This window comes from Chlamydotis macqueenii, chromosome 8, assembly GCF_036417535.1.
Source record: "Chlamydotis macqueenii isolate bChlMac1 chromosome 8, bChlMac1.mat, whole genome shotgun sequence".
NCBI classification, from domain to species: domain Eukaryota; kingdom Metazoa; phylum Chordata; class Aves; order Otidiformes; family Otididae; genus Chlamydotis; species Chlamydotis macqueenii.
Window position 1 is genome coordinate 35,637,717 of NC_141563.1, and position 121,896 is coordinate 35,759,612.

General features: G+C 42.5%; 5 protein-coding genes across 9 annotated transcripts; 4 read left to right on the forward strand and 1 right to left on the reverse strand.

Annotated features, from left to right (window-relative positions):
- Window positions 1-2,397: 2,397 nt before the first annotated feature.
- Window positions 2,398-4,778, forward strand: FOXD3 (forkhead box D3). The gene has a single exon (XM_086753380.1). The coding sequence runs from the start codon at window positions 2,975-2,977 to the stop codon at window positions 4,148-4,150; it is 1,176 nt and encodes a 391-aa protein (XP_086609506.1). The 5' UTR covers window positions 2,398-2,974; the 3' UTR covers window positions 4,151-4,778.
- Window positions 4,779-11,428: 6,650 nt separating this feature from the next.
- On the forward strand, window positions 11,429-33,935 carry ALG6 (ALG6 alpha-1,3-glucosyltransferase). Its single transcript, XM_086753107.1, has 15 exons — window positions 11,429-11,518; window positions 14,643-14,754; window positions 18,439-18,523; window positions 21,790-21,879; window positions 22,479-22,567; window positions 24,731-24,813; window positions 25,503-25,567; window positions 27,229-27,414; window positions 27,900-28,035; window positions 29,991-30,076; window positions 30,648-30,732; window positions 31,839-31,909; window positions 32,265-32,333; window positions 32,481-32,679; window positions 32,950-33,935. The coding sequence occupies exons 2-15, from the start codon at window positions 14,673-14,675 to the stop codon at window positions 33,145-33,147; spliced, it is 1,524 nt and encodes a 507-aa protein (XP_086609233.1). The 5' UTR covers window positions 11,429-11,518; window positions 14,643-14,672; the 3' UTR covers window positions 33,148-33,935.
- ITGB3BP (integrin subunit beta 3 binding protein) lies at window positions 33,785-63,766 on the reverse strand. Of its 2 annotated transcripts, none has more exons than XM_086753106.1 (9): window positions 63,680-63,766; window positions 59,680-59,722; window positions 56,206-56,344; window positions 51,171-51,243; window positions 48,828-48,906; window positions 47,586-47,691; window positions 45,509-45,568; window positions 37,987-38,040; window positions 33,785-33,915 (listed from the first exon to the last, which is right to left on the reverse strand). In XM_086753106.1, exons 1-8 carry the CDS (start codon window positions 63,682-63,684, stop codon window positions 37,988-37,990), a joined length of 558 nt encoding a protein of 185 aa, XP_086609232.1. In that variant the 5' UTR covers window positions 63,685-63,766; the 3' UTR covers window positions 33,785-33,915; window position 37,987. The 2 variants fall into 2 exon arrangements, with proteins under 2 accessions (XP_086609232.1, XP_086609231.1); XM_086753105.1 differs by lacking the exon at window positions 33,785-33,915 and adding an exon at window positions 36,391-36,706.
- Window positions 63,755-93,377, forward strand: EFCAB7 (EF-hand calcium binding domain 7). Of its 3 annotated transcripts, XM_086753103.1 has the most exons (15): window positions 63,778-63,883; window positions 64,086-64,198; window positions 66,232-66,419; window positions 69,950-70,161; window positions 72,598-72,684; window positions 73,529-73,724; window positions 74,857-74,981; window positions 80,379-80,520; window positions 82,520-82,629; window positions 83,606-83,763; window positions 83,947-84,080; window positions 86,191-86,339; window positions 88,197-88,406; window positions 91,650-91,757; window positions 92,718-93,377. In XM_086753103.1, exons 3-15 carry the CDS (start codon window positions 66,233-66,235, stop codon window positions 92,790-92,792), a joined length of 1,893 nt encoding a protein of 630 aa, XP_086609229.1. In that variant the 5' UTR covers window positions 63,778-63,883; window positions 64,086-64,198; window position 66,232; the 3' UTR covers window positions 92,793-93,377. The 3 variants fall into 3 exon arrangements, with proteins under 3 accessions (XP_086609230.1, XP_086609229.1, XP_086609227.1); XM_086753104.1 differs by lacking the exon at window positions 64,086-64,198 and having other exon boundaries at window positions 63,755-63,883; XM_086753101.1 differs by lacking the exons at window positions 63,778-63,883; window positions 64,086-64,198 and adding an exon at window positions 63,928-64,045.
- Window positions 93,378-95,284: 1,907 nt separating this feature from the next.
- Window positions 95,285-121,098, forward strand: PGM1 (phosphoglucomutase 1). Of its 2 annotated transcripts, none has more exons than XM_086753277.1 (11): window positions 95,285-95,576; window positions 109,671-109,833; window positions 110,110-110,256; window positions 111,350-111,475; window positions 112,095-112,285; window positions 112,719-112,873; window positions 113,455-113,570; window positions 116,706-116,841; window positions 118,072-118,255; window positions 119,330-119,464; window positions 120,406-121,098. In XM_086753277.1, the coding sequence occupies exons 1-11, from the start codon at window positions 95,331-95,333 to the stop codon at window positions 120,493-120,495; spliced, it is 1,689 nt and encodes a 562-aa protein (XP_086609403.1). In that variant the 5' UTR covers window positions 95,285-95,330; the 3' UTR covers window positions 120,496-121,098. The 2 variants fall into 2 exon arrangements, with proteins under 2 accessions (XP_086609403.1, XP_010117720.1); XM_010119418.2 differs by lacking the exon at window positions 95,285-95,576 and adding an exon at window positions 105,912-106,394.
- Window positions 121,099-121,896: the final 798 nt, after the last annotated feature.

The window sequence follows — 121,896 nt, forward strand, 5'->3', positions numbered from 1 at the left end:
AAAGAAAGAAAAAAAAAGAAATAACCCAGAGATGTGCAAACAGAGGCCTTAGGGAAAAAAAAAAAAAAAACAAGAAGAAGGAAAAAAAAAAAAAGATATATTTGAGAAACTCCGGTTTTAGCGAAAAGCCTGGCCCGGGAGGGGGGTCCAGGTCCCGAGGCCGGCGGTGTCCCCACGGCCGGGGGGCCTTGTGTCCTTCGAAACGATTACAGAAGCCGAAATTGCCCCGGCCCGGCGTTTACCCCCAACCCCCCCCCACCCCCGAGCCTCCGGATTTATTTTTAACTCGCTTCGCAGCCAGGATCTTCCTTTGCCTTATTAGAATCCAATTCAGCCGTAATTAATTTCTCCCCCTCTATCATAACTGATCCCATCCTCCCTTTCCCCGGTGCTTGCCGTATCTCTATTTGACTCCGTATCGATCCGCCCGATCCGGTTTGGTTTTCGGTTTTTGTTTTTTTTTTTATATCTATATTTTTACTCCTCCTGTTGCTAAATCAATCTGTCTATATGGGCGCCCACTTTCTATTTCTGGAGGTGTCATCATTGTGGGTTTCCACCTCCGCATAGGCCGCTTTAATTATTTTATTTTATTTTATTTTTAATCGCTTTGCTCCTGCTCGCCTTCAGCCCTTGAACTTCGCTGGGTCCGGGAAGGGGCGGGGGGGGGGGGTATATTTTGGGGAAAGTTTTCTGATCTTTAGAAAAGCTTTTCTCCCTTCCCACCCTGCCCAGACGCGCTCCGAAATACTTTCCAGCCACTTTTCCTCAACTTTGCCACTTTTCCTAAACTTTGCCCCGAGAGGCGCGGAGAGGTGCGGAGGGGCGCGGAGCGGGGCCGCTCAGTCGGCAGCCGTGATTGAGCAGGGGATTAACGCAGGAGAAGCCCTAATCGAGGGGAAACGTTTCTTTTCACGCTAAGCACCGTAATTAATGGTATGAATCAATTAATTTGACTTTTATTGTGTCGAAGAAAAGCGCAACAAATGAAGCAGGGGGCTGCGGAGTTGGTCTTTCCCCCCCCCCCCCTTTTTCCCTGGGAGAGCTTTTGCGATGCGACGGGGGGGGGGGGGGGGGGGCACAGCGTGGGTGTGCGTGTCCGCGTATGGGAGTGGGAGTGGATGTGCGGGCGGTGCGCGGATGCGGAAGGCAGGGTCACGGTCCGCGGGGATCGCCCGGGAAATGCGGAAAAAAAAAACGGAAAAGAGGAGGGGAGGGAAAAACCCCGTGGGGTGCCGGATCCGCGGCCCCACGCGGGACGATCCCCTCCAGCCTCCCCGGAAGTTTGTTTGTTTTTTTTTATTATTATTTTTTTCCTTCCCCCCTCCATTTCCAGGGGCTCTCGAGGAGGCTGGGGCACCCACATTTCCGAGATGGACTTGGGTGGGGGGGAGGATCCCTTTCCTAAACCAGAACCGCTCGTGGGAAAATTGTTCCCTCCCGGGGCATTTTCCTCATTTCACCTTATTTACCAAAATCCGACGACACGTGCGAGAACTACAGCAGCGACGGTGATGGGCGGAAGGAATTAAGGAAGCAAAGCCCTCCCCAGCCACCCGTGGCCGAGGTCCCGAGTAGGGGGGGAGGTTCACCTCCTGGGCTCACCGAGACAGGGGTTCATGGGTGGGTGGGTGGGTGGGCAGCCGCCCTCCCCCCCGCCCTCCCCGGGCCGGGGCTTACCTGGGGCCGCGTCAATACGGTGCTCACATTCACACACACTCCCTCATTTCCTACTTTTTCATATGCTAACGCCCGCAATGATTAAGTCGTTAACACCTCTGGACACAAAAAAAAAAAAAAAAAAAAGAAGAAGAAGAAGAAGAGGGGAGGAAAAAGAAGAGGAATCGGCTAAAAGCTTATTTATTTATAGTTTCTCTTTGTTATTTTACGTCTTTTTTATTTCTCCATGCAACTAACCTAACAGACTAATCGATAGCCATTCTCTCATCTTCCGTTCCCAGCTAGTGCTGCTGTTAGAAAAAAAAATAAGTTGAAAATTAAAAAAAAAAAAAAAAGAAACAAAAACGGCGGAAAAGTGATTTCAGAGCCCAAACTTGGTGGGTTTAAGCGCTGTTTACGGCCAGGCATCCGCTGAGCCTGCGCTGGGCCGGGGCGGCCTCTGGGCCCGGTGGCACCGAGAGCGGCAGCGGGAAGCCCCGGTTACCGGTGCGCGTGGGTCTCGGTGACCGGTACCTGCGGGTCCCGGCGGGCGGCCCGACGGGGCGGGCGGGAGGAAGGAAGGGAGCGGCCGGTTCTCTTTGTCGACGGTGCATGAAACAAGTCGAGTTTTGGATGACTTCACAGCGGGGGCGCCTGACGTCACGCGGTCACGTGGCGCCGCCTCCGAGTATATCTTTAACGGGAAAGTAATCTATCAGGCAGTCCGGATCGCCGAGCTCTTCCAAAGTGGCCGGCGAGGCCCCGCGACGCCCCGGCCTCCTGCCCCCGCCCCGCCCGGAGCTCCGTCCCCTCCCTCTGCCAAGGGAGGGGGGAGAAAAAAAAAAAAGCAACCAAAAAAACCCGAGCAAAAAACCAGCAGAGCAGGAAAGAGGAGGACCGGGGGAAAAAAAAAAAAAAAAAAAAAGGAAAGAAAAAAAAAGGAAAAAACAAAAGCGGCGGAGCGGTGCGCGGCGGGGCCGCGGCCGCGGAGCGGTGGAGCGGCGGCGGCCCCAGCCCCACGCCCGGTGGCCGCGGCGGCGAGGGGGGATCCAGCGTCGCCGCCTGATTCCCCGATGCCCGGCAGCGGGGAGCGGAGCCGGAGGTGACCGGGCGGCCGGGTCGACCCCGCTCCGCGGGACGTCGCGGACGGGAGAAGAGCGGGAGCGGCCGCCCCATGCCCCGCGGGGACGGCGCCGGCGGGGGCAGCCGGGTGTAGCCCCGGGGACCGGTCGGAGCAGCGGCGGGGGGAGCCCGCCGTGCCCCCGGCTGCGGGCGGGAGGCCCCGGCGCCGCTCCCCGTCCGCCGAGCGGAGGGGATGACACTGTCGGGCGGCGACAGCGGCAGCGACATGTCCGGTCCCACCGTCCCGGCGACCGAGGATGTGGATATCGACGTGGTGGGCGAGGGAGACGACGGCTTGGGCAAGGAGAGCGACGGCGAGGCCGGTAGCCCGGCGGCCCTGCCCCGCTTGCCTTTGGACGAAGCGGCGGAACCGGCGCTGCCCGCGGAGGCGGGCGCGGAGAGCGGCGGAGGCGGCAGCCCGGGCCCCGGCGGGGCGGGCGAGGGCGGCAAGGGGAGCGGCGAGGAGGGGGCGAGCGGCGGAGCCGTGGCGGGGGCCGGCGGGCAGAGCAAGCCCAAGAGCAGCCTGGTGAAGCCGCCCTACTCCTACATCGCCCTGATCACCATGGCCATCCTGCAGAGCCCGCAGAAGAAGCTGACGCTCAGCGGCATCTGCGAGTTCATCAGCAACCGGTTCCCCTACTACCGGGAGAAGTTCCCCGCCTGGCAGAACAGCATCCGCCACAACCTCTCCCTCAACGACTGCTTCGTTAAAATCCCCCGGGAGCCCGGTAACCCCGGCAAGGGCAACTACTGGACGCTGGACCCGCAGTCCGAGGACATGTTCGACAACGGCAGCTTCCTCCGCCGCAGGAAGCGTTTCAAGCGGCACCAGCAAGAGCACCTGCGGGACCAGACGGCTCTGATGATGCAGGGTTTCGGCGCCTACGGCCTGGCCGGGCCCTACGGCCGGCCCTACGGGCTGCACCCCGGCGCCTACCCCCACCCCGCCGCCCTGCAGTACCCCTACATCCCCCCCGTCGGGCCGGTGCTGCCGCCGGCCGTGCCGCTGCTGCCGTCGGGCGAGCTGAGCCGCAAAGCCTTCAACTCCCAGCTCAGCCCCGGCCTCCAGCTGCAGCTCAACAGCCTGGGCGCCGCCGGCTCCGTCGTCAAATCGGAGCCCAGCGCCCGCCCTTCCTTCAGCATCGAGAACATCATCGGCGTCCCGGCCGCCAGCTCGGCGGCCGGCGCTCAGACTTTCCTCCGCCCGCCCGTCACGGTCCAGTCGGCCCTGATGGCCCACCAGCCGCTGGCGCTGGCCAGGACCACCGCCGCCATCGCCCCCATCCTCAGCGTGCCTACCAACATCATCGCCGGGCAGTTCCTGCAGCCCGCCGCCCCCGCCGTGCAGGCCAAATGGCCGGCGCAGTAGCCCCGGGGGCGGTAGCCGCTAGCCCGGGGATGGTAGCCGCTAGCCCCGAGGCGGTAGCCCCCCGGGATGGTAGCCCTCCGGGGTGGTAGCCCCCGGGGAGTTCCTGCAAGCCCCGCCGCCGCCGGCCGCCCCCTCGGGGATGCGAAGAGCGGGCATCGACTTCCCGCCGCCCCGCCGCTGCTTGTACATATTTGTATCAAAAAAAAAAAAAAAAAAAAAGAAAGGGGAAAAAAACAATGAAAAAAAAAAAAGACTGACTGTTGCTTTCGGGGTTTTTATTTTTCTAAAGAGGCGAAATGACGGTCGCGGTTAGGAGCTGCGGACTTTCACTTTTTTTGAAGGTTCCGGCGCTCCGAGCGGTTTTATCCGAAATAAACGAACAAACGAGGAAAACAAAACAAAACAAAACAAAAATTGTATTAAAAAAGGAAAAAAAAATAAGCGGGGGAAATTTTAAATATTAAACGAAGGAACAAAAAAGAAAAATGAATTTTGGAGAGAAAAAAGGAGGAAAACGCTGTCATTCTATTATAGAAGTCTGTTTATATATGAATGAATATATGTATTCTAAATGTTATCCCTTCGTGTTGTACACAACTTTGTAAATAAATTTTTAAAATGCTCTGCCCGTGTCTGTGTGACAGGCGCATCTTTGAGCACCCACCCGAGGACGGGCCGCGGAGGGAGGGCGGAAAAAACTCGCGCGGGATCCCTCGCACCGATTCCTCCAAAATGAAACCTTCCCCGGCGTCTCCGAGCCTCCCCCAACCGCGCCGTAATTTTTTCTTAAATCTATCAATTTTTTTTTTTTCCCCAGCCTGACTTCGCTCCGCATCCCGGCGCTGCGGGATCCTGCCCGGACTAGGTACGCTTCGGGGTGGCCTTCCTGGCGAATTTTAAGGGAAATTATTTAATATAAAAGACGTTGGGGTGATCTAAGCAACGTTTACTATTTATTTTTTGGGGGTGGGGGAAATTTCCAGCCGTGCCCGTGCGGTGTGAGAGCGCGGATTTTTCGTTCGGATCAGGAAAATATTTGGTGTTAAAGAAGCAGCTCTGCCTTCCCACGGAAAGGGAACGGCTTTTCCCGGCTCATTCCTAAAAATTGAATTTTAAGGGCAGTGAGGGGGAAAAAAAAAGTCTACATTTGTGTACGTTTTCGTGGCTAAAATAAAGAGATTGCCAGGACGAAAAAAAAAATATCTGCAGCGCGTTACGGTATTTAAAACCGCGCTTTGCGGGGTTTACTCCGCCGAGCAGCCGGTCGCTCCGCGTTTGGTGCTTTATTCTCTCGCGGAATTTTCGTGGCTTTCGGAAACCTGCGTAGATTTTGCTCTTCCGCCCAAATAACGCCTTGATCTTTGTTAGGAAAACAAAACAAAACAAAACAAAACCGGCGGCGGGCGGGATGCAGGGGGCAGCGGGTTCGGTTGGACCGGTCACTTCTTTCCCCGCTAACACCGGCTGCGAAACGCGGATTTAAAAAAAAAAAAAATTATAAATAAAAGTGTCCTTGCTTTCCTGGCAAGAGGTAAATATTATTTCTTCTTGAGTAAATATTTATACCTCCGCACGCATAGACGAAAATAAACCGAGCGGCTCGGCGATGAGATAGTTTGAACTTTTAAAATCAGGACTCGCAAACCGTCCGGGCACCTGAAGGGTGCGGGGATCCGGTGTCCGGTGGGGCCCGCCACGGGCTCCTCGCCCCGCCGAGACCCCACGGGTGTCGATTTGAGGGGTGGCGGCTTCTCAAAGTGCGTTTTGGCCGGTTGGGGTTGGTTTCGTGGGTGTTGCGGCCGGCGGGGCGATGCGGGCCATGCGGGCCGGGGGTGAGGGGCGGTTTTCCGAGAAAGGAGAGAAGGAGCCCCCTCCTTAAATTCGCTTTTAGGCTCCAGAAGCTGCTGATCCAGGGGCTTCCCAGGGACACCGATGTCCATTCCCCGGCCCCTTTGTGGCTGGGAAAATCGCTCGCTCGTGTTTCCCCGTAACACCGCGGAGCTCGGCGTCTGCGCGCCGGAGGAACCGGCGACTTTCCGCGTTTCTCCTTCCGTTACTCCCGTCCTGTCTCGCTTCCACACACCCCCCCACCCCGCTCATTGCTGAGGAGAGCGGCCGGCCGGCCCCGGCGCCGTCGGTACAGCCCTTCCAGGGGAACGCACCGGCTCCTGGGACCGGGCACCAACCAGGAGGGCGGCGGCGGCGGCCAGGGTCCCCCCGGTCCGGTAGCGGGAGCCGGGTCGGTGCGGGGCGGGGGGGGCTTTGAGGGCAGGTGAGGGGCTCCCGGTGGCGGGGCTGAAGTGGCGCACCGGGGCCGACAGGGGGCGCCCCTCCCGGTGGGGGGGGGGAGACACCGGGGACCCCCCTCCGCCTCCGCAGCCCCGGGGACCGGGCGCATCCCCCCGGTGGGGGTTTGGGTGAGGGAGGTCGGAGCATGCTCGGAGCCGCCCGGAACGGTACCAGTCTGGAAGCGTTTTGGCAGAACGGGGTGTCCCGGTGGGTCACGTAAAGCTCCCCGTGGGACTCGGAGGTCCCGGGGAAACCCTGGGGGGAGAAGTTGGTCCCCAAACAAGGGGAGGGTGTGCAGCCGGGATCACGGTGCCGCCCAACGGAGAGGGGACAGACGGGACAGCATCTCCCGGCGAAGTTTCCCCAGCCACCCGCTTCAACCAGACAACAGAAAGCCCGTTTTTTTTTTCCTTTTTTTTCCTTTTTTTTTTTTTTTTTTTTTTCCACAAACTTGTCGCACGCATCTGGCAAAACCCGACGCGGCCGGTGACAGACGCCTTTTAGCATCCACCGGTCCCTGGGGTGCACTGAGGACCCCAAGCACCGGGAAAATTAATCCTGGCAGCCCCGGAGAGTTTACCCAGCGCTCCCCTTCCAAAAAAAAAAAAAAAAAAAAAAAAAATTCTTACAATCGCGAACCCGCCCGGGGAAAGGAAACACAATAGGTTGGGGGCAGGATCGGGCCCTAATCCTCTAAACCGTCATTTTGCCTAAAAAAAAGGACCGAGATGGGCTCAATCCAGGGCTATTTCCCCACCGGTCTCTCGCTTTCGCAGCCGGAGGGGACGGGCGCTGCGCGGCCGCGGAAGTTGCACTCCCCCCCACTCGCCCCCTCCGCGCTAATTGCTCTGAACGCCGCCTATTTATAGCTTAATTAATCTTTCCACGGGCACGGAGTGGGGCTGAAAGTTACAGGCGGGTGTTGAAAGACTGCGGCGAGCAGGAAAAAAAAAAAAAAAGTATACTTGTCGCGCGTGGATATTGTTTTTCGGAAAGGAGCACCAGCGTTCGGGCTGTGCCCCCCGCGGCTGGCATCAGTGGGGCCGGTGTCCGTGTCCCCGCGGGGTGAGGAGGCGTGGGGGGGGAGATTCCCCCCCCACCCCACGGTGCTCCCACCCGGACTGTCCCGCGGCCGGGTGAAAGCGCCCACTCGTGACAGCAGAAACCCTGGGAACACGGGCAGCCTTTGAGGACGGCTCTTGCCCTGGGGATAGCTGGGGCTCACGCTGCCGGTGCCGGGTAGGGGGGTGGGTTTTGCCCGGGGGACCACCCCGAAAATCCCCGCCGCTACCCGCATCGGGCTTTTGGGCCAGCAACAAAGGAAAGAGGGCGAGCGTTTCGTTTTGGGAAGAGCCGTCCTTCGTGGGGCCCTCGGGGATCTCCCACGCGGGGAAAAAAATGCCGCAGAGACTTGCTTTAAGGGAGGTTGGGGGTTTCCTTCCCTCCGCTGCCCGTTCGGGGCGAGAGGGGGGCAATTCCCGAGGGATTCAGTGGGATTTTGCCTCCCGGGGCTCCTCGGGCACTTTGGGAAGATGCGCCGAGGCTCGGCGGGGCTCGATACGCGCCCGCTTAAACCTCCGTTTAAAACCTGCGGGAATTCGTGCGATCGCCCAAACGCTCGCCATCCAGTTTTCTTGGGAACCAACACTTCTATTCCAGGGATTTTTATCGAAATTCCGTTTTACCGGTCCTAAAACATTAAGCGTTATGTACTTAAAAGATACAGAGCATAGGTATTACATCCGCAGAAAGTATTTTAGTCAGTGAATGTTCAATGTAGCAGGTAGAGATGAACTTAGCACGTCTCCCAGACTGAACTGGGAACAGACTCTTCAGCCATAAAATGCACTTAACAGTCTATTTAATGGTGGCGAGGTCCTTGAAAATGCAATATCCATGCTAATCTCGCCTTTTTCTAAATCAGAAATGAAAAATAGGTCAGTAAGGTAGAACCTTCCCCTGCCGTTTAAAATGTGACATTTAATCTATTTAAATAACTAAGTAAACTTTATTAATTCCGGATTTGGTAAGCAAGCTGAGAAAGTGGGCACTTGGCAACTTTATTAAGAGAGCGATATGTGAGAGAGGGTGCGGGTTCCATGAAATTCCCTATTTTCTTGAGCTTCAGCAAAACGGGAATGGGGCAGGGTGGGCGAAAACCTCTCAGCCTCTCCGTGAAGGGATGAAGCATCGCCCCCCGGCACTGCCTGCTCCGGGAATGGCAGGAATTGAGGAAACCCACCCCAAAACCTCAAGCCTTTCTAATCATTAAGTGCTAGTATTTCGAGAAAGGGGGAAGGAAAAAAAAAAATCTGACTCCCTGCAGGTTATGCTTGTGGTTTACGGCTCTTGGTAGGGAAACGAAGATGCGAAGGACCGGTGGCCACAGCGATCTGTCAGGGAGGGTTTTCCCAGCCCGGTTGTCCGTCCCCGCTCCACCGCCGGCGATTTTACAGCGCCGGGAACCCGGGGCAAGGTCAGGTTGTGAAACCACAACGGAAAACGTCTCCAGAGTTCCCCCCCATCCCCCGGCTCCTGCGTCGCTCAGCTCAGAAACGAAACCCTAGCTGAGTTGGGAAGCAACTTTTTATAGCCGCAGCCTCTTCCAGGGCTCCCTCCCTCCCTCCCGCATTTCATTCCAGATTTATGGAATACCCGGGAGATATCTGCATCGACCCCGAGTGCCGGGGTGGAGGAGAGGAGCCCGCAGCCCTGCCGAAGCCTCCCCAGAACGCCAAGGTTTAAGAAAATTCTGCTCATTACCGGTTTCCCTTCACTCCCCAGCACCAAACCCAAGCCCCGCGGTATCCATATGTCCCGAACGCCTTTTCCAGTCATCGATCCGGTCAAAGTCACCGCAGAAATACTCGTGACAGAGACTCAATTCCAAGCGACGTGACCAATGCAAGTATTTAGAAAGCATTCAATAAAAAAGCATTCAATAAAAAAGCTTTCCCGGGGAGTGAATGATTTCACCTTGCAACAAAGAGCGCTCAGTTAATTGAAATAATGCACTTGAATGTGCAGCCTGTAACGGCTCCCGGACCAAATTATCAATAACTCGCAAGGTAAAACCTAAAAACTCCTGATTTTTTTTTTTTTTTTTCAGTAGGAGCCCATAGACAACACTCACGGCCTTGGAGGTGGCTTAGTACTGCTGTGCTCCCTAGCCTCGTGGTTGGGGAGCGGGCTTTAGGGAATTCCAAGCATGGAAAATCCTGGAGGGAAGGGCAGAAGGAAAGGAGAGAGGGGCTGAGAGAGGAGAAATTGAAGTAGGGACCTGCCCTGGGGATTCTCCTCCAGGCTTGGGCTGGGAATTCACTTTGCGCTGCGTGTTTTCAGTGTCATACACCACACCAAAGCGGCGGTGGGGCTCAGGAAGTGTAGCCCCTCCTATTGTCTGATTTACTTAACAGCTGACAGATTTTTAGGACTATGCTTATTTTACAGATTTGGCATCTCCAGACATCCCTTATTAATATCCTAAAATGTAAGCAGCAATAGGAGTATAACAGATTTAGATAAAACAGGCAAAATTTGACAGTCATAATCCGCCATTTTCAACTGGCTCATGGCTCCAAATGCCTTGACAGGCCAGTGGACTAGTGCGATTTTTACATTTACCTACCTAAGACCACAAACTTCCAGTCTCTTCACACCGTCCTGCCTGAGGCAAGACTCACAAGTGGCTGTTGCTGAGAATGCTGAAATCACGGCAGGAGTAAGAGGGACTGGGATGTCCAAGTCCAAGTAACTGGCACTCAACTGGCAAGTGTCTGGGATAGTGGAAATTAGTATTCGATCTGATATTGCACTGGAAGAACTTGAAGGAAGAAAAGCCATCTATGGTGGAATGCAATACTGTGTATTTCTCAATGTTTATATATTTTTTAAAAAATCCTGTACATCTATAACAAAAAATCGATGAAGAAATTTGTTTTCCTGTCATCTCTGGTTACTTTAACGTTTCTATTAGAAGCAATCACATACTTTTTGACTATGCTTCCATTTTGTAGCAGTTGCGTTTTAATCCTTTACAACATTCCGTCCTGCGATTCCAGTCCAAGGAGAGCACCACCGGCAGTTCATCTGGAAGGTCTGGCCATGAAAACCTCAGTTTGTGGTGCTAGTTTTAAAAATAATCACGCTTTCTACTAAATTTCATATCCCAACCTCAGCTGGACACACAACCAGATGAAAAACATGGCAACCTAGACTGCACTTTTAAATACTGGTGAGGGTCGTACAAAGTTCATCTAGGATCATGGATGTTACGCTACATGCTTTGTCAAAACCTTAAAGGCAATCACAGAGGGTAAAAGGGAAAGGTTGGCCTATGGCGCCCAAGATCTTTCTCCTCCAAGTTGGTTCCCAGACGTCATCTCTCAGATATACATGTTGAGGAGCTGCTTTCCAGCTCTCTGGTGTGGTTGAAGAACACGTCCTCCAGCTGCTCCCTTCCTTCTGCAAAAACAAAGAAAGACTTAAATTTATTGCTTGTTCAAGAAGCCAGTCTCCCCACATGTCAATACTACGCTTTTCACCAATAATACCCACCAGCGCATTTTCCCACTTCCTTTAACCGCCGCCACAGAGAGGCAAGTGCTACCAGTGCCGTGAGGGGATGCATGTGAGCAGGCTAAAACCGAACCGGCACCCACTTCTGATGGCGGAACGGAGCCCGGGGCAGGCTCCCAGGCCGGGCCAGGCCCGTGCGCTGGGCTCCCACCATTCCCACAGCGGCTGAACACCAAGCAGCGCCTCCGCGCCCTCCTGAGGTAACGCTGCTACTCGTTCCTAAATTCCCCGACACCTCGGAGGCGGCCCAGGGGCCGGTAGCCCGCTGCTACCCGCCCGTTGCCCGTTCCCGCTCCTCTCGAGACCGCTTCCCGCCGCCCCGCCGCAGGCCGAGCTGCGCAGGCGCAGGCACGCTTTCTCCTCCCGCCCTCTCTCTCGCTCGCCCTCCCTCCGCGCATGCGCGCTGCGCCGTTTTACCGGGCGCCCGCGCCAACCGGCGCAGGCCGGAAGCCGTTTGGAGGGGTGGTGGTGGCGGCGGCGCGTGCGCGGCGGTTGTGTCCAGTAAGGAGCGGCGGGTTCACGGCGGGAAGGGCCGAGCCGGGGCGGGAGGGAGGGGCGGCGGAGGCTCTGCCCGCTCCCGCAGGGCTCGGCGGGCTGCCGGCCTCCCGCTGCCGTGCCCCGGGGTGGGGGCCGGGGAGTATCGCCGGTGTTAGCGGGCGGGTATACGGCGTCTACACCCCCCCCCCCCGGCTCTTCCCCGAGGTGCGGGAGGAGGTCGGTGGGAGCCAGCCGAGGGTTGGTGGCGGGTGAGGGCGGCTCGGCCGGGCGAGCGGGGAGGGCCGGGGGCGAGTCCCTCTGCGACCGCTCAGCCTCTCGCCCCTGCGGCGGCTGGGGACTGAGGGCGGGCGAGTGAGGAAACGGGAGAAATAAACACATCTGCCGAGGGGCGAGGGGAACGGGAGGCTTATAGAGCCGGTGTTGCTGCAACACATGACACTTCTAATTTAGCGTTTGCCTTTTGGAGGGAGGAAAGGGTGCCGCTGAGCTGCGTGCTGACATCTCTTTCAGGCTGCAGGTTGTATCCGGGGTTGTGCGTCTGTCACTGAGCTCCATACGTTTCCCTCTGGCAAGGAGTGGGTGGTTTGGATCGGTGCTATTTATCTGCATCTCCCTAGCAGGCAGCGTGGAAGGACAGTGGTTTTCTGGAGCTGTGATTTTCAACTTACAGTGGCATCTCGCTCCAGAGACTCTAGCGTAGCCCACCTAGAAGCAGAAGGTAAAAAGTTTAAGTTGAGAACGACCAAATCAGCTTTATAATCTCCTGAAAAGTCTTACTGGTTTAACATTGTTACCTGTGGGATAGCAAAAATTAAGAGAGCCATGCTTTAGAATCTAATGAAAGCATGGCTTTTGTTTCAGGTGGTATGGAATAATTATTAAAGATGGAAAAAAAAGTGGGAAAGAATATTTTTTTAAGGACCGCTTTTGAGAGGAGAGAAAGGAGAAACTCAGTACCCCAGAAAATGACAGTTACTCCAAGTGTAGGGAATGGCAGATGGAAATGAGAGGAACAGAGATGAGGGCATCTGTCTGCAGGTGAGACTGGCTTACATAGGAATTAAGAAGGTATCAGTAATTAATACTTGTTCTGACTGGAGATAGAACGGAAGGGCAGATGTGAGTATTTTATAGAAGGGAAAGGCCGGGCTCGTGACACTTGATTTTGGAAGTCATATAGGACTCTGATCTTATTTGGCCCAAGTTTAGGAAGCACCAAGAGTTCACTTGGGATGGAATGGTCTGCAGAGTCGACCTCAGAATCTTTTATTTAGATAAATCTGCCTAGGCTGTGGTTTACGCACAGGTGTAGCATCAAAAGCATGCAAATATCAGCGTTCACGTTTCTACCTATAGATGGTGATCTGCTGCTGTGATAGATTATATTGTTAAAGTAACTTTTTTTTTTTTTCCCTTCCCCCCCACCCCTCCGGTGGTTTCCATTGACCCTTGTTGGGTCATACCTTGCTGTGAATAGTACATATGGAGTTAGTTTGAGCAGAATAACCTAAACATGTCTAAGATGTTGCTTGTCTGTTACTAAACCAGCAGTTCAGAACTGCTGCTGTGTGGGATTATTTCTGTTGCTTTTTTTTTGGCAGTGGCAAGTATATTAAACTCACTTGAATTGGATGATGCCTTTTCTGCGAAGAAAGTGTTTGGCAGTTGTACCCAGGCTCATCCACTCTTCTGTAATGTATCTGTTGCTGACGGTGGAGGGAATGGTGCTACTGCTGCTGATTTGGCAGAACAGTCTTTGGATTTACTGCTGTCTCTCACTGTCAAGACTGGAACAGTTTCTTCTTCAATTTTTTTTCTAACTCAGACTGAAATATTTTTGATCCTCTGGGTCGAAGTTTGCATATTCTGTAGTTGGTGGCTTTTGCATAGGACAATGTCATTACTTTCCTGTTTCCTGATTTCTGAGTTTGATGCATGTGGCCTTTAATTTGACGGATCTAGCAATGTTGCGTATCGTTACTGGATCCTTAGTATGGTCAAGCAAGCTTGGTGGGAGATCAGTCCTGCCTCTTTGGGTAGAAGGACGGAGATCTGTTGAGCCTGGTAGGTTTAGTCGGGTGTATCCTCTAGGGAGGTTGCTGACAGACACGGAGAGGTAGGATTTCAAGCTCCTTTTTGAATATTGGGGAGACTGAAGTAAGATTCAGATCAGGGATTTTTAATCATTGGTGTTTGCATTCCTAGATCGGTGGTATGTGTTACATTTTTTGATCAGGTACTGACTCAGGACTGTATTCCTGTGGAATTAGAACACATGATACAGAGTTTATGATGGGCTTTGTGCTTTATGATAGGCTGCAGGAGAACAGACAATACCTGGTCCAGCATAAAATCTACCGGTACATAGTTAACTTTAAAATCATTTTTTGATATGTTTAAACCAACAGAGAAGCCTGTACCAGATCTGTACTTTGCATAATTTGGCCATGATGTCTTTAATTGAGAAAATATGTGGCATTAACTTAATACTGAGATATTTACTCACTTTTAAAAACTGTGTGCTTGTTAACAATTTTTTTTTTTTCCTAGTGAGTTATTAATGTAGGAATTCTTATGGTCTCCTTTAAAGAGGTTTTTCTTGTTCAGTAGCAAATATTAGTTGGTGAGCTGCTTAACATACATGGCTGGCATAAGTATTTTGACTACCATGACAATCTTCTCTACTGGTCTCTTGTAGAATCTTCTCTCCTCGCTTACAGGTAAAACACATGACCTGTTTGCATAACAAATTGTATGCAGCTTAAGGTGATGCTGAACTGTGTATGTATATGCCCAGCATAGTGCTCATCTGGTATCTGAATACCCTTCAGTGGGTCGAAATCTTTTGCCCTTCTTCTTGCTGTTGTTTTTATGCATTTTGTCAGGCACCTTTTCAGCTTCTAGCTCAGAAGTGGGAGAAAATGCTTCTGGGCAGCATTTGGCTTCATGGTTAGAGGTTGTCTGGTACTGAAAACCCCTCCTGACTGCAGTGTGCTTCCAGACGCAAGACAGTAACAGAACGCTTCTGAGGGGAGGAGAAAACCGGGACTATCAATCGTGCCGTTAAGTGCCTAAGGAACAAAAACATGAACAGTATTGCAGCAATGTTTGTGGTGTTTTTTTCCAGGTACTTTTTGGCTTGTTGCAAAGACCAGCAATGGAGAAGTGGAGCTTAATGACAATTACGGTTTTACTAGCACTTACTGTACGCTGGACTGTATCGCTTGGTTCTTATTCAGGTAATACACGTTCACTGTCTGTAAAACAACCACGTGAAGGTGAATTATGGAGCTTGTGCTAAATTAAAATAAACTCGCATGTAAAATCATGAATAGGGAGCAATGTGTTATTTCAAGTATTGTCGTATTTTAGGGACTTTCTATTTCCCTAAGGTTCGTAGAATACCTTGTTCTTATTTTTCCTGAAGTGTGCGATGATTAACACCACAGTTGCTTGGAACAAAATGCTGGAAAAAAAAAACCCTACAACTTTATTTTTTTCATGGGGGACAGTTTGAGGAGGAGCCAAAGAACAGCTGGCTGTTCACCTCTGTGCCTTTGTTGTTTCAGTAGCTGCAGAATATTATTGAAGTCTAAATGCATGTTTGTTTAATCTTGTCCTTTCAGTTCTGTAACAGGTATAGCCTTAATTTATATTTAGCTAAAACTGTACTGGTGGCAATGGAGACAGTGTAAAGGTGACGTGGAGTGAGCGATTACACTCTGCCTTTTAGCTGTGCTTCCTTAAGATTGTGTACAGCATGAACTACAGCTATATTTTTTTAATAGATGAGTTTTTCTCCTCCCCATCTCAGAATGCTTGCAAAGAACTAGCAAATTTTTTTCCAAACCTCTCAATATTGTCCCTACACTTGGCATAAGCTTACACAAAGCTTGCTCTCTGCAAATTTTTTTTTTTTTTTAATGAATCATTACTTATAGTCCTCATCAGCTGAAAGAATCACAATCTCAGTCAAATTCAGCTCTTCCATTAAGGCAATTGGGAGCCTCATCCCCTGAGTAGTTGGAGCTATTCAGTAGTATTCTAGTGATTTTTAAACTGGTAACTCCTGAGTTCCATTTGCTCGAGGGAATTTGCTTGAAGATAAGTTGCATGCATACCTTCTTGCACAGTTGTTTTATTTTGAGTACTTTCTGAAAATGCCGTTATGAAAGATCTGTTCTGTAGGTACCTGAGGCTCTCTTCTACCCGTCTATGTGCAGAAGAACAAACACTCTGTCTTTTCCCACACAACACTAAATTTCTGTTGCACTGCTGATATTTACAATTACATTGCTATCTAGATTTTAAGTTGATTTAATTTCAAACCAATCAAGATTCTGAAAGAGAGTCTTAAAATAATGCCTGGACTGAAATAACAATTAAAAAAATCTTGTTTTATACAGAACGATCACGTAACTTCTTTTGGAACAGGAAAAGCTCAGTCTGATCCAGTCTAGCAAATTATTAAAGCCTGTGCATAACTTTGAGGCTGCCTGAAAAAAAAAAAAAAGACAAACCTGAATGTTAGAAAGGGCTCTTAAATGCATAAGTACACCAGAATTCTTTTTTTTCTTTCGACTTCCTTCAGATGTAATAAACCTATTAATGACAGGAACAAGAAATAAACCAATTGGGCAGGGTAATGTTTGAGCTGGCGTGGTCCTGTTGTTTTGCTTTCACTGCCGCTCAATGCAATAAAACTGAGAGAAGGATTAGAAGTAGTCATCGTTCTCTGAAGCAGGCCCTGGTAGAATTGCTGGTTCGGCATTTTCCAATACCACGCGTGGCGTGGATGGCCAGGAGAATTCTGCCCTCGTTTACTGGATAGTGTTGATTTGCTGTATCATTTCCATTCTGTTGCTTGCCATCTAGCACGCTTTGGGATCTGCCTCTGGAATTAGGGTCATGATGATGAGAAAGCAGGTAACTAATACCAAGTTTGAAAGGTTACCATTTACGATGACCTTAGATTAGTTGGTCTTGGAGAATTACTGAGGAAAAATTTGGCTTCATTGCCAATGCTTTAAAAAAAAATATGCATTAATCTAATTGCTGCTAAATGAATGTGTTGTAAGGCAGCTTCAGACCCTTAAACGTGTCTAATTCCAGGTAACAATAAAATTGAGTAAGACCACTCTAAATTTAAAGTATTTGTGACCCTTTTAAAATAAAATACTCCATTTTTATTGATTCTGAATTCCGTTTGGCTGTATACTTGATGTTTGCTGTAGACAGAAGCTAAATAAGCGTTCTCACACTGACTGATGTGTGATCAATCTCTGTATTTAGTTTTTGGTAATCCAACCTTTGGATTAAGGTCTCTTTTGATCATTGTTAAGCCAATTCATTTATTTTCCTTTTTTTTTTTTTTTTTTTTTTTTTTTTGAGGAGGAGAAGCTGAAATAAAATGTGTATTTATATATGTACATATGTATGTATGTACACACAAATACACATCAAAAACACATATACGCGCTCTAAAATTTGGATAACACCTATTTTTTCTATTTCAGTAATCCTGTGACAGGTTCTTTGTTCCATTAGATTTATATCTGCAGACTGGACACTGATAAAACTCCTCTTCTCCAGTGACCTCACTTATTTGGGAAACTTTTAGTTGAATGTGTCATATAGTGGAGATAATCTGCTCTGTTTAAACAGGAATAAATTAGCAGAGATAACCTGTTCTCCCCACTACCCAGGAATAAATAGTACGTATCTGAGCTTGTGCGATTCCCACAAACATAGATCATGTGAAAAAAAAATATAGATGGCTTTCCTATATTTTAAAGAAACTCTTAAATCTCTGTCTGGCTAGTGTCAATATTTTACTGGAAGTGCTATCAGTCCAGTTTCTGTTCTCAATAAGCACAGGTTAGTAGAAGTAAATAAACTCTGTGATAGAGATGCTTAACGTACTGCCATTATCGGAGTTAGGCTTACGTCGAGGGAATTGTTTATGAGTAGGCATCTGAAGTATCTACATTGATAAAGCTTTTTTTTCTGTGGGGAGGTGGGGAAAAAAAAAATCTTGGTTTCCCGAAAGACTTATGTATGCATGTGTGAAAAGTGTCCTTTAACGTAATTCACTTTGCAGAACAGCTACGTAACAATCACTCAGTCGAAAAATGTGGGAGAGAGAATTCTGTAAACCAAAATGGAGCTGTTATTATTTAGAAAGGTTATTATTTAGAAAGCTTTGTAGATTATAAGAAAAAATTATTCTTTACCTTTATTCAAGAAATTGTTATCAAAAAGTATTCTTATTTTGTGTACTGAATGGCCTGATTTAGTAAATGGCTCATCTTAACTCTGTCGGGAATCACGGGGACAGGGACAGATGCAGTATTCTTGCTAGTGGTGCAAGGCAGGCAGCAGGGGAAAGGGAGAGGAACTGAGGGGCTTGCAGCAGGCCCTACTTCTAAGTAAATTTAAAAATAAGACTGGGTGTTGCTTTTAATAGCAAGGTACCGCAACACAGCTGAAACACAAGTGAGGACATTGTCAATTATTATATACTAAGAAAACTAAGTAGTTCACACAAAATCAGTATGAGGTGTCCATTATGTACATTTTCTTATTTCAGAGAAAGTGGCACATTTTTCATCTACGCTTGGAAATGATTTTTTTTTTTTTTTTGTCAGATCAGGAAGCAATTCTTCACAGTGGAATATCTTGATAAATGCTTGTCGCAGAAATATCCAGAAAGCCAAAAGAACATGTAACTTTTTTTTTTTCTTTCTTTCTCCTCCCTGTTAGACTTAGACTGCATAGCAGATGAGATATCTATTTTGGTCTCAAATATCAGAGAGGAGCAGAGAATAAATTTAGTATTATATTGATATGCAAGTACATATCTGGAGGAACAGCAACCTGCATAAAGAGAATAAATTCATAAATACTCTGTCATCTCTTTTAAGGTGCTGGAAAACCACCTCTGTATGGAGACTATGAAGCTCAGCGGCACTGGCAAGAAGTTACTTACAATTTACCCATCAGGCAGTGGTACGTAGTGCTGCCGTATTTCAAATTGCAAAGGGGTAAATGTCATGGAACTGGTTTGTATCTTGCTTTAATATACCTTTAAGATCTCTGCAATATCTTCTACCATTCTCTGAACTATTCTAAAAGTACTTTTGTAGTAATATAACATCACCCTGTTCTTAGACTTCACAAAAAAAAGAAAAAAAACCTAAAATTTGGAGCTTTAACCTACTAGCTGTGAGCTTGTATAACAAAATATTCTGACTGGTAGGTGTCTCTGCTGTGAAGCTCCGGCTTTGTTTCGAATTGACTGGAAAGGTCAAGAAACAATTTCTTAGTAGGCTTACATGAGAGATCATAGAGAAGCTTGTTCACCTGGTTTAGAAAAAAAAAAATCGGTTCGCCTTCCTGAGCAGCAGTTCTCTAACACACTTTACCTCTCATGATTATCACACTGGCAAAACCAATACCAGCTCTGCTCGTCAACCCTGAGCTAAGAGGGAGGGGCATGCCAGAAAATGCAGAGACTTGAATTCTTGTGCTGTGGGCTGTTTGTTCCATCTGCAAGTTCATTTTGCACACCAGTGTTCTTAATATAGATTTTAAAATATGGGTATCTGGACTCTATATATAAGGATAGTGAACTTAATTTGTAGAGAACACTTAAAACTGTAGGAAAACTATTCCAGATATTTTATGTAGTTTTACATTATTTCTAATATTCCTTAGAGCTTGCATGGAGCGATAAAAAACATTTAGTCCATATATACGCTGTAACACAAATTGGAATAAACTGAAAATCCAGGTCATCCTCCAACAGGGATAAGTTACATTCTGTTTTTCTAGAGTAATTTTTTCCTCAGCTATCTGTTGGGGAACAGAGTAATACCAGAGAATAGAATATTAATTCAGTTGTATTTCTAGAAATATATGTGGGGCCCGTCCTGAAAGTATGGCACTCTGGAACTCTGCAGGTGACTCTGTATTGTGATTTCAGATCATCCCATTGTACCTATATTATAATTTCTCTTTTACAGTTTTCTGGAATATCCAAACCCCTCATTATGCCAGAGTTGGGATAATGGAGAGCTGACATGATAATAAGAGTTGGCAGCTTTGATCCACTCTGCTACACAGAACTATATGTACTTAAAATTAAGAGTTATAGCTGTCATTATTTCGAGGCATTCCCGAGGGCTAGATGAAACCATATTGCAGGCTGGGTTTAGCCTGCAGGCTGCCAGCTGGGCATCTCAGCCTTGTTGTATTTGCTTTTTGTTTTATTTATAACAGAAGTTTTTTGGACTGGGTCTGCTTTGAGAAGTGAATCTCTAGTACAGCAAAGTCATTTTTGGTCTTGGGTGTTTGGAAAAGAACATCTCGGCTGACGTGCAAGGGATTACGTTCTGGAATACGAAGCTGGCTTTCCCCTCCTGTATGATAGAAATAAGCAGTGTGAAAAGATGTTTTACTCACTTCTAGTGCTGTAATTTGTTTAGTATTTAGAAAAGCTGTCTATGCAGCAAGGACGTGTTCTTCTGTCAGTTTGTCTAGGTAAATGCAGAGAGCAGCCTTCTCATGAGGACAATGTCCTGTAAGATCTCTTGATTTTCTTCAGCCTTAATTGTCACTTTTAGTGTTAAACAGGCACGTATAGGTCATGCAGCTGCGTGTTCCATGCTTATTTTCTTTGATCCAAAATGAAGATTTAATTTAAAAAATGGCTGCAGTAAACCACAATGTCGTTTGTACTTAGTTTCCTTGTGTGAGATTTCTCTCAGCCAGAGGCCAGAATTTATGTTTTTTTTGTTTGTTTGTTTGTTTTTATATTACTCGTTAGAGCCTTAACGTTATTTATTAGAGGCTACTTTGAGAACATCCTTTCTTATTATACTGCTGATTAACACTGTGAAAGCTTTTTTGCTAAATATTACTGGGCATAGGGATTGGAAGTTAATGGAAGGTAAAATATAAAAAAAAAAAACAAAACAAAAAAAACCAAACAAACCAACCCCCCAAAAACCCCCAAACAACCTGGAAAGTTTACCCCTAAGTTGCAGACTATTACAGTCTGCGTGAAGAATCTGAACTGCCTTGAACATGAGCGATCTTGAATCATAGGATAAGAAGCAGAGATGTGACTCAAAGAAATATGATTTATCATCAGTTCATAAGATACTTCAGGCAGCTCATAAGGAATTCAAGAAATATCATTTAGTATAATAAATGTCAAAAATTGGCTGCATTTGAAGAGAGAAACCGGAAAAGCCAAGAGCTTGCCCCTTGGCAGTCAGACTAGTCGATCTGTTTCACTGTGAGATAGAAAGGGTCTGATGCCTTATTTTTGTAACTTCTGTTTTCCTTGGCTATAAACCTTCTGTTTCTCATTTGGAAGAGCTGACTTAATTTTAACTGCTGCCAGCCGTCCGTAGAAATACTGGCACAACGTAATTCCAAATGGGAAAATCCTTTTCCTGTCTCTCACGTGGCCTGCCCGCGTTTTGAGGTAGAACTGGGTAAAGTGGTTGTGGCTGGCGTACCTGCTTGTGGCTCATGGCCATGTGTTGGTTATTCAGGAGGGGTTACTCTGATAACTTGGCGTTGCCTTCTGAGGAACTTTTTAGCTCCCCAACAGTTGAGCAGAAGCAGTTCACAACTTTGCTACGTTACATCCTAAGAGAGTAGGAGATAAAGTTTAACTGTTCAGAAGTCATTGTCACATATTAAATGTGCTGTTCCAAGTCCAGAAAAAAGGAATATAGGGTCAATATAAAGGTAAATAATGTATTTTGAAATTTCCTTTTAGCTTCATTATTTTTATTTCCTCTTTGGCAAATTGAGCGCAGTCCTCTGGAATAATTGACATGCCTGAAAAACGTAGGTTGGTTTCATAGATGAAGGGGAGGACCTGCAAAGCCTGTCACATAAACCACTCTAGAGCTACAGTGGTTGTGTACAACTGGTTTTTGTCCAGGCTTTGTCTTAGCTTCTGTATTTTTGTCAAACTCTGACGCTAAGGGTTTTCCCTCTCAAGGTAAGTAAGCTCTAGCAATTCTTTTTTTTATATCTTCTGTTTCGCAAACACAAGTGAGTGTACTCTGAATTGCTTTTGCTTTTGTTTTGGTGCTTTTTTTTGTGTAAAGTAAAATAAAGCAGATATAGAAGTTGTGAATTTCCTTTTGGGTTTTGAATACATTGATAAAAATATTTGGTTTAATATTCAGCTTTTTCCTTGGACTGAAACAAAGCTGGAAATGTAGGTCTTTTTTTTTTTTTTTTTTTTTTAGGTACTTCAATACAAGTGATAACAACCTACTGTACTGGGGCCTTGATTATCCGCCTCTTACTGCCTATCACAGTTTTCTGTGTGCTTACATGTAAGTTAATTCTTTTAAATACTTCTCTGGAGAAGTGCTGTAGGAATTGGGTGCATCGCATGGGAAACCTCCCTTGTGTTGAGAGCCCAAGTGACATTTGATGACTGGATATCATGTAAATAGAATTCTGTTATTGGAATACTTTTTCCACAAGGGCTTTACTGCTGTTGGAATGAGACTTATGGAATAAGAATGTAGGTTAAAGTGCACGGGCACAGTTATGTGGGGCATCTATGTGAACTGTAAATGGTTTATATTTAATACGTAAGTATGAAAGGTATTTACAATTGTTTTTTTAAAAGTCAGTGGAACTAGACTGAAGGTGGTTATCTTGTCCTAATAAATATTGTATTCCACTTTTACTTTTTTCAAAGATTAAAAAAAAAAAAAAGGTGAAATAGCAACTAAAGTCTGTAGTGTAAACTGATCTAGTGGTGAGGAAAATCTTTCATTGATCACTATTGCTCTTTGAAATATTTCTTCTCATTCATCTTAATTCTTGGAATATGCTCCTGTGCATGTCATCTTTATTGCTGAAAGGAGTGTAAAGGGAAATGAGAACTGTCTACATTTTGATGTGTCTGTACTTTGTTTTACAGTGCAAAGTTAATAAATCCCGATTGGATCGCTCTGCACACATCGCGGGGGTATGAGAGCCAGCCACATAAGTTATTTATGCGTACAACAGGTAGGAAAGTTATTTCCTTATGATGATAGTACAGACTTGTCTCACTAATTTAGCATATTTAATATCATGCAGCTTCTTTATCTGTTTATTCTCAGTTCCTTGACTTGGGTGGCTTTGCAGGTCCATTTGTGAACAAAACTCCTCTGTTCTTTTCTACCATCATTTGTGAAGCGGATAAATATAAAATATACAAACAACTTTTCAACCCACTTGATTCAGTAAAAACTCGAAAACAAAGCTACTTTCTTTTGGTAGCATACACCCATTTTTAAAATTTTGAAAACGGTATTGTTTTTCCTTCCATGCTGACAAATAGGCTTTTCATTTTCAGCTTAGCTTGGTTTTTATTGTAAAATTCTTTTGCATGTAGACTGGCATATGCTGACTTAACAGCCTCTTGAGGTCTCAGAGAGCCGTATACTTTTATCTGAAAGGGAGAGAGAGATTGGATATTTTTAAAGATGTCACTTTTCTTTCAAGTGGTCACCGCTTTCTAGAGATAAAGGTCTGTTAACAAAAAAGTAAAAATGTATTTTACATCCTAAATTTTCTTTTCCTGCAGTCACTCTTCTGACCATTTGACTATTTTGAACTGCCAGTGAGCTCTTGTTCTCTAAGCAATGGCAGATGCCGTATTATCCTGTTACTATTTTCTTTCATTTTAAATCTGTCTTTTGCTTTGCGTAACAGCAGAGTTCCAGAAAATGCTTTCTGATTGCAACGGCAGATTTAGTTGTTCATCAATAGCTTTTCTGTACTTCACAAACCTCTCAGTCTGGTCTCCAGTAATAGATTGAATTGAAAAAAAAAAAAAAATCACTAGAACTTAATTACCCTTGAAATGGTCTTTATTAATTTTGAAATTAACTCACTTGACAAACCACTGATGGATCTAGGAGAGCTGATAAACACTTTTTAACAATAGCCATTAGAAGAATGCATTAAAACAATTCAGATTGGTCAATGCCAGCTGTTGGTATTACACCTTTGTTTTAAGTGTCAGCATATTTGTTTTGCTAATACCTTGAGTATATTTGTTTAATTGTGACTTAAGAATGCAAAACAATTAATCACTGAATAGCCGATACCTTTAAACATTTTCTTCCAAAACCTGTGACTAAAAAGAGGCAAAGTGTACTTTCCCTTTTGGAATAATTGCACATTTTCTGAAAGTGATTGATAGAAATAATCTGAGGTTTTTCTCAGGCTCTTAGGACAAGAAGGGTTTACCTGGTGGTTTAAGCCTGAGTTTAACTGACATAATTTTAGGCAGGTGAACCTACTGCTTTTCTGTTTTCTTGTTGACCCTCTTAGGTGTGTTTGCTGTAGGCAAATGATCGAAGCCAGGTAACTAGTTTTAGTCTATTTATCCACGTTACTGGTAATTCACACAGATTCACTGGAGATTGTTATAGTCTAGAGCTTCTTAATTATTTGTGTCTTCAGACTATCTGTTCCATCAAACCACTTGACTGCATCTAGCCATAGTTGATTTCTTTTGAGAATTAAGAATGCCTTCTCTCGTTTCGGCATGTGAGGAACTAGAGTGTGCTCCCTTATTGACTGAGGCTGTGCCAGAAGCCAAAACAGCTGAACGCATGGAAGCAGCAGCTTTTGGACATCAGAAATGATAGCGTTAGAAACATTAACAAGATCAAATTCTGTAGACCTGTTTCTTTTTGTCCTTTGAAGTGGGACTACACAGTTTATTCTAGTGAAGAACTTTCTGATATTTCAATGTTTATTTGCCCATATTTTTTCCTTGTCTTTCCCAAAACAATTGAAAAAAATCAGCTTTGGTGTAACTGCCAAACCTGAGCTATCTTTAAAATAATGAAACATACTGTAACGCAATGTAAGAATAGAAAAGCTGAGACTAAAGTCGCATAACTTCTGAACTTCAGTTAATTCAATGACTAAAGTAGTTTTCAGTGAGGGTACAGATGCAGATCCCACATTCAAAAGGCAGGCAACTAGTCTCACTCCATCACTGTGTAGTTCTTACATCTGAGTTTTTTTACGGCAAATACAACCAGGATCTGGAGCACTAAGAAGTTAAAACTGTAAGCAGAGTCGCAATCCAGATAAAAATACACAACTTAATGCTATTCAAGATGAGGTACGCGGGAGGATTCTAACATAAAGTTAATCTTTATTTTTCAGTGTTTGTTGCCGATTTGCTGATTTATGTTCCTGCAGTTATTTTATATTGTTTTTCCTTGAAAGAAACATCTACGAAAAAGAAGGCAAGTATCTGGTGTGCGTGTAAATTAAAACCCAAAGAAAACATACTGTTAAAACAGGGTAGAAATGTAACAGTGTGTGAGTTAATTAACGTATAGAACACCGTGATGGCTTCAGTTGACGTAAAACTGATGACAGTCAGTGTATATTGTATTAAAGCTTTTCAGTTAAAAAAGAGCCATTAACTTCTCTTACAATTACAATTATTGTAATGCTTTCAATAACAGTAACAAGATGCTCTGAACTTTAGTAGCCATGAACTCCTGAATTACATTTCTTTCTGAATTTATTACTTGGGTAGTAAAACAAAAATTTGTGCTGGGACATGGAAGAATCTAGGAACTCATTTGTCTTGCACACTCCTTATGGTAGAACTAACACATTTTGGAAGAATAAATCTTCCGCTCTTTGGTGTGGTTCCAGGATGTGTGTGGTGATCTTTGAGCTGATTGGCAAAGGGCAGACTGCTCTCCATTCAGTATTTCCTTATTTATGGGAAGTCTTCATCCTTTTTTTGTTCCTTAAAATATCACTGACAGCAGATTACTTGTAAAGAAATAAGATTCTTACATATAGGATGCACAACGGAGGGGCAAATTTTTGTACTGGCTAAGTAGTAGAAGTTCCTCTGGCTAATGTCTTAGCTTAGAAATAATGATTTTTCCTCTCTTTTTTTGATTCTCCTTTCCAGGTTTCCAGTGCTCTCTGCATACTGCTTTACCCAGGCCTCATTCTTATTGACCATGGACATTTCCAGTATCCTTGTTCTGCAGGGAAATGAATTTCCATTTATGAAACAATGCCATTCTTTAGTGCTTGTCTTTGCCTGGGTAGAAGGTTACTTTTGTGCATAAAGTCATCTGAGGGGCTTCCACCTACCCCAAAGCAGAAGTGTAAAGAAAACTGCAAATCTGAAATATATTGGAGATAAATAGTTGATACTGGGACAAATTAATCCAAAGATGACTAGCATGCTTTCTGTGCCTTAAGCTCGTATTTCTGTCAGTCACTTTATTGCAGAAAATTTCAGTGATACTATGGCAGCAAAAAGAATGAGAGAAGCTGGTGGTCAGAAGGCAGCGCAGGGTTAGTTTCCTAATATGTAGAAGATTTACAAAGAGGAAGGCAATAATCTGTTCCGTGTGTCTTGTGTTAGATAGGGCAAGAAGTAATGGCCCTAAGTTACAACGGGGAATATTTGTGTTTTAAAAGACATGGAAATATCTTTTGAACCTTAATTACAGTGAAATGCTGGAATAGATTGTCTGTGGGTGTTGCGCAATCTGCAACGTCAGGATCTTTAGGAGAAGGTTCATCCAACCTCATGCCAGGAGTGACGCAGGCGCAGCAGGCGCTGTGCTGAAGCAGACGGATGGACTGCGTAGTCTCCTGTGGTCTCTTCCAGCGCTGTGACTCTTTAGTGAATAACTTAACTATCTGTGCCTGGCTCCCGAGAAGTCAATAGATTTACTTAACCTTAACTGCTGCTGCGTCTCCGCGAGCTCACAGCCGTTTGCTATAACAATTTGTTGATGTGAAATTGATGAGACCTCAAATATCCAGGGTGATTTTGAGTGGGAAGTTTGAGTGGGCTGATAACAATGTGGACAATATGAATGTGTTGTCACAGCTGTTTATATTGACAGGGAGAAAACAAAATATTGTGAAGTTTCTGACAGCACAAGTATCTCTTACTTGGTTTCTCTCATTGTGTAAAAATAATAGTAAAAGACAAAGCTAGTATTTTGTTGCAATGTAATAGTAAGTGTAGCTTTGTCTCTTCAAACTCTGCTGAGCTTGGGAGCCTGTTCTCAAAGTCATAAGGAAGGAACATTGCTTTCGGTAACGATTATTCATTGTTTATACAGTTTTAGCAGCTGAGGGAACTGGTCATGGATGAGGACGCATTGCGAGTATAATATAATCACAAAAACCTCAAGAGTCCTTGAAATAAATAATATATAATATAAATACTGACATATTTGAATATTCTACACATATCTTTTGGGAGCTGGGAGGGGAGACTCTTGAAAGCTTTATCCTTAATTATGTAAATAACAAGAAAAAAATATTTACTATATTTACTGTGATCAGTCTTACCAAGTATTGGCACTGTCACCAAAATCTTGGTTGGCTGAGTATATATTACGTGTATAATTAACATGGACACACACACAATTTGTCCTCATTTTTGCCTGTGCAAGCTTTGAATCAAGCCTTGGAAATAGAAAAGTGAAACTTTAAATAGAAGTAAAATTATTTCTCTCTGTGAGCAACACAGTCACAACTGGCAGTGTGTTTTTAAAGCTAACTTGGGAAAACTTAGTTTGCATGCTGTTTTATGCTTGTCCATCGAGGCGTTCATGACTGACTTCCAGTGCTAAGATGTGTATCTTGTCCTTGACGTGAAAAACCATATACAACTCAGTGAGCCTTGGCTTTGCCTTGTGGGGTGTACTTTATTTGTCTTACGACTGGGACCTTTTGGGGTCAGTGGCATTTTGCTTGGCCTTAAATTACAAGCAAATGGAACTCTACCATTCTCTGCCCTTTTTTTGCTATTTACTTGGAAAGTGCTTCAAGAAGGGACTGAAAGGAAAGGGGTAAGTCACTTTTAAGTCATTTTATGTTTCTCAAGAATACACCCAGGCAGCCTGGCATTGAGAATGTGATTCTCCTTTTTTGCAAATGGGCATTTCAGAATTAATTTCTAGTGGAAGATACTTACCTTGTAATGTATTCCTCTCCTGCAAAAGAAGTATTTCTTGTTGAGATCTATATTAAGTATTTCCACTCATAGCAAAATCTGGTAAGGTTTCGTTTCTTGGCACTCTTCATTCTGTAAGTTAAATGAAATATGGGCTGTGGTGGGCAACCAGATTACGTTGGCAGCAGCAGCTCTGCGGTTCCCGTGGAGCTGTTCTCACTGATCTGGGGGTGATGAGCTTTTCCTGTGGTACTGGCAGCTGGTTTTGGTCCGATGGGTTACCTTCCCTTCTGTATCTCTTTTAAGACAAGATGTATGCTATAAACTATTACCAGTAGCTGGATTTATCTTTTCTGATGTCAGCTTTTCTCTTGATTGCAGATTAGTATTGTTAACTAAAATAGCAGGGACAGTGGTGGTTTCCTTTGCTGTCTGCTGGCTCCCGTTCTGTACCGACATGGAACAAATCATGCAAGTACTCAGAAGACTCTTTCCCATTGACCGAGGCTTGTTTGAGGCATGCATGTTTTCTTCTCCCCCACCCCGCTGTAAATGTTCTGTATTCTTAGATCCCTTGAGAAACCTTCATCGTGACCTTTAGGGATTTCATGTGGGAGACACGCCACAGAACTAGTAATTTGAGCTGCCTTCTTCAGCAGTCATTTCTTGCCAGTTATTTAATCCAGTATTTAACCCCAGCTCAGCTGGCATCTTCCAGGATATTATATGAGTAGACAACACTTATCCCATCATCAAACCCATACTTCAATCCATACATTTTTCCATTGAAATAGATTCCATAGTAATTGACAGTGTCAGAAGATGTAACCTTAAAAGTTAACAGCTTCAGTCTCTGTCTTTGGTTCTGCTCGGCTTTTTTCAACAGGATTCATTAAAAAAAAAAAATAAAAAAAATAAAGTGGTTTGGGTGTAGCCTCGAACTTCTTTTTTGACCCACCTTGTATTTTCAGTGCAAGTTTCCACAATATTTTCCAGAAGTTCTAGGCCAGTCCTGCTTTTACTTTTCCTCAGGCTCTCGATGTCTGTGTGCTGCAAGCTGTTGAGCACTGCAGCCTTGATCCAGAGTCTTGCTGCTACAAGAGAGAATGCTCATTTCCCAAGGAACAGTGAGCTGTTGGTGTTTTGCTTAATTAGGGCAGGAGTCTTAATATTACACTTTTAACAGCAGATCCTCAACTTCAGGTTTAATCAATAAAATGAAGCTTTGGATTTTCAGATTTGGATGTCACAGGGATTTACGCAGTTGCTTACATACTCCGATTCATCTTAAGTTTTCTTTTAATCTTGTTCAGATATAAATAATATCACGACTGGCACTTTTCTCCAAAAGTTAATGCTGATGTACCAAAGGCGGGATTTTATTTAGGCAGCGGAAGTGAAATTCCCAACAAACAAAGACCCTATTCCTTGCAATTTATAAAGAAATAGTTTTGGTCACCACACTTTTTTATTCAGTACCAAGTTTAAAAGTAAAATCTGTAAAGGATAATAGTCAATGAGTCCAAAAGAGCATAAGGATTTTAGTCTAATATTAGCCCAAATATTTTCTGAGTTGATCAGAGGAGTGACTTGCTGGATGCTAATCTAGATAAAATGAGAAATTGTCCACGTAAGCAGCGCGCAGTAAATTTATACTGGGGTGCGTGTAACAGGTTCTTTGACTTGGTTCCCATTTACAGCAGCAGCAACAAATGCTGATGGTTGTAAAACCGTATTGGCTATTAAGCAGGCGTCGTGTGTGTTTGCTGGTGCTGCCAAGCCCTCTGTTCACTTGTAATCCTCGGCAGATTTGAAGCGCATATTCTGTGTTGCTGGTGAGCACATGAGGAAGGTGGCTCAGTTGGTGCTGGTAGCTTTCCTGCCGTTATGTCTACACAGCTGTGACTCAAGCAGCTGTTTAGGGATGAGTTTCAGGAGCATGATAGCTGTAGTTACAAATTTAATTTTGAAAGTGATCCTAGCACAACTGCTAATGTCTTTAGACTTCTTGATTTATTAGAGGTTAACTCTGTCAGTGCTAGCAGGCAGTAAGCACAGCTAACTACACTCAGGTACGCAATGAAATGTGACGGTGTACAGAACAGCTTCACGTTTGAAAAAAGATTCATAGGTGCCACTGCTTAATCAGGGACAGATCCTTTCAGAGCCTTATTTTCACAAAATGCATGTTCTCATGACTTAACCCGTAGTCTCTTGTGCTGAAGAACTATTTCTCAGTTATTGTAGAACATGTTTTAATTGAGTCTCCTGAAACTTTCCGTTTTTGAAGATCAGAATAATTTAAAGTACATCTAAGAATATGCTGTATATCTGCCTTTGTCTTTTTGCAGTATCATGGTAAAACCCCAACAATCCCCCACTTCCCAAGCCCCACTGTTGTTACAAACATAAGTTTTAATGAATGCAATTATCACTAATCACCTTTATTTATTTATTTTTTTTTTAATCCAGGATAAAGTAGCCAATATGTGGTGCAGTCTAAGTGTCCTTATAAAGATAAAGAATATGGTATCACCTCAAACTCAGCTAAAACTCAGGTAAGACAAGTGTTTTAGGTAGTTTTTTATTTGCATTATTTTTTGCAATACGAGTAGTTTTTGCCAAAGAATTACGAGCAGTGCTGTTCAAAATCTTGAAAAAATGTTTTCTTTCCTGTACTGTACTTTTCTCCCAAGTGATAAGGGTTTCCCCACGTCCTGTTGGGAATATTTGATTGAAAATTTTCCTGCTTGTTTATGTAGTGATTTAAGCTACTGGGTTGCTTAAAAGTGAGTTAGAATTTGCATAATTGTCCTTTCGAGTAATTACCTCTTAGTGCTCTTAGAAGTCAGAGTTCACAGTTCTGTTTTTTGAATAAGTGAACAATTCCAGTCTAGGTCTGCGGGGTCCGGAACAGTAATGGGAATGCTTTATTCCTTTTTCAAAAGCGCTTCTGTCACTGAAGACCGTTCACTGCTCTGCTCTTGTGACTGAGTCTCCTGGAGTGATTTTACACTTCTGAATATTGCCACTGAATTCCGAACTTACATAGTTTTCAAAAGTGATTATATGATATCGTGGATGTAGTTACTTGTGCATTAAAACTGTTTTTCGTACAAAATTCTTTAGTTTTGCTGTAACGTTCCTGAGCGTGCTACCGACGTGTATAAAACTAACCGTCCAGCCTTCTCTCCGAGGATTTAAATTTGCTTTGGTAAGTGTGTGCTTTTAATTGCTCCTTGGTTTACATCCAGCACCGGTGTGTGGCCAACAGTTCTGCTTACAGTTGCTGCAACAGGCCGAAGCGCGTGTACCGTTAAATGCCGTTCCTTTTCTGCCGAAGAGATCGGTTCAAAAGTGCGCTGCTGTCACGTGTCCAGGGGGGTCTGACTGGTCTTTCAAATCCAGAGTTTTTCCTTAGGTTCCATTTTCTTTATTTAATGTTGTATTTTTATTTTCTTCCCCTGAAGAGTCTTTAGAAGATTCCATACAAATTAAAGCCTCATATAGAGTTGAAATTTCTCCTCTTCTTGTTCAGCTTTCAAAGTGCTAGTTTTTCTTACTGCATTGGCTGCAGAATTCAATAAAAAGTCCCGAGATGCATCCTGTAAGCTCATTAGCTGTTTGAAAAGAAAATTATACTATTTTCCCAAATGTTTGCCTTTTCTTGGTCATATTATATCATTTAATTTAAGCACATTAACATGACTTACGTGCAAAAATCTGTTTTCCTGAAATCAAAATTACATGGAGCTGGTCCTAAGGTTTCAAGAGCTATAAGATAATTTCTGTTTTTAATTTTATGTGAGTACTGTTTGGCAGTTTACTGCAACGTTGCCTAAAACTGACATTTATCCCCTCTTAAGAATTGGTTTATGTTTTACAGTGTGGTTTTATTTGGTGAGGGAAAAACGGACAGCTTATTTACTTTGGTGTATTGATGATAAGCAAAGTTTTCTGTCAAAAAGATGGGTGGTTGTCACCATGACTGAACTTTGGCTGAGCTTACGTACGTGCGAATATTGTGTTTACTCTTGGCAGTAAAGCTGAGCAAGAGCGAGGGCTCTTCACATGAAGTGGTTTCTGAATAATTCTGGGTAAACTTTCAAACAATGTATTTTTTTTTTTTTTTTTTTTGTATGTGTAGGTGGTTACAGAAGCAGCTCTGTGTACTGCACTGGAGTAAATGTAGCAGTTAATTAGAAAAATCAGATCATTTAGCTCATACATTCATGGAAAGTCTTTGCCAGCAGAGAAACTAAACCAGTGCTTTGCATTGCTCTCACATATCCTAATACAGCTCTGATTTCCTTTCCTCAGGTTAGCTGTGCGTTGTCATTTTTCCTCTTCTCCTTTCAAGTACATGAAAAATCTATTCTTCTTGTGTCACTGTAAGTAAATTATTTTTCTGTGGCTGTATTTTGATCTTCCTTTCCTCATCTTGTTATTGCGTGCTGCTTTCTCACTTACAAGTATATCTGATTTTTAAAACACTGTACACTTGCGTTTCTGAATAACTTGTAAATGAAAGCACACAGATGCAGCCACGCTGGTCTCTGCTCACTCCTCTCTCCAGGCCAGTGTTCGAGTGCGTTCACTGGAGTATGAGGTGACGCAGAGCGTCGCTGTTCGTCCAGCTTGGTTAAGGCTCTGCCCTGCCTCCGAGGCGTGGCACTGAAATGCTGAGGGGATGAAGCGCTGTCACTGCAGTGTTTGCTTATCTGCTTTTCCTCTTTTTCGTTCCAGACCAGTCTGCTTAATCATAAACGAAATCCCTTTCATGGCTACGTGGTTTTTACTTGTATCAACTTTCAGGTGAGCTGGACACTATTAACATTACTTTAAAACCACGTTCTTCCCCAATTCTAGTAAATAAATGTATTCTTTTTCCTCTTCTCGTTAAGTTTTTTGAAATATAACTCGGAAGGTGCACTCACTTCTGCGGGTAATTCTGTTTAACAGCATGTTGCCACTTCTGCTGAAGGACGGCCTGCTGCTGGCCTACGCTGTGACAACGCTGGCATTCCTGTCGGTCTGCGTGGCTTCCTTCTCCATATTTGAGAAGACTTCAGCAGAGGACCTGCAGCTGAAACCGTTCTCCCTGTCCCTGAAGGGCTATGTTTCTGGGTTTAAGTCATTTCCCAAGATTGTCAGGAGCCTGGTAAGCAATTTTAATTCCTATAACTCTTACTTGTGGCTCTTCACGGTGCTGAAGTACTTGCATAAAGCAGTTTTATGTCCGTAACTGTGTATAAAGCCCAGACGGGGAAAGCCACGCTATCTCGGTGTAGAGATGCGCTATAATTTTTTTTCTGCCATGTCATCTATGTATAGATTGAAGAATACAGAGCACCCAAGCAATTAAAATAACAGCTTATGCGTCTGAGGCATTAAATCACCCTGAGCTAATCTATCATTTCTTATCTTACAGTTTCTTCTTTCCGTAACCCTGATGGGCGTCCTGTCCCTAATGAGCGCTGCAGTGCATCCTCCACAGAGGTTACCGGATTTATTCCCTGTATCCGTGTCTCTTATTTCCTGCTTACACTTTTTATTATTTTTGGTGTATTTTAATGTTGTTGTACTCTGGGACTCAAAGAATAGTAGAAGTCAGAAGAAAATCAGTTAATCGAGGACTAAAGTGTGAAAGGACGGAGTATCTTCAGGGAATGGTGTCTGGCATTGCAGGTAAACCTGTTTGTGACGTAATACAATTCCTGTAACCTCATGAACATCGGGAAAGACGTTATGCTTATTTAAACACAAAATATTCAAAGACTGTTTTAAAGGAGAAGTATTTCGAAGAGCACTTGGAAGTGTGACTTGGTGTGTTTTCTTCAGAAGTGTAATACTTTTGTTACCATTTGTAAACTTAAAACACCGAATAAAGGACCAAATTTTGAATTAATGCCCGGAAGTATCCCGGTTGTATTAGCAAAACAGCAAACTGTTTTGTTAGCATCCAGCTGACGCATTTCCCAGCACAAAAAGCATGAGGGAGTGAAGTGCGGGTTAAGTACAAACTCTTAACTGGTAGCTCTTGAGTTGTCTTGCTGAATTGTTTTAGGACATAAACTGTCTCGTGTAGTCGGTCCCTGTCCTCCATCGTTGTTTCGTATCACGCGCTGCAGTTCATGCAGGCTGCGTGTTGGTGCGAGGCACGGCGTGAGCCACGGAAACGCACAGAGTTACTGCCGGGCGCGGAAGCAGAGGCTCTGACAGTTGGGAAGGGGAAGGTTCTTGTGTGTGCGGCAGGTTGAAGCACATTTCTTCGCTGTGGATCAGCAGCTCTGAGCTGGGTTTAATACTAGTGGAGTCTTAGGGCTCACAACTGTTTTGAACAGGACTGAAAAATCTTGGTTCTACTGCAGTGGAGATTGAAAGCAGGTGCTAGGCTCTCAGAAAAACAAACAAAACAGGAGGAAAAAAACCCCCAGTGAAACCCACCCCTTATCTAGGTAATTTGCAGATGTAGCTGAGCTAAACTCTGCACTTCTTCCCTCTGCACCGTACAGCCTCCAGTGCCAGTAGCTTGGAGAACACAAATTATGGAATAATTATACATGTAACAAAGCAGCTCGTCAGAAAATAAATCATACAGCAATTTGTGGGAGTCTGGTTTAACTGGGAGTCAGTCTATCCTTTTTCCTTCTTTCTGTGCTGACACTGTATATATATAAAAAAGCAAAGCCCTCCTTGTTGAAAGGCTGCTCCCCTGACCTCACGGCGCTCTGTCACATACCAGGCCCTCACTGACACGAGCACATTCTGGGGCTGTCTCCGCAGCGCGGGCTGTGAGTGTGTGAATCAGCTGTTCTGGGAACTTCCAACTGTGTGAGTTATGAATGCTGCAAATGAAGGGGCTACAGCCTGAGTGTATTTATTCAGTTTTTCCAGCTTTATTTGTTGTGGAAAAAGTAACCGCAGCCAACACCATACCCGTGGCAGCTGAGACAAAATAAAAAAGGTGCTCCTGAGGAGTCAGTGTAACGTTACTGGGCGCCAGTACAGTTCAGCAGTTCACCTACACTGTACCAGTTCACTATAAAGCAACAAAACTTAAATATTTTTGCAAGTATTTAGAATTTTTCTGAGGGTGTGACTCCAATCGTGGCATGCAAGAGCTCTGCCCACAGCATGGCCTCTGTTTTCAGAAGCGTGGGCCGAGTGGCAGTGATGCGTATCACGATGCATACATAGGAATCTTTGTCTCCAGAAGCTGCAAAAGCTGAAAACTGCGGCATTCCCTCCAAGCACGGCTGGCTGAAAGACTGCCAGACGTTCAGGGAGCTTGGAGAACGTCTGCTTCCAACGCAGTAACATGTGAAACAGGAAACGCAGAGGGAAGGAAGCAGAATGAGTTGGGTTTCTAATCAGCCTCGTTCTTTCGCATTCATCACGAGATGTTGGTGCAAGCCTCCCCCCGTACAAAAACATTAGTTTTGAGTGTATCTCTTTTCTTCGTCCTTGAGGTGGCCTCCAGGGGTGATAAAGTGAGAGTCATACGATCCACCTTGTGTGGAACTGGAAATGGTTCTTAACAGACCCAGCTGTTCCTGAAAGGCAAAAGCCTGGTACGCCAGGAGGTCAAAGAAACAGGAACGGCTTAAATAGCCAAGGCATGCCTGAGGAGGATCTGCAGCCCCATCTCAGTATGTAACTTTCTATTTCCCTCAGAAATGATTAAATACCAAATTTCATGGTATTTCATAGTGCTGTAACTCACTATTGTCCATCAGTACCTTTACTGTTCTTTTCATCACAAGTTTTATTTTGTTCTTTGAAGAGTACGTGGAACAGCTTGATTTAGCCTGGCACACCGTTCGTGTACAGACTCTTTTCAAATCAATAATTATTTAATTTCCAGCTACAGAAGTTACAAGCAGGTTATATAAACTAGTGCTGGGTCAGGCTAGCCTTCCCTGCTCATACAAAGCGATGAGCTGGTCGAGCTCTTACATACAACAACAACAACCACCACCCACAACAGCACCGAAAGCTTCAGTGAGATGGTGTAGAAGGTAACCGGAGTAACTGACACAATCTATTTTTATTCCAATCAAATTGCACAGGTATTAAAGTGTAAAAAACTTTTTTTTTTTTAAATTTTTATTAGTTAAAAACTCCCAAAGCTTGAGTGCATACATGTTTAACCACAATCTAGAATACATTTCTGATTCCAGTCTCAGAATTAGAGTTGTGTAGGAAAAACAAACAAAAAAAAAAGAGTTAATCGGTTTGACTAACAGCGCTCTGCAGTGGTGGAAAGGCCGTTCAGTTCTGTGCATTTATGTTGCACATTCTCTCTCTGGGGGGGAAAAAAAAAAACCAAAAACCCACAACAAATCATCTTTCTGCTGCACTCTTTCAACATGAGAGAGGCTGCACCTCACTGCTTTGCAATGTGGGGTATTCACTAGGCTGGCGAGGTGCTTTTGAGGATAATGAAAAAAAAAACCAAAACACTGGTTTATAACACTTCTCCTTATATATCATTAAATACCAAAACAAAACTAAAATGTTGACCTAAAAAAAGCAAATGTTAGTAGAGCCAGGTGTTTTAACACTGTGGGCTTGAATCCGACACCTTTAGATAGTGTGTGTGACACAGTGTGTGTTTGAGCCCCATCCTAATGAGAAAAAAATCACAAATTTTGAGGCAGGCTGTCACAAAAAGGAGATGCAGTCATTTAAATCCTGTTTTGCTCACTTTCTGGGGGTGATGAATTGATTAAATGACCGGCAGGAAGCAACCGTTTCCCACTGGAGGGCTGCCACCCAAAGTTCATTTTTTAATATCGCTTCTTCTCACCCAGTTCTTGGAGGGAGCGTTATAAAAAAAAAAGAAAACCAGCCAAACAAGGCAGCATAATTCTCCATACAAAGCTACAGCAGCCTGTAGTTTATTTTCCATGCAGCAGCCAGCCTAAATCAGCATTTTGTACACGTGCTTGCATAAACCAACCATGATGTATTATTTACATTGAGATTATCTGGTTGTGCGCATTGTTGAGTTTAAATAGATGCCAGAAATTTTATCTAGATGTGCACCTGCCTAGCGCAACGAGCAATCCCAAACTGGTATTTGCTGGGGAGATAGGTTTACAGCCATTTCTTCTCTCCTTTTAAGTACAGTCAAGCAGATGTAGAACTTTGGGTTGATGCGGAATGCATTTTTCACATAATGCCTGTGTGGAGATAAGGAATGACTAAAATAAATAGCAATTAGAGAACAGCATCATCATTCATGTGATCTGCCCAGAATTACACGTCTGTCCTACGGCCAGGACCAGCCTCACTGCGAAAAAAAATACAGCCAGACGCATCCTAAGGCAGTACAGAGCAAGGCGGTCTCACTTGAACCGCAGTAACATTTTAAGATGGTTTAAGGAAATGCTGTAGTTTTTCTATGTAGAAAAAGTTGAGAAATACTGGCTAAAAGATCATTTAGCTATCACAACTGTATTTTTTAAACAATAAGAAAAGCAAAAAGGGCTTTACAGCGTTGGTCACACTTGGGAAGGGACAGAGAGAACCAGACAAAGTAAATGTCTCTTTTCTTGGCCATGAGGCGCAAACACGATATTCCGTGAGCAGACCACACAGCCTGCTCTCTGAGCTGGCTTCGAAGTGAAGCCCTGCAGTTGTGGTCAGTGCGAGTTAGCTGGTTGTTTATGCACAGCCCTTGATTATTGAGAACTGCAATGCTTTCACTTTCCGAAGGAGAGATTTTTCTCCCGCTACACAGGGAACTGATAGAGCCTGCAGACGTTCTCATCTTTGCAGGCTGCTTTGTCCCACTAGACGCTATGAGAGATACGAGCACCCCCTTTTCTCATGCACTCGCAATACACGATGAGGGGCAAGGTCAGTTGCTAACGGGGCTTTTGCTTACAGCACTGAAAGAAAGACGAGTAGCCAAAGGAGGAGGAAGTTACAAACCCATAAAACATGTCCTGAGGTGCCTGTTAGGACAGTGCTTTCTGCTTTCTGCTCTGGGAATGCTAAGCTGATGCAGTGGATGGATCAGCAGCAAGCCCAGCCTGTCCGAGGTGCACGCGCAGAGATGGAACAGGACAGCAAGATGCTCCTGGGGAAGGGGGTGGCTGGAACTGGGCTGCTGCTGCCATTTCGACCGGACCGCCCGCCCTGCAGCCCGCTGTCCTCTCTTGGAAAAGAGCACCGCGCAAGGGCCCTTGGCTGAGCGTGCTGAGGAGTCCATGTGCGCACGAGTACCACAGTGAAGGGCGCACACCCATCAGCAGCACGGCAGGGCGGCAGCGGGCAGCCTCCCTGGCGAACTGCGTGGCAGCAGCCGTGGCGTTTAAGGAGGGATAATCTGAAGTACACAACTTTTCTTGCTTTTGTTACATGTATTTCAGATGAACTGCCATTCTTGAAAAAAAATCCAGTTAGAAACTCCCGTGGCAGTACGAGAAGCCACACAGCAGAGCGAGGGGCTACTCACCTCAGTCGAGGAGCGACTTCAGGAAGGCAGAGCTACTGGCAGTCTGAACGAACTCTGCGGAGGAGGAAAAGCAGTTTCGATAAACAGCGCAACGGTGCTGTTACAGGGATTACGAAAATCCTCACACAAACACGAGTTCAATAAGTTACGGCGGTGGGTAACAGAACTCCTTCTACTTCATACAGTTACTGTGTCTCAACAGTAATTTAGGAGATTGTCTTAATTACTTGTGAGCGTATGCACATATGCTGCATCGTTACCAGTGACGACAAAGCAGAACAGAATGTGTCAGGAGTATTAGAAGCTGGTCCTTTTTGCTATTCATAATAAAAGAATAAATAAAAATCCATGAGGACCATACCAGAAGATTCAGCAGAATCCAGTCAAGGATCGCACGAGAGGAACAACCATCCCGTGTCCTCTGAGAGGACAGCAAAACGAGAGGCACCCACACCTGAGCCCCCGACTCCAGGAGGGCAGGGCCAGGCTGAAGGGTCGAGCAGATGGCTGGAAGAAGTAGAGGAAAGGCGTGCGAGGGTAGAAAGGAACTCGGGGAATGAGAACATACGGGGAAAGGGTCTGGAAGCAGGTGCATCCGAGTGCCAAGACTTCCAAACGGCTTTCTGCAGCAGATGATCAGCTCTGGTCTCAGTACCCTTAGTGTCTGCTGATGGTTCGTAAGTGCATTTTGATTCCAACACCACAAAAGGGTGAAGAGAGAATCCAGAATTATTCACTTTATATTAAACAGACTGAGATATTTACAGTGGCTTACAGCTGAAAAGACTCCCGCTGTGAGGAAAGGGGCTGCATATAAACCTAGACGGAGAGAGGCACCAAAGCCACCGAAGACACGGGTGGTGGTGGGGAGGTCTCTGCTCCGTTTCTCAGTTCTCCTCCTTTGGCATGCTGTTACACGCTTCCCGTAGGCGATGTGACGAGGAGACCTGCCTGGGGATCGGACAGGAGGTGCCAGGGACACTACCTGGAGCTGACCCAGAGCAAGCCAGAAACTCTGTCCTGAGCCAGGTCTTTATAAGGCTACTCCATAAAAAAGTCATCCGATTCAACCTGGCCTCAGGTACAACTTTTCAGCCTTATACCTAATAAACACCATTTGTTTACACAAATTATCATTAAAAAATACCACTAACTATTGCTTAAAATAGGAAGCTGTCCAGTCTTGTACAGCAAGTACCAGAAGAAGACTGAGGTTTAATTCCAGGTTTGTTTCTTTGTACTAAATGCAACTTTCTAACTCAGCCTTTACGAACTCTTCAGTGACGGATCGCGGCATTCTGACGCTGCAGTACTTAAAGAACCCATACACGCCACAGCAACCATGCCAAGATCGGCATTTCACTCTGAGAAGCTGTCTTAAAAATGTAAGCTGCCCAGGTTCATATAAAACATCATTAACTCAGCTTTTTTTTTTCCCAAATATATACCATGACAGCACATTTTGACAAACCAGCCCCATTTATAGTAATATTTATACAGATGGCATTAAGATTTAGATATTCAGATAATATGATGTACCACTCATATGCTCCAAAAACTTAGAATGCTTGTTGCAGCAGTTTAAGCTTTTTTAGTTTGGGTTTTTTTTTTTTTTTTCTGATGTATGAGCTAATGAAGGTAATGAATTGCTCTCAAAAACCTTCAACAGCACAAAAAAAAAAACTTCCTAACAACACTGCTCTCTTGATATTTTTATATGCAGAACTCCTCAGTTCAGTTAAACTCCATAAAACCAAAGAGAACATGAACAAAACTTCTGTGTGCAAATCTGTTGTGACCGGAGCAGCTAGGAAAGGAAGGGATCCATGAGGGCGACCAGAAAGACGTCTGTGTGGCACAAGCAGTAGCTGGGTGCAGGAGCAGCCTGCCCTCTTCTCACCAGCTCCACGTTTTAGGGTTGCGAGGGGCAAGGCAGCAGCTGGAGGGTCACCAGAAACCTCAGCGCGGGTGGGTTGGTGGAAGCCTCGCTGCCCTTTGCCGTGGTCTCTCCTGCCCCGGCCCACAAAAAGCATTTAAAGGGCAGAATCTTCCCAAGTTTATTTTCCCATCCTATTTCCACCGCCATTCTTTCCCAAGTTTGACTGCTCTAAAACATTTACAGATCTAAAAAGCAGAGAGAAAAAAAAATGTTCACCTGTCAGGTGATATAAAACCAATCTTCTACTAAATGTGCCAGAATAATTTTTCTCCACCTCAACCCCAGTTAAAACCTCCAGTCTATTCATTACTGTCTTTTTATAGTATTTTTATTTAATAAAACCTATTAAGACTACCATACAAATCTCTTTACTTATGCTTTTATCTTTTAACTGATCAATTTTTATATTGCTGACATCCCTTCTTCACCATTTGCTCATTTAAAAATTCATAGTATATGAGCTATGTCTCTGGAGAAAACGTCTATAAAATTTGTTACAGCTGGCAAATGTGTATGAGTCAGTGATAGCACATGACTAAATGCTTCACAGAAAATAAAATTTGTTTCTGTAGTAAGCAGAACTGTTTAAATGTTATTTATTTTTATGTTTCAAAGAAAATATATTGTGAAGTGCTGCATTGATTTAATACGCAACAATGTCTGTGTACACGCTGTACAAGGAAAATTTATGAAACCTTTGCACAACTCCTTTAATTGAATTTTCCAAATCTCTCACCACACACAAATAATCAATATCTTCTGCAGAGAAAACCAGTCAGAATTATTACAGTCTTTCTTTTCAATTTTGTTGTCATCAGCACATACAGAGCACCTGGATATTTGTAACGTCTGGATAGCGAGTTATTTACACCTCTTAAACATATAATTGCTACTAAGTGAGTCCAAACTAATGTTTCTTTTCTTTTTTAGTTAAAATAATTATATTCATGGGAGAAAGCAGTATTTATCCTACATTTAGCTGTTAAAAGAACAAAATTCTTTTTAATTTTTCATTAAGCTTAATACTCTATAGCCTAGATCCGCTAGAATTAAAAATTAACAGCTATTGCATCCGTGAAAAGGCACACAGGAAAACAGAGGACAAACACAAGCGTGGAATTCGTGAATAAATGTGGCCGACACCTAAATACACAGCGCAGGCTGACAGGTCTGTATGTATATACGTCTGAGGCCTACAGTCATACGTCTCATGTGCATTTCTGTGTCTGCCACGGAAGTTAATAGCTTAATATTTCATCTACATAGCAGAGGATGTTAAATCATTGGAGAGGTTTGTGATACGCCCCCTTCCTTCCATCCAAAAAGCTCAGCACGCCGGTGACCTGGGACCCAGACGCTTCTCAAATCTCAGGTTGTGTTTTAAAATACGCATTTTAAAATACGCAAAATGTTAAGGCGCAGATACAATCCCACAGACCCACAACCTGCTGGGAGAGAGCGCAGCGTTGGGGGTCAGACCGAAACCTGGCCGCCAGCTCCCTCACCTTTCAGCAGACAAGGTTACGCACTTGTCCGAGGAGAATCGCCAGCGTTGTGTACGGTCAAACCCAGTGGAGCAACACCACTTCTAAATCCACGCAATACAAAGTAGAATACAGCACACTTCTCTAGGTGCGTTTTGGTGCACTCAAAATTAGTTTTGATTGTAAATGCAGGAGGGCAGAACAGTTTCTCTGGGTCTCTCATGGGGACATTCAAAATAACCTAACGAGTAAACAAAACAGGGAGCTGCACTGAGTCCTGCGTGCAAACGCCCACTCACGCCGTCTTAATTCTGTTTTGCCTAGTGCAGCGCCTCGTACAAGTGTTCACGCCGAGCTATAACTGAAAAACACAACTGAGATTAACTTTTCCCCATGTCAACTTGTAGAAAAGCCTTGGGAGCAGATAGATCTTCCGCACAGAAGAGCAGATGAGCAAGGCCAGACTCCCTCCAGCACCACGTAAACAAAGTTATCATTTCTTGACGCTGTCTCACCAAAGACACAGAACACGACGCTCCAAGGGGACGCCCGTGTCCGCTGGCCGATTTCAGCTCCAAGGAATCGTCTACCAGTCGGGAACGCGTGCAGAGCATCTGCACAATCTCTCTCTAATTTGCCATTCACCTGCACCTCAAGGGGCTCAGTCACGCCGTCACAGTGACCGCGCTTCTGAAAGAAATCCCTGCCCGAGCGCAGCCCCGTTGTGCCACTCTTTTGAAGACTCTTGGCCCAAGGGTTCTCTGGCCCGTGGCAAAGGCAGGCGTGTACTCCAGACTGCAGCCGCATCACAGCTCTAGTCTGTGCGTCAGCTCTGGCCCACGCAGCCTTGGGCACACAAGATGTCTGGTACCAGGCTGACTGAACTTGAGCACAACTGAATAGCAGGCGTACTTTCAGACCTTCAGAAACAGGGCCATTAACTCAGAGCAGAGTCGTAGCAAAGCACCAAACCTGGCCTTTAGTGTCAATTAAGAACTAAAGCAAGCACACAGCTTGCAAACACGAGCTCTAAATTTCCATCTAATAATAACCCATTTGAAAAAAACTCCTTCAGCATCATCACCTTTGCTTTTAGAGATGATGTACACCACAAAAAGGCTGCTGGATAGATCTCGTCAAACTTTTGCTGGAAAGAAGCCTAGGATTTAACAGAAAGGACCTTGGTAGAGCTAAGGAACTGCTGTTTGTGTCAGCATTAGCAGCTTTTCCCAAACAGATTAAAAACATAAAAGAGCCGAACCTCAGAAAACGAAACCTGTCACAAATGCCTAGAAGCAGGGCTCGCACAAACAGGAGCACATGGCTCATCCTCACAGTCAGCTCATGAACTCATTCTTACGAAAGAGGCCTACGGATCTGCTAGATAAAAAGGCCTTTCCCAATACCTGGGTCCAACCCCTACATCCATCTCACTTCCCTGAAAAGTGCGCGTTTTGCTGTAAGCAAAGGCAGTCATGGTATTTGTTCCATTTCCTCTCAAGGAATGGAAACTCTGGATAGAAACTCAGTTTCGGAATAAATTTACTGGTGAATTCATTCAGTTCGCTTCATTAATTTCTGCTTAGCCAGTTCACCAGACTTCCTTTTCCCAGAAAGGATATAATGACATTTTTTCCCTGCAAGTGGATACAAATTTGGGCTGGGAAAAAAAAACCCCTATGTTTTTTAGGTCAGGGTTTTTACAGTCAGAAAAATCCACAGATATGTTCCTGAAAACACACATCTGAAGTCTGATGTATTCCCCTTTTCCCTAGAAGATCCCAGAGGAGGAGGAAGAGGAAGGATAGGTGGGACACAGACACCCAAGTATGTCTAAAGGTCAACAAAAGTATTCTACTTTATTTGAGAATGAGGTAGAAATACGTTGTAAACGTGATTTACCCCCCCTCACAGCAATCCCCCAGCAGTCCAGCCCCAAGCTCCTTAGTTGCTTGTACACACAGACCCAACGCAGTCCAAACTCCATCTGACATGAATCGGGATAAACTGTGGAATATCGTGTTCCTACCACTTCATCTGTTCTGAGAAGGAACTCTGCTTACTAAGGCGGTGTCTGTATTTTGCCCATAACGGTAACTTTAAGGATTTCTCCCTATCCTTATCCCAAACCTCGAGCCGCTTTTCTTATATCATCTCTCCCTGTTCTCTCGGAGGGTGGGGAGAGAGAGAGAGAGACTGCGTAGTCTGGTCCCGATCGGGGCTGAGCTACGACAGTTAGGAATGTTTAGAACTAAACTTAGCAGGGGTGATCGCATTTGCCCATGGGCTTGGAAGGACGAACAACAGAAAAGAAAGTACTTTTTATTTCCTTACAAGATACAGTCTGAAAATAGTTTTCCTTAACACTGCAAGTATTTGATCTTCTACAACGCTCTCCTGTTGTTTCTTACTTGGGCAGGAGACCGAGTCACGGACACGATTTATGTCAGTGTTTTTCTTTTTGGAAGCAAAGTATTAATACAATTTGTATCAGCCAGCTTAAGTAGCTTTCCTGCTTACAATGTTATCTTCACTCCTTGAAACTCTGAACCTATTAAATTTTCCTTTAATACGCATATCACAACCTACACATTTATTCTCAAGACACATAAAGCATGTTTTGGACTGCAACGTACCGGCTAGATTTCATCTCTTGGCAGCTGCTTTACAGTTTGCTTACATTCTATTCAAAAACATTTTGTTTACTGTAAATGCTAGTCATGGACAAACAATGACGCCTTTTTTTGTGCTGGTCACACAAAATGATATACTGAGTCCTACATAATGCCGCCCATTGAGCAAGGAATGTTTTGTATTAAGTTGTTTTAAGTAGAGGTTGTTTATGTAAAGTAAATAAATTTCATGCCTCACCATGTGATGATAATGTGACATTCCATCTGTATCAAGCCTCAGAACAGTCATAAGTTTTAAGTCTTGAGCATAACTAATTAAAAATAATTATGAAAAACCACATCCAAGACTAAAAGGCAAAGTAAAACATCTCTGAATGCTCTTCTTTTATCACATACTTGTTTGCCTCTCCTACCACTGTATTTTCAAGACTGGAAAACTGAATTTATTCTTTATTAAACCAAAATTGACAGTGAAACTTCATCAAAATTGGTCCACTTAAACTCATGAATCTATTTTCCATTCTACTTTCACAAATTATCTAAATTCTCATCTAACAGGCCTGATCAACTAGATCTATGTTTAGTGTTAGGGGCTAGTTTCTAGAGCAAAGATGGAACTACAAATGTATATCCTGGTGACCATTAAAAAGTGGTGCACAAGGGAAGCAATGGCTGTTTCAATCTGCAACGGTCCATAGCGTTCACCGGGACCAGTATCAGACGGGGGCTGTGACCATTTGAACACAAGAACCTGCGGAGCTGTAAATCAGAAACAGCAGATTGCACACACGAGCCAAACTCCTTAAAAAGTGATGTCACTCCTTTTCATTTTGTGGTAATCTGCTGGAGCCGAGGAAACTTGAGTTTGATCAATTTTCCTTCCTTTACAAGAATGCCCCACAGCAGAAAGAATTTCGGCCTACGGGAGAACAGATACAACCAAAATCAAAGGGGCTGCTTGTGACACGAAGCAGCCCTGCTCGCTGGGGCAGCTGACTGACAAAGCAGTAGAGATGCCATCACCGATTTTGATTCTGGTTTTGCTGTTTTAAGATAGAATGCATGAAGATAACAGAAATATCAGAATATCGGCTGTAAACATCTGTTGATTTCACTGGGTGTGAGAGTGAGGAAGAAGAATGATGACTGGTACACATAAAAAGTACGTAAACGCTTTAGGACCCGACAGCACTTATTTCCAGACCATGCCTCAAGTGTAAGACCATTACTGATTTTTCCTCCTTTCACACTGTGATGGAGAAATACCCAATACAAGGAAAACAGCTGAAGAGATGAAATTTACATTTGAGTAGTGCAGAAGTTTTCAGAAGAAACATATTTGATTATCATCATTTTCACATACTATAGGTTACCCAGCTTACTTCAAGTGGAAAGAACTAAGAAGGAATCAACTAAAAGGAATCATCAAAACATCTGTTAAATAGGAGTTATAAAAAGTTTCTTACCTCGGGTAGGAAGTTTTCCACGGTTTCTTTTCAACAGCTGCAGTTCTTCTGCTTGACACACTAGTCAAACAAACAAATCTGAAATCAATAAATGTTGCCCCAGAGATTTCAAAGAAAATAATACTTATGCCTCCTTTTTCAGTTTCAAAGCATTTGGATTCTTCTTCAAGTGATGACAAAAAACCCCACTTACCCATGTAATTGTGCTCACCTCCCCCAAATATTTTCAAAATTAACATAATTTTATTCTATGATTCTAGGATAATTTTGAGAAGTTGTGCTTACAAGCCTCATATCATACTTTGTTCCCATCTTTGTCTTCTAGTGCTGACATGGTGCTTTGTTCCTAATTCAGAGATGGAGGGAAAAGATGATTCTTTCCCATTTTGAAAGCAACAAGAAGCTAACAGAAAGAGCGGAGGTAACAGAAAATGTCTACAATAGGTCTGACATCTCATTTGCAGCCTTCTCCTGGACACAGCAGCCTTACCGCCCTATCCACAGTGTAGGGTAGTAATGTAAACACAGACTATTTTCAGAAAACTTCATTTTGTATAAGAAAGCATCTGGTAATAAGCATTACAGTGGGAGCTAGTACAGCGTATATGCATGCAAAAAGAAAACCAAATGAGCATTGGAATACAAGCCAGGAAAGAAATGGTAATTTGAACAACAGTAGTTGCTGGAATTGTGTGGTGCATGAATTCCACTGCTGGGGCGCATGCAGCTCATGCATTAGAAGAGTCACAGCGCTCTTTGGTAAGAAAAAATCTCGAGCACCTGTGGCTTTACTGTTCACCTGCTTCCAACTGTGAACAAAGCAGTCACCCTAGGTTTTGCTTTCCTATAGCTGGTTCCAGTGTTTTGACACTCTGCAGAATACAGAGCAACTAGACAGGTTGTAGACTAGTACCTACAGGCAAAACATAGCACTTGCTGCAGGTTAAGAAACTGTTTTACCTTCATTGCATGCTTGTCCAGGGACTGTCACAGGAACTATGTATATGCATATGTTATTTGTATTCCCTGATCAGCTGGGAACTACATTATCAGAGGCTGGCACAAAAAGTCTACAAGAAGGATGTTATATATGCAGACCTTTGAGGAGATGTAGTGGTAGGCAGATGCAGTCTTAGACACACACCTGTACCACAAACATGCCATGTGGCTACAGATAAAAGGTGCTGCTGTTGTGAAAACAAAGGAACAAATTGTTCTGAGGCATAAAGATTGGGCCCCTTGAGCGCCTACACCTACGTTTCACCACTTCTAACTCTTAACGATATAACTTGGTAAGGGAGATCTTTATTTCTTCTCCCTGAAAGCCAATAGCTTTTTTTTTTCCCTGCAATCATTAATAATGCAAGTTTTTGGCATTAAATTATTTCCCCATCACATACCCCCTTCTAGTTGCAGAGGCAGTTGGGAATAGAAGTATGAAGGCACTTTTTGGTGCTGAGGATTTGCATGTCCCCGGAACCTCTGACTTGGAGTAAGGATAAAGAGCTTCCTAAAACCGGACACATATAAAAGAAAATCTTTGGCTTTCTGGGTTCCTTTGGAAAAGTATTACAGATGTGCCATCTGTGTTATCCCAACACAATAGCCATCAGGTATGTCCCTCATTTAAAGACACATGAATAGCTATTTTTAAAGCCTGGAAACCTATATTCAGCCTAATCCTCCTAACAGGCAAACAAACAAAACAACTTCCTTGCAAAAAGTGAAGAAAGGCAATGCAATCAAAGTGCAAACGTTTAGCCTAATCACTAGCTAACTACCCACTAAGTATCTAACTATTTACATAAGAAAAGGTGTTGCTCTTGCAAGTTTTTCCTCCCCATCGGTGCCTGTGAGTTAGAAGAGTGGCCCGTTGGGTTGGTTGCCTTTCTTTTATGTCCCCGGTTGGATGCACAAGGACGTTTAAGATGCGTTTGTCCTGGACCAAAAGAACTCACACGTCAATCTATTATATCTCCATTATAACACAGAGTGGGGTATGACTCTAGGAAACGTTTGGAGTGATCATTGTTAAATTGGTATAAAGGGGATAAATATTGTTGAAAATTGTCCTTACTTAGCAGCCGGGTTTTCTGCACTTCAGCGCTCAGGATGTCTGAGGCACTTTCAGAGAAGTCTGAGGCACCGATGATATTTTCAAGCTCTCTACTGCCCTCTAAAGCCTAGAAAAAAACCATAATTAAAGACATTGTTAAATCTCATTCCCAAACTATCTACTTAGAACGTCTAAAACTTACGAAAAACATCTGAAAGAAAGAATTTTGGGAAATTTTTCGTAAGCTACAAACGATGCATGAGATTCCACTTCACAGAAAGTCAAAGGGACTAAAAAGTTTAAGGGTGTAAGAACATACGCTACTTTGGAAAACGGCATTAAGGTGCCTTTGAAAGTGCTACTTAAAAATCTCCTGTTATTTACGCTTCATTCGTAAGTCTTCAGCTGTTTAAACAGATTAACACTTGATCCCCAGAAAAGCAATCTTGGCACATGTACAAGCTTGCTATAATATGTTAGTAAAATGGAAATCCAGGAGCATTTAAGATTCGATAGAACGTACTCCTCAGTATTTCATGGTAGACCTAAAAACATACACTATCAATCTCACGAGAATTAGAAAGGATTTTTCAATAGACTTTTAAAATAAGCATTTCAATTAAAATATTTTAAATTAGTATCAGTCTTTTTTTTGTAAATAAAACATTGTCAGACCACATATGCAAGTAAAAAACTCATACAGTGCTTTGAGTACACTGAATTATTTCTCAGATATTGATATACAGCAATGAACCCTGTGCTAAATTTATTCAGGAAACAAAATGTGAATAAAACAGAAAAGTGATTTGCATTTTAGCATGTATTAAACAGACTATTAAATGATGATACATTAGTGGTAAATTAAATAGTACAATCACTTCAACACAAAGAGATATTTAATCTTCAAGGACATAAAATCTATGCAGTAATAATTCATACTTCAAGTTATAAATAATAGTTGATAACTACTTCATATGTTTTTAATTGTGTACAAAATGAGGAGTGATACAAATTCAAAATGGTGCACTTGGAAAAGCAACTCCTCCACTTTGTGGGTTTTGTTTTTGGTTTTTTTTTTTTTAATTTACTAAGCTCTGGGGTTTTTTTTGCATTTTCTGTATTTCCAAGTCAAACTTGCCTGGTTTCAAGTATTTTATTTGCCTCCTTATTCCTTAAAACTCAAATGTTTCACGTAAGATTTTAATTTTTATTTCAAATCCTATATTAAAAGTGGATTTAAAAGTAAATCAGTATGAAACAGACCTGTAGGCTTGTCAGGTTTGCTCTCATTTTCAGAAATTTAACCAATGAACTTTTCACTTTGGACTGCAATTCCATGAACCTGCACAAAAAGTTAAAATGAAACAATTTCAATTAACCACATCACCACTTGCTGAAAATCAGTGTTTACAATGTTTCCCAGAGTTTCTTCACCTTGAACTCAGGATGGATCTAGACAAACTGTGAACAGACGGGCTGTGCAACCTGATTGTGTCGTATAACACCAAATATAACTTGCCTTTGGGTAGGATTTATATGCGAGCTGCCAAAAATACATATATCCTAATTTTGAGGAGAGGAACTCAGGTTCAGTAATATTAGAGGATGTTCTTATGATCTGCAGGAAGATAATGGTAAAAACATGAATTTAACTCATTTGTTCCTAAGAACAGCAATTTAACCAAGAGGACAGCTTCCCGAAACCCACGAACTTCCAGACCATACAACACTGCTTGTAGCCACAGGAAGCTTAAGAAGTAAAAACTGAGCCCAAGAGGGACAACATCGCATGATGTTATTTGTTCAGCTTTGTTGAACTCTCTCTCCACTTTTAAGCCACAAATATATTTTACTACCAGTGTAAAGAAGGTCAGCTTTCAGAGTTTAATGGGTTTTGCAATAAAAATTAAAATAATACACAATCAGATTAGATCTAAATGGCAGACTTTAAAGCATGATTAAGGATTTGCGCTGAGCATGTATTGAAAAAAATTCCTGCAATTAGCGTTTAGGCTACTTTATCTTTAAACCATTGAAATATGCGTATCAAACACAGACAAACAGAGAAATACTCTATTTACTGCTTCCTCCCACAGAAGGGAGAATCACTCTTAAAAGAAACCCCAAATTTAGAAACAGAACTACAGTATGAGAAAAACTTATCACTGTTGTAGTTCGATGTGGGAACAGAAGGCCACACAGAAAAGAAAATGCTAATGTCAGTGTATTGTACAATGTATTTTCCACCTGTAAAAATAAAGTGCATGCAAGTTCACATAAATATTAGTGTGGAGGTGGTTGTTTATAAATGTGTTTTACTGGCATGTCACTAACTGCTAGTCTTCTGCAAATCTTGCAATTTTTAAAAAACATACTGAATTATTGAATGCAGAAGTTTACATGTCAATGAAGACTATGATTACTCAAATTGGTTTTCAAGTCAAGGTTACTATCACTAAGAAACAAGTCTATATGTGTTGACCAAGGGATTTACTGAACCACAAAACTTCCTCAATTAATCAGTTTACCGCTTTCCACGAGTATAACTGTAAGGTTTTATTTTTTACTATCTAACACGCCAAACAAACAATTCTATCTGTCCAGCTCCATCACTTAGAAGACACTTACTGTCCTACAATGAAGAAATTTCAAGCTAATGGTCAGGGAAAGCATCCATTACAAGAAAAAAAACAAACAAACAAACAAAAAACAAACCAAAACCACCAAACACATTCAGAGTTCAGGTGCAATAACCAAAACAAAGAGCTACAACTTCAAACATGAGAAACATAATATTTAGTTGAATAAATGTTGCAAAGATTATTTGGTGGTAAAAAATAAACGCATGCATAAAATAACTAGCCTCAAGGGAATTCTCCTCTGGGACACCAGGTACAACTGCGATACAAATATTTAATACATACAACAAAATACAGAAGCAGAATACCAGAATCAACATCTACTTAAGAATATGATGAAAGATCAGTTAACCAGCCTGCACAAACACCGCACTAGCACGGTGACACTTCTGCCAGTAACGCAAACTGCAGCACAGAAGTTACGCTCTGCCTTCGATACCAACAGCACTTACAGTATGACCTGTTGTCAGAAGCAGGAACACAAGGAAAGTAGAAAGAAGCCAATTAACAACACAAGACAGTATCAGCCTTACTTCTAACATATTTTATGACTTCTCCTTCCTCACATCTATCAAGTTTAGGAAAGCAGTTTATCAGAGACTTTACTTGAAAAATTTATTTAAGTGCTTTTTATAACTGTGGACTGCTCAAAGTACATTAACATCATGAATTTTATAGCTTAAAATATGACTGTGGAAGAAAATACAAGAATTTAAAAAGATTTTGCAAAGCAAATACAAAGTTTCAGCACGACCATCTGTGGCTAGTTTTTAATCACGAAGTGTCCTGCATTACTGGCCCTGTACCTATAAGTGTAAGCTTACCATTCAGTGCCTTTGAATATCCAATCCTGTGGGATTACAAGTATTAAAAAATAGTCACTATTAATTTAATTCTGTATGAAATATTAATCTTTTGTAAATAAAAATCACGGCACTGCAGCCACAACCCACTTAACAACACTTACGCATCCTCCTCTGTTTGAGGCTGCCCTCTTCTGGATAATTTGCTCTCTGAACCGTTCTGCTCAGCTCCATTTCCTAGGAGGTTCACAAGAAAGAAAAGACACAATAAAGATGAAAATAAGGTCTTGAGTATTTGAAGCACATGGAAAAGGCGTTAGTATGAGCCCTCATTGCTCAGTGATCCTTTAGGAAGAGAAAACAAACAAAATTCACTTGTGAAGTAGAGCAGATTCCCTTGTAATGAAACACATGAAGTTCACTGTAATTTACTCTTTTGTTATCGGACCTCTCATCAATTCACATTTCATTCATATTTGTGGAAACCTTAGGATTATAGTATCAATAACTGGAAGTTAGTATTATTCTGACATGCAGTCACCGTGTTCTACCCAGAAGCTTTTTATCTTATTAACGGCTTAAATACAGCGTATTAGCACAGAGCATTACCATGAGAAAACTAGAATGCCTCAGCAACGAAACCTCCATTTTCCTTTAATACAAAAGTGCCTGGCCCCCAACTCCATCTTGTAAACAACTACAGGAAGACACGGCAAATTACTTCCAGAGGCTCTGACACACTATATTGACAATATAATATTCTAGCTCATCATATGATGAGGCATGACAAATCATATGCCACTTGTCATTACTCTGCACGGCGAGTCATATTTCTGCACTTCAGTGCACTGATATTTTGAGCAGCTGCATGTTTCTGTGAGGAAACAGGAACAGGATATTATCACAAAAGTCCACCCTGTGGATTTGTTAATAAAAACCTAGGCTCACACATGGTGTTGGTAAACTGGTGACTCCTTTCTGTCACCGTAGGTTAGGCATCCTTGAACGACCAGATTCCAAGACAAGTGTCTAACACAGACTGCTCTCCCAAAGCAGGCAGACAGGGTGATGTTTTCAGCGATGCTGTTTAGATTAAGAAAGTTTGTGCTGCGCTAAAATAACATCTTTGGCTCACTGGCTGCTATCTACTTGATGAGACTGTTCAACAGCCACTTACCAAGGCCTCGTTACATGTATCGTACACCACTAATCACAAAAGACTTTCTGAATTTACATCTATTTACACAACTTTTCACAACCAATACAACTCAGAAAGAAATCATATTAGAACAAAAACAGATTAAAATTTTATGTTGTGTATCGATTACTATTGTTTTTAAAGTCAGTACATTAGCTTGTCAATTCTGCTCACCCTCCAGCTAGTGTAGAGGGGGATGTATTTGCAGAAAAAAGTACTGCATCCATCCTAACTAGTACTGTAAAACAGTATATACTGTCACATTTGGTAAGATCCCACAGTACAATACTACTGAAAGTAGTCAGGCCAGAATTACTCATGACATTGTGCTCCATACAATCTATGTGGCCACTTTTTACCACTTTAAGCATTATATCTGCCTAGATTCCAGCAATAAAGAGGTCACATCTGAATGGCAGAAATTATTTCTGTTTAGCTGTAGCTGAAGCTGAAGACATCATGAAACGTGGAGCTTTTGTTACTTCCACCTTAAGAACTTCTCCCCTCAACAGCATCATCCACACACTCAGTCTCTCATTTTCTACCGCAGTGTAAAAGCTCCCTTTTTTGGACACATTTATTTTCTTCTGTGCAACGGATTTCTTTAGATCTGATACTTATTGAGGACAAAATGGTGGGGCTGTATGCATACATACAATGGGGAAGAGGAATAATTCACACATTCATTCTTTTTTTTTTCTGCTAACAGTTTCCCCCTTAAACGATAAGATAATTAGTGCATTTGACAATTAGTGTCTTAGAATTGCATATCAGTAATTCAGATTTAGAGTTCACTGTACTTGTAGCCAATCAAACTCTACTCGTCTGTCCAAAACACATGAAATCTTTTTTCCTGGTGCCAAAGAAGTGCACAAGGTGTTTTAAATTAGTTCTTATCTACTGTCCTTCCAACAGGTACATACATAGGTAACTTCCATGTGTTTCCTCACTGAGACAGACGCATGCAACTTCGTGAACTTATTTTGCATTGTGAGAAGTATTCATTGCTAATGGCATTAATTTTGTGGTAATTTTCATTCTGTTGTTTTCTTACACATTGATCACAGAAAAACAGAATATAGTTTACATTCTAACACCTTACAGGTGATATACATAATCTATTAGAACACCACAACACTTAAAATAGAAGTGTCTTTTTAGAAGAAGAGGAGAAATTGTGGGTTTAAAAGGACAACCTGAAACCTGTGATATAAGAGGAGGTCTTATATACCATCATCTTGTAGCTATATGAACACAGGAGAAAAAAAAGACAACTAGTAGTACGTTGCTGAATAATTATCCACCTAAATGTCAGCTATGATCATGTGATCAGGCTTTTTATAGGCAAAAGGAATGTTCCCTTATGTCCGTACTTAATACCAGTATGGAAATACAGTACACGTTCACCTTTCCCCTTGACATCCTAACAGACAGGCACTTTAATTCAAGACATTTCGCCCCTTTTCTTCTTTCACCTACGAGATAAGGCGTGTAACACAAACGTAGAGACGCTGAAATGAATTTTTAAACTTGTAATAGATTCAAACATTTTTCTATTATTACGTCACCAAAAAGGCAACAACTAAAACTAAAGGAAAGAGGTCATTAAAGCAGGTAATTACAAACATGTAGGGATATTCAAGAGAACATATCTAAAGAGCCATAGCATTTTAAATTTAATTAATTTTAATCTGACTGCTATCATTATAGATAATTTTAAAAGCTTTTTGCAAAGGTAAATGTTAAAGTGCAGGTGGATATCCAGACATGCTATCACTCACTGAAAGAATGGGGAGAAATAGTCTAAATCTTCCTCCAAAGGCTTCTTGGAATGTCAATGGCTCTAACAGTCATTTTTGTACGAGTCCAGGGGTAAACGCCCAATTCAAAAGCTTTGTACTAATGGAGAACTGCAGCTATTTTGGGGAAAACTGGAATCAGCAGAGAACTTGGTAGGAAAGCTGTGAGTTTTCATGGCAGTGAGTGCTCATGACAAATTTGACCGTGCTGAAACTGTTTGACCAGCAGGTAATGAGGACACAAAGCCAGGTCGTAATGAAGACTGATAGCACAATAAAGAATTAGGTTAGAGCTACTTCTGTTTAGTTTCCTAGCATGACAACTACTTAGAAAAAAAAACCCAAACCAAAACCCCTGCATGCAGGCCTGTAACTATGCATAGCTGTACTGCCACCAAAGTATCCCGTACTTCCATGCTTCCTCAAGTACTCTGCTATTTTTAACAGGAAAAAAACGATGTAATGTTCTCAGATTGTAGTATTTTCAGCTTGAAAGCTTCCAGTGATTTTCATTTTAGTTGAGCTAGTTTTAACAGAATCCCAAAGTTTCATGATCACATTCCTTTAAAACAAAAAAACAACCCAAACTTTTTTCCTGGAGGAAAAATCTACTTTTGCAGATCCATCATGAGAGCATATGGTGCAACAGCTAGTGCAAAAATCTGCAGACATCTAGATAAACTTCAGGCAATGGTTATTCTATCCTGCTCAGAATATTTCTACTCATCATAATTCATGAATGTTAGTGAGGCCTCAATTACCGCACATAAATTCCAAAATATATGGGGCATAAAAAGCACTTTAACCCAACAAAAAGGCATAACAAGAACTGATGGCTGAAAATTAAAGCCAGACAAATTCAAAATCAGACAAGATTTTTTTTTTTTTAGTAGCGAAGGTAATTGAACAAGGAACTTGCTAACAAGGGAAGTGACGGATTATCATCATTAAAAAAATAATCTGAAGTCTTCAAATCAACACCTAACTATCTTTCTAGCAGTTGTACTGCAAGGAAATAAAGGCTCTTAGGCTGAAGAAAGAGACAAGAAAGTCTCTTTATATTTTATATATATACACACACACACACACACACATATATTTAAAAAAAAAAAAAAAAAATCACATGAGGTGATCTAATGGTTCCTCAACACTTAAAAAGACCACAACCAATACAGCCATAAAAACAGGTTAGTCTACTGGAAATATACTTCTTGAGCAGTCACAGTTTGTCTGCATCAAAAACTGTGTCTGTGTCACTAAGTGGCCATATATCCTAAAGTGAACTGGAAATAATATAATCACAAAAAAGTTATATTTTCTGAGAGCTAATGACATTCAGTGTTATGTTAGATTAACAAAAGACTGCCTTACTGTGAAAAACAAGAGCAAAAATGACATAAAAGAATGCAAAAAAGAAGAGCTGGACTTGAGTGAACTTCCCTTTTAGCTTTAATTTGATAAAATCTACATAACTTTCAATATTCGCAGACTCAGAGCTGAGAAATGCTGTATATATGTATGCATGCATGCAAGCGTTTATTTTACTGGCAAGAACAGCTAAGCCTGTCCCTCCACTAGAAACCTAGAAGTACATAAACCACGACTTGCGTTACAAATCTCAACATAGTTCTCAAAAGGCTACAAAATCAAATGTGCATCACATGCACCTATCTTTTCTTGCCAGCCTTCCTGACCATGAGATAGTCCAGATCTCAGCTGTGTGTTACACACAATGAATTGCACCATCTTGCACACAGCTTCTGAACATTTCCCCCATCATGTTCTTCAAAGAAGAAGAAAGTCACTGTCAGTAGCATGTACCAGTTTTACCCACGAAAGCCCGGATTTAGAAAGAAAACAAAGGACATTGCTAGCGTAAACATGCCTAACCCATAGAATTAATGGAATTCTTGACAAAAATGCCAGTGCAGGGTTTTTTTTTTGCTGAGCCAAAGTCAAACATTTTTAATACTGATCAACAGAAAGCAAAACTTGTTTCATAAACAAGTTGTTTCATAAACATCCCCAAGATCAATAATTAAAAGATTCAAGCTTTAAAAATCAACACCAGCTTTTCCAAAATACATTAAAATTCTTTAAGAGGAAAAAAGAAATCAAACATACCACATGAGACATAAGTTACTAAATCAAGCCAATAACCAGAAAGGTGTTGCAGTAAGAAAGACAGAATGTTCAACTAACCATTTGATGGGCCTTTTCTGAGACTTTGTGCATCATGACTCATGGGAGATGAAAATGGACTCATTTGGCGTGTTCCTGTTGTTGGCGAGTAAGAGCTGAGATTTTTCTTTTTGGTCTTCAAAGGTGTTGCATCAGATGGCTAAAATGTAGCAGAAGACAAAGAATCCAGGTGAATATTGGCTAAAGATAAAGTATCTATGTCCATCTAAACCTGCAACAGTTGTGAACTTCCCTTCTGCAATCTAAATACTTTCCAGCCTCCACCTTTCCCATCAGTTGCACCCCAAACTAGACAAAGCCTCTCTGAACATTTACTGTCTGGTAATAGATTTTTCTAAGTAATTCCTAACCTTATGTACTCCCATTTACGGAAAGCCCATGTTCTATGCCATGGTGGGTTGACCTCCGCTGGCTGCCAGGTGCCCACCAAGCCCCTCTATCACCCGCCTTCCTCATTAACACTTGTTTTACTCAAAAAATAAACATTAGCCTCTCAGTCTTCATAAACAAAAAGTATGTGGTTTCCAGACATTTAGGTATTCTGGCATGAACACCTGGGGTTTTTGTTTGTTTGTTTGTGTTTTTTTTTCTTTTCAAAAGCAACCAAAAACTGGCATTCTTTTTCCTAAAGTATTGAGAATTTAAGACATATGAACTATAACCAAGTATTTTTAGATTTTAATGCTATCAAAAGATGGTTATTTCTAATGATTTTCTAAATAAGTGTTATTTAAAAAAAAAAACAAGTGAGTCCTTTAAATAAAAAAAATTGTCTCTGGCGTAGGACTGCAATATGTCTAGTGATATAAAAGGAAGTATTTAATGATGTTAAAGGAATTGTGTGGAGAAGTTTTCAGAAGAACTGGTCTGTAATTCTGAAATACTAACCGGGATTATCTGGGACACAGCTCACTGTAAATTGGATGCTCAATTGCAACTCTGAGAAACTGGGATTTCATTGCATTACCAATATACAGAAGAAAAAAACAAGCCAAAACCACACTCTGTTGGCACATAAAGGACTTCTGCTCTCGTAACAACTTGATTCCAACTAAGAAGACCAGTAGCTTTAAATAACACCATCAATGACTCTGTCAAAAAGGAGATACACCCAGAAATAAACACAGGTAGCACTTTAAAGGAGACCCCAATGCATCAGCAGCATCTACACTCTTAGAAACCACCAATCAAGTGCTACAGGATTTTCCAGGTAGCTGAATTTGAAGTATTAAGCAACATGCAGACTATCAGACCTACAGTACCTCACTGCTAAGTAATCAGCTGATCCAATAATTAAACAAAAGAGCTAGAAGGTACACTATGTAGCATGCTGGAAAACATGTCTTGAGATTGACAGCTTTCCCATTCTTGTCTTCCCGTCTTCATGTCACTCCTAATAGCCTCTCAACTTCATACAGTATTTCTTCATCAGAAGCTTTATTATACATGATAATTCTGTAATCTCTTTAAATTCCATTTATTAACATTAGAAAAAGTATAACGGGTAAGTATATTACACTTTCAATATAATGAATGAAATAGAAGGTGAGGAATTGGTGTTTATATTCACTAAAGAACGCACAGGACTTAAGCCAGGTTAGACATGTTTCAAAGCATCTTTAAATAAAATATTAATTACAGTAAAGTATCAACGTCACTTTAGGCATTTAAATGTAATCAAGTCTCTTTTGTAACAGGGAGAATCTCCAATCTCCTTACACTTTCAAAGATATTTTTCCTGCTTGAGCAGCAGTCACCTCAGCCACCATATTTCTGGATGTGAACTAAGACTCCTTTGAGCAGCTACCCGGAAGAAGTTACCGTAGTACTTAAAAGGACAATATTTATTTGGCAGTAAGAATTTATCTTTGAGGAAGAAGAGTCTTAGTCCAGTTATGCAATTTTATAATGATCCTATACTAACATTACAAAACCTAAAAATACCCATTTCTGATCTGGTTAGTTCAGGAATGCTTTGGGTAGCCTGATCAGCAGGTGGATTGAGGTCCTCCTGAATAACAGGAAAGAAATTGTAGAAACAGCAACGGATGCAGCAGAGCTAAAACAGACACCCCACACAAACCGCCTATGTTTGCCACCTTACGTTCCTTCCTACCTTCTGTAACGCTGTTTAATTATAGTACACTTTGACATGTATCTGTTAGAGGCATCGCATGAACTAAAAATCACAGTGTAAACCTACATTACAGAGATTCCAATAAAAGTTTTTATCATTCAGATGGGCTTTTGTTAAGCTTTTTGCTGCACAAGAACCGGAATGCAGGTAACCATCAAGAAACTCATTCTTTTAATCTTATGAGGAGGTGGCAGGGAAGGAATAGCTTTAACACAGAAAAAGAATCGCGTGTAATTTCAGCTGGACCACTCATCTACAAAAACGTTACTAGAGCCCAAGAAACAGATGCAAAATTACAGTCACAGCTGCATTCTGAGCAGAACAAGTTGGGTAATGGTACACTAAGCTGCTAATTAAATTGCTAATGATTTTTTTTTAGTGCCATTGCGGTATTTTGCCACCTTTGTTTAAAAAAAAAAAAAAGTATCTAGAAAATTTTTTAAATTGCAGATTTCTATTTTGCTAAACACCAGTGAGATCTCCAAATACATGCTGCATATAAACAAATCTCTTCAAAATGACACAGACACGGAAATTTATTGGGAGCTCATTTGCTGACCAGCTATTTCTCTTTGTACACTTTTCCAAAATTTTCTTTCCTTTAAACACTGCCATCCTCGCAAGCTCCTCTGTATTGATGTCTGCAGCAACACCCACTGTTGGTAGGAGCAGATAATAAACTGACATATGTCATGCCATGCTGGTACTGGGCGTATACTATAGCTGCATTTACAAAAAATAATAGCAACAGTACAATTTTATTTTTATTGTGATAACTGTGGTGAAATTTATTGCAGTGTTAGTACTTTATTGTTTCATTATGCCAGATTAGCTGAGGGAGGTAATTATATCCTTGACATGAAAATGCCTTTAATGTTTTCATTTCAATTTTGCAGTTTATAACATGCAGGTTACAGCATTATCATAATTCCATATTGTTACACGTACAATTACATGGCAGAACATTTGCTTCCAGGATAACAGAGCTAGTTTCTAATAAATGATTTCACCAAGGATCTTAACTCATTCAGCTCTTGGGTAAATAGTGATGGCAATAAAAAGATGCATATTTCTCTTTATTTTCAAGTAATTCATGTAGATGTACATTACTTAAGGCCAGGCAGTTTTATGACAAATAGAATACAATAAATTTTGTACTAATATTTTCAGCAGTAATTCTGTGGCTTGTTAAGATTTTTCTAGACAACATCCAATCTGTAACAATATAAATGCAACTAAGGAAATATCATCTTTATATGCACATACATGTGTGCATATAGATATACATACACATATATAAACAGACCAGATGACTCCATACACCAAAAAATACTTACATAATCTTTTTTAACAGTGTCCAACTTTAATGCTCTCTTAACTCTGCAACAGAAAAATACGGACAAGTTTTATGGTCATATAGACACAAAGATTTCTGGTAATAAGGTCTACAATCTGTAATTTTAAAGACGTTTTCCTTTCTCGTTTTGACATTTTTTTTCATACAAGAAAACTAACCTCATGCAAAGCAAATACATTAACTGATTAAAATATTGTGTAACAAAAACATTGCTTGTTTAGAAGGATAAAGTGTTTGCATAAGAAATTCCAATTCTCCATTTTATACTAGAGATAAAAATGAAGACGCTGAGTGAAATTGCACTGTATATTTGTCTCTTTCTCAAAGACCATAAACAACAAAAAAAAATGCAAAAGCATTATCATTTACATACCTTCTGAGCAAGGGTTGAAATTGTTTTGCCATTAGTAGAAATAATGCATTAGGCATATAAAACGCACGTACAGCCAAGGTGAAAAAAGTAGTTCTTCCCATCATTTTAGCTCTTAACATGATTCAGTGCTACCAGACTATGACTTAACTGGGGAACAGATGCTCTATGCCTTTACAGGTCCCCAAACCATAAGAAACTATTTTCTAGTCTTCTTCACTATACTGATTCAGGAACATGCCAAGCTCTCTCTGCAAAATCTGCTCTGCTGAACTGGATGCCCAGCTGTTAATGGCAAAGCTAGAAGAGGAAAGCTGAATATTTATAATACTTTATATCGTACAGCTGTCTTCTAAAGAGCAGTCATCAAAATTTTATTGAATGCAGACTAAATGCTCAAAGGAAAGAAAGGTCAACATAAATTAAGACTATTTTTCCCAGAGACAACTGAAACTTTTAAAGTACATTCCTAAATCTTAACAATAGTTTAAAGCATGATATAAAATAGCGAGGAAAAAAACTTAAAATCTTTATAAGAACAGTCCCCAAGAAACATCTATAACACTAAATTAAACAAGATTTAGAAAATACATCATATTTCAAGAACTTAGTTCACAGTTTTCATCTTGAAAAAGAATATTTTGACTTGTAAGGAATTAAGATGACTTCATTCCAAAAGTATATTTTTAAAATTTATGTTACTGTTCCAAAACTGTAAATGAAATTACTGGAAAAATATAATGAAAACACATCTTTGAAATATAACTCAGGTAATGGTCTTACACGAATACTGTTTTAGAGCTATCTCTATTACAAAAAAGGGAAGAGAAGTATTCTATCTTAAAAAAGCCAAGTAAACAGGCAACATTTAAATTAAAAAAGCATCTGAAATTCTTGCCAAAGGGCAGTCAAAGCTGTAACAGTTTGATGGAATTCTTTACAATGTATTTCTTTTTTAAATAGAAAACCATATTGCTTAAGGAATGCAGACTCCATTACATCTTCCACCCCAGTGGCAGCAGAGAAACATTATATTTATTAATACATCTTCTCTGAAAGGATGCTCTAGGGGCCAAGGCATTTGCATGTTATACTAAGGCATGTTATGATGGAAGTTTTTACCATGGACTTCAAAAGAAGCCGCAAGCCAAAGTAAAGCAGAATCTGGACTCAACATAGCTGTAGGATCAAGATAAATGACAAACGACATGAAAACCCCACTAAATTATAAACATCTAGAAAATTTCTTAGGGAGAAAGTTGTGGACTGGTCAAGGCTGTCAAATGTTGTGTACAGCAACAGAGTTGCAGACAGCCCAAATTTCTCTCTGCTGGACTGCAAAACCTCTGCAAACACCCTAAGCTACGGCAGCGAAGAGGCAGCCTCATCCCAGGCAAGCACGTCAAAGTTGGAAGGAGCTGCATGGATACAATTTTGGCTTCAGGAGGTCAACTTTGCCTCACTTTTCCCAATCCATGCTACGCAGCAGCCTGGTTTGCTTGTGGGCTTGTTTTTAATGATTGTCTTTCTCATGCTATAACGTGAGAAGGTAAATCTCAAAATAAGTTAAAATTTTGCTCTTAGCCTACACGCAGTCCCTGGCTAGGACCACTGAAACAAAATTCATCCAGACATCTAACACGAAGACCCAGTCGGCCAAAGTGTGTTCTCTCAGGTCTTTCAAAAGATGAACATGGAGAAAAAACAGTATGTGCACCTAAGTGCAAACAAAATTCCTGAAGTATTTTAGGAAACACTATGCAGGGAAGAGCACCAGCTTTAGTTTGGTTTATCTTTTTTTCATATGTCTGGAAAAGTCGTGCTTTGCCTATGGTGTGGAACCAAATGTCAGAGTGTGAACAAGAAAAGGAGACAACGACGAGCTGCAGGTGATGACAGGACACAATAACCTATTTACTTGAGTTTCCAACCCTTGTATTGGTTTCAAACTCCCTGACAAGGCTTAGTTTATCTTCTTAACTATGCTGAGTATGATGGCAAATGTTTATAGCTAGCTGTACAACCTGCCATTATTATTTTGCCCATAATATTCATCAGGTTAAAGAACTACATATTACTTCCATAGTGTATTGTTCATCTGTCATTCCAGGTCATATTGTCAATTCCTTGCTAATACTGGGAGACCTTTACTCACTTGAACAGTGCTTTGATTAAAACACTTATTATGAGGAACTGTTTAACAGAGAAAGTCTAGCTACGTAATTTAACAGTCTATAAAGAAATTGATCTTTTATATTGTTTTTAATTCCACATACACTTAGCTTTCTCTCCCTCACAATTCATTTTGAATGAATACAATGGTAACAGTCACGTACAGATTTAACATACTAATAAGAACTGGGACTTGATTATACTATTTCATTAAAAATACCCTAGAAAGTATTGTCGTGCATTTTGAGGCCATTTCAGTTAGCTTCCCCTTAAGTTTTTACTTCTACTGGAGAAAAAAAGAAAACACCTCTATAGTATTTACATATTGCTTCATCTTTAAATCCTGCCAGTGAAAATGTCTCATTAATTGGAAAAGCAGAAAGAATACATGATAATTTTCTACGTTCAGGTTAAATGGTAGTGAACCTCAGTGTGCAACCAGGGAGAAACTGACTCACCAGTGAGAAACTGAAACATCAAAGAATCAAAGCTTTGTAGGGATAAGTTCTCTTTGTATTACTGCTGTTCGTCATGAATACTTCAACTTCCAGTGGTCCAGACTGACAGAAATTGGAACCTATGTTAGCTCTAATGTAAGTTATCTTCAAAGTCGCATAAGTAGCTGTAAACTGGGACAACACCCTAAACCTTCATACGGGCAGCATGAATCTTATGGCCTCACCTTGCTGCTGTTGAAGTTAGCAACATCCCACACGTTTTCTTTGTTTTTCAGAAGGCCGTTTATTAGCATGATTAGCAAAGACACACAAGAATAGCATCAGACTTACATGACTATTGCTTGATAAACTGCAAAGAATAGGAGAAATATGAACAGGATTTATTCCAATTGGAGACAACATGAAGAGATCTAGCCTGATGGAAAACGGACAGGGAACACATCAGACCCCAAACCCCAGATGTCAAACTCAGCACAACATGGCTCCTGCCACTCTTCCAGCCCCCACCACAGAGCCTCACAGCCTTTACCCATGGGGTCTGCAGAGACAAACCAACTCCCCCTCGGCTGGGGAAGCCGGGAACAGCCACCTAACACACAGAAAGCATTACCCGTGCCAGCGGGCATCGCCCACCCAAACTCCGCCTGGATAAGGCTCTGCCCCGAGGAGCCACCATCTTAAGTATCTCCCAGTCCCATCCGACAGCTAGAAGAAACAAAACTTGCCCTTCCCCGCGCCACGGCGTGCTCCCCCCGTGTCCGGGACAGCCCGAGGAGCACGTTTGTCCCCGGGGAACCAGCTCGAAGGCGCCGGGGAGCAGCGCTCCGCCTCACCGCGCCCCACACACAGGCCCCGGCTCCTGCGGCTCCCGCCCCGCTCCCAGGGGCCGTCCCGCCGCCGAGAGGCGCGGCAGCCAGCGGGGAAGAAGCAGTTAAGGCCGAACTTTCCTTCTCCCACCCCTCCCAGTGCCCGATACCTACGACATTTCGGCGCCTGGAGCCGCTCCCGCCGTTTTTGTGGATCTCCCGCCGCCGTGCACCGGTCAAACGCCGCCGGCTGGAAACGGCGCTGGGAGGGCGGGACCGGGGCGGGGGGAAGCCCGTGCCCGTTGGGCCTGCGGGGCCGGCTCGTCGGGCCCTGCTCTCGGTGCTGAGGGCCGGTGGTCGGCGTCCCTCCTCGGGAAGGTTTGTGCCAGGGCGGGAGGTGAGGCCCCTCGGGGCCGCTGGGCAGGGCGGGAGAGCCGATTCCCCTCCGACGGGCTGGGGGAAGGGGATTGTAACGTCTTTTGCTTGAGGGTGGATGGTGAATTTTGCCCAAGAAGACCCCTGGGCCCACTGGAGAGGGAGGTAATGAGATTCATGTGGTAAAAGAGTTTCCTCGTTTCAGGGGAGCGAGGCCTGGCCGCTTGGAAGTTTAAGGAGCAGCAGCGCGGCGCTTCCCTGTCCGTGTGTTTGCCCTGGATGGAGGCGACCCTCGGCCTCGGACCCTCGGCAGGAAAGGTCGGTGTTGCCAGGAAGGGAATGACTTAATTCCTGCTCGGAAGACGGTTTTTATTTGTTAGATTCATAGCAACTAAAAATGGAAAGTAATAGTTAGGCTGTGTCGTCCTCCCGCTTCGGCTGAGGCTGGATTGCTCCCCTCCGTCTATTTTGTCTAATGTGCCATTTGTCCGGTAAAAATTTAACAGCCTGAGCCGTGGGGGTGCTGGCAGTGCTGTCACCAAGCTATTGCTCACCGGATTTCTGAGCAATGTCTCGGCAGCGCTTGTTGGCAGAACTGTGGCCCACGCAAGAAATATCTCGGCAGGGAGAAGTCTAAGGAGTATAAACGAGAGCTCACATTTTATAAACTGGTTACTGGAAAATTAACATTTATTCTTCTTTTCCTCCTTGACTTTAACCCACTTCCATTTTGTGTGTGTAACACTGGTGCTTAATTATAGTGACACCCGTTTGCAGTAACCAGACTGTGTCACAGTGTCCCTATGGGGTCCTTCTAATGCCAGTGTAATATTAAAGTGTCAGGCAGGCGGTCTGTGTATTATAAATAGGGTACTTCATCCATGATAAGCGATTATTATCTTTCTTTCCCAAGTGTAAAAGACCTATATAACTCAAGAAGGTGCGAGTGATTTAGGCCTCCTGAGTAAGAATCCAATGAGTCCTGAAGGGGACCCTATGATGTCGTTGTCTTGTTGCTGAACTTGAGATATTCAATTTGTTACACTGGAATATATTTTCTGAAGTCAACATTGGGTAAAATAATATGAGAGGCTGTTAGACCAACAGTACAACACGATTTAGTGTCCCTCTGTGATGGCCTTCTAAAAACCTTAATCACCCTTGGTAAAAGCAGAAAGCTGCTGTTAAAGTTTGCTGGCCATTGGTGAGCAAACAATATTAGTTACTGCTTTGAATTGTTTTAATAATTTAGAAAAAATGCATTTCATATTTTTTCTGTTCTTTTACAATTCTATGCATAGTGTTCTTGTACGTGAAACACCTAAGTTACGCAAAGTTTTATGCACATTCTTAGCTTCAGACTTCTTTATTTCTATTAATTATATTTAGATAACTCTTAAAAGTAGAACTAAGTATGCTTAACTTCACATACTTGAAGGATTAAGGGTTACAATTTTGACCAGTTTTACTGTTACCCATACGTTTTATTGAATTACAGTTGTAAAAAGAGAAAACAAAAGCCCATTCTGGTATGGGTTGGCACCAGGAAAAAAAATGTAATAAATTTAAGAATTATGGTGTCACTTTTTAAACACTGAATATTATATGGTGCTTATGACATTACAGTCTCTACTGAATCTTTAAATCTTTAAAATAATTCTGTGCCTCTCACACTTGTGGCCATATTTAAATTGATTTTTTTTTTTCCTAAAACCACTCCCCTTTGCTACTGCTGGTGACTAGTAGCAACAATACTGGGAGCAAAGGAGTGGTAGGTATGGTATGTTCATTAATTTTCCATCGTGACAAATCGTGCTAGGCATAGACAACGGTAGTAGAGTCATCAGAGCCAACAAGTGTGCTTCTGTACAAATTCTCCCGTTGTTTCTGTCTTTAGGAGAATTTAGCTAACTTGGCAAGAGTAGAAATTCTAGTGGAAATGTGTACTAAGGACAAGTCCTAGTGATTTATTTCTAAACATGGACAGCAATGGTTTGTATCACAGATAACTTGAAAATGTATTATTATGCTTTAAAGTAACATTACCATATAATCATTGTGATATCAAATGTCTGAAATGAAAATAAAATACAACAAAATGAAACTTTTCACTACCAAGAAAGAATAAATTGTGAATAATAAGTAGAGCTCAAGCTATTTTTGTTTGCAGATCTCATGGTGCTTACCTGCTGGTGTAGGTACGTAGTCCCATCCCAGACTTAGAGAATGGAAAACATCTGACCGGGATGGCAGGATAATTTGTGCTAGTCTGTGTTTCAGAGGAAAAACCAGAAACATTATTAAACAAGTAAGAGAGTAACAAATTGTAACTGTAATTGTATTCTTCACAGAATGGCCAGCAGTCCTGAGAATAACGCATCCCTCTCTGTTCAGAAAGCCACATGCCCAGAAAGTTCCCAAGCAAAGAAGTCCCAGCATGCAGAAGAAGCAATCTTTTACACGAACTGCCGAGCAGCTTATCTAACTGTTTTGAAAAGCAGTTTAGAAAATATTAAATCAAAAGAACAACTCAGTTTAGGTAAATATTAGATTTTTTTTCTTCTCCATAACTGTTGCATATGATGATTGCGGTGGGTAGTTTGCAAACAGCAGTCAACAGTTCAGTTGTGAGAGCATCCCAATGCATAAACTCAGTAACTGTTTTGAGGAATTTACAGTAGTTTTAGATAGGGTTCAGATTTCAAGTGTTGGTGGCTGTATCTTTGAAGACATTTTCATCATTTACCTGTTATAAAATATGTCACGCGGTGATTTTTCAAACTTTATAGAAACTACCATTCCTCAGTGTTTTTCATTTTCCTCAAATCCTTAATCTTTGTTGCTAGGTGTTGGATGACCCATGGAAGTGGGAGTTGTATAGAGGGCTTGTAATCTGTAAATCGCCAGCATGACTGGGCAAAAGTCGATACCAGCTGACAGCTTACAAGGGACTTGAGTTGTTTAACACCAGCAGATTTGATGGTAGCGTTGTTGCTTACTTGAGGTGGGCCTAGGTACTGCCTTTTGATTGTGGCATTTCTGCAATAAGCTTTTTCCTATCCCTGACAAATGATTAAGTTCGGTTTATAGTGAGCAATTGCCCTGGCACAGAAAAATGCCATGATCACTGTCATTAATTGGCACAGAGGTTTGCAGACTCATAGAAGAGGTTCTTATTGGAGGCATAGATATGTACCTTAGCATGTTTTGTTAGTGAGTTGTTTTGTTTTTTTTTTCTTAGAGCATTTCTGTCCTTTTGCAAAAAAGTTATATGGTTTTGAGGTTTTGTGTAATAGCAGGGATTGCATCAGGGAACCCATGAAAGTGTCTATCCGTCCTGTTTTTTACCTGGAGTTTCGTGATTATTTGAAAATCTTAGCTTACTTTATTGGAAAAAAATGTTTCCAGCTCACATAGCTGACAAAGAAAGCATGAGAATATAAACCTTCAGTTAGACAAAAAGAATCAAAATGTATCATTAAAAAAGTAATGATTTTTATTTTGTGTGTTTTGGGGTGCAGCTCAGAATGCACTTGGGATTAGTGGTTGTATAGGTTGCTCTCTCAAGTCTTCCTCATACATTATGATGCCAGTTAAGGGTAAGAGTGTTACGGTATCGCAGTTGTTTGTAGTTAAAAAAAAAAAACAACAACAAACAACCAAGTAACAGCTGAAGGCAAAAACATGCTGTGCTATCAAATAATTTAATTATAATTCTAGCCTTATTTTTTTCTGCCTATGTGAGGAAATAAATTTCTCACTAATGGCTGCATTGCCCACACCTGAAGTACATGACATCTCCAGGTGGAACCCACCACTGTAAAAGCTGAGCGTACTTCTCTGATGCACCGATTGCTTGTGGCTTCCTTCCCTGTACCAGTACGTGAAATTCTACCCGTTAGCAAGCGCGTTCTTTCACCATGTGACTTAGTGTTATCCAGGCTTTCTCAGCTGTAATAAAAGTGCCTTTATAACATCCTGATGGTAGTTTGGGATAATCTGGATTTTAGGATAGGAGTGGTGTGAACAAATGTAACCTCTTTTATATATGCTGTGGCTTTCATCTCTATTCATACACCACTTCACTACACAGCAAGTGTTTGCGCATTTTGGTTTCAAGGTCAACTTGGAAAGGGCTCAGATTCCCAGTCTTTTCAGATATATTTAAGAACTTATTTTAAAATTTGTAAGCGTTGAGAGTTGTTATAGACTTATGTTGTATATTAAGTAAATTCTGGCATGTGTGGTGCCAGTGTTTAAGCATCTCTTGCTAGATGATGTTTGGCTAATATTCTAAACTGCGAAATATTCACTTAGGATTGGCCTTGAGAAATCTTATTTGTAGGAGTTTTACTTACTCACGGATAGTAGCTTCCTGTCTTGTGGTGTACTCTTACTTAAGGTATTTAGCAGAATCTGTCTGTGAAGAAGTATAAGTAAAAGGTGTGATCTAACTGAACTTTCAAAAATACAAACTTGGGAGGCATGTAGGGTGTGGCAAGTCCTGATCTCCCAGGATATATAAAAACACAGAATTGTCATATATTTGAAGGATACTCTGTTAAATGTAAGTGAATACTGTGCTCTGTTGACATTCCAGGGAACTTAGCTATCCATGTAAACAAACACTCAGAGTAACTGCCCTTCCCTGGCTGACCTTGACGTGGAAATCCTGAAACAATTGCTGTGTGTCCAAGCGTTGCATGGATAAAGATGGAAGCTTTGCTGTGTTCTCCTGACTGAGCTTGTAGAGGTGACAGGGCAGAAATCTTTATTTAGTCCTTGGCATTTGATCAGAGATTAACAACAAAGGTGTCTGGTTTTATTTGTTTGTTTTTATGGTGACACAGTTGCCTACTGAGAATTGTAGTGATGCCACCACCTCATTTCACAGATGCTACTGACCTGCTCTCAGCTGGTACAGACTTGGTCATTGGTCAGCTGGCTAAAAATAAATCAGCTAGCCTAGGTAGAGATGAAGGATGTCTTGTGTTTCCCTAAAAAACTTGATTATATGGGAAGATATAAAAGCCTCTCTCCAGTTTCAGATAGACTGTGCCTTTGAATTTAATTTCAATTTAACGTAATACCTTTTTCACACTGGAAACTGATGAAAGGATGTTTTCAGTAAAGCCTTTTAAGAGGCTAACCAGATCCAGCCAATTAATTTTCAGGAATGGCAGGTGTAGGCGCAGTGGGACTGATTACATATGGGAATGGCTGTTGGCCTTAACAATGTATGTCTGTTGGTATCGTTCTTCCTTTACATTTGAAATTCATATTGTATAATTTGAATTGATAAGCTCAAATGTATAGAGGTGACAAAATGTTGTTTAAGATAAATCCTACGCTAGATCTCAGTTCTTGGCAAAGTGAGTGGAAACGTTTATGTGGATCTCGGTAGAAACAGGCTCTAATAATGTGCAAGCTTACAAATAACACGTTCTTGATGTTAAGGCATGGGATATAGACACCGGGCTGAATTTTACATTTGTCACTTGAGGAGACTGTCTTTGAATCAGTGGATATTTTGCTTAACTGGTAGTTTCAGCCCATTTACTTTCTTTAAGGAAGACATCCCATTGAGTTTAGTAGAACAGTGCAAGTGAGTAAGTGGAAGCTGCAGATCAGAGCATTTAAGGAAAATATTTCCTGTGATATTGCTGTGTTATAAAAAGTCACAGGCTGCCCTCTGGTTTCTTCCTTTTTCTGTAGAAGAAAGTGGGTGTGATTCTCAACAGTGCGGCATGTCATCTCTGTGCTGGGTTATAGTTTGCGAGGGATGATCTAGGATGCCAGGCACTGCCTGTTTGATGTCTCCTCTCAAAAGATTGTGTGAGTGAACTCATCTGCCCCTCAGGCTGCTTGAACCTCTCTGGTACAAACCACAGAATTCAAGGCTGCAGAAGGTCACAGTCAGTCTATCCTTCAGACTTGCTTTTCCCTTGGATTCATTTGGTTTAAAAAAAAAAAAAAAGTCTCAACATGGAAAGTGATTAAAGGATGTTTTGAAAAAACTCCATTACTGACAGCTGGAATATATAGTTAATGTTGTGTTTTATTGTTCAGTACTTCGACAGGCTGGAAGAAATCCATCTCAGAAGACAATAAATAAATATTGGACTTCACAAACGACTACACTGAATTTTGATGATTTTTGTACAATTTTAAAAAAAGAAAAACCAACTACAAAAACTGAGCTGCTCAAAGCATTTGGAAAAATAGATACAGATAACACTGGATATATTTTACATGATGAACTTTATAAAATTCTTACAATGGTAAGTATCAGTAGAAACTTAATTATCCATCTTTAACCATTAGTAGAGATTTTGGAAATTAGATAGTAAAACTATCCTGAATGTGTAAACACAATAAATGATTCATGTTATTTTGGTTTTTTTTTAGCAATTTTATGTCCAATTTTCCATGGTTATATGATTTTTCTTCAGTTTTTTCCCCTTAGAGTCTTGCAGTTGAGAACCCGTCTGTCCTTTCAGTAATTGTGCCTTGAAGGTGCAAACTGGCAGAAAAAATTTTTTTTTTGTACTTTCACAGAACGCTTTGTTGAAATCCTATCTGTACTGCAGTGGAGCGATAGAAAGGGAAGCACGTGTCTCTCCTTTGGTTGAGTTAGTGCAAATCCCTCTATTCTTTATAGAGCCCCTCTGCAGCCCTTTGGGGTTATGAACGTTTACCAAGAGAGCTGATGACATGCTTTTGCTGTTCTCTCCTCACAAGCTGTTGTCTATGTATGTTCAGATACAAAGTTAAAAAAGAACATTTTTATGTTATCCATAAAATATTACAGTCAGTGCTTTAGTTTTATCACAGCTGTGATGTTCTGTCACACCGGTGACTTCACTGGATCGTATAATTAGTTCATTGGGGTCTTAAGATAAGTTGTGCTAGGGTAGGTCAATATTTTGGTTTCAGATTATGCATTATCAACGCAAAACATGCAAATGTCATGAGGCTTAGCTGTACATGTCATTAATATGGCTTAAAATAATGGCATTAAAAATGTCTGGAACTTCTCTTTTAGCTGCTGAACTCCCACCATATTTTTTAGGCTTCATTGCATAATCTGAAAGGATAGAAAAGATTTATTTTTAAGTAGCAGCTGAGATTTTTGTGATATTATGAGACTGTAGGAGCTGAAACTTTAAAGAAAACATTACTAAGAATATGTTACAATGACGAGTATTGACAGGATTAAAATCCTCTGAGGATCTGCAAAGCAAGCAAACAAAACCCCTGAAACAAAACAGTCTTCCAAGTCAGTGCAGAGCTAATGCTCTGAGTTTAAACTACATGGATTACATCACAGATGGTTACAGTGATTTTGTTTCTTTGTTCTGTCAAGTTTTTTCTTTGTAAACAAAAAAACCCCACACCCTTGTAAAAGCCAATCATCTTGCAAAGCACAAACACTAGGAGCAGTAACAATTAAAAATGGAGCGTAGTAGAATCCTAGTAGAGTGCTGAAAAATTAGAATAAAACACTTTTAAGGAAACGTAGAGGAGAGCAACCTGGGACAGAAGCAACAAACAGTTTACATACTGTTTTCATGGTGGTTCACCCCATAAAGATTATTTGTTTACTTCAAACATTGTGGCAGAGCCATCAGTCCTCATTTTGCAAGAACAAAAAGATACAGTTGCAATCCTAAGGAAATATTCTTTATATAAGGGAAGACAAAAGTAACAGATGTTGAGTGCTACTGTATTTATGCCACGAAGAGCTGTAAATTCTATATTGTTACATAAAGTCAGGGCATTGCTTAATATTGGCCCAGACTAAGAGCTTACTGGATGTGCTTGCAGTAGCAACTGGTGCTGTTCAAAGAGAGGAGGATCAGGATTTGATTTGTTGCAATCCACTGTGGCTCCAGGACCATATGTCCACATCACACGTTTACTAACAATGAAGTTCTCATCAGTTTTCAGTCTCAAGTTTACACCGTGCATCTATACTTGAAGAGCGATATGAAGTAGATTTCTGTACAGCTATTACGTACTGCTGTGTCATCGCTAACAGCCCTGTTAATCTACCTAGAGAAAATTGCTGGAGGACCTTCTGGAAGGCATGCTTTCTTCCTGAGAGATGTACCTTGTGTCCATACTGCAAGTGGGGCACTGGAGATGATGTTCTGACATGCAACTCGAGACTTGGTTCCAAAAGGAGAGAAATTGCTTTGGCTTCATGCTAATGATTCCAAGTAGAGATGGGTGCAAGCCAAATTCATGCCTGGAATAACACTTCTAGTGAACTATATTGCAGTTGTAGACTGGTATAACAGGATAGCTCAATTAAATAAGTGAATCTAACCATTATGAAGTTAGCTCTTGGTTGTTAGTGTGCTACAGTGTAAGTAAGAATGACTGAGAGCTGGGATTCCCCAGTTTATGGAAAATTTTCTGAAACTGATGCAAGTGTCATTCATGGTAGGTTTCCAGAAGACACCACAAAATTGCATAAACCGATGCAATTCATCTGTGCAGTATTTGGTGGCATTGTAGGGACATAATTTTTATGACTTTGACCTCCATTTTGGTCATGCAAATCAAATTCCATTAAATGTATTGCAAGATAAGATTCCCTGGAAGGATATTAAAAAAAAAATAAAATCTTTCTTTGTGTTTTTATTAAGTGTGCACTGTAGGTGAACAGCGTTCTTGATTAGGAACCCAAACTGAGTTGTTGTTTGTTGCAGAGAGGTGAAAAAATGACTGAGGATGAAGTGAGTGCCATTACTAAACAAGTGGACTTCAACTGCAGTGGCAAACTTGACTACAAAAAGGTATGGCAAAGCGAGATATTGTTTGTTCTTGTGTTACTGGCTTGATGTTACTGACAGTATTAGCAGTATCAAACACAACACGTGCCGCCTCCATGTGTTGGTCTGTTGATGACCTTACCCCAGGCCCTCCTCCGACTGCCTTCATGATGGAGCATGGGCTGGTATGTATTTCTGTTTCCCTCCCTTTATTTGGCTATTATCCTTAAAAGGTCACTTGCTGCAAGTGAACTTACTGTATTAGGCAGAGCCTAGTAGTAACAGGAAGCCTAACAGTGTGTGTGAAGGTAAGAGTTAAAGGAATGGCAGGATAAAGATGACAATGGATAGCAAACTTAGCTAATCAGTGAGAGTTGCTATGTCTGTGACATTTCATAATTTCTTTGGGAGAGTACATGTTATTGTATATGTTGAACATCTTATTTTCAAGATGCAACATCTTGTCAGTTTTTTTTTTTTTACATCATCTCTAAGCAATGAATAAACAGTCCATAAAGATTTGTACATAAATATAGTTTCATAGGGGAAAAACAACCCCCTATTAAAAATCATAGGTTAAAAAAAGATCAGTCTTCAAATATCTAGAAAGAAATATAGATAATCTCTTAGGTTGAAAGTCACACTTCATTTTCATTCAATACTGGACTTCCTTGTTGAATCATTGCTCCTTTTTACTATGTCACTTGAGTGGTTGCTCTGATTCATTAAAATGAAAATTAATATTTTACTTTAAGAGAAAATGCATTACATCTATTGACCTGTCCTTTCCTTACTAATGTGACATTTTAACCCTTTAAACTGTGAGAAAGATTGTTTCACTTAACAGATTACTTTTCTTTATCTAAAGTTTTGTGACTTGTACATGACAACCAGTGAGCAGTGCTGCAAGACTGCACGAGAGAAACTGGAAGTTGATAGTCGATTGAGGCAACAGCAGTTTGGAAGTCAAGCTGAAACTTCCTCTGAAGGGATTGCACTGCCAGTGGCAAAACCATCACCAAGAATCTCCAAGAAAACTGATCACAAACTAGCACCAACAAAAGGTATTTTTGTATAAAATAATTTAATACGTTTATGTATTTTTTTTCTCAGATTAGTGAGAATGTTATTGATTAATATAAATTTCTACTGTGGCAATTTCATAAATGTCTTGGTAGAATATCTGACCCCCATGTTCAAATTGACTGTCTGCATCTGTGATCTGAAGCTCTCAAATTCTTAAGGGTGAATTTTGACTCTCATGTGACGCAGTCTAGAGGGAAGAAAGAAAATGAATGCTCAGATGTTGCAACATAGCAAGTTACTTCCTTCTCAGATCAGAGATGAAACCGTAAGCACTTACCAATAAGCAATCTATTTGTTTCAGTTATCAAGGCTACTTTTCAAGCACAATGAATATGAGGGTTTAATGTTCTTCCTGAAGTTACAAAGATACTTAAAAACCTTCCCAAACTGGAAAAAGACCACAGGCTAACTGACTGCAAAGGCACCACATATGAAATATTCGCATGCAGCGTGTGCTCTTTACTTTGAGTTGCTTCAATTCTAAGCAATACTGAAGAGGTGCAAAGACGACAAAACAGTGATGAAGACTGAATTGGTGTAGCTAAATCAACAACGTACTAGCAGAGCTGCCCCAACATAAGGAACCAGAAAGTTAAGGCTTGGAAGTAATTGCTTTGGGCAGTTGTGCATAAGTGATCATAGAATCATAAAATCATAGAGTAGTTAGGGTTGGAAGGGACCTTCAAAGATCATCTAGTCCAACCTCCCTGTGAGGAGCAGGGACATCTTCGACATGCTGTCTGGCAGGGAAGCTACATTGTCCTGAAAAGAAAGAACTTAAAATTAGAAGCAGGCTAAACCTATCCACTTAGGACCTTGATTTCAAGGTAAATGGATTAACGTGGTAACAATTTATTGTCCTTCAGGCGGATTTGGTTCCAAGGTTCTGCCATTCGTATGCCCATTCACCTGGGATGTTCAGTCAGGGAAGTAAAGGTGTTTGGCTACTGAATTACTAAATGTTATATAATTATAAGGGAAGCCAGCTTATCTGATTGCAGTTCTTGTCATCCGATTTTCCTCTGTGCCTATAAATGTAAGGTTTTATGATAAATAGCATGAAGAGTGGGCTGAAATAACGTAATTGTAACTAAATTTCTATGTTTATAGGGGAGAGCAGAACTCCTTCACGACCCTCATCAGCCCAAAGTTGCAAAGCATCCACTGCTACCACTATCAGCATGGGTGCCAGTGGCAACAGAAGCACAAAGCTAATTGAGCCAGACACAATGAAGGTATCACGTAAGCCAATCCCTTTGGAATTATGCTGTTTTTCCTCTAGGCACATATGTTATTGCATTTTAAATAATAAACCGTTTATCTCTGATTTTTAACTTATGTTTTATTAATGGTTTGTCAAGGACAGCTATAAACTAGTGAGAGGTTTCTTGATACATATTATTATTAACGTTTTTATATACTGTTGGTTTTGCTGACATCTAGTTATTGAAAATAATTTTTCAGGTGTGAAGGTTTAACAGAACCAAGTATGTTTTTTATAAATGAAACCAGTGTTGGATAAAACGTTTGACTTTTTGAGAAATTTAAAATTTAATAATTTATTAGGTTGGTGAGAACTTTAAATGCTTAAGTAGTCTGAAAGATTGTGTATCATAAACCTTTATATGAAAGGTAATTGGAAATAAATAACAGATCTGTGAGCGTATTCAGTCTGTTGGGCATTAATTTGTAAATGTATGCTGTAGCCTGAAAATAATGACTTTTAGTTAGACTAATATGTTCTATCAGTATTTTCTTTTAAATAAATCACTCATTCAATATAAATTCCTACGGGAGAAAGACAGCAAAGTCACTTTGCTAAGTCAATATTTGTAGAGTGTTAATATTGATCTTCTTCCTTTGTTTTCCCTTTCTTGACTGAACCTTTACTAGTTTTCTTTCAACGAAAAATAATAGCTGTGGAAATATAAAACATTAACTGGAAACTGCTAGGATACATTAAAAATGTGCACCTTGAGACTCCTGTGTAAAAGGGAAAAAATGGTTATGACCACACGGTATAACTGCTGCTAGAAAACTGAACTGATTGTTCTCATGAGTTACATTTTGGTTTCAAATAACAACTCTGTATTTGTTATTGAACTCTGAAGTCCTTTATATCTTCGACATTGCTATACACTGACATTTGTTCTATATTAAAATTTAAAAACAAAATCTCAAAGGAATTTTTTGCAGTCTGTTTAGGTATCTGGACCTCCATGCAATTTAACCTGCAATTTCACCTTGTTCAAACATGATATGTAGTATATAAAACCACCGCACCATTTCCCAATATTGGATTCCTCTTTCTTTGTACAAGCCAGTTAAGAACTGACTGAAAAAAGCAGTTGCAGATATCGATTACTATTGATTAGCATCATATAAAAAATGAAATCAATCAATAAACGTGAAAAGGTGTAAGTAGAACTACTGTTTTTTTTAAACCCTCACTATTAAGGGCACAATACAAAAACTGTCAAAATCAATTAATAAATCATAATGATTCATTTGTGGTGCAGATCAGAATCTAGCACCTCAAAGCTCTTCTTATTTATCTTATATTCAGAAATATTTTTTTTCTGCTGTTCACTTATTTTTGGGGAACAGTAAGAAAATATTGCTATCAGGAAGTTGGAGCAATGCCAACTTTACATTTCTGAAAGAAGAAAACAGAAGTCAAAATATGGTGAATGTCTGAATTCAAAAACCCTTAGAAAACATCAAATGTATTCATAGTACATTCTTCCAGGTATTTTCTTTTGTCAGCGGAGTTTTGTGACATGTTCAAAGCCATATAAATAACTTCAGGGAGAAAAAAAATCGAGTTACAGAAGTGCTACAGATGTACATAAACAACATGCTGACCTGTTGGGCTTCAACTGTAAGTGAATCGCAGTTAATTAAAAGGTGGCTAATAGAGGTCTTGAATTTCTGTAAAATATTATTTGTGTCGGTTTTAGTCAAGATTGAAAGACATTAACAAAAAAAAAAAAAGCAGGTGTATCATGTTCTAAAATCTTCTCTCAGCGTTGGATCGCTAAATTATCCCTGCTAAGGATTCTTACCTTTGCATTCTGTTCCATTGAAGCCAGTGAAAGACCTGTACACACAGTGGGTAGCAAAAGAAATACTGAGAAAAGTCTTTTTCCTGAAAGAAGCTGTGATATGCTCCCACTCGTGTCTGTGAAGCAGCCTCAGGCAATTGAACTAGCCAGACTTCTTCTGTGTATATGGAACAGGTTTTGTACCAGACAAAGCGTTGAACTGAAGTTCTTTGCTTTAATCATATGAACAATTCCTCTCACAAACATGCCTTTTTATTTTGAATTACACGTGAGTGTGTGGACTATTCAATAATAACTTCAATTGTAATAGCAGTGGAACGCATTATTTGGGCAGTGACCTGCACTGGCAGCAACAAGTAGTCCCTAGCATTTCTTTACAATTAACATTTTTAATACAAACACTTCACACTCTGTTAGCTATTACGTGACAACTTTTTAAATGCATTGAAGTGACATACTAAAATCAAAACAGAAAATAATATTTTAGGTTCCCAAATGAACATACCTGTTTGTAATTTGACATGGATAATTTAGAGAATATAGCACCACCTTATGCTTTCTGCAAGAATAACAGTTTAGTATCTGATTCCTAAAGCGTTGTCGAACTTCTGCTTACTGCTGCTCACAGCTTCACCTGGACATTGCTCCTTGAGGTGTTTTCCCTGCTTACCTGGACTGTTTGATGTCCCTGTTGTAACAATGTCCATCTGAATGCAAAACTGCAGAAAAGGTAGTCTTTCATCCGAAATAACAGCTAGAAAAATGGAAAGTAAACAGGACAAAGTTATTCTCCATAGACTATCTGTGAGGTAATGGTTTGAAGGCCACAGCCCATATTGAGAAAAGGGGAATAAGATGTGGTTATCAGAGTAATTTTTGTACATGAAAATTGTCATGGTATCTTTTTGAATAGTTATGGCACATTTGGACTGCTATTTAAACTTAGATTATGCATTTTTGTGTTGCAAAGAACAGTCACGTTGCTTCATTAGTAGACCTTTTGACCTTGATCTTTTTGAAATGTCCTTAATTCTTCAAACAGTTCTGTAAGGTATTAAGCTCTGAGACTAAATGAGCTCACAATGAGTTATCTTTGCTGTGTCAAGTTTTAAGGAAAAATCTCAGCTTGCCGCATATGGACTGTAGAGGAAGTTAGGAATCATGCAAGTATTGGAAGAAAGTGTTTACTGAGAATGGAATAGTACTAGAAATGATAGAACAGACTAAATGACATATTTAAATTCTGGCACGGATTTATATTGACTCGAGTGTTAATATCAACTCCCGTTATCCCCCTTGTTTGACTCAGAGAACTTTTGACTGAGGTCTATACTGCTACATAAAAGGTGGCTAGGGACTGGTCTCTGACTCTGTGGACCAGGTATCGTAGGCAGCTTTACATCCACAAGGCTTAAGCCTAGCACCCTCTGAAGCAGATTATGTCCACTCTAAATGGCACTTGGCCTGCTTTTTTTGCCTAGAACCCATGTGGTTGTGTTGTGAGTTTAAGAAATTATATTTTCCAGTGCTATTCGTAAACCTCTATCTCTGCATCCCAACCAAGAGTACGTGTTACAAGCTGTGGGGTAGGTCATGGCACGGATTGTGCAAGGCTGTAAAACCTCATGGAATGATGTTGACTGTGTAGGTGACAGAAAACCAAATGGAGTGCAGTTACATCCATATTCCTTTTTGAAAGTGGTGCCTGAAGTGGAAAATCCTTTCAACTGTGTGCACGTTTTCTTGAAAAGAGCTAGTTGTAGTCACCTGAAACAGAGCCATGGAATGAGCTAACAGCTAAACAGCATGGATGACAGGGTGTTGAACGCTTCACCTTGCTTCTTGCTGTCTTTCATTTGGCAGTGTAGCTCGTGAGATGAGATCATTGTTCCTCTAACAGCATGCTGTTCCCTCTGCATCTCTAATGGCACATAGGTTTCCACGAAGGTCCTGGATCCAACATGTTATTTTCACTGGAAAAGATTATGGGAGATTATGGGAGGGAAGGGACTCGGATATTAGTTTCCATCAGGGATTGGATGTCCCACTGTTTTTAGACAGCTTAATTGGTTTTTGTCTCTTTAATAGCCTATGCTCTGAGGAAGAATGTTGACTTTTAAAGTCCTTTAGAACTTCCTTAGCAAAATCTTAATTTTCTTTAAAAATCCCAAACAGCAGAAACAAAGTGAGTTGTAAAGTAGATAATATTTGTACTTAAAAGTACTCCAGATTTTCAGCTGTATGCAAATATAATTAGCAGAATTTGACCTCTAAAATTGGTATGGTGCATTATGCTGCCAAAACTATTGGAGTCCTGAGGATGAAAAATTTGTTGCTTTTAGATCAACATCTTGAATGGGATGTTGAGTCCTGAATGGAGAGATTTAAATTTAGGATCAGCGCTGCATGTATTACCAAGTGTGTCACTTGGCATCCTGGGTGTACGTATGCTAGCAAAGTCCAGTTCTTGCCTGACACCTTTAGGTCGTGGACTGTAAAGTACTGTCAACGGAGCGTCAGTGTATTGTAATGAGAACTGATTTTTTAAGAGGAGAAATGAAATGGAGCACTCTGATGAAGACTGTTTGGCCTTGGATGGCGTTAGTAGCCAGCCTCCTTACTGGGAGTCGCATGCAGATCTTCTCTGGTTTTCACAAGCTCTCTTTTCAAATCTCTGTTAGCTTTCCTGCTACACTGAACACTAAGCATCGGTACAGCCACCTGGACAGAGTTCTCTGTTGAGATATCACGGAAAGATTTCTTCTGCTAGGCCGTGCTCAGAAACATTATCTTCCATTGCTAGGAAAGTGGCAAATTGTGGACTTAATCTGGACCAGAGAAGGCAAATCAAGAATTTCTTCCACTCCACAAGGCATACAATATGTCATTAAGGACTTTATTTTTATTTTGCTAAAGAAGTCTCATTCAATTGATATTTGAAATTGAAAATTGAGTCCTGTTGTTTTAAAAAAAGATAAAAATTGAAGCATGTAGCTGTTTTAGCATCTCAGCAAAATCATGGCTTCTCTAGGAACCATGTTATTCACAAATACAGCAGATTTCAGTTTATTTCTTTCCAATGGCTTTGACAAAAGTCAAGAAGAATCACTTAATTTGGCCAGTACTTATGTTTGTGATTTGTCTGAGCAAGTAAGTCCTCATTGTTCAGCTAATCAATTATGTTCTTTGCTTGATTGGCCTGATGGAACTAATGTAGCAAAATTCCAGCCTTTCAGTGATAAATCACACAGTTGGAGAATTTTAATGAGTTCAGTTTGATTCTTCATAGCAATTCCAATTTCAGCTATTTGAGCGCTGGGGTAATCTGTATGTTTTTCAAGCATTTTCACAAGTGAAGCAATGTTACTAACTGCTCTGCAAAAAATTGACTGCAAAAAGGACTATTTGAGAAAATTATTTTTTAAAAAAGGAGTAGAAGGTCAGTGCTGTATCTTGTGGTGTATTTTATGCAGGATTGATTAAATAATGAAATCAATGTATTTCAGAGAAGGTGCTTTTATCTAGATCAAAGATCAAGACAATATCTAATATTTGCTTCATTTCCAGGAATGGCAGTGTGCACAATCCAAAGGATGCTTCTATTTAGAAGAAGATGGTGAAATAATTAGTCACAAGTACAAGTTGCACTTACCTCAAAGGTCTACAGTATGTATTACTATCAAGCCCTTAAACATTCGTCAGGTAGAAGGTAAGTGTATTTGTGTTTCTTTGGAGAATTTTCCTCTATTAAAAATATTTTTTTTTTCTGCTGATACATCTCTTCCTTTCTCATTTGCAACACTTTGTGATATTGCAATATAGCAATACTTTTGTCTGTTGACAGAGTCCTATTAAAAATATAACTTAACTTGTCACACCATGTTTTCTGCTGAGTCATTTTGTGCTCACTGCCTGGCAGTGAAAATCGGTGAAGTCCATTATCATTCTCCCTTTACTCAGCCAACCTCTTAAGATTATTTTTGGCCATAGATTTGTGAAGTTTCTTATTACAAAATTCAAATGTTAGCACTGTTTGCAGTATGTCTCTTGAAGGTGTTAATGTACTTTCTGGGAAACAACAATGCAAAGCTTAGTGAATATTGTATTCTCCACCTCAAATACTTCTGTAAATACTTAAAATAGGTTATGGCTTTTTATGGCAGTATGGTATCTTGATGTTTTGGTTATGAATCTTGTCTGAGGGATTTATAGTTTAGTGTGCCTATTTTAATTTTCACCTTAAAAGTGTGAAGGCCAGCATTAGAGCCACTTGAGATCAGTCAGCATTTGTGCTCCTCTTCTCCAAATGCTATTGCCTTTGTTCTCTCCAGTAATAGACCAAGGAGCTGTATCTAGTTGCTACGTTGGAATTCTTTTTTTGCCTAAGTAGATTATTTCCTCTAAAGTCCTGTGAAACATTAGATCCCAAAGATGTTTTAGAGTCATCTGGACTGGCTGTTGTGCTACAGGTTGGTAATTCATTTTGATTGATATTGGTAATAGAAACTTCACTGCCAATAATTGACAGAAAGTAGTAATTTTCCAGTTACTGGCTGAAATGGGAAGCTGATCAACAGACCTCTAATGGTGAGGAAATGTGGTCTGATACTAACAGATTTGAGTACCAGAATGTCTCAGTGTTCTGCTCATAACTTTTCTTTTTTTTCATGTGGCACCCTCTTAAACTGTGCCTTAAAATAGTTATCTGCAGGATTGTCCAGAGTTTCTGTGTAAGCAAAGGAGTGCTTATTTGTCTTTTGTAAAAAATTTCTACTTTTGCACAACATTATTGTCCTGTACATAGAAATAACTTTGTGTTTTGTTGTGAAGAGGAAGGCATAATATTGGTAAGTAAGGAAAGGATTCATGTTAGCAGAGCAATTACTTTTCTATGAGAAATCAAAAATATCTTCCAATTTTTAACAAAGTTGTGTGGTGTGTAGCCACTCTTGAGTATTCTTGACTCCTAAGTGTAGAAAAACTAAGCCCTGCATTCATTGTTTTGCTGTGGTCTGATTAACTTGAAGACCACTCAATAGCTCATTGATTGATTGCCCTCAGGAACTGAACAGCTACAAGAAATCCAAGAGATTCAAATGGTCTCTGTTCAACATACGTAAGACCAAGCCTCCATTCCAATCCAATCCAAGACAAACAAATCACACACGATCAGACAAACAAATCATATGTGATGCCATGATCTTGCTGTATAAATCTTAAAAATAATAGGAACTTACACTTCTGAGATTTACATCTTCTGGTATCCCTGGCTTTTGCATGTAATCTGGGTTTCCAGTCAAGGTGAGTTTAACAGTATTTTACAGAACATCAGAAGAGAATATGGCATAATTTTGTGAACGTCCTTAATTGCAAATATCTAGGAGTCTTAGTAGAAAGAACAGTAATCAATAGCAATGTTGTACTAATGGTAGAAAGCAATGAAAATAACTTCCTTGACTACCAAAGGTTTTAATATTAAACCTATTACTAGTAATCATTATCTGTAAGACAATCACAAGATTTGGAACAATTTATCTGATTGGCCTAAATAGGAAGGAAATCCCTATAGCATATAATGATTTTTTTTCCATCTTACATTAACAGGGATCAATATTATAAACACCATAGAAATATCTACTTTGAGGTTCAAAGAAAAACAATTTTGTGCTGTTAATAAACGTTTGTGTTGGGAATGTTTTTCATTTTAGGAAAATCTTGTCATTGGTTGTCAGTGGATACAGCTTTGTATATTCTGAAGGAAAATGAAACCCAAGAGAACCTGCAGCTTGTGAGCTTTACTGAACAACAAAACAAAGAGGTTAGGTATTTTTGTTGTACTCCTATTTTAATTGTTTTATCTTTAGTGTATGTGTTAATGCTGCACAGGTGAGTTCCCATGTGTTTGGAAGGAATTCAAACTGTACCTAATCAGACTAGAGGAGAGAAGAAAACGCGTTCTGTGCATGTTCCCTTTCCAAACTGACAGAACTTATGCAAGGTGAGACAGAATACTGTCTTAGTTATGCCCTTTGGATGGGCTAAATTGCAAGCCACTTGTACAGAAGTTTAATTAAATTCCTGTGAGGACCATATTATCATGTGGTGTGTTGGCCAGTATTGCTGAGTTGCTGGTTCTCTCTGTAGATACTCTATGGAAACATACTTATATTCCTGCACCTTCAAAACTAAAAGTTCAAAGGTAAAATTTGTTAAAATTTCCTTTGATTTTCTTTCTCCTTGCCATGTGTGTGATTTTGAACTCCATAGTGCACACATTTTATCCTATGGCAGAAATAAGGGAGGAGAAATGGCAGCATTGTTACTTTCTGCTTCCAAGCCACAGCTTGCTTCTTAAACCCTAAGTCACTTGTGACTTTTTATATGGGAAGTTTTTGTTGCTAGTTTGAACAAAGCTGATAAATCAGGGAGGAAATGAAAAACTCGGTGAGTTTTGTCAGCCTGGTTCTGGCTGCTTTTGTTTAAGAGTGTTACAAATCTAAAAAGTGACAGGATTGTTACTGGACATTTCCAGTAATGACTGTTCTCCCCTCATCTCTGGTCCTGTACATTTTTCTAACTTACATTATAACTAAGAGATTCACTAGTTTTTGTCTCTTTAAAATGATATCTCACAGCATCTCTCTGTGGATTTTTTTTTTTTTTTTTAAGGAAAGAACCTAGCATCACCTGTGTTTTCAAGGAATTAATCACTTTTGTATGAATATTACTGGTAATAAAGAAAGGTGTCATTTGAGAAGTAACTTACAGACTCGTCTGTCTTCCTTTAAGAGTAGATGTTTGGATGGAAAGGGGAGCTTGGATCAGGAGTTTACTGGCTACTCCCATTCACAACAGGCTGTAGGTTGAAGAAGGTAAAACCACGAATTACTGGGGAAGCAAAACTGCTGTATAGAGGTGAAGATGGAGAACTGGTTCTGACCAAAGAGTTCCGGTGAGTCATATTCCCAAATAGGCACAGCAACTATTGTGAAAGTGTGTGCTCCAAATAACATCTAGCTTTTAAAAAGCTGTATGCTACTGAAATACTGTTTGTACAGAATATTGTCAACACTATTATGAGACAGTAAAGGAAACAGAAGTATTTGAAAATAGTTCTGCCTTTTTCTTCTTTTAGAGCTGCTCTATTGGATATATTTGAAACAATAGATTTGGATGGAAATGGCCTTCTCAGTTTGGAGGAATACAATTTCTTTGAGCTGAGAACTAGTGGTGAGAAATGTGATGAGGAAGCGTGGGCTGTATGTAAGGGTAAGTTCGTTGCTGTACTTGATACAATGAATTTGGGCTATCAGTCTACTTCCAAGCTGTTATCTATAGCATCCTTCTATGTATATAGTGTAGAAGAATTGAGTATTTTGTAGCCTATATGAAGAACACATGTAGATACTGTTCTCTTTTCCCTTTTCTTTCTTCTTTTTTTTTTTCTTTTTCCAGTTTTCTGTCCTTTGTTTTGCTTCATTCTGGTTTCTGTGCCACTAACCTGCTGCTGAGAAAATTCTTCCCATTGCTAATTGCAAAGTTTTGTAGGTGAAAGATTTTACAGCTGCCGAAATCTACAGGTTTTCTAATCATGGATCCGATGGTGAATTAAGCTGTAACAGGTATTCATTTAATCAATCTCCTTTCTGCAGATTAAGCTGATAGTGGTTTCATACCTCACAAAGAGTTGCGAGGGACATTTAATTAGTGTGTATATGATGCTTTAGAAATGGCATCTACAGCTTATGATGATTATTTAGGAAATTAAACATTAGAAAATGCCTATTGCGACTATATATTTTCTTCAGATGTAAGCAGTTTTTCATTAAAAATCTGTCTTTTGAAGGTTCATATATGATGTGTCAGTGTGACCATACTGTGCTATATGACAGCTGTGCGACTCTGAGACTGCGGTGAGATGAGGAAGCTGACAGACAGTTAAGACTCTTCCAGATGTACTTTGTTTTCTGTCTGCTGAGACATCTCATCGATGTTACTGGATGTCTTGCCAGCATGCAGGAGCAGTGTTGGGCCACAAATATCAGTCTTGAAGAAGAAAGGAATTCAGTAGCATTGCTATAAGTTTGCAAAGGCCTTGAGAATGGACATGTTTACCTCACAACAGGGCTAGGAGAATACAACCACCAGTGACTGTAGGCTGCCCTAGTAATACAGTGCATGAAAGCACTGGTTTAAAAGCATTGCCAGTTTAGCTGAAGTGAGTGAACAGACTGGAAATTTAGAAGCCGTTGTATGAAAATTAGAAGTTTCTGTCAGAAATGTAGTTTTTCTGCAACTTATGTCTGAAATGCCAGTATGGCATATCATTATATATTGACCCATGTCGTGTTTGGTATAATTCTTTGGTAGGCTATGACATCGCTTAATTTGGGCCAAAATACTTTAAATCTGGCAAGTCCTGTTAACTGTTTCTCCCCAGAACACTCTAAGATACTGGACGTTTTCCTAAATGATGGAAAGCTCATACAAAAGTACTTTTCTGTAAATGAGTTTCTCATCTGTTTCATCCCTGTCCATGCTTTTCCACACTTTATGACTTTCAGTGTTATACCTTTGTGCACGGGTGTCAGCATGAGTAGGAGGGGTGTATGTGTGCGTGAAGTGGATAAGGGAGGAAAGAAGAGAATATGGTGAATGTTTTACCAGATCATTAATCAGTTGAAGGGTTCAGACAAATATCGTAAATCTTGACACCAAAGTTCAGGCTATTTATTATAGCATCTGTACCCTTAGATAGATTTATTAAATTGGTAATCCCTTTTTAATAATATATAGTAGAGATTTAGCATTGTTATGAAGATGAGAAAACCATTTTTAAAAATCTCTGACACAAGGACATTTCAATTATGTGTTTGCTGACATTAGAGTGGTCGATCTATGATATTCTATCAAGAGAGGGGTGTTAGGATTACAGGCATTTTATTGCTTTTTAGGAACTAAGTAAATCATTTCTATACCAAGGACTTCAAGCACAAAGGGTGCTGGCCCCAGCAGACTTTCATTTCCCATTCTTAATATACTCCAGTCTGCATATCTCAATCACAACAAATACTGCTAGCAAAAAGAAAAAAAAAGAATCAATGTGAACTCTTTCTGTTTTGAAATCTCACCTTCTTTTGGGTTATACAAGTGGCCAGCTGTTTCTAGTCATTACCTAAAATCCACAGGGAAGCTCTGCAAAGAGCACGTCCCTGGTCAAGGACATTCTTTCCCAAATAATATTGGCGACCCTGAGGCTGCAAGATGGCTCAGTCTGTTAAACCTCGTTAACATAAGTGGGAGTTGGCTTTGGAAGGATAAAGGGTGTTTGCAGAGAGAACAGATGTTTAAGTGCTACCATATATTTATTTTTAAACAGAGAATTTTGATATGAAGAAGAACGAACTAACAAGACAAGGATTTATGGATTTGAATCTTATGGAAGCCAATGACCGTGAAGGGGATCCTAGTGACCTCTGGGTCACTTTATTGTCTCTGGGCTACAATAAAGCATTGGAAATGACAGAGGTATGATAACCATCTAGCAAAAATAACTGCTTCACATACAACTTGCTGCACATGTGCAACTGCAGTGCTGTTTCTCTCTGTTGTAAACCCATTTCAGTAGATCGGTGATCCAGTCCAAACACTGTTAATGCAGGGTTTTACACTCTGACTTTCAGTCATTGTGGTATCCTGTTTCTTAGGATAACACTGACATTGTTGAAAGATTTGCCTTTTGCTTTAGAGAAAGACAGTATTTTATGGGGTTGTAGGAGTCTTGGGTTACACCGGTTGAAAGAATTCGCACACCTTGCTGGTGGGGAGTGATAAGAAGACAGTGATGGTAAACTGTGACCTGTCAGCAAACCTACAAAATGCAGGACTTGGTCTTCTTAAAAAAGTCACCTTCCTGGCCCAAGCTGCAACAGAAGTGGAGAAGGTAACTTTTTTCCACATGATTCAGAATTCATAATTTTCAGACATGGCTATTTCTGTTACTGTTGCCTTTCACAACAGTGTCTGAAGGTGCTCAACATAAAATTGTAATGAAGGAACTTTGGGTGGCACACTGTCTACTTTACAGGACCAGGGATTATTTCTCTGATGTTTCTGTGTGCTTATAGATTTTTTTTTTTTTTTTGCTGAAACAATATCAGTGTTGGTGTCAGTAGTTCTCACTAAAGAAAGAGGTTATCTTTAATGAATGGAAAAGAAATTATGAAAAATTAAAGAAAACATTAAAAATGCAGATAATTTAATCATTTAACTTTCATTCACAAGAAAAGCTGATTTTTTAAAAGTCAGTTTGATTATATTATTTCTTTAAATTTTATTAAACTAAATCAAGTCAGTGTAGTCACCATATAAAAATATATTTGTGTGAAACAAATATATACAGAGCCAAAAATACTCAGTATGGTAGAGAGACTTCAGTTCTGTATGAGTGAAAATATTGACATCATGGTGAATGATTTCTTAATGGTGAGCACTTTCTCCTTTTCCTCCGAGTATGGTTTAGCAGAGCAAGTATAAAAAACTGTCTTTCTGCATTTCAGACGTAAGAGGGAGCTATCCTCTAAGAAAGAAGATTTTGGGGAGGTTTTTAGCAAGTTAGAAATTTCACAAAGGCATTTTGTACCTTATACTGGCTGTGGTTTATGGCTATGGCCTTTGCTTTCCAAAGGACAACATAGCTCTCCAAACGCTTTAGCCACTCATCTAAAAACGTGTATCTACTTAACTTGTATCTATAACTTAACCCTTTGATTCCTCAATTGCAGATTATTTAAGAGATTAGTATTTCAGGAGCATCGAGTCTCTAAAAAATTAAAGACAGAGCTGAGAAATCCTAGTGCATTCCAGAGGGCATTTGAAAGAAACCGAAGTGCTATTACCAAGTCTAAGAAAATGCAAACTCTTGGTTGTTACGGGTACTAATCTTAGCCAAGACGCTATAAGAGCAGAGTGCTTAATGCAACACTGCAGATATTTTAAATCTGTATGAAATGGCACAAATAGCAAGAATGTGACAGGTAAAGGAGACAGGTTTGTTTCAGACACTGAAATACATTCATACTTCACCTTAATTCCTGTTCGTTTTGCTATCCAAGGAAGGGCTTGCTGTGTTGGAGCCGAATGCGCCAAACCGCTTATCACGTGTACTGTGAGTGGCGTGAAAAAGGTTCATTTGTCCTGAGCTTTCTTTTGGTGTAAAAGATTGCCACAGCTCTCAGGTTTGGAATATTTAAGATTCAGTGACATACTTGTATTTGGATAATTCTACTTCACAGCAAATATGAACATACTTAGGAGCTGTAGATGAAAATCTGAGGGGAAAAACTGCAGATAGAGTGATGATAGAATTCATTTTCTCCATTGCAGGCATGCCCCTTTGTCATTGCCATCTATGCAGAAAAATGCAAACCCAGAATTAAAGCCATCTATCTAGAGGCAGGGAGCTGGCAACTCAACAGAGCTGTTTGCAAGTCTGTGGTTAATAAAGGAGAGGCCAAAGTAATGGATGGCTGTGAAGACATAATCGTCTATACCTGCAAAGCAGGCAGGAGAATCACTTCTGTTATTGAAAATAAGGTATGGCATGAGACTTCTGTAAGGTACTCTGTGTTAATGTCTATTAGTTTTGTCCTTCTTCTTCCCTGCATCATTTTTGAGAATTACGTTTTCTGATATCAGGTTTCTGCATCTAGTTCATTTAAAAAAAAAAAAAGAAAAAAGTGCCTGATGCAAAGCTCTTTTTGACATATGACTCAGACTTCAAGAGAGTCTAGATCAGTGTTTTTGGAATGGACAGCTTATTACAATGAGACAAGCAGTTTTAAGTATCATATAGAATCTGAATATTGGTTTGTGTTCACATTCAAATTTTTCAATATTTTTATAATTATTGGAGACCTAGTATGTTTGTAATACCAGAAAACGAATACTAACAACAGGAAATACAATTACAGAAAGAGCAAAGATTACAGCATTTGCTCTATTTAATATTTCCAGTGTGTATAAGAAAGTAAAAGAGCAGTGATTTGCATTGATTATGTTTTATAAGCGCATTATGGATGAATTGTTAACTGGCTGGTCTTACAGCTTATTACTAATCCAAGCTACAAATTGTGAATCCAGGCAAAAGTGGTTGGTGAGAAGCAGAGATTTAAAACCTTCTTGCATGGATCCTAATGAATGTGCTGTTCATTCTCAGGTTCATTTATATCAGGAACTCTGAGTAAATAAATACAGAGCAGTAAGATGCTAAACTTAAGATGCTTTAAGTCTTGAAAGATCACAGCAAGAAGTATATTTTTAAAAGGACAGACATGCAAAAGGGGGTGGGTTGGTGGGCTAATATTAGGACTGAATGCCGAGGCTCCTTGGAACTACAGGTTCAGATGTGCACTTCGCCCTTTAGGGTAGATATACTGGAGTTATTTATATGTTGGGGGATATGTCAGAGAAGGAGCTGAGGGCTGTACTGAGGCAACTGGATGCTGTCTGATTAAATCACTGACCACTGCCATTTATACCATTTAGGTTTCATAAATACCATTGTTCTGCATTGAAGCAAATAGTTGCACTTCCCTGAAAATCTTATTAGAATTTGTAGGCTGGAAACTTTTTTTTTGTATCATAAATGGCTGGAAAGAAATAATAAAAAGGCAGTTTTATGCATCTGCATCTTCTAAGCTTCCCACAGTGCAAGCAGTCTGATTATATCTTCAGTTATTGTACTGATGATTTCAATGGAAATAACTGCTTCTTTGTTATTTCTGTAATTAAATTAATGAAATATGCTAGTTCCTGAGGGATTCTGCTTTAGTCTTGCATATGTATTTAATCAGTCGACAGAGAAAGGGGTCTGTCTTCTAACCCTCCCTAGTCGGGGTGTGAGGTGGGGAAAGTAAAAGCCTTTGCATACAGAGCCTCAAATTTCTGAGTATGCAGTACCAAAACTATTGTCTGCCTGTTTGTGTGCCAAAGGAAATAGTTAGTGAGGATCATTCACAGCACAAACTTACCATAATATACCCTCTGTGCTAGGTCAGTCATCATGGAACCATAGAATGGTTTGGGTTGGAAGGGACCTTAAAAACCATCCAGTTCCAACCCCCCTGCCCTGGGCAGGGACACCTTCCATCACTCAGGCCCCCGACCTGGCCTTAAACACTGCCAGGGATGGGGCATCCAGGCTTCTCTGGACAGCCTGTGCCAGCACCTCACCACCCTCTCAGTGACAAATTTCTTCCTTATACCTACTCTAAATCTGCCCTCTTCCAGTTTAAAGCCATTACCCCTTGTCCTGTCACAACAGGCCCTGGTAAAAAAGTTTGTCTCCATCTTCCTTACAAGCCCCCTTTAGGCACTGGCAGGCCGCTCTAAGGTCTCCCTGGAGCCTCCTCTTCTCCAGGCTGAACAGCCCCAGCTCTCTCAGCCTGGCCTCACAGGAGAGGTGCTCCAGCCCTCTCATCATCTTTGTGACCTCCTCTGGACTCGTTCCAACAGGTCCACGTCCTTCTGATGTTGGGGGCTCCAGAGCTGGACACAACACTGCAGGAGTAGAGGGGGAGAATCACCTCCCTCGGCCACGCTCCTCTTGATGCAGCCCAGGATGCGGTTGGCTTTCTGGGCTGTGAGCGCACATTGCTGGATCATGTTGAACTTCTCGTCCACTGTCACACCCAAGTCCTTCTCCTCAGACCTGCCCTCAGTCCATTCTCTGTTCCTTTTACAGGAAGATACTTATAGCACAGATAATTCATTTGTTTGCCTTTTTCTCACTGCCATGTAGAAAGGAGGACTTCACCAAAGTGACGCCAGAGGTAGATCAATGTCATAAACCACTTAACAGTAGATTGCGTTTACATTTCTACAACAATACCATATTTCAAGAATTACCATATTTACACTCTGTTGTCCACAAACCCTTTGTTCTGTGAGCACCAGAGATAACTTTCTTTTTTTTTGGGTCAGTCCTTACCAGTCTAATAGTAGCTTTGGGAGGCTGATTGTATCAAGTAACTCCGTTCCTATTCCACTTCTCCATAGAGAGAGATTGTTGGACGGCATTGTCTCAGAATCAAACATTTCCCAGCATCTCTGTCAAACTGAGATTTATCTAGAGACAACTGAATAGCAGGGTAAAATAGCATGTCCTTGGGCCTTGTATCTGAATATTGTCTGGGATAAACTGTTACAGAATTTTCTGTTACCCAAGCTTTCAGTTTTATATATTGGATCCTTCTTGCATAGCTTTAGCAAGAATGTCTATTCTTTAAGTGATTATACTTATATTAATTTTGTCAAATATTTTTTAGAATCTCTATTAATGAAGTCGTCAAAAAGGGCATGTAGAGGGGATGTTGCAAACAGAAATTGGGCAAGCACCCAGGGACACTTCTCCAGATTGCTGTCCTAGCCTCTAGTGATTTGTAGTTCAAGGACTACTTGAGACAAATATTTTCTTTCTACTTAAAATCCCTTCATGTATTTTTCTAGTATGAAGTGGTCCAGTCACCTATTGAAACTATGTAAACTGTTAGAATCTGCAACTTTCTGTGCAGATAGTTTTCTCACTCGAGGTTCACAAGTTGCATCTTCATAAGGGCTTAAGTTATTTCAACGAGTCTTAAATAACATTTGACAATGGATCTGGGTAGTGATGCTAAGGTACACTTGAAATTGTCACTCTTCAAAGGGAATAGACATCAGCATCCTTAAGGCATTTCTATCCTACAAAATAGCAAAGTCAGAGGAAGTAAGAGGGATGTGTAGTTGTTACATAAAGAACAGCCACTTATGGGTTCCTTCATGTTTTTTCACTTGCAGTCTGAAAACAAAGTGATTATTCATGTCAACAATGAGCAGAGTAAGAACTGCCTAAATAGCAGGGGACTCACTGTTTTTGCTGTAGAAGTGGCGCCAAAATCCCTGATGGTAAGATTTTTATTGTTTAGCCAACTTAAAATCTAAGCAGGAAGGAAAAATCATGTGACATCTTTACAGTTCCCTTTTGCAGGTCTTTTGTCATGATAATGAGCATGTGGATAGCAGCATCTTCATCACCAGTACAGATCAGATAGAGTTGTTGATATTTAAAAGCTGAACATGTACTTGATGTATGCATGGTTCCCTGTGCAGATTACCATGAAAGTCCACAGCTGTTCAGTTTTTCATACGTGTGCCTGTTTCAGTTGTCTGTTCAATACATGTACCATTTACTAATATTTTCTAATATTCTTTTTCTAAGGCTGTATTTTCTTTTTTCACTCCTTGTGCACAGAGTGATTTGCAGATGGCTAATTTTTGTCAAACTTGACTTATGGATCATGTTTAGCCACAGGCAATTTGATCTGCTGATCCCTATTCCAGAGCTGGGCAGGCTTTAATGAAAATTCTAAATCAGGGTTCCAAGGGATAGAATGAGATTGAAAATGCATTATAAATACAGATGACATTTTTCTTCACTCATTTACGAAGAAAACCCAGTGTTTATTGTTCTAAAAGTATGGTCTCTTTCTTTAAAAGAAGAAGCATCCAAACTATTTTATATTTCACAGCTTTCTGGTGCAGATGCGTTCCCGTGATACAAGCAGGTTTGAGGCTGTTGCCACTCTAGATAGCTATAGCCTGATCCTGAAAGGTGTTTTAGTAATTTTTGCTTCATTCAGTTTACACTGTAGGCTCACTGCCCATTATGGGATATTTTGCTGTCATGCAATTGAATTCAACAGTAAGTTTTGAATGCCAGCTGTCATTACAGCTGATGAATATTCATCATTTCATGTTAGTGACAGAAGTACTGAAACAGTTCGTTTTGCTTACATTGCACTTAGGTAACATGCACGCAGTTCTCCAATAACTAACTATTTCAACTCTTTTCTCTCTTGCGTGCAGGTTTCTCAGCATGTGATGCCGCTGAACGAGCAGGAAGAATGGCTTTATAATTGTGTGCATTCCCTCTTACGTTAAACATTCCAGTTAGAGAGCTGTTTCTTGGTAGCATTCAGACTAAACCAGGAATTTTTTTTTGTCAGCTTCTAGACAATTTATAGTCTTGTCCTTCTCAAAAAGCTGGCATACATTTACACTTTGCGGAGTTTGATTTGTTAAAACCAGTGAATCACATAAGTATTTATTTCTGGTATCACACTTCTGCTAATGGCTTCTAAGAAACCTGTATAATGATAGCTTAGGGATGGAGTAACTGTAAGGATGTAAAATCCTTTGACAGAGTAGAGTATTCATCACATATGGTCCAATGAAATACATTGGCCTGAAAACAGATACAATAAAAATTAGTGCTTTTCAGTAATATAGCTGACAGTTGTATACAATTGTGTTTTATAAAGGCTCGTTTCTCTAGTTGTTTTCTGTAACATGTCACGTAGTTCCATCTCGTGCTGGAACTGCTTCACTGAGGAAAAATTTACTTTGTTAAATGGATCTGATGGGTTCCTTATTAAACACTATGGTGGTTTTGATGTGTGAAGTGTAAAGGGGTGGGGATCATGATTTTATTTTGCCACTTGATAAAGGTTTTGGTTCTTTCCTTTTTTTTTTTTTTTTGTCATTTCATGATAATATTCATCTTACACTTGTTCTGAGTAGTTATTTACTAGTTTTATGCTCTTTTATATAAAACAAAGCCTGCCTTTTCATGTGCACTAAGGAAATAACATTATTTGAGGAAAATGAAGGTTTGTCTTGGGCTCTTGACTGTTAACAGCAATTACTTCCTTCCAGGGTTGCTATTGAAATAAGGAGACTGAAGTCCACCAAGTTTAGGCCGCAATAACAACGAAAACCAGCTTTGAGGTACTAAAAACATTCAGCGTATTACGTTTTTCTGGTTCCTCTAAATGTCTGTTAATGTGGAAGAAAAAACTATGACCCTGGCCACTGGATGCTTAAAAAGTGTCAGAGTTTAAAATAGACATTAAATGGACGTGACCTCATCTGCAAGGGCAGCAAGTGGTCTTGAAAAGCTATATTTATCTGCTAGCAGCTCCTGCACTCTGCTGTTACTCTGCTGTAATCGTACACTGGGCAAGTAAATGTCAGTTACTAAATGCGAGCGCTGGCTGTGATTTACACCCTTCAGCAATTGGTGCTCAGGCAGGTTTACTGGTGATCTTTTAGGTTTCTATTTTTTTTTTTCCTTTGCAAGTATATCAGATATCATTTTCATTTTCAGAATTGTCTAAAAGAAGTTGTATTAAGAGGCCTCACAGATATTTGGTAATTTCTAGGAAACGACTGAGCTTTGTAAACGCTGCCGCAGGCAAGGTGTGGGTATATCAGATGTTCCTAGCTACATCTCTAAGGAGGAGCTGAGAAACTGTGAGACACCCTCTGTGTACAGTAGAAAGCAAGCACTTCATTATTTGCATTTCTTTTGTTTATAAAATCAGGCTTGTTAGATGTGGCCACAATCTATATGCTACTCTTTCTGCATTTTAGGAAAGGAATGGTTCAAAGTGAAAGAAGTACCTAGCTGAGAAATCACTGCACGTGAAAAGACTTGGTTTTGCTGCAGGTAGAGTCTAGTAAAACATGGCACAGCAATGTGGAGTAGAACCTTTTTTTCTTTTCTGATTCTCTTGCTGCTAGGAAGAGTTTAATTATCTGAAATCTGAATTTTAAAATGGGAACATAGGCTAGCTCTCCATAGTTCTGAAGATATGGTTTAGTAGGCATGACGGTGTTAGGTTGATGGTTGGACCTGATGATCTTGGACGTCTTTTCCAACCCTAATGATTGTACGATTCTATGGTAGGTTCTACCATCCCTGCCCTGGAGGAGATGAGAATAGAGACCTCTGTTGTATCTGCAGTCGTTTCCAGTTTGCTCTAAGTCCAGGTACCATCAGGGCGGAAGAACTTTCTAGCTTCATCTTTTTAAGGCTGAACACAGGTACTAGCCACTTTTCTTCAGTGGGAGAAAAAGTGCCTGTAACAGTCGTAATTTGACTTTCTGGAATGTTATATTTGAGAACTAGAGCTGTGGTAGTAACAAAATGCAGCTCCTTCAAAGGCACTGGCCTCCCCAGACCACCGTTCTGGGAGCACTGGGTGGGTCACCTGCTTGTGCTGGGTGGGCAGCCCGGGGGATCAGGGCCTGTGGTGACATCGTGCCGGTGGCTGTGGGGACATGTGGCCAGGCCCTGATGATGCAGACCGTGCCGGGACAGAGCACCCCAATCTCCATCTTTCCCCCCGGCAGCGCCAGTCTCCTCCCAGAGCTCCTGGCGCGGGGACCCGCGGCTCGCCACCATTGCTGTCGTCGTCTTGCCAAGATGGCGCCGCCCCCTCAGCGCCGGTACGAGCCGGGGAAGGGGATGGCGGGAAGGATGGCGGAGAGGGGATGCCCTCCCTGTCTCCTCGGCCGCCGGCTCCTTTAAGGGGCGGGAACGGTGGCGGGGCCGGCTCCGGTTGCGACTCCTCACCCCCCCACCCCCCCCCACCCCTTCCCGCCGCGGCCGCCCGGAACTGGCAGCGGCGACCGGCCATGGTGCGGATCGTGACGGTGAAGACCAAGCCGTACGGCGACCAGAAACCCGGTACCAGCGGGCTGCGCAAACGGGTGGCGGTTTTCCAAAGCAATGCCCACTACACCGAAAACTTCATCCAGAGCATCCTGGCCACCGTGCCGCCGGCCGAGCGGCAGGAGGCCGCGCTGGTGGTGGGGGGGGACGGCCGCTTCTACATGAGGGACGCCATCCAGCTCATCGTCCGGATCGCCGCCGCCAACGGGGTAGGGCTTGCTGACATCGTTACCTTCGCTTCCCGGCGGGGGGAAAAATCGGGATCGCCCCGGGGAGCGGGGCGGGCCGGCTGCGGGAAGTGCCGTAGCGTGGAAGTCAAGCGGTGAACGACACTTGGGGTGGGGGGTGGGGGAACACACGACGACACGGCTCGTGTTTGCACCAAGTCAAAAAAAAAAAAATAAATAAATTACGTGGTAGTTTTACCGCCCTTAGATAGAGCAGGAGCAGCCCGCCTCTGCGGAGGTGGGAGGCCAGTGCGGGTTTCCTGTGGTGGCTGGGTTTTCCAGGTAGCAGCACAAACCAGTGCTGGGGGTGAGGTGGAACGGTTTGGGTTGGAAGGGACCTTAAAGATCATCCAGTTCCACCCCCCTGCCCTGGGCAGGGACACCTTCCACCAGACCAGGTCACTCAGAGCCCCGTCCAACCTGGCTTTGGATACTTCCAGAGATGGGGCATCCACAGCTTCTCCGGGCAGCCCGTGCCAGCGCCTCACCACCCTCTCAGTGACAGATGTCTTCCTTGTATCTCATCTAAATCTGCCCTCTTCCAGTTTAAAGCCATTACCCCTCATCCTACCACAACACACCCTTGTCAAAACTGCCTCTCCCAGTGCGGTTTCATTCCACACTGGGCTGCATCTCACTGCTGGAGACTTCATCCCTGTGGATTTGTCTTGGTCCTGTCACTTGGTCAGCCTAAGAGAAGGCAATGTGATGTAGGGACAGCTGAGCTGAAGCTGAATTTGCAAAGCAAGCTTTTCCCTTCGTTTGGTCTTTTCCAAATGAGAAAAACATCCCCTTCTCCTGGGACACTTGACCCCTCCTTGTCAGCAGCAAACTTTCTTCCTGATAGACCAAGTAGGAGAGTGAGCTGGGGATGCTGGGTGGGTAGGGTCACACATCAGGGTAAAACCTTACCACTTTCGGCTTCCCAGTGGTAATCAGGTGCCTCAATGCTTTTAAATGTCTGGCTTCTTAAGAAAAAAAGTAAAATTAGTTTGAGATTGTTGCCTTCTTACGGCATAAATAAGCAAATAACTGTTTCTTTTTAAGCCACCTAGAAATTTGTCTTTTGTGATTTGTGGTAGTTGTTCAGTTTTCAGCCCGTGTCTGAGCATCCTTACAGCAGCAGCCTTGCTATGTGCACCTGAGGAAGCGATGGATAGTGCAGCCTTCCAATGGGAAAAGCAGCAGACACTGGTTTATTTATTTGTTCTGAGAAGGGACTGGAGTTGAAATGTACAGTGTTCACGCCTGACTGCACGGACACACAGCACCTTGGATCCCTGTGAATAAGCAGACTGGGAGGCTTGTTCCCTGGGATAAAGCCTTAATTTGTGCAGGTTTTTGGATGTGTACCCAGGGCCTGGTGGGATGTGGCAGTCTTCCAGGCGCCGAGGAGTGCTGCGTTGTCTGCGCCTCAGCTTGATCCCAGACGCAAGCAAGGGCCTGAAGGTAAAACCGTGCTAGGGCCTGATGAGGTGTTCTTTTTTTGGGGGGGGTCAAGGGCCAGTCACTGCTCAGATCCTCCACCCGGACACTCATATACACACAACATCACAGCGCTGAGCTTTATGCCAGGGTTGCAGAAGCAGGTCCCAAGGGGTGCACTTGCTGATGGGCGTTTGCCTTGTAATGTTTTGTTGACGTGAATTCAAAGAGCTGGGACAGAATTGGCTCTGAAGTCAGAAAAACGTTTTGGAAAGGTAAGAAAGGAAATGGAAAGTAGAGGAGGAAAACAGGTGGAAGAATATGTGGGTTAAGAGCCAAGACGCTAGTGTATTAAGTGAGAAGTTTTACCTTAAAAGCTTTTCATTCTGAGTCATTAATTTATAAAACAAGATAATGGCCATGGCCTGAGACAAAATGTTGGGCTATTTCAAGCGAAAATTTGGCAATCATCTACTGACACAGATTCTCTCTACCTTTGTACTGGTGGAACTGAGGTAGCAGTGTAGGCTTGCCAGGGTGCTGTAGAGTGCCATGAAGTTATCCCATTTTTCCCCTCAGAGATTTAGAGAGGGCTGGCATGTCAAAAGCACTGCAACATCGTAGCTCTAAGTATCCCATTAAAAAAAAGAGGAGGAAAAAGAGCTCCTAAGGGAGCGCTGAGAAGAGCGAAATATCCCCCAAATTCTTTAACAAATGAACATCAGGTAAAGCCTCAATAAGTAAGCAGAAGGAGGTACAGTGAAGTGCTCTGCAGAACACAAAGCCATTGAAAGCTTAATGTACATTTGCTGGCTGAGTTTGAGTGGCATTGGCCTCAGTAAGGCAGTACAAGTATTGCATTGCCGAACTCAAGAATGACAAAGCCAGCAGGTCCCAAGAAATGAGGGGACTGAAAATAGAAAGTTTCTTTAGCAAATGCAAAATGCTGGGTTTTAATGTATCTGTGTATTTGCCTTTCCTGTTTTGAAATGGTTGGGGGATGCTTCCTTCATGGTTTTCCTCTGTAATTTCAAGTGATAGTTCCCTGATAGTTACCGCAGTGTAGTTGAGTAAGAGCCTATGAAAATCCTGTTTCTTCATAATAAATACGAAGTAAGTGGAAGTTGCCTGCCCTTCCAAGAGAAGGGTGGACTACTTCTGTTAACCAGTAAGAAAGTGTACTGCAGAACAGGGAACACATGGAAACTTGTTCCTAGAGGCTGTGGTTTCGTCTGAGTGCTGGGGTTCTTCAAGGTTCTCCTGATTGCAGCAGCCAGGTCTCGGAGAAAGACTCGGTCATCTTATGCTGAGAAATACTGAGTAATACAGAGAACACTCTAGAGGTAGCTGTACTGCCCTGTGTGGACACCTGTACCAACAGTGCTGTTTTCTCTGTAAAAAAAAAATTACTATTACAATGCATGGAAAGGAGACCAGCGTATAGGTGTAGTAAGTATGTCGTAAAAATGAAAACAATTAGCTTTGGGGATTGCTTGATTGCCAAGGTATGTTATACCAGCGCTGGAAAAACTGCAGTTCTGGTCCTGTGGGGTAAGAGGTGTTTCCATTAATAATTTAAAATCATGCAATTTTAAGACCTGGTTGAGTGGTCCTCAAGGCACAGGAGGAACCTGAGGACCACAGTTCATGATTGTTAGTTTTACAACGTAAAAGGATGCTAAAGTGAGTTTTAGTTTTGTCTCCATCTGGAACGGTAGAAATTTAACTAAGTACTTATATTTGACTAGCAACAACTCAATTTGTAGTTGCGTGATTAAGGAGTGTTTATCCTATTTATAAGTTTACATTTATATAAGTAAACTAAAGTAGAGATTGTTGGTTTTGCCGTTCTCAGATGGCGTCCAGTGTAGCCTACCTGCTTTGTTCTGGCCTGTTGTGCCAGGTTTCCTTCTTGTTATTCCTGCATAGTTAGTGAGTCCGACTCTTTAATTACATGACTAAAGGCTTAACACTTCTTGTTGGAGCATCACCTGTCGGAGTAGAATTGTGGCTGTATGATAGCTTTATGTCAAAAGCATGCAAAAATTACAGAATTGAAGCCGTAAATCTAGATCAGATCATATAGCTAGCACCAGGTTGATACACTGTCACCTGCTATTCAACAGATTTCCTGTGCCCTTGGTTCCTTCTTAAATAAACAGATTTCAAAGTGCTGCAAAGTAGCCACATTAAAGCAAATTGCTTGAAGGTGTTTTGAATGCCAGGCAGTGTTTTGCATGTTAAATGCCAGCCTGGTTTTGTTTTACTGCTGCAGGACAAACAGTGCTTTTATTAGAAATACCTCTCTCTACCCTAGAAAGTTTGGTTTCCACGCTTGGCTGCTGTTAAGCTTTTTCCCCACTCAATTATCCCGAGGAAACCAAGTGTTTAGACTCTGTGGCATCGATCAGCAGCTCTGTATTTGCCGCTCCCCTACTTTTGTAGCTCTGCTTCCTTTTTTTTTTTTTTTTTTTCTTCATACTGGTCTACCATTGCCTCCAGACTGTTTCAGCGCTGCTGAGCCTGTACTAAGGGGTACGATACGGTGCACAGAGAATGTGGGACCAACACGTTTGTGATCTGCTTTGGGCCTACTGCTGGGAAGTGTTTATTATTTTCACCCCAATCTCAGCCTCGCTTGTTTTTCCTACCTAATTTTTAAGAAACCTGTTACCGATGTTACTTCTGCTTGTTCCTGGCTCCGCACAACGCTGTACAGTCAAGCCTTTGCCTTGTTGGTTTACAGACCTTCATCCGTTCAGCAGTCGGCATCGTTATCCTGAAGAGTAGACTCCCTCAGGCCTCAGGGTCAGATCTTCCCTGACAACTCCTGGCATTAAAAACATCAAACTGGAGTGACCATAAAGAAAGTTATTCCAAAAAACAATCCCTGTGTACCAGAATTAGATGCAGTGATGCTAGATCCTACAGGCCAGTAAGAAAAATCTCAATTTCTGGTCTTTCTTACATTACTGTTTTTCTCAGAAGCAGAAGGAGAAATTGAGACCTAATATGTGAAGTAAGGAAATAGATACCATTGTGCCGTGAGCATTCCCATGCAGATATATCCTGGCTTCAGGCTATGGTGGGTTTTAGAAGACAACCGTGCATGCAGCAGCTCTTGCAGCTTGGAGGCTGCTTTTGCACCGGCTTAGCTTCTCTTTGCCTGTGAAGTTAATTGGCTTATATCAGTTTACAGTTGAAGGTTATTAAGGCAGTGGTCAGATTGTCCAGTTTCAGTCCCTTTTGGAATTTTAAACTCTACAGTAATGAAACTCCAGCTCAAGGGAAGAGCTAAGGTGCTTTGCAGCTAATCTCTGCAAATCCAGCAGACAGGGAGTTGAAATTCGTACTAACAGGGTTTTAACTCTAATCTCCTGGAACAATGACTCTGTGTAACCAGGAACCTCGGCTCTGGCTGTGCTGGTAGGGCAGCAGGACCGTGTAACGCCTTCTCTTTGTCAAGGCAGCCTTGGGGATAGGTGAGCTGGACTGAGTAGGTGCTACTTAGATGTCTTACGCCAAAACTGAGCTGCACCAGGATCGAGAAATGCGCTATGGTGGGTCCTTGCCATCCTGCTGTGGTTCTCTCTGAGCTAATCAATATATTGATTAATGCTTCAAATGATGAACTGGAACACTTTTTAGAAGCAGCGAGAAATAACATAGGATGCCAGTAAGAAGTGCAAAGAAGGATGCATACGCAGAATTAATAAAATGTAAATGTAATATGTACATTTATGATCATAGTACAAGTTGCAGAGTAACTTAGTAAGCAGAAGATCTGATTATCAGAGTAGACCACAAAGACTGCTGGCAATATCATCCAGTTAGCCAGGAAAAAAAAAAAAAAAAAAGGTCATTCCAGTTGTTGTAAATGAAACCCAGGAAATAAAGAATCACCAGGAACAAAAGTAGCGATCTGAGGTGCCACCGCTCAGAAGAGGATGCAGTCTGCTTGGGGGAGGCTCCAGCAGGAACAAGCTGAGGTCGGGCAGATGGGGCCAGTGAGGAAGGAATGAACTTAGCCCAGAGATGGGGAGGCAGGCTGGCAGGCTGCAATGGTGCTGCAGGGGGAAAGGTAACAAACTGTTCTCTGGCCTCCTGGGGATATGGGAAGAGTTACAGTTGCCACAGAGGAGGTGTTTTGGTTAGACACTAGAAAACGTTTTGGAAGGTTAAGGCTCATGAAAGTCGTGCGTTGCCTGGGAAAAGCTCTAATGAGAATGGTTTGGGTAGGGTTGACCCTGCCTAGGGTAGGGTCTAGGTAACCTCTCCACAGCCCTTCCAGCTGTCTTTCCTGCTGCTTTTTACCCTTGGGCTTGCAGGTGAAGCCATCTGTAGCACATCCTAGTAAGTCTGTGAGAAAACGCTCCTGTATGTCTCCCCCTCTCCCCTTCTGACTGTGCTGTTCCCTGCTATGTGTAGCCACCTCGCCATCACGTATAGGTACTGTGGGTTACTGGCTTGCTGCCAGACAGCAGCTTGGCTCTGTGCACCTCAGACCAGAGCTTCTGACCCTGATCGGCGAGGTTTAACCAGATACGTTTCTGCTCTTCACGCTAGCATCTGGCCAAGCCAGCCAGTGCCCTCCTTCTGCTCCACAACCTTGTTTGCATTTTGTAATTCTGGATTTTTTTAGGTTTGGGTGCTGGTTTCTAAGAAAATCCGGGTACAGGGGCAAGAAATCCCAGAGCATTCCTGAGTCTGCTCAGGGTAAACCAGCCGAAGTCCCTCTCTCGTCTCTCGGTGCAGGGGCAGGACAGCAAATGCCAAGGCAGGCCAAGGTAATATGCAGATTTGAGTGTACTTTGGAGAGCTGACCTTTGAACAGAAAGTTTCTCAATCTTGATTTCTGGTGTGTACTTTCCTGCTGGCAGAAGGAGGATCAGCCGCTCCTGGTGTGACAGACCTGGAGCCCATCACGGTGTCTGTAGCAGCTGTGCAAGGTGGTGGTGGTTTCATCCCTAGCGCTGCAGAGCCCTTTTTCTGCTGTCCATCTAGCTCGTCTCTTAATTTTGACTGGGGTGCAATGTACATACAGAACAATGTTTCTTAATTCTAGAGTGACTCGTGTGTATGTCGTTGTATGTATGTCCACTCGTGCTGGCGAGATGTTGCCTCTTTGGAATCTCTGCAGCAACTTCAAAACCTAGATTTTTAACTAATTCTTACGGAAACAAAGCTTTGCAGTTGGAGCAGCACTCCTGGTATGACTAATAGGCTCGCGGTTGGTCTGTTTATTTTCCTTTGGCTCCATTTGTCTTGGCATCGCCGTATGTCACACACCGCGGTGGCTGCCTGGACCAGAGCTGTGCCTGGGCAGAAAGTGCAGGGTTTTGGCAGCCAAACAGCGGGGTTGTTCAGGGCTCTTGGCACCCTCTTACGGTGAGCGGGCAGGCAGCAGTGCGGGGACTAGGGCTTTTCTGTGGGCAGCAGCTAGGGAAATGTGATTTCTGTCTTAAAGGAAAGTCACAAAGTAACTGCAGAATACCTGATTTGGCTCCATTTGTTCCCTGGGGTTTCATGCAGTGTAACTTTTTGACTAAATCACAGAAAAAGAGCATAAGGATAATGCCCACTGAATGGGGAGGGAGAAGTGGGAGACAGAGGAATGGGAAGAAGCTGAAAGGAGAGGAGAGGGGCTGCTCACGGAGGAGAGAGCATCCTGGACCTTGGAGAAGCCTGACCCAAGGGTGTGTGCAGGGGATGAGAAGAGACAATTACTGTTCAGTCTGGCTTTTGCACTGTGTTTTTTTTCCCTCTCACAAGTATTTTGCTTACCTGAATGTCAAAATATAAGATGTAGGTTGGAGGAAGACTGTGCTGAGGCTGGATTAGTGTCAGTGGCAGAGCCTGGCTGCCTGGGCCCAGGCTTGGGGAAGGTTCCAGAGAGCCGCAGCCCCGGGTGGGTGGGATGAGGGAAGGCGGCAGAGCTGATGCAGAGCGAGAGGGATGGGGCAGGGACCAACGGTATCAGGCCAAGGGAGGAGGCTGGTGTGCTCTGCAATGTTTTACTGAAGTTCAAAGCCTCTCAAAATAGTCTTGTTTGTCTTTTTATCATTAACCAAAGTCAACAGTTAGTTCCTAGTTTTAACTGTGTTTATGCGTGTCTGATGTGCAAGACAATAAAAGGGGACCTGAGCTAGCAAATGTCCCTGCCTACGGCAGATCGGCGGTTTGGAGGGGGAAACACCCTCACCATCCTCTGACTGCCCTCAGGAATCAGAGGCCAAGGAAAAGCTAAGGAACTTGAGGTTGTTTACTGTAGCAGAGAGAGGGCACTCAGAGTCTATATGCTAAAGGATTTTTTTAGTGTGTGAGAAGTTGTCAGGAAGAGGATTACGATCCATTTGCTTTCTGTGTCAGCTCGGGAGGACTTAAACCACAGCAAGGGAGATGTACAGCAGATTGTAGGAAAGCACTTCTAACTGCAGGGCTAATTATGCACCGACACAGCTTACCAGCAGAAAAAGGTTCGAAGCACAAGTTATTTCAGCTTTCTGGAGGATGCCCTAGGCGTATTTGATCCTGCACCAGTTCTGGGGAGGGAGCAGATGACCTGCTGAATTCCTTTCCAGGCTGTAAGTGGTCTGTAACGATCACAGTCATCCAAGCAAAGCCTCCCAGATCACAGATCAAGTGACCCTTCCCCAGCCTCTGCTCCAGTCCTTAAGATGGTCAGGATCCACCTTTGGTGAACTTTTTTCACCTCTAAATCTTCTGGCACCCGTGTGATGGCCAGCCCCTGTACCAGTCCTGCTTGGCCAATTACTGGTGATTTAGTTCATCCCAATTAGTGACGCAGGAAAGCCCTGGGACCAGGGCTTCATGGGTATGCCATTCTTGTCCCTGTGCTAGCTCATCATGGAATTTTATATTTTGTTTGTTAGCAAATTTATATTTTGTTTGTGTTTCATTTTATGTACATAAGCATGGCACTAATGACCAACACCTTCCTCCCCACCCCAATTTAGTTTGATTCCTCTGTCCAACACACAGATTCCTAACCCTGCACAGGCCTTTTCCCTGCCAGTAACTCCACGTGCATCTTCTCTGCCCAGCCCCTGGAGCTGGTAGGTGTCCTGTGCCCTCCTCCTGTCACTTAATGCCGCGGGATTTTGCAGGACAGTAAGCGTATCTCGCTGGGAATAAGAATGGAAGAGCTTGCTTAGGCCTTTTCCTGCCAGGGGACTGTCCAGTGTGAGGCTCCTCATAGCTCGTTTTGGGGGCTGGATTTTGTTTATGCCACTAGAGGGAAACCTGTGCCTTTGCATGGAAATATCGCTGCCGGATGCTGAAACGGCATGGACGTGTAAAATACAAACCAGTTGTTTCTAGCTGCGTAGCCCAGGCAGGCTCACTGTTGGTGTAAAATATGTCTGGTTTGGTGGGGAAGAGAGAAGAATGAAGGAATCAGATTCTGAGCCCATGCAAAATAAATTGCTTCTGGGGCACTGAGGCAAGAGGGGTCCGGGTGGATCAGGCAGCTCAGTTCATCTGCGGTGTGTTCAGGCCAGCGCCCTGCAACATCCCAGCTCTTGTCTAAGCCAGCGTTTGCCCCTTGGGCAAGCCTGGGTAGGTGGGGCAGCAGCCTTCGGGGTTCCATGGATGGCTCAGATAGCTTTGCTTTCTGAGAGCAAGCCTACATTAAATTCCCCTTCCTTAGGAATTAAATGCCTTCCCTAGGGAAGCTTGCCTGGCTCCTCGCCTCCCTTGGTTGACACATTCACAGAAGGTCAGGTAGAGCCTTTCTCTCTGAAGGTGTTTTTCTGCCTTCAGTCTTGAGGTTTCTCCTCAGTCTCATACAAATTACCCAGCTCGATTTTTAACGTTTTGATGCATGTAACAGGATCTCTTTACTCCTTGGAAGAAAATCTGTCAATTATTGGAGCAGTGACAGAATCGGCACCTCAGGTAACAGTCCCGTGAGCGCCTTCTTGAATTGTCACTATTCAGCTGTGTACACATCTCCTTTTCCCCCCAGCTTTTTAATAATGGGATGAACTGGGTCGTTACAAAGTGGATGTTCTTTAATTGCTACAGTAATATCTATAAATTGTTTCTAGCAGCTCAGACAGAGGGCTCCAAATATTACCAAAGAGGTTTGGAAAACTCTGATGTCAATCTAGCATTCGGAGTTACCTTCCCCATGTTCAGGAAGATAAGCTTTCATAGAAGTTTCTTGGTTTCTTAGTCTCTTCTGTATGTGTTTAAGGTGCTCCAAAATGAATAGTGTTTCCAGATGCAATTTTCCAAAACATTTGTTAGATTTTTGATTATTTTTTTTTTTAAATAACTGTGGGTGACACTTGTGTGAGTATTCATTTGAAACCACTGCTCTTGTGGCTTTTTAGCTACTCTGGATTTTTCTTAGTCAAACAGAGTTGACCCACTGTTCATCGTGGATAACGTCCCCGTGTTTGAGAGAGAGCCCATGGAGAAGTCAGGCTGTCAGAGCAGGAGTCGTCTGAGGAAATTGTCAGTAACAGATCTGTTGCCTTCCATTTTAAGAGTGACCTTTAACTCACCAGACTTTGCAAAATAACTCCAGCGGAGCGCTGCCATGCCCGCTGGAGCCGTACCTCCCGGGGAGCGGCGTGACGGCCGGCCCCAGCCAGCGGCCTGGCGCTGCTGTGCAGATCTGCTTGGCTGGTGAAAGCGCTGGGCTCCGCGCCGGGGCAGCGCGTCGATGCATCCGAGCAGGGGGCTGAGCTGCTCACCGCCTCCCTCCTTGCCCGTGCCCTAGGGGAGAACCGGATGGATTGATGGTGGTGGGCTCCGGTGGGTGACAGCGTGGAATGGCGAGGAGTTGTGCCTGTGGAGAACAGAAGATGACAGAGAAGACAAAAGTCCCCTTTTCCCAGCCGTTTCAGTGAGTGAGGGACAGCAACGTGGAATTGTGTATTCTCTGTGACATTGATCCTCCACAACAAGTGCAAGAAAACGTCTTCAGTTACAGAAACTACATTCAGCTCAAGGTTCAAGGAGCTATTTTTGGGTGCTCAACAACTTCACTGAACTTCTGTCTCATAGGTGGGCCATTGCTGGTATCGAGATTGATTTCTGTATTTTGGTATAATTTACTTTTTAAATGCCTTTGTGTGAAAAAAGAACATGGAAGGCGCTCCTCTGCCTCTGTTGACCGTGCCAACAGCTCCTTACAACGATCAGAAACCAGGAACCAGTGGATTACGGAAGAAGACCTTTTATTTTGAATCCAAGACGAACTATTTGCAGAATTTTATCCAGAGTATATTTTTTTCCATAGACCTAAGAGATCGACAAGGATCTTCTATGGTAGTTGGAGGTGATGGGAGGTACCTTAATAAGTCTGCAGTGGAACTGATAGTCCAAATGGCTGCTGCCAATGGGGTTGGTACACGTTAAATGACTAAATTCCTATACTTGTGTGGCTGATAAATGCAGAAAACCATAATAAATTATTCACTATGAGATTTAATTCCCCCAAAGACTTTATTTAACTGCTAATAGTTAACTTTTAAATGGAAAATCAGTTTGGTAGTCCAGAAATTACTGGGTTTTTTTTCACTTTAAGTGATGCAGTTGGATAGAAGTATGTGGGAATACGCATGCAGCAAAGAAAATAAATACTACTGAGTTTTTGTGTGTTCTGGTTTTGTGTTTTGACATGCTGCAAGCTATTGACACCTGTGGGTTTCATAGTCTCTCCATCAGACCCTAAAACCCTGATATTGTTCGGGTGCGAGGTAACCGGTCGAGCCGCGGCTCGCTGGTCGGTGGCAGCTCGGCAGAAGCTCTTTCAGCGTCGGTCTGAGCTGCTCAGCAAATGAAAAGGCAAAACACAGGGTTGGTTTTTTCTCAGCAGGTCTAAGTTGTGGCTATGTGATAAGTACTCCGGGAGCCTTTGAAAATTGAAGTAAGCTGAGAGGTAGCAAGTGAGTGGCAACAGTAGACTCTGATTGTGCTGGAAATCTGTGTTTTGGAAGCAGAACAGAAGGCTTGTCTGTTTGCAGCAGAGCGTGGTTCATGCACGGCAAGACTCGGGGCACTGGGGTTTTGTCTTTGTTTCTTTCTGCTTTCTAAGAAAAAAAGGCTCTGCTGTCCGTCCTGGATCTCAGTGCAGAGCAAACTTTACACTGAGACCTGGCTCTTAGGAATTTGTTTGACAGAGAAGCTTATCTGATCACAACAGGGTAATTAGTGGTGAATGGGAGAATAGCAGAGAACTCTTTTTTTTTTTTTAATCAACATATTTTCTGTCTTGGGTAAAAAAAAAAATCCTTTGGCATTGCAAATTAGTGTATTCCTCTTAAGTCAGTGTACGGGCTGAGCAGAAGAGCTGGGAAATGTTCACCAGAGCCAGGCCTGCTGCTTGGACTGCTGGACACGAGGAGAGATTTCCTGCTGGTAAAGACGAGATTGGACTGATCTTCACCAGCTGAGACTCTTCTCATGCACTTCTTTCCAGCACTGGGGCCTGTGCCTGGCTAAAATCTAGTTTTGCTGCTGGTTTTGATATTTTTCATTGATTGTTTTTATACAGTCTGACTGATACCTGTGGCTATCAGTGTTGTGCTCGTCTTGCTCTGTAGAATAGAAGGGATGGGTCCAAGGATGTTTTAAAATATAAAAAAATGCTTATTGTGTTTTGAGTATGCAAAAATCTCGGTGTGTGCAGAGACAGGTGCTGTTACCTCTACAAATGTGGGGTCAGACATGATGGAGTGGTAGACACCAGTTTCCTTGGTCTGGAAAACATGGTTTCGGTGTGAAAGCATCAGCCGGCGTTACTGGGGGAGGGAGGGAGAGGTCTCCTTTATTGCCCGTGAGCATCTTAGCGGGGCTTTCAGTAAAATCACGGCAGAAGTGTTACCTGGATTGCTTCAAAGTGCTGTAGCCCAAAGTTACCACAGAAAGTGGGTCTGTTTGTGAAGGGGTCTGTTTTGAGCATTCTCTGAAAGATATCGCTGCTTCGTTACACCCTTAGATTTTTCCCATGAGAAATTCCAGAGAATTAAAAAAGATTGAAGTGTAAATTGCTCGGCACACTGCTACACTGAGCAGCCTTTTCCAGTGATTACCATAAAGAATTTAGCATTGGATGGGGCAGAATGACAGCTGAAAACTTCTGAAAGCCGAGGAGGACCCCAAATCAGAGCGCAGCTGGTGTGGAGACAGGTTCTTGCTTCTTTTCCTTCCTTGCTGCGGGAGCAGCAGTGCACGTGCAAACGCTGAAGTGCAGGTGTGCGGGGAGGACGAGCTGGGTAAGTCAGGATGATGTTTTTGATGTGTTCACCCAGCTCTCTTGCAGCTCCTACGTGGTATGGGAGAGCAGCTCCCTTGTTTTGCCACTCCTCCGCAGCATCCCTTGAGCTGCACGCGAGGCCTGGCAGAGCACCGATGTGGAAGGGCCTTGTGGCTGGATGTGACCCCTGAAGGGAAGATGGGAGACAAAAGATGAAGTTTTAGAGAGGAGCTTCCGTTGTCAGTGAAACTGAAGGAGCAAGACTTGGAGGCTGGAATAAAACGCGAGACAAGGTGTGGACTGAGAATGGGGAAAAAAGCAAAACTCGTGTAGACTGGACTACTTTAAATTAAATGTGTGGTGTGTAAAAAAAACCCAGTGCGATCAGCCTGGTAGAGGGGCACTGCGAGGGCTGTAATGTTAGCTACTCTGACCAGCTGAAAGAAGGGTTCGTAAACTGCTGTTTCACATTTATGCTCCTTGTTTGCTAGAGGTGCAGTTCTTCCAGCGGCGCCTCGCTCGCCCAGCTGGTCTGTGACAGCTGTAGCATGTAATCACCGATCGGCAGCGAAGCAGGGGCTTAGCACCAGGCGGTGCCGCGGGAGAGGAATCGCAGTCATCCAGTGCCCTTGGCTTAGCACCGAACGTGGACCTTCAGGCTGGGAACGCTGCCTTTTGTTTTCTGGTTTATCTTGTGTTTGAATGAAATTCCTCCTTTTTTTTTCATGGTCGTATACAGGACTGATGGAGAGCAGTCTGGTATTTTGTAAAATCTCTGTCACCTCATTTGGGGGCTGTGGTAAGCAGCATGTTCTTCCAGAAAAAGATTCATCTTCTGTTTTATTACATGAACTCCAGCAGCCGGATCTGGATTACCGTGATTGTTTAGCACGTTGGTCTGGATTTAATCTCAGTGATGTTACTAAATTTTTGGGAAGGAGGTGTGTTACCTGCCGCAAGGAAGAGAATCTGCGGCTGGTCCCATGGGAGTAGTGATGATGTTCAATTTTTGTTTTGTTTTGACTTCTCTCAATCCCGTTCTGTCTCTTGAAAGCGGAATTTGAGACCATAGCCAAAGAGTTGGGTTTCTTCTTCTTTTTGATGGTTGTTTAGATGCCTCTGGAAAGCTCAGCTCTTCAGTGCAAGCTGCCATTTCTAGTTGAGCTGCAGCGTTCGTAAAGGGAAATGCTAAAAAGGCATAGCAGAGCGGGGTCAAGTGCTGACCTTCGCTGTACGCAGCGGGGAGCTTCAGCAGCCTCCCAGGAAGAAGCTGTTTGCTTGCAGAGAAGCAGCACCTCTGCCATCAGCACACCTCCTGGGGGCTCTGCTTTCCTGTCGCCAGCGTTTGGGGGTTTGGCGATTTTGCTGCTTTTAGGATTTGGGATTCACAGGAGTTTGTTTTGCTTTTCTTTCATTTTCAGATTGGCCGCTTGGTCATCGGGCAGAACGGCATTCTCTCCACCCCAGCGGTGTCCTGCATCATCAGGAAGATCAAAGCCATCGGTGGCATCATTCTGACAGCCAGCCACAACCCCGGTGGGCCCAATGGGGATTTTGGCATTAAATTCAACATTGCCAATGGAGGTAAGGTCGCTTGGTTTGTTTTGATTTGCTTTGTGTCTGTTCAGCCATTTCTTGTGTTGACCTGAAGGAACCTAATTTAACCGTCTTAATATCACAGAGATTCAGTGCCCTGAGCAGTGGGTTTCCCAAAGATCCCTAAACATTCCCCTCGTACCCTGATACTCCTCTCCAAGGGAGGTATTCTCATCCTCAGCTCTCTTGCTGTGCTTCTGAAGTACAATCCTCTTGCAGTCTGATTCTTCAGCATCTTCCCCCTTGCCCCATTTTATCTTGCAGGTCCTGCTCCTGAAGGTATCACAGATAAAATTTTCCAAATCAGCAAGAAAATTGAAGAGTATGCCATCTGCCCAGATCTTCACGTGGACCTGGGCACCATTGGGAAACAGCAGTTTGACTTGGAGAACAAATTTAAACCATTTACAGGTAAATCACTGTTCTTCCTCTTGGAAAATTTCCTTTCAGGTGGCGTTAGCGGGGACCTGCCATGAACAGGCAAGGACATCTGGTGTGTCTGGAGGACAGACATGGCCATTCTGACCTCTCCTTCTCATCTGTCGGATAATCCAAGCAAGGACGTTGCTCCTGGTCACCCTGGCATCCTGTCATTTTTTTATTTTTTGGCCTGTATCTTACCTTGGGTAGATACTTAAATTATATCATGGTTTGTCCTACAAAAGGTTGTGCTTCAGTAGGTCAATCTGATCCGTCAAGCTTCACGAAAATCAGAGACTGTTTTGCCTGTAAGGCTACCATTAACATGTACTTGCAAAACAGACAGCTCTGCAGTTAAAGTGTATTTTCCTGATTAAAAATTATAGTGTTGGTGTTTAATTTTTGTAACTGATTCTTTTCCATGCTTTCACACATAAAAGCTGTATCTCTGAGTGGGAAAGCCATTGCATTTCACACGTGACTTTTGTCAGCAGTGAAACATGAAAAGGCATTTTAAAAAGACTTTTTAAAAACACTGTATTAGAAAAGTTGGTATTTCTCTCAGTCCCCGTTTCTGTGTAGTGGGATTTTTATGTTAATAGGGTTTTCATGGCTCTGTCTTTACATGGCGTGTTAGTTGCAAAGCTGGAACCTTGTCAGACCATTAGGTGCACAGTTCACATTGACTTTGGTGGAAATTGGAGATCTGGGTTTTTTTTGTGGTTTTTTTTTTTTTTTTTCCCTTTTCCTTTAATCCCAGTCTTCAGGTAAGCGAAGTGGGACTGAGCCCTTTTGAAAGATGTCCAGGGAGCTGTAGCTGGGAACAGTGTTTGTCTTAAGGATTTTGTTGGTCCGTTTGGTCTCTAATCCGATCAGCAGTGACAGCCTGTAATTAAATTCTTAATACAGGACCATTATTATTGTCTTTATGAAATGATTCTATGGGATGTTTAAAGGCTTTATGTTGAGCCCTGGCCCTGTGCACTAAGGACTGTCAGCACAGTGCCATGTGTAGCAAAATGACTTTTCTACAAAGATTTCAGACCGTGAGAGTTGGACTCTATTTACTTTTTTTTTTTCCCAGTGGAAATTGTGGACTCGGTAGAAGCTTATGCGAATATGCTGAGGAACATCTTTGACTTCAGTGCATTAAAGGAACTGCTCTCGGGGAAAAACCACCTCAAGATTCGCATAGATGCTATGCACGGAGGTATGGGTGGACTTGAGTTTGGGGTATTGAGGGGGGGCTGGTTGTCCCTGAGGCTTTGCCACCTACTTCAGAGAGAAAGCTTTTTTTCTGGAATTTATATGCATCTTTTGTAAATTTGTTTTTTGTTTTGTAACATGCTACATTTTTCTTTTGGCAGGCAAACTTTTTATAGCTTTACATTGTTTTCTTTTGCCAAACGTTGGGACTCAAGAATTGACCTAGGGCAGAGATGTCGGTGGGGTTCGGGGGGGATGCTGTGTGGCTCACGCACGTCAATCCACACTTGAGAGGCAGAGGGTGGTAGTGCTGATGCTGTGATCAGAGCTGCCCTGGCAGACTTTACATCAGTCACTGTCCCACGGAGGTCGCAGCAGTTAGGCAAAGGTCTGCCCATAGATATTTGAGTACAAAAATGGGACCATTAGACTATTTTATATAATTTGATATATATACCATGCTTGTGAGTCTCTTTCAATAGACATTTTCAGGAGCACTTGAGCTTTCTTAGCATCTTGTTTCTCTTGTCTCCAGACCAGAGGCCTGGGTGGTTACGTGGCTGGTGTAGAGCTGCCCGAGGGCAGAGACTGACTCATTTCCTCTCCATGTTTTGCCATGACAGTTGTGGGCCCTTACGTAAAAAAGATCCTGTGTGAGGAGCTCGGAGCCCCAGCAAATTCAGCTGTGAACTGCACCCCGCTAGAGGACTTCGGTGGCCACCATCCTGACCCCAACTTAACCTACGCTGCTGACCTGGTCCAGACCATGAAGACGGGCGAGTACGACTTTGGAGCCGCCTTTGATGGAGATGGGGTAAATGGGCTGTTCTCTATTCATCTTTTTGCCCTCTAGTCAGCTGTTGGGGACTGGCTGCTCAGCTGCTTTTAAGCGGAGAAGGACGGAGGCAAAGACCTTTTTTCTCCCTCACTCCTTTCTGTAATTGCAAATGGAAGTGAACCACTTGCTGCAGTTTGCCGCCACGGAATAGTTGGCTACTGTGTTAATAATGAAGTCCAAACTGTATTTAAATAGCTTCAAAGGCTGTGAAAAATCAGCAGGAAAATGAAATACTATACAGGTGTCACTACTTAACTTTTTCAAAACTCTGTGTTTATTTCAGCGCAGTCAAAAATCTCTCGGAGTTGTTGGGTTTATCGGCTGCGTCTGCCAAGTAGCACAACTTCTGCCATTGCAGCCTTTTTGCGCTAAGCGGAGATGAGAGCTGTTTCTCTCTTGTTTTCACCAGGATCGCAACATGATTCTCGGGAAACACGGCTTCTTTGTGAACCCCTCTGACTCCGTTGCCGTCATCGCTGCCAATATTTTCAGTATCCCTTATTTCCAGCAGACCGGAGTCCGTGGCTTTGCCCGGAGCATGCCCACCAGCGGAGCTCTCGATAGGTAGCATCTGTGCGCAGTGGTGGAGGGGAGCCCTGCCAAGGAGAGGGACTGTCCCTTTTTTTGTGGTTTAACAGGTGTCTGTAGCGGGGAGTGAGCGCAGGGTCCGCCTGAAGGGTGAAGCAGTGCCAGGGCTGCTGCGGGCTGGCTGCCAAGGGGAGGCAGGGAAGTTTAATGACTTAAATCCCCTTTGGGGACATGGCAGAACTGGGCTCTGCTCTTGGCTCTTTCTCATCTCAACAGATAAGCCCAAACAAGTGATCCTCCACACCCTTTTTAAAAAAAAAAAATTGATAGTGATACTTTCTTTGTTAAATGCTTTGAGGTGCACAACTTACAATTGCTTTAGAAGAGCTCTGTGTTTATATTTATTCTTTAGTTGTGGATCCCACCCATTCCCAAAGGTTACGCTGGGATAAAATAGAGGATTGCTGTACAAAGAATTGCTCGTTGTAAAAAAACAAAACGGTGGCATGACCTGCCTTCCGTGTTACCCCAAAAGAGATGCTTGGTAGCCACTGAAACCCCTACTGTAGTATTTCATGTGGGAGCTGTGATGTGACTTGGCCTTCTTACCTTTGAAGGGTGGCCCATGCTACAAAGATTGCTTTGTATGAAACTCCAACTGGCTGGAAGTTCTTTGGAAACCTGATGGATGCAAACAAACTGTCTCTGTGTGGAGAAGAAAGTTTTGGTACTGGTAAGTCAGCATTTCTGATTTCACCCGTGATGATGTTATTCTTCCTCTTAGTCCTTCATTGTGCTGGGTAGCTTGGGATTTATCTTTCATGTGTAGTTGTTAGTACTTCTAAAATAACAAAATAAAAAAGAGCTTGCAAGAATCAGTGCTGAAAACAAACACAATGCCAAAAGTTTTGTCAGGCAAGAGCTAGCTCTCCTTTCAGTTGTTTAGGAAGGCATGTGTAGATACGCAGGAAGTTTAAGGGCCTCTTTACTAGCCCGGTCACTGAGTCTATGGGGATTAAGTGCAGTGTTAAATGTATTTTTCAACTCTTGGTGGCCAGGAAAAGCTTCTAAATGTTTTCATTTCTGGAAAGAAATATGGTTTGGAGCATGCAGTTTTATTAGGGAAGGTTTCAGGTCACTATTAAATCTCTGAGCTTAATAGGGCCCTCATTTTCCTGTTCTAAAAACAAGGTATGATTTATAAAGTTTAAATTAACACTTGCCTTTGAACAGTCTAAGCAAGTTATTAGGTTACTGAGAAACAAAGTGAACATCTTAAGGAATTTACTAGGGCTGTGCACGTGACACAAAACTATTATTTGTGCAGGGAAGTTAAAGTGAGCAGATTTCACTCATGCATTGGCGCGGCGTGCTCAAAATGCGCAGTGTTCTCGGGAGGCCTCGGCAGTTTCGGAGTTCTCCCGTGGCACCTACCACGTGGTTTTAATGTCCTGACTGTGGAAACGGGACCTTTCCTGCATGCAGGAGGTCAGCACCTAAATTCATGCACAAAGGCTGGGTTTTATCTGGTCTGAATTCTCCTCAAGATCTTGTTTTTCTTATTCTCTGAAGACTGGGGGCAGCTGGTAGGATACGCAAGGCACAGGGTCTTAGGGGAGTTTAGGTTGGATGATTTCAGGCTCAAACTTTGTGTATTTTCATTCCACCACCCCATATTTCATAAAAACATTTTAGCCTGTGCGTGGGTGTCTCACAGAGCAGGGATGGCCTTAAATCCCCAGATATCTGAAATAAAGTGCTTTGTGGAACTGGGGTGCACAAATTGACATGGAAGGATTACCCCAGCGTTTCTGTAGCAGAGGGAATGGCATCACAGACTCTGGTTGAGAGCAGTTTGCTGTGGGGCTGAAACAGCCTTCAGTCGCAGTATTTTAGCAATCAGATGCTATTCTGATATACAGGATTTGGCCTCAGGTTGGAAGGAAAGGGGAATTTTGGAAAATGTGCTATGGCTGTAAAGAAATCTTGAGTAAAGAAAGATTTTGGAGTTTTGCCCTGAATGATTTCAGCATGTATTAAGTTGTTGTTCTGGACTTTGGCTGATGAGAAGGCACTGGCATTTCAGTAAATAAATAAAAACAAAAAGCAGCAAATGATTCATGGAGCTGCTGATAGGAGATGGTCTCTAATGAGCAGCTCTCCAAAATTGTTTCCATCTTTTATCGTATGAGCAATGAGCTCATAGTTTGTCTCCATCCCCCAGTAGGTGAGTGACTCCGCATAGCAAATAAAAGTGACTGAGTCCATTTTTGCTGCAGGGGCTGAGAGAGAGGTCTGAGCTTTTGGCCGTGCAGCATCACGTCCCAGTGGCCAGGAACTGAAGCAGTTTTGAGGGGGGAGAGATTAAGAAAGGGCCCAGGAGTGTTGGACTTCCCCCGCCGCACAAAGGGAGTTTGTCCATCTGGCAAATGCACTTTAAGGAACGAAAAGGGGCGAGGAAGGTTGTTTGATAGGGAGTTAATGAGGAGTTGTTTGGAGCCGGACAGAATGTGAGTGCTGAAGGGGAGAGAGGTGAAGGAGCAGCCAAATAGGCCCGGTAAAAATTGAAACAAACTGCGACCCGGTGGGACTGGAGTCCAGGAGCAATTAGAGTAATGCGACATGACAGAATTCCTGCTTGCTTCCTTGGGTATTTTATTCCAGCAATAAGTTGATACATCACATGGGACTTCCGTTTAGTTAGCATTCCTCTCCATCACCTCTGCACAGCTCTCTCTGCTGCAAAGGACCAGGAGGATAATTTATCGCTGCGTCCACAATAGTGGGATTTGTGTAGAGCGCCACATAACCCGCGCCCCAGCCGTTTTCCCCAGGCAATTGCCCACTCTGGCAATCCTTGAGAGGGTAGAACGGCAGCTCCGGAGCACTCTCTGCGTTAGCAGGCGTAGCCTGGCTCCCTGTGATTTCATGAATACCTGTTTGGAGGTTTTCCAGAGCTCGAAGCATAAAACTCACAAGCTGTGCATCTGGGGTGCAGCGCCGAACTCGCAAGCCAGAAGCATGGAGGGGCTGGGTGTATTCTGGGCTGCCATTTGATCCCTCGTTTAATTTAGGTGTTCGGGGTGCTGTCTAAGCTGCGACACCCTCTCGGGTTTCCCCTGGGTGCTATGCAGGCTGTCAGCCCCTGTCGGGTGCCCTCCCTGGGCAAGGCTGGGCTGGCCCCTGACGGCGTCCTGCTCTCTGTCCTTGCTGTGGAGGAATCCTCTTCTAGGCAAAGCGGGATCTTTCGCAGCCTTCCGGTACCCGGCGCGTGGGAGTGAGAGCAGGCACGAGGCGCTCTTCTGGTTTGCCCACGTGAATGAAGTCCCTCCTTGCGCTGCCATTTGCCGTCCAACGAGCTGCTCTTCTCTCTGTTGCAGCGTAGGGTTGGAGTCGTTAGGTTTGGCTTCCTCAGTGAGGGCTGACATTTTTCTTGGTGCTCGGCCAGAATATGTGCTGATCAGAGTATGCTGATTTGGCCGACGGTACGTGACAGCTGCTTGAAGAGGTTGATGTTAGTCCTTCCTGAGCTGTTCCTTTGCTTTTTTTTTTCCTGCCTCTTTTTTTTTTAAATGACCTTTTTACTGTACATTCCCCATTACTTCCTTGGGACAGAATTAAAGATCTGTGAACAATGAGTGTGTGTGTGTTAAAAGAGGCCGAATGTTTTATTTGGGCTACAGCTAAAAGCAGATGATATCTTGAACCGTTTTAACAATACAGCAGGGATCAGGCTCACAAAATGCCTTCCATTTGTGAGTTTGTACAGCTGCCAGTTGGATGGAGGAGAGAAGACAAGGTAGGGCTGTAGCACAGACTCTCGCGTGGAAGGAGGTGGGAAATGTGTTTCTGCTGTGGCTCTCTGCAGGCTCCGACCACATCCGTGAGAAGGACGGGCTGTGGGCCGTCCTGGCTTGGCTGTCCATCCTGGCCACCCGCAAGCAGAGCGTGGAGGACATCATGAAGGATCACTGGCAGAAATACGGCAGGAACTTCTTCACCAGGTGGGGACGGCTCTCCTGACGCCTCGTGCTTCCCTCTGTCCTGTGTCTGACCCTCCAAAGTCAGAGACTCAAGCAGTGGCAACGCCAGCACGTGCTACCATATCTGGGTTAAATAAAACGGCGGATATTCACCTTAACCTTTCATGATGTCCAGTTTAGGATTTGTTGTTCTGAACATAAATCTAGTAAGTATCAAAGTCTGCAAAGGGTGTACATTTTATATATGCAAGGGATCTTTTTTTTCTTTCAACGGAGATTTTTTCTTGCAAGAGTCTTTCTTGCCACTGGTTGAGTTTCTGTCCAGTTCCAAAATACTCAAATTTAACTGGAGTAGACGTGGAAGATGAACAGGGAAGGAGAACTAACCTGCATGTAAACAAAGTTGGGAACACTGTCAGGACTGAAAGCATTAGGCAGAAATCTTTCAGCATGGAAGACCTACATGAAAATTCTGTCTCAAATTGCGAAATGAAATCACTTGCTTTTTTTTTTTTTTTTTTTTTAACCCCATGCCACAAAGCCAGCATACATCTGAGGCATTTAAACCTGTGGAAAAAATGCCAAAGTCTAGAATAAAAAGGCAGTCTTTTACCAGCAGAGGTACGTCTGCGTAGCAAGCTAAGTGCAGTGGTAGGCAGGTTGGCAAGCCTGTGCGTGCTCCATCTAGCCAGCCGGGTAAGTAAAAGCGACGCAGATCACGCTGGCAATCGGAGTATGGAGTGTCGGATCCCGATGCGTGCTTCAGCCGCTCTCGCTGCCTCTCTTACTGGGGTTAATGAGATCAAAGCTGGCACTGGTATGTTATCGTCTGCTGCAATCGCACCTGTGTTTTGCTCTGGGGACACACAGGAGGATGTGCAGGCAAAATTGTTATCGTGAGGAACCTGTCGAGATCCTATCGGCAGAATTAGAATAAATTCTTTGCAGTCAGCATTGCTGGAGTCTGGCCCTCTGTCTTCAATGTGCCTTGTGTAAGGCAGCACAATTTGCACTTTCATCTCTCCTGATGCCAAATGCCTGTGATATGTTGCAGTGCATCCCACGGATTTGTGTTGGATCGTAGCTACGTTGCTGCACACAGATCCTCCTCTCTTTTCTCCCTTCCTTCCAGTAAGGGAGTAGAGAACATCTGTGGGGCAGACCGCAGTGTTCAAACAAGAGCGTCACAAAACATTGCTGCTCCTCGCAGCCTCCCCTTCCTAATCTGTGTTTTGTGGTGACTGGTTGTAGGTACGACTATGAGGAGGTGGATGCAGAGGCAGCTAACAAAATGATGAAGGACTTGGAGACTGTGATGTTTGACCGCTCGTTTGTGGGGAAGCAGTTATCCTGTGGTGACAAAGTCTACACGGTCGAGAAAGCTGATAATTTTGAGTACAATGATCCCGTGGATGGAAGCGTCTCCAGAAACCAGGTGGGCGCAGCCTCTCCTGGGCTGAATGTGACCTCGGAGGGGTGTTGCACTGTGTATTTTGGGCTTAATCTTTGTGTGTTGCATTTGCACCTGCTTTAAAGTCAAACATTGCATTTGTCCCTTGGAAGACTTTTTTCTGCCCTGTGTTTGCTGGTGGGATCCTGCCCTGTGTGAGGGAAATTGCTGCCTTGGAGAGGGAAGGGTCTGGAGGCTGATCCAGCCCGGAGGGGGAGCAGAGCTTCCCTGCAGCCGCCTCGAAGGGGAAGGAGTGACGGCGCTGAGTTGAGGGGGGATCCTTTGGGCACTGGGTCAGTGGCCGAGAAAGGGTTTGTGTGAATGAAGGGCTGAAACCCCACTGGAGCACGAGGCACAGACCCTCCCGTTGTGTCGTCTTCTCTCTAGCACCAGACCCCCAGGTCGCTGCAAGTGAATCCTCCCTACGTGCATTTGTCCCTGAGCTGATGGCACTCCCCATGCGCTCGTCCCTGGGAGGGCAGGCAGCAGGGCCAGCTGGCTGTAACGGGGCACTGAGTTCCAGGCTCCGGAACGCACAGGGGTGTTAAATACACGTGAGATGAGTGACCTGTCACCAGAGATTATTGAAACAAAAATGTCCTGTAGATGAGTTGGTTTGACAGCATCGTGTGGAAGCACAGTAAGTGGGAAGAGATAATGCAGAAATCCTGCAGGAATGATTGCCTTGCCTGTGGGATGACAGGAGCACTTTCTTTACGTCCTGTTTCCGTGGCAGGAAAGTGGGTTGGTAATGCTGTGTCCGACAGAAAATCGGTTCCTGGTTCCTGTTTCCAAGCAAGCGCTGGGGCGAGGGACCTTACAGCAGCAACGCGCTTCATGTTGAGGAGCTCTAGCAAGTTCTCCAGCCTGGGTTAGGAGGGACACTTGCTCCTCCGGGTGTGGGGAGAGGATGATAGGGGAGCTTTCTGTGGCTCTCCGAAGAGTCGGAGCTCTGGGATCCTGCAGGTCAGGCGTAGCCACGCTGGGTCCCATGGAAAATACCTTGGCTACCCGAGAGGTGTGCAGCTGAGAGGCCCTTCTCTCCTCCTCTCTTACCAGGGCTTGCGGCTCATCTTCTCCGATGGCTCCCGGATCATCTTCAGGCTAAGCGGTACTGGCAGTGCTGGAGCAACCGTGCGGCTGTACATCGACAGCTATGAGAAGGATGCTCAGAAGATCCATGAGGACCCTCAGGTAAGCATTGCATCTCAGCCATGGCACCGCTGGCTCCCAGCCTTCCTAAAAAGCCTAAATCTTTGCTTAGCAGTGCTTTCCTTAGAGCTTTGTGGAGGTGCTAGGTATTTTGGAAGCAAGAGCTTTGGTATCTTTAATCCTAGTATGAATAGATTTATTAAAAAAAAGGCTCTGTGTGGAACAAGTGTTACTTATTCAGAATCCCCCACAGCTGCTCCTGGAATGGCACATTAGTTTTCCTGTTTATGTTCATCTGTGGCTGGTTGCAAGTGTGGGAGGACACTGTTTCAGTCCTGAACTGACCTCCTAGTTGAAATGTTGCATCCCTAGGGATAAAATGAGCTCATTTCTATACAGAATTTGGGAAATACTGGCTCAAAACAAATGAACAGGGGTAAAAGGATGCAGTTATACGTAAGATAACATTGACTTGTTGTGTACTAAGTATAATACATGTTCTTCACAGCGTCATTTTAAAAATGCTGTTGACCTCTCTTGTAGGCATGGGAGGAAAAGAATCTTCATTTTATATTCCCCAGCAAACTTGGAGCTCTTTTTGCATAACTTACTGTGCCATTATTGACAAAAAGACTAAAAAATACCCCACATTCTGAGAAGCGCGAGCTAAACTTACGATTTTACAGTTCTGCACTGCTGGTGTAACGGGGTTTGGAGTATGACACAACGAGGGCAGCAGCAACACCGGAGCTGTGCTTGGGTTTTCTTTCCGAATCCGCATGAGGTCATAATGCTGCATCCTCCACTGCTCCTCTCTGGTCCCGCAGCTCGCGTTGTGAACCCAAAACGCTCCCTTGATGCGCAGTGCCGAGCTTTGGGCGTCCTGGGCTGGCACCAGCCGCCCGCGAGGGACAGCGCGGTGTGCGTAGGCTGCGCGTGCCGCTCTGCTCCGTGGTTCTGAGCCGTTTCTTTCCTTTCCGCAGGTCATGCTGGCACCTCTCATTTCTATTGCACTGAAACTTTCACAGCTTCATGAAAGAACCGGCCGCACCGGTCCGACTGTCATAACATAAAGGCTTGGTCAGGCACTGTGCTGGAGTGCACGCCGAGTGAAGGAAATCAGCCTGTCTCCCTTCTTATTGTCAAATCTGTCACTAAAAGAGAAATATTAATTTTATCTCTATATTTAAGAACACTATTGAACTGCCAAGGATAGACAATAAAACCCAGCCCCGTCAACGCTCTGTGTGCACGTTGCCCTGCCGCTTTTCCGCGTCACACAGCACTGCTGGCAATTTGTGCGTGGTGCTCATTAGCACAGCCTTTTGGTTTAGCATCTATACTTTTTTTTTTTTTTTTTTTTTCTTAAACAAGTGGCTCTAGAAATAACAAAGACACTAAATGCTTCAATAATACAGAGGCTTTTTTCTATCTTGGAAACTTTCCTGGAAAAGAAGCACAAATACTTTATCCTTGTTATTCCATAGTCTTTAAAATGTGATGTCTCTGAACAAGCAATGGCTGTGTTTCACTGACGTGGATTTTTCCCTTTCAAAAACAAATTACGTAGATTGATCTCCATTTGCCGTCTGTATAAGAAAAAACCCACAACAAACCCGCCACACAGAAATGAGCAACAGCAAGCATTGCAGGATATTAAAGTGATATGGGCTGCAGTTACTGTTCAGTGCTCTTTTGTTTTCTTACATCGTGATGGGCGCCCTTTTGAAGAATAAAAGGTTGTTTTGATGAGCTCTGGTTGAAGGTGGATGGTAAGATCCTCAGAATAATCAGATTTACAGGCATTAATGTGCAGTATCTTATCCAAGGGCACAGAGGGGGTCACTTTGGAAGCAGTTTTAGCTGTTGAGTGTTACCGCCCTGCAGCTGCACCTTCCTGTCCTTTTCCTGGGAGGACTCTGGAAAATAACCCCAGGTAAATCCACAAGACCCCGTTGGTTTACTCCCTCCATCTCAAGGCTGTTATGGCACAAGCTATGTTCACTAAAGCAGTTGGAATGGGTCCAGATGACTTTCCCCTTTTGGGGTGCTTGCCTTTGTCACCCAAATCCCCGCCACACCCGTGCCCGGTCTCGCCCCCTGTCCTGGCTGGGCTCAGCAGTGCGGGGCCTTGCCGTGGCCGTGCAGCAGCTGAAGTTCAGGCTGGGTCCCTGGGCAGGCCTGAGGGAACAGCTCCGTCTTCCAGGAATGTGAAGCATCCCACCCTCACCCTAACCAGGCCGCTGCCAGCACTGCTTCTGAGGTAGATGCAGATGTGCTGACAAAAAGCTCTTTATCTCTTCTTCCTCACAGACATGAGGTGTCTCTTCTGACAGACAGACTTCTCTGCTCAATCTGCGCTAACAGCTTTGCTGGCAGAGCTGCTTTGGTGTGGGGCACATTAAGGAAAAAAACCAAAAAACCTCCCAGCCTGTTGCTGCTTGCTGTCTGCTTGTGCCATGGTGCTGGATGTT

Coding starts and splice junctions, on each gene's coding strand:
- FOXD3 (XM_086753380.1), top strand. CDS start 2,975: ATGACACTGTCGGGCGGCGACAGCGGCAGCGACATGTCCGGTCCCACC.
- ITGB3BP (XM_086753106.1), bottom strand. Junction 51,244..56,205: donor CAGAAAAGGCCCATCAAATG/GTTAGTTGAACA, acceptor TGAACCTCCTAG/GAAATGGAGCTGAGCAGAAC. Junction 47,692..48,827: donor CAAACCTGACAAGCCTACAG/GTCTGTTTCATA, acceptor GTTTTTTTCTAG/GCTTTAGAGGGCAGTAGAGA.
- PGM1 (XM_010119418.2), top strand. CDS start 106,137: ATGGAAGGCGCTCCTCTGCCTCTGTTGACCGTGCCAACAGCTCCTTAC. Junction 112,286..112,718: donor CCGCCTTTGATGGAGATGGG/GTAAATGGGCTG, acceptor TGTTTTCACCAG/GATCGCAACATGATTCTCGG. Junction 119,465..120,405: donor AGATCCATGAGGACCCTCAG/GTAAGCATTGCA, acceptor TCCTTTCCGCAG/GTCATGCTGGCACCTCTCAT.
- EFCAB7 (XM_086753101.1), top strand. CDS start 63,999: ATGGTGAATTTTGCCCAAGAAGACCCCTGGGCCCACTGGAGAGGGAG. Junction 73,725..74,856: donor CAAACTAGCACCAACAAAAG/GTATTTTTGTAT, acceptor CTATGTTTATAG/GGGAGAGCAGAACTCCTTCA. Junction 74,982..80,378: donor TTGAGCCAGACACAATGAAG/GTATCACGTAAG, acceptor CTTCATTTCCAG/GAATGGCAGTGTGCACAATC.
- ALG6 (XM_086753107.1), top strand. CDS start 14,673: ATGGAGAAGTGGAGCTTAATGACAATTACGGTTTTACTAGCACTTACT. Junction 25,568..27,228: donor ATTGACCATGGACATTTCCA/GTATCCTTGTTC, acceptor GTGAAAAACCAT/ATACAACTCAGTGAGCCTTG. Junction 31,910..32,264: donor TCTATTCTTCTTGTGTCACT/GTAAGTAAATTA, acceptor TTTTCGTTCCAG/ACCAGTCTGCTTAATCATAA.